This window comes from Jaculus jaculus, chromosome 14 (assembly GCF_020740685.1).
Source record: "Jaculus jaculus isolate mJacJac1 chromosome 14, mJacJac1.mat.Y.cur, whole genome shotgun sequence".
Taxonomy (NCBI): Eukaryota; Metazoa; Chordata; class Mammalia; order Rodentia; family Dipodidae; genus Jaculus; species Jaculus jaculus.
The window spans coordinates 85,053,038-85,197,216 of NC_059115.1; the positions used below are offsets into that span (position 1 = coordinate 85,053,038).

The following is a 144,179-nucleotide window of genomic DNA, read 5'->3' on the forward strand; positions in this document are numbered from 1 at the left end:
AAATATTGCATGTTTTCTCTCATATGTGGATCCTATATTTACTTTTTATTTATTTAGTTTTTGGTATTTCAAGGTAGCCTCTCACTGACCTGGAATTCACTCAGTCATCTTAGGCTGGCCTCAAACTCACAGCAATCCTCCTACCTACCTTCAGAGTGCTAGGATTAAATGTGCGCGCCATCACACCGAGCTTATTTTTTGTATTTTTGAGTAGGCATGTATGAATAAAGGATGTATGACAGCTTTCAAACAAGTAAATGGACCAAGAGTGGATAAAAACTCTCTTAAGGGAAGGGAGAGGAAAAAGAGGGTAGTAGAACACTTGTAACATGAAAGCAGAAGGGACCATTGTGGGGAAGAAGAGAACCAACAGGAGGTGAGCAGTGGGACATAGTAAGTGAGTAGGGGAAGAGAACCAACAAGAACAAATTATTATGTACTTCATTAGTGAAACCCATGCTTTTTATGCCAATTTAAAAAACCAGATCTTAGAGTGGGGAAATGGCTTAGCTCAGGGCACTTGCTTGGAAAGCCTGATGACCCAGTGTTTGATGCCCCAGTACTCACATAAAGCCAGAGTCCCATGCATCTGGAGTTCATTTGCAGTGGCAAGAAGTCCTGAGGCACCCATTCATTCCCTCTCTCCTCTCTCTCACTCTCTTTCTCCTTAGAAATCAATAAATATTTTTATAAATTGGAACTAGAGATGGTTCAGTGGATAAATCACTTGTTATGCAAGCGTGAGAACCAAAGTTCAAATCCCTAGCACACACACAGATGCCTGTCTGCAGTTCTAGCACTTTGTGAGACAAAGACAGAAAGTAAAAGCCTCTGGAGCTTGCTGGCTAGCTAGGCCATTATTGTGTAGTATTTTATATAACTTGTTACCCATCAAGTTTATTTTTGTGTGTGTATGTGACACATGTTCCTATGGATGATAGTGTGTGTGAGAGAGAGAGATTGAGGTTGAGAGAGAGAGGACAGAGGTTTATATTGGATGTATTCCTCATTGTCAACTTTATTGAATTAGGTAAGGTCTCTCACTTAAATGCTGAGTTTGCTGATTCAACTAGCCTTCTTAGAAGCTCATCATTTTGGGATCCCTTGTCTCTGCACCTCTCAGTTGGGGTTACAAGTGGATTGACACACCACCTGGCATTTATGTTGGTGCTGGGGATCCAAACGTTAATCCTCACTCTTGCATGGTAAGCACTTCAATTACTGAGTCATTTCCCAGGCCCCTCAAATTGATTTTTCAAATTTAAATACCTAGGTTTGCTAAAAGCAGAGTGGGAAATATAATTCAGATCTTTAGTGTGAGTGTAAGATAATACAATCTTCCTGGAAGAAAATTTTTCAATATATTTGCAAAGTGCTACTGCTATACAGAATGCCTATGTATCAGACCTATGGGCAGGCATGCCTGTCTCCCTTCTTCAAATCACCTCTGTTGCCAAGATGCTGTCTGTGTTTCTATCCCAGGAAGTAAAATTAACCTTCATTGAGATAAACTATTCCAGCATTGGGAAGGGGCCTAATCTCCAAAAGAGCTACCACCTGAGAATCTCTGCCTGGGTCACCATAAAAAGACCAGAGGTGGGACTGGGGACATAGCCTAGCATGTGTAAAGCCCAAGGTTCAATCCCCAGTTCTGGAGAAGTGGGCAAAGAAAAAAGAGAGAGACCAGATGAGGAATGACCCTTTCTATGACACTGCAAAACCTTCCAGTGGTGGCTCATAGGAACCCTACCACATGGTGCTGTCTTGCCTGTCCAGAATGGTCAGTAGTGTAATAGGGGCTGCCTGTTCACCAGGCTTGGCTTAGTCAGTGCTATGTCCAGAAGATGAAGCATAGAATAGTCTGATTGGCCAGATGAGTTATATCCTGTCCCATATGGTGAGAGATAGTATATTTAATCAAGCTCCCTTTAAGCCTTATAGAGACAGGAAGGGAGTGCCCAAGGGCAGAAAGATGAGCAAATTAAAACATACAAATATTACTACAGAGGACATTGTCAGGGGATAATAGGCATTGTCCTCCCTCCACTCTTAGGCCCTTTAACTCTCCTGGAGGAGTCCTTGGAACTATTTTCCTGTTGCCCAAGAAGCACACCATCAAGTTTATAAATAAATTTTCCCTTTTCAACATATCACCCCACTGACTACAGGACATGGTGACTTTTTCTGAGCTATAGTGAGATCTATATTCTTTGCTATGATTACAGGTAATACATGATATGGGGACAGGTCAGACCAAAAGGTAAACTGGCTTCCCCCCACCAAAACCCATGTGCACATTTGAAATGAATACAATGAATCTGCTACAAGTGGTCACAATATTCCACCTACAGGCTGCCCATTCAGGCTTCATCCATAGGCCAGAAGTAGAGAATCAAGTAGATATCCTTGTCCCATTCACACTAATGTCTTCCTTCTTTAATTTCCCACTGCAATTTGCATCAGCCCACTAGTGACCTCCTAGTTGTCCTTGCATTGTTCAAAGGCCATCAGCAAATCCTCTTAACTGTCAGAAAGGCCACAGGTTAAATCCTAGCTCATTCTTTAAGCCCCCTTGAGTACTCTAGCCTCGGCTCATCTGTCTCCCTCATTATCCTTGCCATTCCTACTGCCAGGAATTCACACTAGATTCTGGAGCTTTCCTTCTGGTGCCTTGATTTACTATATATTTTTAGCACCTACATTTACTCTGTGTATTCATACCTTTGTCGCCATCTGGTGTGCTTTACATCTCTTTATATCCCCAACTACATATAACCCATGGTGTCAGGCAGTGCAGCCTCATGGCTAAGAACCAGAGCCCTCCAAGTCAGACATTTGGTTATAAGTTGCAGCTCTTACTACCTACATCATCTGTAGCACAGACCTTGACTGACAGGTCTTCTTTATCTGCAAAATAAGGACAAGGCAGCACCCATTTATCTGGCTGTTGAAGAGAACCAAAGGGTTGGAACAAATTCAAGGCCTGTGTTTAGCCTGTGCTAGCCATATTGTAAGTGCTCAGGAAATATCAGCTGTGGGTATTGTTGTAATCAGGTTCACATCGCTGGTAAGAAATCACCCAACCAAAAGCAGCTTGTGGGGAAAAAAAAGAGGTTTATTTTGGCTTACAGGCTTGAGAGGAAACTCCACAATGGCAGGGGAAAATGATGGCATGAGCAGAGGGTGGACATCACCCCCTGGCCCACATAAATGGACAACAGGAGCAAGAGAATGTGCCAAACACTGGCAAAGGGAGACTGACTATAATACCCATAAGCCTGCCACCAACAATATACTCCCTCCAGGAGGCATTATTTCCAAAATCTCCATCAGCTGGGAATCTAGCATTCAGAACACCTAAGTTTATGGAGGACACCTGAATCAAACTACCACATTCTGCCCCTGGCACCCATAAACTATTAACCATCCATGATATAAAATGGAATGCATTTAGTCCAACTTTCAAAGTCCCCATAGATTTTATCAATTCCAATGATGTCCATACATACTCCAAGATCTTTTAACTGAGCATAATACCAAAAAAATCCCCTAAAAAACCATAATGGAACAAAATAAACATTCACACTGCAAAAGATGACATTGGGCATAGCAAAGAAACATTCTGCCAATACAAGATTTAAAACAACTGGGGCAAGCATCAAACTCTGTAGCTTCAAGCCCAACAACTCTAGGCAATGACAAATATCCAAGTCCCATAATTCTAACCAGCAACAAGTCTCTGGCATTCCAATTTCGCCTCTCTAGCTATGCTACTCACAGTCTTGGAAAACTTCATCTGGGCCAGCAGCTTTCCTTAGCAGCCATCTCATGGTTCCAGCATCTCCACTGGGTCTCCACTGCAAGCCGTGATTCATCCTCTTGACTCCATTGGGTCTCCATGCAGGTATCCAGCAAACCTGCTTCACACTGCCCATGGCCATTTCCAAAACACAAGACCATGTTGCAAACTCAATGACCCTCTCTTTCCTGAATTTTCATACTCCATAATACCAGGTATAGTGCCAATTTGTTAATCCAGGGGAGAATAAAGCAGACTTTGAAGAACAGGATGCTCCTTGAGTACTCAGCCCTTCCAAAGAGTCTACATTCCTTCTGCTGACCCAGTGCAGGTCATTTGGCCCAGTCTCAGTGTTTGTAATCTCTCAAACAAGTTGTGGGTGAATGGGCCCAAAGATTTCGTTTTTTCTGTGCTATATCCTTCTGCTCACACCAGTTCATTTCTACACAAAGCAACCCAACACAACTTCTCAGGACCTAGGCATAACAGCAAGCTTCCCACACAAACTGCTAGCCCAGTCCAAGCAAAGCTCTTTCTCACCCTCATAAGCCAAACCTCACAGTCCATAGTTCCTACTGTGTTCAGGCCTTCCAACTCTGACCAGAATAATCCATCAAGCTGTACTTACAGCACTGTAAGGTGTCTCTTAGGCCAAGATTTCAAATCCTTCCACATTCCTCTTGAAAATAAGCTCCAAAAGGCCAAAGCCACACAGTCAGGTGTCTAGCAGCAACCCCACTCTCAGTACCACTTCACTGTTGCAGTCAGGTTCACATTGCTGGTAAGAAATTACCCAATCAAGAGCAGCTTGTGGGGAAAAAAGAGGTTTATTTTGTCTTACAAGCTTGAGGGGAAGCTCCACAATGGCAGGGGGAAACAATGGCATGAGCAGAGAGTGGACATCATCCCCTCACCCACATAAGGTGGACAACAGGAACAGGAGAGTGTGCCAAACACTGGCAAGGGGAGACTGGCTATAACACCCATAAGCCCACCACCAACAATATACTCCCTCCAAGAGGCATTATTTCCCAAATCTTCATCAGCTGGGAACCTAGCAATCAGAACACCTAAGTTTATGGGGGGAAACCTGAATCGACCTACCACAGGTATATAAGCCCAGATTAAATAGCTGTAATAGAAGGAAGAGACATTAAGTAAATAGAGAGGTTCTCAGCCAAAATGCCAGTAAACTAAATCCCATGATTTCTTGAAAGGAGAGCCAGAAACCTGTAGATGGCATGCCATAGACTCCAGACAACAGGCATTGTCACAGTCCCCACAGTTCTGACTAAGGGGAAGAAATATGTGGAAGAACACAACTCAAATATTACTAATTACTCAGATATATTATAAATTACATTTATATACATATCATAATTAATTCTCTCAAACATTTACTGAACACCCATAATATGCTAGTAAAACAAGAAATTTCCTAGAGAATAAAAGCTAGGATGTGTTGTCTTATCGTCAATCAAGCTAATGTACATAGTTCAAGTTCCAGTGACTTCTAGTCTGAACTGTGGTAATGATCTCTTCCCCAGTCTAATCTGCACTGAACAGAGCTGGCCAAAGTGAGTGCTAAATGACCTGGAAACTTCATTCCCTGTCTGAAAAAAAATTTTAGTAGCTTTCCTCTTCTATGGTGCCTATCCCCTTGATCCCCACTCTTTCAAGTATGTTTAGAATAACATCTCTGTGGTATTTACCTAGAGAATTCTTTAAGAACCAGCTCAAGTATCAGCTCCTCCAGGAAGACCCCCCCCACACACACACACACACACTCCAAGCTATGAGAGTCCATCCAGAAAAAAATAGAAACCACCCATATTTAAGTAGAGAGCTTTGCAAGTAGGGATTCACTTTGCAAATGATGGCAAAACTGAGCCACCATCTAGGGGACAGTGAAACAAACCAGAGATTAGTACCAACAAAGAGCTGGTGGCTAAAGAGGCAGTTGAAGGAGATGACAAGAGCCCAGGGGCCATGGTCACCCTGGAGCCAGAGAGAGCCAGAGGCAGAGCCATGGGGGGTCCACTCAACAACTTTACAGATTCTGAAGATGCCTCAAAAGGCTTGGAACAAAAGAACCATTTTGACTCCCTTAGTGTTTCCTCATGGCTAAGACAGCTGGAATCTGGCAGATCCTGAGTCTGAAGGGGTTCCTAGTACCCCACTCTCCACCTCTCCACCCTAGACAGTGGGTGCTCCAAGATAATGAGGGGAGCAGCTGCCCCCACTTCTAGCCCCCTAAAGCTCCAGCCTCCCTTTCTTCTCTGCTTCCTCAGTTCTAGTCCTGTCTTTGTTAGAGTCCTTATTCTACTGCCTGTGACCTCTCTGTTCTCAAGTCTGCTTTCTTGATTGTAGAGTTCCACAGCAGCAGACAACAGCCTTACTCATCTTGGTATTTCAGCAACTGACATAATTCACAGTCTGCAACAGGCATTTAATTATCCTTGGAAAGTGACTAGAAGTCCTAGAGTCACCTTCAGCTTTCACTCATTCTCTCTGGTGCTGGAGAATAGCAAGTGTTCTACCACTGAAGCATATCCCAACACTCCAGTCTTCCTTTTGTTAAAGTTGGGGGAGATGCATGCATATACATGTTTGTATGTGTGTGTGTGCATGTGCGGGTGGAGGCCAGAAGTCCATTGTGGATGGTGTCTTTAATTGTTCTCCACTTTTTCTTTTTGTTTTCAAGATAGTGTCTCACTCTAGCCCAGGTTGACTTGGAATTCACTATGTAGTCTCAGGATGACTTCAAACTCACAGCAATCCTCCTACCTTTGCCACCCAAGTGCTGGGTTTAAAGGCATGAGCCATCATACCCGGCCACTTTACTTTTGGAGACAAGATCTATCACTGAATCTGAGCCTCGCTGATTTAGCTAGACTAGCTGGTCAACAAGCTCCAAAGATCCTCCTGTCTCTGCCTCCCTAGTCTAAGATCACAGGTGTACACTACCATACCCAGCTTTTATTTGGGTGCTGGGGATCCAATCTCATGTTTAATGTTTATATGGCAAGCACTCTACCCAGTGAGTCATCACCAGTTTTCTCTTTATGATGATATAACTCCCTTTACTGTCTGAACTCTTCTTAGCACTAAAGAATGAACAACAAACATGGGTCCATCACCTCCTCTGGGTCTAAGAGCTGTGACCTTATATTTAAATACTCTCAACATCAAATCACAACACTGGTTATGCTCAGAACACCACCAACATATTGGCCTTCTACCATCCCACAGCTATGTGAAAATTGTTCATGGAAATTGCTTCAGATATCAAAATATCATTCCTCTACCACCCAAGATGCTTTTAGACCACCTCTTCCTGCTGTTAACCAATATGTGCTCAGGATAAACAAACTCATTTTAAAATCAGCTTAAGCAAAACATAATTAGGAAGATAAATTAGCTGTCCCAAAAATTGCATAATGAATACCCAAGCAAAAACAAACATTTTTTATTATCTACCTTTTTAATGATCTGTTCAGCATTTTCCTCTCTATCATCTGTGATGATGCTCAGCTCACAGCAAAAGGAAATCTCACTGAACTTGACACCTGGAATTGATTGTCTTTACAATGCTCATTGTGGAATTGAAAACAGATTAAAAAAATCTTTTATCTTAGGTTGAATTTTTAACACCAGCCTAAAGCTAAAGCATGGAGACAAAGCCTTCCAAGATGAGAACCATAGAACCAGTATTGAACTCTTGGTTGTGGTTTATGGCTGTACACTCTTAGACAAATTAGAAACCTATAAGAAATCAGTTTCTTCATGGGTAAACAAAGATAACAATACCTACCTCAATGAGGCTGACAGCTGACACAGACAGGCTTACTCTTTAGTTCTAAGCACTTGATACAAATTAATCCCTTTAATCTTTACCATGACCTCATGAATTATCTACTAGTATTATGTGCCACAAGGAAGCAGACAGAGAGAGTAACTTGCTGACAAATATATTATTAAATATGATTGTATACACTGAAATCAGGAATCAATTGCCTAAAACATAGTAAGGGCTCAATTCATAGTTACAATCTTCCCCTCTCCTCACCAAAAACAAACAACAACAACAAACTTACCAGTGCTTGTAAAAATTACTTTTTAAATTGGCACTCTATGATAAAGAGGGCTGGGTCCTTACTTCTAGCTGTGTTACTCACTGGACTTTGTGTTTCAGCTTTTCCATATGCAAAATATCAGGCTATTAGTAGCTGTCAATCAGTGGCCACTAGACAGGATTTTCCCACAGTTATATTTTGTTGCACTGTATAATGTTTAAATTTATAAAAAGTTATTGTCAATGCTAAAAATCAGTTCTTGAGCTGGAGGAATGGCTCAGCAGTTAAGGAGCTTGCTTACAAAGCCTGTCAGACTGGGTTTAATTCCCCAGTACTCACATAAAGCCAGATACACAAAGTGGCACAAACATCTGGAGTTCATTTGTAATGGAAAGAAGCCCTGGCATGTTTCCACTCTCTCCCTCTCTTCCTCCCTCCCTCTCTCTCTGTCTCTGTGTGAAAATAAATAAAAAGATTGTTTAATCAGTTCTTTGATTTTTCTCTCTCTCTCTGTGTGTTTCTTTCACATGAAAACACACACATACATATATACATATAAACACATACTTCAAGGCTTGAAAGTGAAGTCTTCTGGTCACATAGACTCTTGCTCTCACAAGACATCATTCATTTTAAGATGTAGCTGCCTTTGTTTACAAGGGTCAACTATACACCAATTTCTTTGTCCCTATTCCTTTGCCGATGTATGAATCTGTCTCCTCTAGACTCAGTGATTATTAAGATATCTCCTCTATGCCACTGAGAACCAAGATTGCCTAACAACTGGACAGAATTCCCTTGGAGAATCCATAGCAGGGCACCATTCTTTCCACTGGCTCTTGCTGTGATCAATTCATCAGAATGGAAGTCCTATAACTTAGGAAATTCCACTGTCCCAAGCAAACCAGGTTGGTCTCTGTGGTGGTTTGGTTTAGGTGTCCCCCATAAACTTAGGTGTTCTGAATGCTAGGTTCCCAGCTGATGGAGATTTGGGAATTAATGCTTCCTGGAGGAAGTGTATTGTTGGGGCCTGGCTTATGGGTATTAAAGCCAGTTTCCCCTTGCCAGTATTTGGCACACCCTCCTGTTGCTGTGGTCCATCTTATGTTGGCCAGGGGGTGATGTCCACCCTCTGCTCATGCCATCGTTTTTCCCTGCCATCGTGGAGCTTCCCCTCGAGCCTGTAAGCCAAAAAAAATCTCTTTATCCCAGAAGCTGCTCTTGGTTGGGTGATTTCTACCAGCAATGCGAACCGGACTGCAACAATAAAGTGGTACCGAGGAGTGGGATTGCTGCTAGACACCTGACTATGTGGCTTCGGCCTTTTGGAGCTGATTTTCAAGAGGAATGTGGAAGGAGTTGAAACCTTGGCCTAAGAGATGCCTTGCAGTGCTGTAAGTACAGCTTGATGGTCTATACTGGTCAGAGCTGAAAGACCTGAAGGCATTAAGAACTATGGACTGGGAGGTTTGGCTTACGAGGGCAAGAAAGAGCTTTGCTTGGACTGGGCTAGCAGTTTGTGTGAGAAGCTTGCTCTTCTGCCCATGTCCTGAGAAGTTGTGCAGGGTTGCTTTGCGTAGAAATGAACTGGTGTGAGCCGAGGAATATGGCACAGAAAGGAAAATCTTTGGGTGAACTGCTGCCCGTTCAGCTGCAACTGAGAGATTACAACCTTTGAGACTGGGCTAGGTGACCTGTGCTGGGGCAACAGAAAGAATGTCGACTCTTTTGAAGGGGCCTGAGTGCTCAAGGAGTGTCCTGTTCTTCAATGTCTGCTTTATTCCACCCTGGATTAACAAATTGGCACCCTACCTGGTATCGTGGAGTATAAGAAATGCTGGAAAGAGGGTCATTGAGTTTGCAACACGGTCTTGTGTTTTGGAAATGGCCATGGGCAGTATGAAGCGGGTTTGCTGGTTGCCTGCATAGAGACCCCATGGGGCCATGAGGATGAACCGTGCATTGTAGTGGAGACCCAGTGGAGATGCCGGGACCATGAGATGGCTGCCGAGGAGCTGCCGGCCCCGATGAAGTTTTCCAGGACTGTGAGTAGCCTAGCTGGAGGGGCGGAATTGGAATGCCAGAGACTTGTTGCTGGCTAGAATTATCGGATTTGAAGATTTGTCACTGGCTAGAGTTGTTGGACTTGAAGCTACAGAGTTTGATGTTTGCCCTGGTTGTTTTAAATCTTGTATTGGTTGAATGTTTCTTTGCTATGCCCAGTGCCATCTTTTGCAGTGTGAATATTTATTCTGTGCCATTATGGGTTTTTTGAGGTTATATTTTGGTATTATGGCTCAGTTAAAAGAACTTGAACTATGGGGATGTATGAACATCATTGGGATTGATTACAAACTATGGGGACTTTTAAAATGAGATGAATGCATTGTATTTTACATCATGTATGGATATCAGTTTATGGGGGCCAGGGGCGGAATGTGGTGGTTTGGTTTAGGTGTCCCCCATAAACTTAGGTGTTCTGAATGCTAGGTTCCCAGCTGATGGAGATTTGGGAATTAATGCCTCCTGGAGGAAGTGTATTGTTGGGGCCTGGCTTATGGGTATTAAAGCCAGTTTCCCCTTGCCAGTGTTTGGCACACCCTCCTGTTGCTGTGGTCCATCTTATGTTGGCCAGGGGGTGATGTCCACCCTCTGCTCATGCCATCGTTTTTCCCTGCCATCGTGGAGCTTCCCCTCATGCCTGTAAGCCAAAATAAATCTCTTTTTCCCAGAAGCTGCTCTTGGTTGGGTGATTTCTACCAGCAATGCAAACCGGACTGCAACAGTCTCCCTGTGTGCCATGTCACAACATTACCCTTACAGGGACCCTTCCAACCTAGGAAATGACAATGCCCTGTTGCATCCTCACAGTTCTGCATCTCATTGATGACTTCTGGGGTGCAAGGACATGAAGCTGAGCCCTCTTGGTGGGCTATAAGACATACAGAAGGCCTACATCTGGTCAATGGTTATGTGACCTTTTTTTTTTTTTTTCTGATGGGGCTCTGCATGAGCTTGTGTAGGACCCTATGCCTAACCACTCATGAATTCAGCAAGTCTTTAGTAAAAGGCTTCCACACAACAGGCACCATCCTAGGCACTGAGAAGATAGCAGTAGAGGGGTTAGAGAAACTCTCTGCCCTTAGAGAACTCACATCTCAAAAAGGAAACAAACAGAAAACATGCTTACAATATCTGAGAGGTGGACTGGGATATAAGACAGTTGTAGAGTATCTGCTTAGTATGTGCAAAGACTCAGTTTCAATTCCAGGCACTGAAAAAAAAAATCTGGTAGAAATTGAGGTGTTGACAATGCTATTTGCCATCTGAGGAAAACAGCCTACAGCTACACAGGGCCATGAGTAACTTGGGATGGTGCCAGAGAGCCCCAGAATCACCTAGCCTCTTCTTCTAAAACCATGAAATGTATAGCTTTGGGGTTTGGTGAGTCAAGGGGTATTGTTTTATTGTTCAATTATGAAATAGTTTTGTATCAGTGAGAAACAGCTTTGTAACCGCCATTCATATAAAACAAATCTTGTTCTCACACAGATGGATTGGAAATTTATCAAATCCAATCCACCCAAACAAAAGCACAAGGTTTGAGAAAAGGGAGAGGCCAAATTTATTAGCAAATATGACATTTCATTAAACAAAGTGTGGTTAGAGTCTGGGCTTCACATGCTAAAGTAAAAAAAAAAACTAAGTAAATATATAGAGATATATGTGTGTGTACATATATATATTTGTATGTGTGCATATATATATATTTGTGTGTGTACATATATATAGAGAGAGACACTGCAATACCTACTCTTCACCCCCCAATAGATAAAGACTGCCTCAGAAAAGGAAATAACCACATTATTAAGTAAATGACATTATTAGAGTATGTCATTCATTCATTCATTCACTCATTGATTCATTCATTTACTCATCCATTGCACAAATAGCTATTGAGTATCCATTGTGTGCCAAGCTGCCTTCTGCACATGATGAAAAATGATGCTCTGGAATTCCAGCACATTTATCTATATTTTAAATAACCCTTATTTTACTCTCTGATTACAAAATGATGCACTGTATTTTTTGTTGTTGGCCTGTTTTCTGGCAGTTCTAGAAATGGAACTGGTGCCTGCTAGATAGGTGTTTTGCCACTGAGCCACATTCCCAGCCCTGATGATTTTTAAGTTTAAAAAGTAATTAAAACTAGTAGGTCTAGTGGCACATTTCTGTCATCCCAGCATTTGGGGGGCTGAGATGAGAGGTTCACCTCAAGTTCAAGGCCATTCTGGGCTATACAATGAGCTCCATACCAACTTGGGCTGAAGAGTGAGACTCAGTCTCCAAACAATCAAACACACAAATGACAACTAATAAGAATGACACAGGCCTATAATCCCAGCACTTGGGAGATAGAGGCAGGAAGATGAAAGACATGCAATACATAGTGAGTTCCATGAGACCTTCTCAAAGCCCTACCTCTCTTTAAGCCAGTATTTCTTAACTTCAAGCATTACTGGCATGTGGCAGTGGGTAATTGCCTATGGCTGTCCTGTACATTTGTCTATGCATTATGGTTTCATCAGCATCCCTAAAGTGTCTCAGTACCATGTGAGGTAGGTAGCTCCTCATTCCTTTTCACTTCTCAACTCCTGACCATCAAAATTCCCAGCATTGGGGAAGTGGAAGCATGAGAATAAAACTCTGGGGATTGCAAACTTCCCTGAAGGGAAATCACTGACCACTGACAGCCCATAGCTCTGAGTAATTCACTTTTCTTTCATAGTTGGGACTCCTGTAAGTGTAACCACATGGGGTGGCTCCCTCTTTTCCACGGACAGAAGTTATGAACCCCTCCAGAAGACCCCAACATCCCTTCCCCTTGTAGATGCTCAAGAAAAAGGTAGGTTGCCAGTTCCCAGGGAGGCCAGTTCCCAGGGAGGGGCAGGGCAGGCTTGGATTCTGTAGGGGATTATCGGCTCTAGGCTTAGGTTTGTGCGTCATACTGCCACCCAGGTGGTGTCCCAGACCTGCCCTCACCCCTCACCCCTCACCCCATGAGCTTTGCTAAGGTCACTGTAGAAAAGTCCCCTCTGTAGGATTTACACACCCAAGTGGGAGGCCAGACGAGGATGACTCCTCCTTAGCCAAGCCATCTGGATCATGGGCAGAGCCTTTCTCTGAAGCCTGCCTGGCCACCCAGACTTTAAAGACAAAGAGCCTATTGTGAGCACAACTGATCTAAGAGCAAAGAAGCACACCTATTGGGAATGATTATTTAGAAACAAACACTGGTTGTAAAAAAAAAAAAAAAAAGCAAATCTTTTCAGTTGATAAAAATGCCAAATTCAGGTCAACAGTTATTTATAAACAGCTGTCACCTGAATCCTGCTTGGGACAAAAAGGAAAGAATTCTGGTGTGTTACTTCTTAGTCACTCATATTCAGAAATTCCCAATCACACAGCATTAAAGAGGATAAGAGGACCCAGATTCTGTCTCCATTTATTTATTTGATAACTATTTATTGAGCTCCTAAGGTGGGCCCAGCCAAGCCCTGTGTTCTGCAAAGGAGCACATGACTTTAGTTGGAACTTTATAGGACCCACAAATTCAAAACCTTCCAAAGCTAGACAGTAACCTTGGAGGTGGGTGCCTGAAGCAGGACCTGTACCCATCTACAGAAAGCCACTTCTCAGCTCAAACTACCTGTTACCATCAAGATTTGCAAGACCAGTTTCTCCAGGTTTTCTTAATTTTCAAGAGAAACTGGAAAGCAGAATGTTTTCTCTTGTGAAATCTTTTCATTTTTAAGCCTAGCCTAACATCTTTAAAACAAAAGTTCAAACAAGGCCTTCACACTATAACTTCTGATTTAGAGGCTGTGAAGAGTTGGTAGTGGTTGAGAGTAAGATACCTGCAAAGGTAAACCTCTTGCTGGCTGTGTTTATGAGCAATCTAACCTGTGTGCTTTCCTTCTTCATGTGCAAAATGAGCATGTTAAAGCATGTTGTAGACTTAAATAAGAGAATGTGTATAGGTGCCTGACCCATGAGCTCCAAAAATGCTCACTATTATTGTTACAGGCCATTTGGTCCAAGCTCCAGGAATCTTCTTAACAGCATCTTTGACACCTGAACTCACGTTCATAACTCATGCACTTCCTGAGACAGGAAGTGTATGGCTTCTTAGAGATTCCAGTTATTCCAGATGCATAACAAACCTCAAATCTCAGTAGATCAATCCGTGCTATGTTGATTAATTGCTCATGTCCAAATCCAAGATAGTGAATAGGCACCTTCCCAGAATCCTCTGCTGGACTCTGTTTTCAGATGGGGGGGAATATGAAGTCATCACATATGTAATTCTCATTGAGCAGACCCCTTCCTTCCCAGATGGCTGTCCATGGGTGCATCTCACTACATAAGAAATCCCTGAGGCAGTTGAAGAGATAGCTCAGTTGGTAACCTACATAAAATCTGAGCATGGCAGTGCTTACCTGTAATCCTAGTCCGGGGGAGGTAGAGACAGGGGATCTCTGTAGTTTGCTGGCCAGCCAGTCTCAGTGCATCAGTGAACTCCATGTTCAACAAGTGACCCTATCTCAAAAAATAAGATGGAAACTGGGCATGGTGGTAGACACCTTTAATCCCAGCACTCAGGAAGCTGAGGTAGAGGATTGCAGTGAGTTCAAGGCTAACCTAGGCTACAGAGTTCCAGGTCAGCCTGGGCTATAATGGAACTCTAGCTTGAAAAAACAAAGATAAAGAGTGATTGAGACATACACTACACCCAGTGTTGACCTCTGGTCTTCACATGTACTTGGGCCCACATATGAACACACACACACACATACTCACATACACACACAAAAGAAATTATCTGAAAGGAGGACTTGTTGAATGTTAAGTGATTTGAAGAAACAGAAGTAAAGGAAGAGGAAAAGAGAAAAGTCAATGAATACACAGGTCACAGCTGGAGGCAGGTGTCACACACTATTAGCAGAGATGTAAAACTGTAATAAAACTAGTTTGCCAGTTTCTTTCAAATTCAGCATGTATTCACCATAGAGTCAAGTGATTCCATTCCTCCAAATCTGCTCAAGAAGAATAAGAGCATGTCTACCAAAGTTGTACATGTGAATATTTACAGCAACTTATTCAGAACAGTCAATTGGAAACAAGCCAAACCCATACTGACCAGCAGATGGAGGCACACAATGTGGCAAATATACAAGAGAACTGCTCTGAACAGCAGACATGTGAATTATGGAAAGTGGAGATTTGACTTGTGATATTAAGATTAGGGTGAATAAAATAATCATAACCAAATGCATTAATGGTTTTAAGACATTTGACTATGCATATTTATATCATACTGCTTTTAGTTGTATGGATTCACCATTCTGGAGTTACTATGCATTGTTCCTGGCATCTGGGCTGGCAAGCACTCTACTTCCCTGGATTCTTTCAGTTTGTTTCACTCCTGGGCCAGTTGTGTGTGTTTAGTGCCATCATGAAGAACCCAAGTTTCTGTGGTATATCCTCCCCAGTGAGGTTAAGGCAACAAGAATGAACTCAGGTTTCCATCTGTCCTCATGTAGGTCATATTAATGTGGTCAAACCCCCAGCACCCATGTAAAAGCCAGGCATGACAGTCCATGCCTGTAATCCCAACACTGAGAAAAAGGGAGAGACGGTGTCCTTAGGGCTTGCTGGCCAGATAATCTGTCCAAATCCGTGATCTGCAGGTTCAGTAAAAAGCCTTGTCTCAAAAAATATAGAAAGGGGCTGGAGAGATGGCTCAGCAGTATGGTACTTGCCTGCAAAGCCTAATGACAGGAGTTTGAGTCCCCAGTACCCACATAAAGCCAGATGCACAAAGTGGCACGTGCATCTGGAGTTCATTTGCTATGACTAGAGGCCCTGGTATGGTCATTCTCTCCCTTTCCCTCCCCACCCCCGACCCCAGCTGGTGTGATTGCAGCCCAGCTGGTGGCAATTTGAGAGATGGAGGTGTGTTGCTGGGGGTGGACCTTGAGATTCTTTAGGCCCTTGCTGCTGTTACTTCTTATTGCTGGAGAAAACACCTAACTCGAAGCATCTTAAGGGAAGAAAGGGTTAATTTCAGGTTTATAGATTCCAGGGAAGCTCCATCATTGTGGAAGAAGCTGGCTCACTTCCAAACATCTCTAGCAGAGAGATAAAAGCTAGCACCTATAAATACAAGAAGCCAGAACCAAACTGGCTCTCTACACACCTTGTAGGGCTGGACTCAAGACCCACTCCCATGATCTACAAGGCTGGAATAATTTCTCCATCACTGTCAGTTCCACCCTCTGAGTCTTCTTTTCTTTTTCCACGAAAGGAGCACATGTTTGGAGCTAGAAAATTTTATCATCCTGATTCCTGAAAGTAGAATTTTAAGATCATCAGATGCCCTTCATTTTGTGCCCTTTCTGTCCCTTTCAGTCTAAATTGATAGTGCGTGTGAGGAAACAATTTTCTTAAATACCTTGTGGGTCTCTCATGAATTTGCCTTCACTGAAAAGCCACATTCACAGCTCTTTTTGAGATGGGTCCTCATCCATCTGGGTTCCTGCTGAGAATGTTGAAGGACAGCTCAGTTAAGTTTACAAAAGGCCCTATTATTTTAAAGGTGCTATGAGCTTAACCCTTTGTATCTGGGGCTAGGTCCCATGATCTTCCTGAGGTTTTAACAAAACCTTGTACAATCACTGTTTGGGTTTATCTTCCCCTAGGCCAAGACTTATTTGAGCTGCATGCTCAAAAGTAATTTCTTTTTTTTTAATTTTTTTTTATTGACAACTTCTATACTTACAGACAATAAACCATGATAATTCCCTCCCCTCCCCTCCCTGACTTTCCCATTCACAACTCTACTCTCCATCACACCCCCTCCCTGTCTCCATTAGTCTCTCCTTTATTTTGATGTTATAATCTTTTTCTCCTATTATGAGGGTCTTGTGAAGGTATTGCTAGGCACTGCAAGGTCATGGATATTGAGGCCAACTTTTGTCTGGACAGCTGCATTCAAAGGAGCTGTACCCTTCCTTTGACTCTTACATTCTTTCCACCACCTCTTCCTCAATGGACCCTGAGCCTTGGAGTGTGTGATAGAGATGTTTCAGTGCTGGACACTCCTCCATCACTTCTTCTTAGCACTATGCCTTTTGGCTCATCCCAGTGGTCACCACCATCTGAAAAGAGAAGCTTCTCTAATCAAAAGTGAGAGTAGCATTAATATATGAATGTGAACATTTAGTTTATAAGTATAGTGCTTACAGGGCAGTTTGGTGAGCATAATATATGTATTTAGTCAGACAAGAGCAGGCTTTATATACCTAAGGCTCATGACCTCCCTTGCCATAGGCTTTTGATTAGTTTTTTTTTTTTTAATAGAGAAGCCCATTCAGAGCCTCCATCTTTTAATTAATTTATTAATTTGTTTGAGAGCAACAGACAGAGAGAAAGAGGCAGATAGAGAGAGAGAGAATGGGTGCACCAGGGCCTCCAGCCACTGCAAAGAAACTCAGACACATGCACCCCCTTGTGCATCTGGCTAACATGGGTCCTGGGGAATTGAGCCTCGAACCGGGGTCCTTAGTCTTCACAAGCAAGCACTTAACTGCTAAGTCATCTCTCCAGCCCTTGATTAGGTTTTTATTACCAGGTATGTATTCCCTCCCATAGAGCAGGCCTCCAGTCCAATTAGAGAGCAGTTGGCTTTCTCCAGAGCAGACATTCGACTATTGGATCTTTTCAGTCATCTGGCCTGTCTGGCCAAACTTGAGGCTTCTGGTGTCCACTTTTTCCACCACTGATGACTTCTGTCTCCCATAGGGCTACATGCAGTACAGCTTTTTCCAACTTTCAGTCAGCTGGTCTACAGGGAGGAGGTTTTCAGCTCATCCCCAGCTTGATTTCTCAGTGACCTTGCCACCCAGGTGTGTGAACTCTTCAACAATAGGGTTTTACTATCTGTTTCTCATGGGAAACCAAGGGCCTTGGCAATAGCCTGTAATGTTTTGGAGGCAACACGGAACTCCCTAGCCAACAACTCACTGGAAGGTATCCTATCCCTGGCACTGAAAATTTTCTAGTAACAATCTATGGCTTCTGGATGAGCCATTATCCAAAAAAAGTAGACTTTCATATGTCTTATTTAGGATATCTTGAATTTTGATTTACCCTCCCTCCACCTTTAACTCAATCTCTTCCCCCAGCCTCACTTAGGCCATTCTACTCCCTGTGATCTGTTCTTCTATTTCTATATATACAATGACATCACCTTAAATCCTTCCCTCTACTCTCTCCCTTATAGCCTTTTTCTAGCTTACTGGCCTCTGCTACCAGTTTTTGGTTCCAGTTTACACACAAGTCTAAACATGTGTAGCCAGGATCCACATACAAGAGAGAACATGTGACATTTGGGTTTCTGGGCCTGGGTTACCTCACTTAGTATAATCCTTTCCAGATCCATCCATTTCCCTGCAAATTTCATAATTTCATTTTTCTTTACCACTGAATAGAACTCCATTGTGTAAATGTACATCTTTATTATCCATTTATCCATTGAGGGACAGCTAGGCTGGTTCCAGTTCCTAGTTATTGTGAATAGAGCAGCAATAAACATGGTTGTACAAGTATCTCTAAGGTAGTGAGAAGAGTCATTAGGATATATACCTAGGAGTACTATAGATGGATCATATGGTAAATCTATTTTTAGCTGTCTCAAGAACCTCCACACTGACTTCAACAATGGCTGTACCAGACTACATTCCCACCAACACTGTAGAAGGGTTTCCCTTTTTCCACATACCTGCCAACATTTATTGTCATTTGTTTCTTGATGATAGCCATTCTGACAGGAGTGAGATGGAATCTCAAAGTAGTTTAAATTTGCATTTTCCTGATAGCTAAGGATGTAGACCACTTTTATAGATGTTTATATGTCATCTGTATTTCTTAAGAACTATCTATTTAGTTTCATAGCCCATTTTTTAATTGGGTTGTTTACTTTTTTTTTTTAGTTCTTTGTATATTCTGGATATCAATCCTCTGTTAGATGTGTAGCAGGCAAAGATTTTCTCCCATTCTGTATGTTGTCTCTTTGCTCTATTCACAGTGTCCTTTGTTGTACAAAAGCTTTGTAATTTCATGAGATGCCAGTGATTGATTAGTAGTTTTATTTCCTGAGCAATGGGGGTTATATTCAGAAAGTCATTGCCTATGCCAATATGTTGAAGGGTTTTCCCTGCTTTTTTTTCCAGCAGTTTCAGAGTTTCAGGTCTGATATTAAGATGCCTGATCCACTTGGACTTGATCCTTGTGCATGGAGAGAGACAAGGATCTATTTTCACCCTTCTATGTATAGATATACAGTTTTCCTACTACCACTTGTTGAAAAGGCTGTCTCTTCTCCAATGGATATTTTTGGTGATTTTGTCAAAAAGCTGATGGCTGTAGCTGCTTGGATTAACATCTGGGTCCTCTGTTCTGTTCCAATGATCTACGTGTCTGTCTTAACCACTAAGCCATTTCTCCAGCCCAATCATGTGATTTTTGTCCTTCAGTCCATTTATATAGTGTATCACATTTACCGATTTGCATATGTTGAGCCATTCCTGTATCTCTGGGATAAAGCCTACTTGGTCAGGGTGAATAATCTTTCTGATATGTCAGCCCGCCTCGCCAGCAAGGAGGACGCCACAATCAGGATTCTTCTGAACACACTTTATTGGGGACTGCCAAGCTGCTAGATGCGAAGACCTTGAACCAGGAAAGGCAACTGTTTATATAGGGTTCAAGACTGCTTACTTACTAATGATTGGCTAACAGTGGATATGTAACCATCAGTGATTGGTTACTTTCTGGATGCCTCATTAGCATCTGCCCAAGGGGAGGGGGGGTTGGAACATGCGCACTGTGCTTGTTTACTCCAGCTGTGACCAAGAAGAGGCCGGAAACCGGCGCCATCTTGTAATGGCGTCTGCACGGCTCCTAACACTGATATATACTTGTATTCTGTTTGCAAACATTTTCTTGAGAATTTTTGCATCTATGCTCATGAGGGAGATTGGTCTGCAATTTTGTCTTTTTGTTGTCTTTGTTTGGTTTTGGTATCAGGGTGATACTGGCTTTGTAGAAGGAGTTTGGTAGAATTCCTTCCTTTTCTATTTTGTGGAAAAGTCGAGAAGCAGTGGTATTAATTCTTCCATCAAGATATGGTAAAAATCACCAGCAAATCCTTCTGGGCCTGGACATTTTTTAGTTGGTAGAGTTTTTTTAACTGCTTGGACCTCCATACTTGTTATAGGTCTATTTGAGTGGTTTCGTTCACCTTTGTTTAATTTTTGTAGGTCATATGAACCAAGGAAATCATCCATTTCTTTCAGATTCTCAAACTTATAAGCATATATATTCTTAAAGTATGTCCTTATGATTTTCTGAATTTTTTGGTATCTGATGTAATGGTGCCTTTTTCATCTTTAATTTTATTAATTTTTGTCTCTTCTCACTTTCTTCTGGTCAGATTTGGTAAGGGTTTATCAATCTTGTTTATCCTTTCAAAAAAACTCATTGATTCTTTGAATTTTTTTATTTCTACTTCATTAATTTCTACCCTAATATGTATTATTTATTCCCATCTACTGATTTTTGTTTGCCTTATTCTTCTTTTCCCAAGGCCTTAAGGTGAAACATTAAATTGTTTACTTGTTAAGTCTCTAATTTCTTTTTTTCTTTTTATTGTTTTATTTTTTTTAATTTTTATTAACATTTTCCATGATTATAAAAAAAATCCAAGTCTCTTATTTCTTAATAAAGGCACTTAGAGCTATAAATTTCCCTCCTAGAACTGCTTTCATTATGTCCCAAAGGTTTTGGTATGTTGTATTCTCATCATCATTTGATTCTATGAACATATTGATTTCCTTTTTGATTTTTTTCAATGAAACATTCATCACTCAATAGTGTACTGCTTAGCCTCCATGAATTCCTGTATGCTCTGTACTTTTTCTTATTGCTGATTTGTAGTTTAATCCTATTGTCATTAGAGTACAAGGGATTATTTCAATTTTCCTATATCTGCTAAGATTTGCTTTGTGTCCTAATATATGGTCTATTTTGGAGAATGTTCCATGTACTGCTGAGAAAAAATTATATTTCTACAGCATTGGGATGAAATATTCTCTAGATATCTGTTAGGTCCATTTGTTCCATGACATCATTTAATCCAGATCTCTCTCTGTTTATTTTTTGCCAGGATGACCTGTTGTGGTGGTTTGAATAGATGGCTCCCAATATATTCAGTTCTTTATTGTTTGTAGTTTGCATCTGCTGACTACCTGGCTGGAAGCAATGTCACTGGGTGGTTCTTAAATTGTGGTGGTGGGTTTCAGATTTCAATCTAAAGATATGCAAAATGTGCCTACCTGGAGCTCCTGAAGTATGCTGTGTGGTTTTTGACCTTTAGGCTTGTGCTTCTCTCTCTCCGCCTGTGAAGGCAGGCCAGCTTCTTTTGCCACTTATGGAACTTCCCCTGGATCTGTAAGCTTCAATAAAAATCCTTTCTTCCATAACTGCCTGGTCTGGAAGTTCATCTCAGCGAACCTGAATCTGTCTGCTACACCTATCAATTGATGAGAATGGGGTACTGAAGTCACCCACTACAATTGTGTTTGGTAATATCTGTGACCTTAAGTCTAATAGTGTTTGTCTGATGAATTTGAGAGCCCCCATGTTAGGTGCATATACATTTAGGATTGTAATGACCTCCTGCTTTAATCAGTATAAAGTGGCTTTCTTTATCTTTACTCCCTAATGTTGGTTTGAATTCTATCCTGTCAGATATTAGGATAGCAACCCCTGCTGTTTCCTAGGCCCATTTGCTTGAAATATTTTCTATCCTTTCACCCTAAGACAGTATCAATCTTTTATTGAGAGAGAAGTTACCTGTAGGCAACAAATAGCAGGATCCTGCCTTTTAATCCAGTCTGCAAACCTGTGTCTTTTGGCTGTGGCATTGAGGCCATTTATATTAAGAATTATTATTGTGAGCTGGGCATGGTGGCACATGTCTTTAATCCCAGCACTCGGGAGGCAGAGGTAGGAGGATTGCCATGAGTTCAAGGCCACCCTGAGACTATATAGTGAATTCCAGGTCAGCCTGGGCCAGAGTGAGACCCTACCTCGAAAAACCAAAAGAAAAAAATTATCATTGAAAGGTATGTGTTTATTCTTGCCTATCTTCTTGTTTTTCAGTGCTTCCTGTTTTCCCTTTGCTCTATATTTTAACTGTTATTGGGGTATGGTTTATTTTTTCCTATTTCCTCATGTGTGTGCTTTGCTTTCTCTTCAGTGTGAAGGATTCCTTAAAGTATTTTCTGTAGAGCTGTCTTGTCATAAATTCCTTTAGCCTGTTTTTGTTGTATAATGACTTTATTTCTCCTTCAACTTGGGTAGATAGCTTTGCAGAGTAAAGTAATCTTCGTTGCCAGTTGTTATCTTTCAGAAGTTAGAATACATCATTCCAGGCCCTCTGGCTTTTAAAATTTATGTTGAGTAATCTGCTGTTATCTTGATGGGCTTGCCTTTATAGGTGACTTGCTTTTTCTCTCTTAACTGTTTGCAATATGTTTTCTTTGGTTTGTGTGTTTAGTACTTTAATTATAACATGGTGAGGAGAGGTTCTTTCCAGGTTTTGTCTATTTGGTATTCTTAAAGCTTCCTGTATCTGCATTGGCATTTCTTTCCCAATTTGGAAATTTTTTGCTTCTATGATTTTGTTGAAAATGGCTGTCATGCCTTTGGATTGAAATTCTTCTCCTTCTGCTATACTCTAAATTCTTATGTTTGATCTTTTCTTAGTGTCCCAAATATCTAGAAATCCCATTCATACTTTCCTATTAGCTTGTCTTTCTCTTTGTTGGGCTGTTTTAGATCTGCCACCTGGTCTTCTAGTTTAGATATTCTATTCTCTCCTTCATCCATTCTACTGGTGAGACTTTCCACAGAGTTTTTTATTTGACTTCCTGTGTTTTTCAGTGCTAGTAATTCTGTCTCATTTTTCTTCAGTATTTCTTTACTCATGTCTTATAATGACTTCCTTATTTCATTAAGCTAGTTTCCTGTGCTTCCTTAGAATTCCCTCAGGAGTTTGTTTTCTTCTTTGATTTCTTTGAGTATAGATATAATCCCCCCCCCCTTTTTTTTGGACTCTTTGTTAGCCATTTCATCTAAAACATTTGGGGTCATTTGGGGTCATTTCTGATGGATTTATAACTTTTGCTGAGATTGTATTGTCTTCATTCTTTGTGTTTCTTGTATTATAATGTAGTGACTTTTGCATCCTGAGCTGATTTGATGCTTGGGTTTTCTAATTATCTGTGGTGCTCTTAGACTTGGAAATCCAACTCAATGTACCTTCAGAGTAGGAGTTTAAGGTGCCAAGTATATCTCTTATACTCCAATCCAACTGCAGAAGTAATCCTAAATGTTGAGTTTGTGTGCTATTTGAGTATTCTAGTAAGATGGGTGGAGCAATTTACTGGCAAGATTCTAAAATTCAACTGAGCATTATATACATTCAATAAAAACTAGCACAGAGGACTGGGCATGGTGGCATACTTCTTTAATCCCAGCACTTGGGAGGCAGAGGTAGGAGGATCATCATGAGTTTGAGTTTGAGGCCACCCTGAGACTACATAGTGAATTCCAGGTCAACCTGGGTTACAGCAAGACCCTACCTTGAAAAATCAAAAATCAAAACAAAACAAACAAACAAAAAAAAGACTTAGCAGAGGCCAGTAAATTAAAAAAGAGATATAAAGGGAAGAGAAAGGACTCTGCAACTGTGGGAATTGAAACAGTTAACTTTATAAAGCAAAAATCCCTAAGGGTGTGTGTTGCTCTACACCCTTAATCCTGTCAACTGGGAGGTTGAGATTTCTGTTTTGAAATGGGTTCCAGGTTAGCCTGGGTCTGAATCATAGTGACAGAAGAAAAAGACAAAGGCCCTCTGAATCTGAAAGCATCAAAGGCATCAATAGTGAACCCCCAACATACAGCTTAATTGAGAATGGTAATGCCAACCAGGAATATGTAACCCATAGAGATTATCACTTCCAGTGTGGGTTTATGTACCTGCTTTTGTGTCAACCAGCCTCCATACCTTTTGGGAATGCTTCCAATCACCAATGCTGAATGCCTACTTTGGTCCCTCCATGTTGTGCTGTGGAGCTGGAGTTCTAATCAGCTGTGCTGGATGTACTGCCACTAGAGGCTGAGTGCATTCTCTGGAGGTTTACAGTGCTAACAGTTGGGGGAGGGGAGAGTGCAGAAAGCCTGGAGTTGTACTGGAACTGCTCAGCTGGTTCCACCTGTGTCCCCTTCAGCTGGTCTCTGAAGTCTCCCCTTCAAGTTTCTTGACTTCGCAAGGAGGCTGATGAGGCTGGAAAATCCCCTGTTTTAGTCTCTGCTCCTATAGCTTGGCACTGGGCTGTGCAGGTACATGAATCCACGTGGATCAGAGCCACAAGCACCTCAGCAGGATTCTGGCTGGTTTCCTCCTTTCTGGTAGATCTTGGTCTCTCCTGCTTCTCCACTTTGGCCGATAAAAACCTGTAAGCCTTCACTGGTTTGGCTTGTGTCCTGTATGTCCATCTTACCCAGAAGTCCCAAAAACAATTTCTTAATTTTAGCATATTTTGCCATCTGTAAAGATGGAAAATTTGCAAAATTGTCAAGTCCTGGTGCCTTTTTGATTAACAGTTCTCCCTTCTCTCAGTCTCTCTTATCTTCCATTTTATTATAAGCCTCAAGAAGAAACCAGGTGGCATCTTCAATATTTTGCTTAGAAATATTCTTAGCTACATAACCAAATTTATCACTACATCATATTTGCATTATGGTAATGATTTTTATGTGTGTTTGGGGGGGGGGCATTTGTAGCTTTTAAGACATTCAGGGAACTTAGCAGCTAAGGCACTTGTTGCAAAGCCTAAGGACTCAGGTGTGATTCCCCAAGACCCACTTATGCTAGATGCACAAGGTGGTACATGCATCTGGAATTTGTTTGCAGTGGCTAGAGGCCCTAGTATGCCAATTCTTTCTCTCATTATGACTCTTTCTCTGTCTCTCCCACAAATAAATAAATAAATAAATATTAAAAAAGATATTCAGACATAGTTGTGATTTTAGAAGAATGTGTATGCATATTCTTCTTGCATATAGAAGAATATATGCATATTCTTGCATATAGAAGAATATGCAACACACATATAATGAAGAATTCAGGGCTGGAGAGATTGCTTAGCAGTTAAAATGCTTGCCTGTGAATTTTAAGGACCCAGTACCCACTATTTGATTCCCCAGTACCCACATAAACCAGATGCACAAGGGGGAACATGCATCTGGTGTTTATTTGCAGTGGCTGGATGCCCTGGTGTGCCCATTCTCTCTCTCTTTCTCTCTCAACAAGGAAAAGGGAAAAAATTTTTTAAAAGAAATTGATGTCTCTGTACTTAAAAAAAAGAATTCAATTATTTAAGTGTTTAGAAATTTTTATATTTGTTATATTTTTATTAATCTTGTTTTAGTTATTTAGGGAGTGCTTGGATTTTTAGAACACTGTGTGTAAGTGGAAAATTATATAGACAACTGATGGCAATGACTATACCTCTCTATGTATGAAGGCTCCTGAGACATTTGATAAGTTCAATAAAATCTAAGCACTCCAGAAAGATTAATGGGGCAGGTACAGGAAACCACAGAACTAAAGAGACAAGATCAGAGTTGAGTATCCATTGCTATTTAGCTGAAGAGTGTAGCTAAAGAGAATGGCCCTGCAAAGCTGCTGTCCTGAGTCCCTCTAGTGGTTAAGACTGTGTCTTGCCTCTCCAGAGCACCAAGGAAAATTATTTTTGCTAGCTAATTATCTTTCTAAAGTTACATCTGGGCCAGGTGTGGTGGTCCATACCTGCAATTCCAGTACATGGGAGACTGAAGTAGGGGTTACGATTTTAAGGCTACCCTGGGTTGCATAATAAGATCTGGTTTCCCCTGACTCTCTATCTATCTATCTATCTATCTATCTATCTATCTATCTATCTATCTATATATATATATATAGTTTCATCTGATTAGCAAGACAAAAAAAAAGTTCAGAAATTCTTCTTCCAATGTTATTGTATTGAGCCTTTGCCCACATCACTAGGCATGCTAATCTCCTTTGTGAATCTTTAATAATGACCATGTGCTTCCTTTTCAGCTGACATTTCATCTTGTAACCTGTGGGCCTTGACCCAGTAGTTGCCCTATGCAGATGCTCAGCACAGTTCTAGTCTACCCTCCAGAGACCGGACAGCACTTGAAAATATTTACCAACAGCTTCTTGCTCCTCCCTGGAGGCATATCTTTTCCAGGCCAACATGCACAGTTCCTTCAACTCTTCCAGATTCTTCTGTCTCAGCTGTTCTAATCTGATTTGTCCATAGTCCCTGAAGACATACTTACTTCAAAGACCTTCCCCCAGTCGCTGAGTCCCAGTAGTCCCACAGTGTTATAGAGTTGGTACTACAATCTTGCCAACCACTCTATTCCCAGAACCTTTGCTTTTCCCGGCATTTGTGTTAAATGATAGAGTGAAGGCTGAGATTGCTCATTCAATGGATTGTTCCCACTTGTTTCTCATACTGCCAAGAGGTTCACATTTGCAACTACCAAGACAACTCACACTTGCCTTACTTTACCTTCCTTTTAGCCCTGAAACATTTTATGTTCTTGCATCCAGCACATCACTTTACAAATGTAATGTCTGTAAACAGCCACAAACAGATGATCGGGGGCACTATATAAATTCAACCAGTTACTGATCAGAGAGATCAAAAGAGCAAGATCCAGCTCCTTGGTAAGGTAGAGCATGGAAACTTAAGAATAAGTCTCTGCTGGTCATGGTAGCACATATGTTTAATCCCAGCACTCAGGAAGCCAAGGTAGGAGGATCACTCTGAGTTCGAGGCCAACCTGAGACTATATAGTGAATTCCAATTCCAGGTCAATGCAGGCTAGGGTGAGACTCTACCTCAGAAAAAAAAAAAAAAAAAAAAAAAAAAAAAAAAGATTAGATCTCTAATCTGGCAGATGATCAGACTAAATCCCTTCTGTTCTACTTGAAACTTATTTCCTTCAATACTGCCCTCTGTAGACACAGAGGTAAAAAGGACTCCATGTCAATAACGTAACATCTCAGTATAGTTTGAAGACTAATATTCAGTCTACTCACACCTCTCTCCTCTGAACTAATGGAGACTTTTCCCTGAAGGGCTGTTTTTCAAAACCTTTCATCACTTACTTTGCCTCCCCTGGCTCTATTCCAATCTCTCCATAACATCCTCCATTTATGGGCTTCAAGACTGAATAGCATGTTTTAATGACTGATATTGGCTATAGATTAAAAGTTATATCTGTGAAAATGTTTCCTTTATAACAGTTCATTCTTACAAAGATTTACATACATAGGAGTCCCTGATGTATGCGAGGTAATGTTTTAAAACTTTCTTTGTAGATCAGACAGTTTGGTTTTAGGGCACGTTTTTTCACAGAAACAAGTTTATATCTGATACTTAGGCTCCCAGCCCAGCCAGCAAGAACCAGTTTAATTCACAGGATTGACTGTGTTTAAGGAATAAGAGCTCTATATATGCAGGCATATAGACTGGGAATTTCTTCTTAGCAAGTGCCCTCAGAGAACTTTAGGAAATAGGTGAGTCAAGTTCAAGTGTCTTCTCACACCCTACTCTGGCTCTCTTCTACCCCTTTGGGTGCTTATCATATTGTCCCAGTTTCCTAATCCAGTGATGTCCAAGTCTCTCAGGATGTCAGCTCACTAGAACTTCCTTACATAGTCCAGCTCACATCTCAGTGCCCCTCTTCCAGGACTCAAATTCTATCACTTTATTGCAGACAACTTCAGATGGGTGTTGGGACAAAGGCATCTCACTGAACCAATTATCTTAATGAGTTCTCAGTGACACTTCTGGCTTTAGCTGGGTACCTTAGTTGTACAAAAGACTGTCATTGGTGCAACTTCAGGCAGTGTTACAAAATGAACAAACATAAATTGCATGAGGAAACTATAAAAATCTCTGTACTCCTTCCTCCCATCTTCCTCACCCCCTCCCAGCCAACCATGTTCTATGCTATTGAACTACCTCATATGATAGTAATTGAGATTCACTGCTCTGTGTTCTAGAACTACCTCCTGTTATAGTAATTAAGACTTCAAAAGTCTCACTTCCTTAAAAGAATGCAGGCTCTAATGGAATACTCACACCATGATTATAGAATCCACCCTCCTTTCTCCAAAAGGCTTCCTTTCTCCTTGGCTTCTCCTGCTCTAAGGTTAAGGTGCATGCATAGCTCTCTCTCTTGCATACACTCTCTCTCCTTCCCTCTCTCTCACTCTGTCTTTTTCCTTTTGGTTCAGAGTGCCTTCTCTCTCCACTCAAAGTTCAGTCCTCTTCTTTGCCTTGTTCCTCTGCCCTGGGTTTTGGGTTTTTGGTGTTTCCTTCTACCTGCTTCTTTTGTCTCAGCTCTGACTGAGAGTTCCCTTCTCTCCCTTCCCCTCTATTCTTAGGCCAATGTTCAGAGTTCCCTCCTTCTCCCAATCATGTCACTGGAATTAAATAAAACGTCTTTGCCCAAAAGAAAACCCTCTGAGTCCTCTGTTCCAAACATGACAGAAGCATCCTTAGGTAACATGGAAATGACCAAAGTAGACTTGCTTGTTTTTTATCATCTGCTAAGTGCACGGCAGCCAGGAAACAAAACCAGAAACTACAAGAGATTCCGTTTGGCAATCTATCCCAAATGGCACCTCCTTTCCACAGATTCCTTCCTTCCCCTTCATGACTGAATCCTAGATTGCATTCTCATTTATTTCTCAGGATGGCCAAGATGTTCAAAATTGTCTTTATTTTGAGAAATGTCTGACTGAAAGGAATCATACAACCCTTTACCCCAAGAGTATGCAGCATAGGATTCCACTTCTATAAAATTCTAGAGACAGGAAATCCATCCATAATGATGTGAAGCAGGTTAGTGGTTGTCCATGGTCAGAAAGGAAGAAGAAACAGATTGCCAAGAAGCCTTCAGTGCAAATAAGGTTTCATCGAGGTAGACTTGTGATGGTTGGGGTATTACCTATTCATGTGTTAGAGGGTCCTTTACAGTCTGTGATGCTGTTGGGGGTGGGTAAAATCTTTAAGAGGTGGGTCCCATTGGCTGGTCTTCTGGTAGTATGACAATGTGTCCCTAAAGAGGATATTGAGAGCATAACCCTTCCTGTTTATCTCTTTTTTACCATTAATTGAACACTTTTTCTGCTATGCAGTCAGGGGTGTGATGTACTGACTCACTACAGGCCCAAAAGCAGTGGAACTGACCAAAGATATGTGCGCCAAAATAAACCTGTCCTCTTTTTAAGTTAATAGTTTCATTTATTTTGTTACAGTAATGAAAAGTTAGTGAGGGCTGGAAAGATGGCTTAGCAGTTAAGTTCTTGCCTATGAAGCCTAAGGACCCAGGTTCGAGGCTTGATTCCCCAGAACCCACATTAGCCAGATGTACAAGGGGGCACAGGCATCTGGAGTTCGTTTGCAGTGGCTAGAGGCCCTGGGGCACCCATTCTCTCTCTCTCTCTCTATCTATCTATCTATCTATCTACCTACCTATCTATCTGCCTCTTGCTCTCAAATAAAAATAAATAAAAAATGAACAAAAAAAAATTTTTTTTATAATTTATTTATTTATTTGAGAGCGACAGACACAGAGAGAAAGACAGTTAGAGGGAAAGAGAGAGAATGGGCGTGCCAGGGCTTCCAGCCTCTGCAAACGAACTCCAGACGCATGCGCCCCCTTGTGCATCTGGCTAACGTGGGACCTGGGGAACCGAGCCTCGAACTGGGGTCCTTAGGCTTCACAGGCAAGTGCTTAACCGCTAAGCCATCTCTCCAGCCCAACAAAAAATTTTTTAAAAAGTTAATGAAATACATTAGTCAAAATTTTCACATTGTACATTTTAAATATATGTGGTTTATCGTACATCAATCATACTTCAGTGAAATGAGAAATGAAAAACATTAATAGCAAAGAGACATATATTAGTTTGTGATATTTGCCTCAAGTATTGTAAAATACTTAGCCATAAAAGAAACTAAATGCGAACAGAAAAAATGAAGCCACCGGCCACCATTCAATTTCCTTTCCTTTATTTCCAGAACCAACTATCATGAATTTAGTGTATAATGTACTCCTATTGCTAACGATTTTATGTACATAAATATGTACCTTTAAATAAGATATATAATTTTCCCTGTATTTTAAATTTTTATAAAGGGCAAGATATGCAACTTAGCTGTAGATCACTTGCTTAGCATGAGTTAAATTCCACCACAAAAAAGTTAAAAAAAAAAATGAAGGTCCATGAATTGATTTTTCCCTACATGATACTATATGTTCATATCATACAGATATTTTACATAGGGTTCTTTTTTATTTGTGGATTATTTTGTTTTGTTTGTTTGTTTTAAGACAGGGTCTCCAATAGCCCAGGCAGCTTTAAATTAGCTGTATATAGTTGAAGAAGATTTTGAACATTTTATCCTCCTGCTGCTATCTCCTGAGTGCTGAGATTACAGACATACACTACCACAACTGGTTCATGAATATATTAGTTTATGTGGGTTAAATGCACTCATTGTAAATTCTTTTATAACAATTCATTTAAAGGGATATTATGATAATTCATATGACATGACAATGTGAATATACTACATTTTAATCCATTCTCCTCTTGATAGCCATTTCACATGTTTCCAGGTCTTCATAATTATAGATAATCTTACTATAAACTGCAAGGGCTTTAAAACAAATCTCATGGTATGGGCAATAGGAGTTACTGGGGAGAAAGCACCAATATGTATATAGATGAGTCTTCTATGAGTCAGATGTTGGAATATCTTGTTTCAAAGATCTATGGACTCACTAAAACAGTGAAAGCTGAATATGAACCTCTCTCCAAGCTCTATTGTGTATCCCAGAGTTGGAGGTGATTCAAGGGATGGCTCTGGTGGCCTGCAGATTTGAAATATGACTTGGGTGCACTCAAGATACACAAAGCAGATGGGCCAGATGACTTTAGCAACAGACCCAAAAATCTCTGCTACAAATAAACTCATAATAAAAATTCCAAACCACAAGAGAACACCATCTTGAGAGTCAGATTATAAAATTAAACAAAAAATTAATGAATTCCCCAAGAAGCAAGCAAATGCATTAATCTATAGTTGACTACAAAATAAGAGTATTTTAGGTGGGTATGGTGATGCATGTCTTTAATTCCAACACTTGGGAGGCAGAGGTAAGAGAACCACCATGAATTTGAGGCCAGGGACTACAGAGTGAGTGCCAGGTCATTCTAGTCTAGAGTGAGACCCTTCCTTGAAAAAAACAAAAAAAAAATAAAAATAAGAGTATTTTAAATGATCTAAAAGAAAAAAAAAAAAGAAACACACACACACACATATGGTGGAGAAAGCATGTGGAAAGGAGGCAGCTGGGTCTGTTATCATGGGAAGACTGAGACAGAATGATTGCTTGAGCCTAGGAGTTCAAGACAGCCTCGCCAGCATAGTGAAAACTGTCTAAAACAGAGAAAAGAATAAAAGGCTGAGGAGATGGCTCAGCATTTAAATGTGCTTGCTTGCAAAGCCTGCAGACCTGGGTTCAACTCCTAAGCACCCATGTAAAGCCAGATGCACAAAATGAATGCAGCTGGAGTTTATTTGCAGCAGCAAGAGACCCTGGTGTGCCTATGCTCTCTCCTCTCTCTTTTGCCTTTCTGCCTGTCTTTTAAATAAAGAAATAAATATTTTTAAATTTTTTGTTTATTTTTATTTATTATTATTTATTTTGAGAACAACAAACAGACATAGAGAAAGAAGGAGAGAGAGAAAGAAAATGGGCACACCAGGGCCTCCAGCCACTGCAAATGAAATCCAGATGTATGTGCCACCTTGTGCATCTGGCTTATGTGGGTACTGGGGAATCAAGCCTTGAACTGGTGTCCTTATGCTTCACAGGCAAGTGCTTAACCACTAAGCCATCTCTCCAGCCCAATAAATAAATATTTTTTTAAAAAAGAAAAACAAACAAAATAGTTATTTTGTAAAAAAAAAAAAAAAAAAAACAACAAACTTTTAGTCATTAAAACTCTAAACTAGGAGACTTTCAGATAAGATGGTAGAATAGGAGACACACTAAATAAACCTAGTGGGAGAAAAGGGGCAAGACAACATACATATACTCTTCTACCAAAAAGTGAAGGTCAGGCCCAGAAAATCAAATGCTACATATTGTCTCTCATATATGGACCCTAACTTCAGATACTCAGATCAGTACTGGAGTTGGAATAAAAGTCGGTAGCAGAAGCCAAGAAACTAGAGAGGCCTATGAAGGAGAGAGGAGAGGAGAGGGCTTAAGGGGAAGGCAGAGTAGATATGTAAGTAGAGGGACAGAATACTGGGAGTGGAATAGTCTAAGTGGTTTCAGGGAAGGGAATGGAGGAAAGTAGGGGGTAGAAAAAGGGTTAATCAAAATTTAAGATTTATGAATAAGCCATATGGAAACATATGTCTGTGTATGTATGCATGTATATGAGAGAGTTTGGGCAGAAATATCTTGTGTAGGTAATGTTGTACCCAGAAGCCATAGTTTGTTATTAGAAAGACTTCAGTGCCAGGAATGGAATAACTTCTAGTGAATTGTTGGCCAGGAAAGCTCTTGATGCCCACCCCCCCCAAACATTCAGGCTATTGCAAAGGATGTTAGTTGCCCATAACAGCTAGATGGTATGACCCTATTGTTAAAGACACCACATGCTTGGGCTATAGGTCACTGAAAAATCAAGTTGGAACTGAGCTGGAAGACTCCTCCCTGTTGACTAGCTGTCAGGATGCTGGGAAAAGTTATGTAGCACACAGTCTTTGAGAGGAGAAAAGTCATCAGTGGTTTTAACCATTTGGTTTATTGGACCCTACAAGCTTTACAGTGAGATATCCAGGCCAAATGTACTGACTGGTACAATGGTGGCATATCTGTTTTTGGGGAAACCAGTTGCTCTCAAATTGGATTTAAGGCCCACTCCACAGGAGGGAATTAATGAAGGTACTGAAAGCCTAGTTAAAAGCCTATGGCTGAGGAGGTCATAGGCCCTAGGGAGAAAACTGCTGCTATTACCTGGCTAAATGCATATATTATACCCACCAAACTGCCCTTTAAACATTTATGTTTATGCTCATATATTGCACTCTCACTTTTGGTTAGAAAAGCTTCTCTTTTCACATGGCAGTGACCACTGGGTGACTCAAAACTTTCCAAAACTGCAGAGAAGTGACAATGGAGTATTCAGTACAAAATAAGACATCTCTATCACACCTTAGGTTTAGGGACCATTGTGGAAGAGGTGGAGGACAGAATATAAGAGCCAAAGGAAGGAGAGGATTGTTTACAATACTGTCACCTAGACACAAAGTGGCTTTGATATTCATGACCTCACAATGCCTGATACTACCTACAAAAGACCTAAATAATAGGGAGGGAAAAAATGATGACATCAAAATAGAAAAGAGACTAGTAAAAGACAAGGAATTCAATGGAGGAGGAATTTGGGAGGGGGGGAAGGGGAGAGTTGTGAGGATATTATGATCATGACATAAAAAATGTTTTTAAAAAGTGAAGGGTGGGGCTGGAGAGATGGCTTAGCGGTTAAGCGCTTGCCTGTGAAGCCTAAGGACCCCGGTTCGAGGCTTGATTCTCCAGGTCCCACGTTAGCCAGATGCACAAGGGGCGCATGCGTCTGGATTTCGTTTGCAATGCCTGGAGGCCCTAGCGCGCCCATTCTCTCTCTCTATCTCTATCTGCCTCTTTCTTTCTCTATCACTCTCAAATAAATAAAAAATGAACAAAAAAAATTAAAAAAAATAAATTTTTTTAAAAAAAGTGAAGGGTGGTGCTTTGATGCAAGTGTCCCCCATAAACTTAGGTGTTCTGAATGCTAGGTTCCCAATTGATGGAGATTTGGGAATTAATGTCTCCTGGAGGGAGTGTATTGTTGGGGGAGGGCTTATGGGTGTTAATAGCCAGTTTCCCCTTGCCAGTGTTTGGCATACTCTCCTGTTACTATTGTTCACCTGATATTGGCCAGGGGGTGATGTTCACCCTCTGCTCATGCCATCCTTTTCCCTGCCATTGTGGAACTTCCCTCTCAAGTCTGTAAGCCAATATAAATCTCTTTTTTCCCACAAGCTGCTCTTGGTCGGGTGATGTCTGCCAGCAATGCAAACCTGACTGTAACAGAAGGGGTGTAAGGAATTATAAACTCAGGTAAGTCAAACAATCAGAAAACATTGGGCTCCAGCCAAAGGCCTCTAGGCAGTGTTTTCACTCCTAGCCCTGACTGAGCCAGAAAGAGTAAAACTACAGGAAAAGGATTCTCCCACTCACACTAGCCTTACAAAAGCAAAAACAAAAAAACTGAAGGAAAAGACAACAGGTTTAATTTGAGCAGTTCCAGAAGTTCAGAGAGCTTTGGACCCCTCTTCTCCTCCACATTGACAGCACCAGGAACCACTGGAGATCTCAGGACAATTGGAGCCACTCCTCTACCACCACAACATCCAGCATTGCTGATGTGAGAGCAGATCTACTAACCTAGACAGCTGAGAGCCCACAGTGCACCAAAGAGGAAATTAGCTTCAAATTCATCATAGGACAAACAGAAAGTCACCCCAAAACATTACTGGGCTATACTACAGCAGAGCAATATATACCCCAAAGCCAGAAATATTGGCTTGCACAAGAAGTGCCAATTGCACCTTCCATACTAGAGTAGGTTGCTAAAGAAAAGAATCCAAGAGAAGGAAAGAATTTGAAAGCTAGCCCACTAATCATCATCATCATCATCATCTGGGCGTGGTGGTACACACCTTTATTCTCAGCACTCAGGAGGCAGAGGTAGGTGGATCACTGCGATTTCAAGGCCATCCTGAGACTACATAGTGAATTCCAGGTCAGCCTGGGCTTGAGAGTGACACCCTACCTTGAAACACCTTCCCCCAAAAATGTGATGTGTTGGATCTGATGTCTACTTTGCAATTCTTAAGTAAGTTGTAGTTTAGGTATAACATTTGTCACTTTTCAAATTTCTTCATTTATCCTGCCTTTTTTCTTTCCCTGTCTTTCTTGGGAGAAGAGTCTAACACTAGCCCAAGCTGACCTGGAACCAACGCAGCCTAGAAATCTCAGCCTCTGAATTTATAGGATTAAGGGTGTGAGCCACCCACTTCAGGCCAGTTTAGGGCCTTTGGTTTTGTTAGTTTACCTGTTTGAATCCACACTCCTGCATAAATATTCCATGCTAATTTTGTGTGTGTTTGTATATTGCTCAGTTAGATTTTAGGATTTTTCTACTACTGAATTTTTTTTCTACAACCCTTCCCACCCACTACTTGTTTACATTCCCTCTCTTTCCACCCCCTTTTCTAATTCTTTCCTCCTTGTCCCCTCCTCCTTATTCTCCAAAACTAAAGTTTCCAGAGTCCCAACAACCTCTAAAATCTGTAGAAACTAACAGTGACCCAACTTCCCTCTCCCAAACACTTGTGCCATCTACATCTTTTTCAGAGTTGATATTCGCCCTCACACTAATTCATTCTACACTCCCACTTCTAAGTAAGCAAAACCCTAATATACTTCTACCAGCTTTGTATGTGTGTGTGTGTGTGTGTGTGTGTATATATATATATATATATATATATATATATATATATATCAGCAATTAATGAAAGAAAAAGGAACATTGTGATTAGTTTCATACTAGAATATATGCATAACAGAAATATCTAACATCTTGGGTAACTGCTGCTGTTACTGTAGGAGTAATATAAGAGACACATCAGGTACCTTGAGCTCTTACCCTAAAAATATAAATTCTGGCCTGGCAAGGTGGGGTATGCCTTCAATCCCAGCACTCAGGAAGCAGATGTAGGAGGATCACCATGTGTTCGAGACCACCCTGAGATTACATAGTGAATAGTGCATTCCAGATCAGCCTGAGCTAGAGTGAGACCCTATCTCAAAAAAAACAAACAAACATATATATATATATATATATATATATATATATATATATATATATATATATATATATATATATATATAATAACTAGAAAACCAAAGCACTGAAATAACTCAAGATGTAAAAATCTCTATATAATAATACAAGAAACAAAAAAATTAAAGAAATACAAATTCTCCAGAAATTATAAATCCAGGGGCTGGAGAGATGGCTCAGCAGTTGAGGTACTTGCCTGCAAAGTAGGTTCAATTCCACAGTACCCATGTAAAACCAGATGCATTAAATAGTGTATGCATCTGGAGTTTGTTTTCAGTGGCTAGTGGCCTGGGTGTGCCCATTCTCTCTCTCCCCCCCCTCAAATAAATATATAAATAAAGTATTTTTTTAAATATTTGGAGTTGGAGAGATGAGTTAGTGGTCAAGGTGCTTGCTGGCAAAGCCAAAGGACCAAACTTTGATTCCCCAGTACCTACATAAAGCCAAATGCACAAGGTGATGCATGGGTCTGGCATTAGTTTGCAGTGGCAGGAGGCCCTGGTTTGCCCATTCACTTTCTCTCTTTCTACCAATCTCTATCTCTGCCTCTTTATCTCTCTCAAATAAATAAATAATATTTTTTAAAATATTTTTTAGTGGAGCGCGCGGAGGCCGGCGTGCGCAGGCTGCTCCCCCGAGCCCCGCTGGGGTTCCGCGCCCCCTCCCGGGCCTCCGTGCTTGCGGCGTCCTGGCGGTCCGCGCTGTGGCCTGGCTGCTCCTCGGGGCGGCTGGGCTTCTGCAAAGCGGGCTCACGGCCGACTCGAGCGACGCCCCCTTCGGCATAAGGCCCACTTGCTCTGAAATTATTTTGATGCAAGAATTTTTAAAAGATGGTTTCCATAGAGACCTTTTAATAAAAGTGAAATTTGGAGAAAGCATTGAGGAGTTACAGACCTGTCGACTCTTAATTAAACATTACATCCCGACAGGACTTTTTGTGGATCCTTATGAGTTGGCTTCATTACGAGAGAAAAATCTAACAGAGGCAGTGATGGTTTCAGAAAGTTTTAATATAGAAGCCCCTAACTATTTGTCCGAGGAATCTGAAGTCCTTATTTATGCCAGACAGGATGCACAGTGCATTGACTGCTTCCAAGCCTTTTTGCCTGTGCACTATCGCTATCACCGGCCACACAGGAAGGATGGTGACAACCTTAGTGTGGTTAGCAACCCAGATTTATTGATGTACTGTGACCAAGAGTTCCCAATTTTGAAATGCTGGGCTCAATCACAAGTGCCAGCTCCTTGTGCTTTGAAGAGTAAGGAGATCTGCCAGTGGAGCAACATGAAGTATAAATCAATACTTAAGAATTTGATCCTGCAAGTTCCGGTGGGGCTGACTGTACATACCTCTTTAGTGTGTTCTGTGACTCTGCTCATTACCATCCTGTGTGCGACCCTGATCCTGATAGCTGTTTTCAAATACGGCCGTTTTTGTCTACAAGTTTTATACAGTTGTGTTTTCTACACAGCTAATAAAAAAGACCTATATGTTTAAAAAATATATATTTTTTTAAAGTCAGGGTTTAAAAGAATTTCAATCTAAGCCGGGCATGGTGGCGCACACCTTTAATCCCAGCACTCAGGAGGCAGAGGTAGGAGGATTGCCATGAGTTCGAAGCCACCCTGAGACTCCGTAGTGTATTCCAGGTCAGCCTGGGCTAGAGTGAGACCCTACCTCGAAAAATAAAAAAAAAAAAAAAAAAGAATTTCAATCTAAAGGCATGGTAAGTATTTTCAACAAAATCACAGTAGAAAATGTCCCCAAAATAAAGAGATAACAAATCAGATACAGGCAGCATTTAGAATACCAAATAGATAAGATTAAAAAAGACCTCCCCCTCACCATATTCTAATTAAACTACTAAATACACAGACCAAAGAATATGTTGAGAGCAGTAAGAGAGAAATCCCTTGTTACCTATAAAGGCAAGCCCATCAGGACAACAGCAGATTACTCAACACAAGCTTTAAAAGCCAGAAGTATTCCAAGTTCTGAAAGATAATTCCCAACCCAGACTACGTCCAGCACAGATATATATCATAATTGAAGGAGAAATAAGAACTTTCTATTATAAAAACAGCCTAGAGGGATGGGTGTGGTGACACATGCCTTTAATCTCGGCACATGGGAGGCAGAGGTAGGAGGATTGCCATGAGTTTGAGGCCACCCTAAGACTACATAGTGCATTCCAGGTCAGCCTGGGCTAGAGTGAGACCCTACCTCGGAAAAAAAAAAAAAAAAAAAAAAAAGACAGCCTAGAGGAATACATGACTACTAAACCAACCACAGAAAATTCTTGAAGGAATCCTTTGACCTAAGAGAAAGAAAAGCAGATACATGAGACCATAGGAAAGAATAAATCATGTTCAAATGAGAGTAACAGAAGAAAGTAACAGAAAAACAAGCACTACAAAATCAATAAAAATGGCAAGAATAAATACACACTTTTCAATAATAATGCTTAATATCAATGGTTTCAATGACCCAACAAAAAGACACAGACTTGCTGACTAGAATAATTTTTGTCCTTTCAGCAAAAAAAAAAAAAAAAAAAATCAGAGAAACATCTGGATTTTAAATAACATTTTACAACAAACAAACTTAATGCATGTCAATAGAACATTCTATCCAAATGCTACAAAATATACATTATTTTCAGCAGCACATGGAACTCTCTCTAAAATAGGTCATATACTAGGATAGAAACCAAATTTTAACACATACAGGAAAACTGAAATAATTCCTTGTATTCTATCTGATCACAATGGGATTAAACTATAGAACAACAGCAAGAAAGACTATAGAACATGAACAAATTCATGAAAAATAAACAATATGCTACTGAAGGATAAATGGATCATAATAAAATGAAGAAGAAAAAAATTTAAAAGATAGAATCAAATGATAATGAAAATACAAAATATCAAAATCTATAGAATACAATGAGGCAGTTAGTCCTAAAGGGAAATTTTACAGCTTCAAGAGCCTATATTAAAAAATTAGAGGGCTGAAGAGATGGCTTGGCAATTAAGGTGCTTACCTGTGAAGCCTAAGAGCTCATGCTTGAACCTCCAGGTCCCACATAGACAGATGGACAGTGATGCAAGCACACAGTGTCACACATGCAAACAAGGGGGCATGTGTGTCTGGAGTTCTTTGGCAGTGGCTAAAGCCCTGGTGCACCCATTCTCTCTCTCTTTCTCTCTCCCTCTTTTTTTTTTTTTTTTTTTTTTGGTTTATTTATTTGAGAGGGACAGAAAGAGTCTGATAGAGAGAGGGAGATAGAATGGGCATGCCAGGGCCTCCAGCCACTGCAAACAAACTCCAGACGTGTGTGCCCCCTTGTGCATCTTGCTAACGTGGGTGCTGGGGAGTCAAGCCTCGAACTGGGGTCCTTAGGCTTCACAGGCAAGCACTTAACCACTAAGCCATCTCTCCAGACCCTCTCTCCCTCTTTTTATGACTCTCTCTCTCAACATAAATTAAAAAAATAATCAAAGACAGGCACGGTGGCACATGCCTTTAATTCCAGCACTGGGGAGGCAAAGGTAGAGGGACTGCAATGAGTTTGAGGCCATCCTGAGACTACATAGGGAATTCCAGGTCAGCCTGGGTTAGAACAAGATCCTATTTAAACCCAAACCATTTAAAAAATTAACTGAAAGGGACTGCCATTAAAAAAAAAGAAAAGAAAAGAAAGCCTCTAGGGTGTACTACTGGAAAACAGAAATGTACATAGAAATGTGCTTTCCCTTTCTATGAAGGCACACAATGACCACTTCAGCTATGGTGCAGGATATATGTAGAGCTGGTAAAAGAACTTGGCATCATTCAAGTGTGTCTGCTTTGCAAATATGCAAGAGTGAGGCATTACTAGAAGCTTGCACCAAGGTTCTAGAAAGCCACAGAGGCCAGGCAAAGTGGCAAGGTCAGATTCCCTATATTGAACTTCTGAGTGGGCTGCCTACGAAGCTATAAGGATAAAACTTAAGTTGTGACAGAGACCCCAGAAAATTTGAGGTGCAAAGACATTGTTGCCATGAAAATCTGAATCATCTAATGGGGCTGGAACTTAGGAGGTCAAATGCACTACAAGAAAAAGAGTTGAAGCAATGACATTTATAGTTAAGCCTGTTAAAGCCAAGATGATGCCAAAATGATCTCCAGATGCTAGATATGGAGCTATGGGGGATTTTTTTTCTGCTGATTTTTGCCTTCCTTTGCCCCCATTCCTGTCTTGAAATAGGAATGTTCTCTATGCTACTATATATTGGAAGTGAAGGAAAAAAGAGGAAGCTAGCTTTTTCAGGAACTTACTCAGGGACAGAAATCCAAAGAGAGAACAAGGAGCTGCCACTGCATCCATGTTGGCAAAAGTGAACCATGGGACTGATCCTGTCTCTCCAAAATGGCTCTCATTGTCATGCCCTGTTGAGGGACTTCCAGTTAAGATGACAGTGTAGGTACCACACCAAAGCAGCCTAAGGGGGGAAAAGACCAAAAAAACTCAGCAAAATACACACTTTTACTAAAAAGTGAGGTGTATAGGAAATTGAAACAGCAGTAGAGCAGTAGAAGAGATCCAGAGCATCCAGAGCCCACACAGGCCTGCAAAAGCGGCCCTGGCAGGTCTGCAGACCACAGCGGCAGCACACCAGAAAGCTGCCAGGCTTGGCTAGAGCCACGGGAAAAGCCAGGTGAGGGGAGCTTCCACACACACCAGAGCTCTCTACAACTCAAGAAACATGAAGGGACAGTGGCAGTGAACAACGGAGGAGCAGATCACAAGGTAGAAGAACACGTGGAACAGCAAGAGAACTAGAGAAGCATTGGCTCCCTCCCCTCCCCCACCGCCTGTGCCCAGCTCGAGTGAACAGAGCAGCAGTCCCAGGACCCGGCCACCCCAAGTTGAGCCAACAGCAGGACCCAAGCAGGAGCAGAGTCCAGCAGCAACATCAGTGGCTCCGGCACTGGCAAAAGCGGCCCCAGCAGCGGCGGATCCAGTAGTGGCAGCAGCAGCAGCAGCTTCAGAGGCAGCAGTGGAAGATCCAGCAGTGGCAGCTTCAGAGGCAGCAGCGGCGGATCCAGCAGTGGCAGCTACAGCAGCAGCAGCAGCGGTGACAGATCCAGCAGCAACAGCTTCAGCAGTACCAGTAGCAGTCCCAGCAGCGGAGGTGCCACAGTTTCCAGGCTCAGTTTGCCCCACAGGAAAAGCCAGTGCCCATCTCCAGAAATCAGAACAGCAGCACAACGACCCAGCCAGCAACTTGACTGAGACCAAAATCATCCAAAAAGGTAACTGGGATTGTACCAGGGAAGGGTCTCACTTGGTCACAAGCTGACTTGGATCCTTCAACAGACCAGAAATCTTAACCTCTATGGTGATAGAGGATCTGGTTGTTACAATAACTACTCTTGCATAAATACTCAGTGCTATTTTTGATTGAATGTGTACAGTGTTTAGTTAAATTTTAGAATCCACCTGTATTTTATTCCACTCAGCCTACTTGAACACTCCCATAGCAGGGAAACTCAACTCCTAGGAACACCTTTGTAGATACTCTGACAGCCTTAAGACCCACACCTAACAACTTAAGCTCCTACCCTGAAGATATATAACACCAAATCAATTGATACAGCTAAGAATACCCAGCTAGCTAAAAAATCCAAGCATTAACGTAATCCAAGATGCAAAAATATATACATTATAACACAAGAAACACTAAAAAGCAAGACAATATAAATCCACCTAAAAGTATTAATGCATCAGAAATGACCTCGAGTGAGAATGAGTTAGAGGAAATGCCTGAGAAAGATTTCAAAAGAATGATTGTAAATATGTTCAAAGAAGTCAAAGAACAAATCAAAGGAATCAAAGAAGAAATCAAAGAGGAAATCAAAGAAGACACAGGATACCAATTTAATGAAATAAAGAAGGTAATATAAGACATAAATAAGGATATAGAAATAATAAAGAAAAACCAGTCAGAATTACTAGCAATGAAGAACACAGTTAATGAAATAAAAATCTCTTTAGAAAATCTCACCAGTAGGATGGATGAAGGAGAGGACAGAATAACAAAGCTAGACCAGGTGGAAGATCTAATACAGTCCAACAAAGAGAAAGACAAACTTATAGAAAAGTATGAGTGGGAATTTCAAGATATTCGGGATACTATGAAAAGGTCAAATGTAAGAATTCAGGGCATAGGAGAAGGACAAGAATTCCACTCCAAAGGCATAGTAGGCATCTTCAACAAAATCACAGAAGAAAACTTTCCCCAAATTGGGAAAGGGGTGCCAATGCAGATACAGGAAGCCTTTAGAACCCCAGCCAGACAAAACCTGGAAAGAACCTCTCCTCGCCATATTATAATCAAACTACCAAACACACAAACCAAAGAAAAAATATTGAAAGCAGTTAGACAGAAAAACCAAGTTACCTACAAAGGCAAGCCCATCAGGATTACAGCAGATTATTCAACACAAACTTTAAAAGCCAGAAGGGCTGGGAGTGATATGTTCCAAGTTCTGAAATATAACAACTGTCAACCAAGGTTACTTTATCCTGCAAAGATATCCATTCAAATGGATGGACATTCCATGACAAAAGCAGGTTAAAGGAGTATTTGAAGACAAAACCAGCTCTACAGAAAATACTTGATACAATCATCCACACTGAAGAAAAGGAAAAGCACACATATAAGGAACCTGGCAAAAACAAGCAATACTCAAATACTAGTTAACACAAGAGAGCAAAGGTAGAACCGGAACCAAAAAGAAAAAAAAAAAAAAAAAGGGCAAACATAAATACACAACTTTTTTTTTTTTCTTGGTTTTCGAGATGGGGTCTCACTCAAGAACAGGCTGACCTAGAATTCACTATGTAGTCTCAGAGTGGCCTCGAACTCACAGTGATCCTCCTACCTCCAATTCCTGAGTGCTGTGCTGGGATTAAAGTCATGTGCCACCACGCCCGGCCACACCTTTCAATAATATCTCTTAATATCAATGGCCTCAATGCACCAACCAAAAGACATAGGTTTTCAGACTGGGTTAAAAAGCAGGATCCTACAGTTTGTTGTCCCCTCATCTTTCTACAAAGGATATACATTATCTTAGAGTGAAAGGTTGGAAAATGGTGTTTCAAGCAAATGGGCCTAGAAAACAAGCAGGGGTTGCTATACTAATATCTGACAAAGTAGACTTCAGTCCAACGTTAGTCAAGAAAGATAAGGAAGGTCACTTTATATTGATTAAGGGCACACTCCAACAGGAGGACATTACAATCCTAAACATATATGCACCTAACATGGGGGTTCCCAAATTCATCAAACAAACACTATTAGAACTAAAGTCACAGATAACACCAAACACAGTGGTGGTGAGTGACTTTAACACCCCACTCTCATCAATTGACAGGTCATCCTGGGAAAAAATAAATAGAGAGGCATCTGGACTAAATGAGGTCATAGAAGGAATGGACCTAACAAATATATACAGGACATTTCATCCAAATGCTGCAGAATATACATTCTTGTCAGCAGCACATGGAACATTCTCTAAAATAGACCATATATTAGGACACAAAGCAAATCTTAACAAATTCAGGGAAATTGAAATAATTCCTTGCATTCTATCTGACCACAATGGAATTAAACTATGAATCAGTAGCAAGAAAGGCTATAGAGCATACACAAAATCATGGAAACTAAAGAATACACTACTAAATGATGAATGGGTCAATGAAGAAATCAAGAAGGAAATCAAAAAATTTATAGAGTCAAACGATAATGAGAACACAACATACCAAAATCTCTGGGACACAATGAAGGCAGTTCTAAAAGGTAAATTTATAGCTTTAAGTGCCTATATTAAGAAATTAGTAAGGTTGCAAGTAAATGACCTAATGCTTCATCTTCTAGCGTTGGAAAAATAAGAACAAGGCAAACCAAAAATCAGTAGACGGGAAGAAATAATAAAGATTAGGGCAGAAATTAATGAAATACAAACAAACAAACAAAAAAAAACAATCCAAAGAATTAATGAAACAAAGAGTTGGTTCTTTGAAAGGCTAAACAAGATTGATAAACCCTTAGCAAATATGACCAAAAGAAAGAGAGAAGAGATACAAATTAAGAAAATCAGAGATGGAAAAAGTAACATCACAACAGATTCCAGAGAAATTCAAAAAATCATAGGGACATACTATAAAAGCATATACTCCACAAAGTATGAAAATCTGAAAGAAATGGATGATTTCCTTCATTTATATGACATACCTAAATTAAATCAAGATGAGATTAATCACTTAAATAGACCTATAACAAGCATGGAGATCCAAACAATTATGAATAATCTCCCGACTAGAAAAAGCCCAGGCCCAGATGGATTCCCTGCTGAATTTTACCAGACCTTCAAGGAAGAGGTAACACCATTGCTTCTTAAGCTTTTCCAGGAAATATAAAAGGAAGGAATTCTACCAAACTCCTGCTATGAAGCCAGCATCACCCTGATACCAAGACAAGGCAAAGATAGAACAAAAAAAGAAAATTATAGACCAATCACCCTCACGAACATTTATGCAAAAATTCTCAACAAAATATTGGCAAACAGAATACAAGCATATATCAAAAAGATCATTCACCCTGACCAAGTAGGCTTTATCCCAGAGACGCAGGGATGGTTCAATATATGCAAATCTATAAATGTAATACATTAATGGGTTGAAGGACAAAAATCACATGATCATCTCATTAGACACAGAGAAAGCATTCGACAAAATCCAACATCCCTTCATGATAAAAGTGTTACAGAGACTGGGAATAGAAGGAACATATCTCAATATAATAAAAGCTATTTATGACAAGCCTACAGCCAACATATTACTAAATGGGAAAAAACTGGAAGCTTTTCCACTTAAATCAGGAACAAGACAAGAATGTCCACTGTCCCCACTTTTATTTAATACAGTTTTGGAAGCTTTAGCCATAGCAATAAGGCAAGAGACACACATAAAAGGGATACAAATTGGAAAGGAAGAGATCAAGTTATCATTATTTGCAGATGACATGATTCTCTACATCAAGGACCCTAAAGACTCTACTAGCACACTGTTAGAGCTGATCAAAACCTACAGCAATGTAGCAGGATACAAAATAAATACACAGAAATCAGTAGCCTTTATATATGCTAACAACAAACACACAGAGGATGAAATCAGAGAATCACTCCCATTCACAATTGCATCCAAAAAATAAAGTACCTTGGAATAAACCTAACCAAGGAAGTAAAGAATCTCTACAATGAGAACTTTAAAACACTCATGCAAGAAACTGCAGAAGACACTAGAAAGTGGAGAAACATCCCTTTTTCCTGGATTGGAAGAATCAATATTGTGAAAATGGCAATCTTACCAAAAGCAATCTACACATTTAATGCAATCCCTATCAAAATTCCAAAAGCATTCTTCATGCAAATAGAAAAAAACAATCCAAAAATTCATTTGGAATCACGAAAAACCTCAAATATCTAAAATAATACTGAGCAACAAAAATAAGGCCGGTGGAATCACCATACCTGATTTTAAACTATACTACAGAGCCATAGTAACAAAAACAGCATGGTACTGGCACAAAAACAGACATGTAGATCAGTGGAACAGAATAGAGGACCCAGATGTAAGTCCAGGTAGCTATAGCCCCCTGATGTCCAATAAAAATACGAAAAATACTCATTGGAGAAAAGACAGCCTCTTCAGCAAATGGTGTTGGGAAAACTGGATTTATATTTGTAGAAGGATGAAAATAGATTCTTCTCTCTCTCCATGCACAAGAATTAAGTCCAAATGGATTAAAGACCTTAACATCAGACCTGAAACTCTGAAACTGCTAGAGGAAAAAGTAGGGGAAACCCTTCAACATATTGGTCTTGGCAAAGACTTTCTGAATACAACCCCAATTGCTCAGGCAATAAAACCACAGATTAATCACTGGGACCTCAGGAAATTACAAAGATTTTGCACTGCAAAGGACACAGTGAAAAAAGCAAAGAGGCAACCTACAGAATGGGAAAAAATCTTCGCCAGCTAGATATCTGATAGAGGATTAATATCTAGGATATACAAAGAACTCAAAAAGTTAAATAATAAGGAATCTAACAAGCCAATCAAAAAATGGGCTATGGAGCTAAATAGAGAGTTCTCAAAGGAAGAAATACGAATGGCATATAAGCATCTAAAAAAATGTTCTACGTCACTAGTCATCAGGAAATGCAGATTAAAACTACATTGAGATTCCATCTCACTCCTGTCAGATTGGCCACCATCATGAAAACAAATGATCATAAATGTTGGCGGGGATGTGGAAAAAAAGGAACCCTTCTACACTGCTGGTGGGAATGCAATCTGGTCCAGCCATTGTGGAAAACAGTGTGGAGGTTCCTAAAACAGCTAAAGATTGATCTACCATATGAACTAGCTATAGCACTCCTAGGCATATATCCAAAGGACTCATCTCATTTCCTTAGAAGTACATGCTCAACCATGTTTATTGCTGCTCAATTTATAATAGCTGGGAAATGGAATCAGCCTAGATGTCCCTCAACTGATGAGTGGATAATGAAGATGTGGCACATTTATACAATGCAGTTCTACTCAGCGGTAAAGAAAAATGAAGTTATGAAATTTGCAGAAAAATGGATGGACCTGGAAAATATTATACTAAGTGAGGTAACCCAGGCCCAGAAAGCCAAGCGCCACATGTTCTCTCTCATATGTGGATCCTAGCTACAGATGATTGGGCTTCTGCGTGAGAATGAAAATACTTAGTAGCAGAGGCCAGTAAGGTAAAAAGGAGACATAAAGGGTAGAGAAAGGAAGGGAGGAGGATACTTAATAGGTTGATATTGTATATATATAATTACAATGATTGTAATGGGGAGGTAATATGATGGAGAATGGAATTTCAAATGGGAAAGTGTGGGGGTGGGGAGGGAGGGAATTACCATGGCATATATTTTATAATCATGGAAAATGTTAATAAAAAATTAAAAAAAAAAAACACAAGTAAGAAAGAAAAAGAAAACCGGTTTAGAGCCCAAGCCAAGTTACCTACAGCTGACGTCATCTCTCTGAGAAATGGGCCTCGGTTATTGAATACCAAGTTGCAGAGGTGGCTTGTTACAGCAGCCTCACCAAAACGGGTACACCCACGTCCACTGGTGAACATTATTGCGCGCTACCTTTACCTGTGCTGACCTATGTTGCGGAATGTCTTCTAACTTGTGGCAGACATGTCAGGCCGACATCTCAGGCCTTGTACCAAAGAGGATGGCAACTGAGGTGGGGACCAGAAATCCAGGACTTGGAACGTGGACGCTGGTAAAGCATAGCAGCTGCATCCTAAACAGCGCGACGCTGCTGCACCTTACAAGGACCTTGGCACACAAGCGCGTGCCCACAGGCCCATGGTGAGAGGGAGGCCCCGCCCCGCCCCCCGCCCCGCCCCGCCCCCCGCCCCGCCCCCTCCTCGCCCCGCCCCAGAGGCGTCTTCAGGCGGGCACGGGGGCTTCCGCCAGGACGACACGTCTGCTCGGACCCCAGAGGCGACGCTGCTTCGCGGACCGGCGACCCTCTGGCTTCGGAGGCGCCGCTCGCGGTGAGTGAGGGCGGGCGCGGCGCGCCGCGGTGGGACCTGAGGCCCCGGAGGCTGTAGACCAGGCCTCCCGCCACGGGGAAGCTTCGGCCCTGCTCCGGAGGCCAGGCCCGGTGCGCGCCTTTCATGGATTCGCTGGAAGAAGGAAGCCGCCGCCACCTCCGGTTCTTCCTTGACAGCCAGACTTCCTAGCGCCCTACAGGGCTCGTCCTCAGACTGAGTCTTGGTACTGTTTCCATGGTAGAGGAACAAATCCCGCCGACCCGAGTCCCCATAGCCACTCCTCCGTCGAACTGTATACAAAAGGAAGACTGGACCTCAGAGATCAGCACTCTATTTTGCGTAAAGGTCAATTTAGGAAGTGAAAATGAACTTGGGGAGTGAGGGTCTTGGATCTGTTATTATCTTTTTTGATTTTTGTATTAAGAAGTCCCCGAGGGGATTCTTCAAGGTAGACTTTCTGCTGTATTGAATCAATTATTTATTTGCAAAAGGCGGGTGGGGGGGGGGGGCGATAGAGAGAATGAGAATGGGCAGGGCACTGTAGGGCCTGTAGCCACTGCAAACGAGTTCCAGATGCTCAGATGCTTGCACCACCTTGTGCATCTGCCTTTTAAATTATTATTATTTTTTTATTTTTAGTGACAACTTCCATAATTGCAAAGCATCTGGCTTTTTATGGGTACTGGGGAATCAAACCATAGTCATTAAGTATTTCAGGCAAGTACCTTAACCACTGATCCATATCTCTAGCCCCTTGAATTTTCTTTTATTTGTATTTTACCACCAAAATCTCCATGTGGGTTTGTCCGAGCAGTAAGTATGGTTAGTTCCTTTGCAGTTCATGCCTTAAGTTTCCATAGCCCTTGGGAGTCCAACAGTCAGATCATTTGCATCATCTCATTTCAGCCACTTTTAGAGACACATAATCTTACCATTTCTCTTGACAGATGGGGAGTTTGGGAATCAAGGAGTTGTAACTACAAAACATGCACCAAGCTCATTTCGTTGGATGCAATATCTCCACATGTCTGTCCTATGCCAAGGAGATGAATGCATTGAGCTCTAATCCCTCACATCTTCTATTTCCTATGGGTATAGAATCTTTTGCTTGGGCAGGGCCCATGTGACATTGAACGACCTCACACTTGCAATTCCTCCTAACCAGAGGTAGGATACTAAGCATGCAAATCTCCCAGGTGGTTCAGTGATGGGCTTCCCCTTGAGACTCTCCCCTCCACCTCCCATAGATATGACTGGTCTGACCCTGCCTGAGCTCATATGCCTGAGAGTCAAGAACTGTTTTATAAAGTTATTTTTATCTGTATACATCTTGCCACATATATACCCTCTATAAATACATTAATATATATACATGCTCTCCTAGTCGCTTTTTCCTTGGCTTTTATTGTTACTTCTTCCTCTCTCCCTCTTTTCAGATCTCCTGTCACTGCTTTGACCTATAGTTTCTCCTTCCTTATATCACTTCCCATAAATCTGTATAGATCGGGTTGGAGAGATGGCTTAGCAGTTAAGACATTAGCCTTCAAAGCCTAAGGACCCAGTACCCACCTAAGCCAGATGCATATGGTGGTGCATATATCTGTTCATTTGCAGTGGCTGGAGGCCCTGGCATGCCCATGCTCTCTCCTCTCCTTCTCAAATAAATGAAAATAAAATACTCATATTTTTAAAAATCTGTATGGATGGCCAGGCATGATGGTACACACCTTAATCCCAGCACTTGGGAGGTAGAGGTAAGAGGGTCACTGTGAGTTTGAGGCCTGCCTGGGACTACAGAGAATTTGCGGTCAGCCTAGGGTAGAGTGAAATCCTACCTTGAAAAATCAGCAACAAAAATCTGTACAGATAGTCCCTGACCTATAGATGATTCAGCATTGGATTTTGGGGCTTTTTGATGGTGAGAAAATGATGCATTCAGTAGAAATTATACTTTGAATTTTTGCTTTTGATCTTTTTCTGGCTAGCAGTATGTGGGGTAATGCCCTTGCAGGACAGGAGCATCCTGTCAGTCATGTGGCACAGTGTTCCTCAGCTAGGATGTTAGGTAGGTTAACTGTATTAAATGCATTTTCTGCTCATAGTATTTTAAGTTTATGATGTAGCCCCATCATAAGTAGATAAATATCTGTATCTTTGCTGCTGAGTCATTTGGCTTTGCCAACAAATGCCTTAATCACTAAGCCATCTCTCCAGCCCTGTATTTTTAACCCTAACCCTAACCCTAACTCTTATAAAGTTCTGGTACCATTTAATAATAATGATATGATGTACACAGTTTATCTCATCTTGCCTTTTTCCTTGAACAATTTCTCTCAGAACTCTTTAGTATCTCTAGAAGATATTTCCATTCTTTAAAAAATATTTTATTCATTTATTTATTTATTTACTTACAGAGAGAGAAAGAGAATGGGCATGCCAGGGACTCTAGCCACTGCAAATAAACTCCAGATGCATGTGCCACCTTATGCACCTGATATATATGGGTACTGGGCATTTGAACCTGGGTCGTTAAGCTTCATAGGTTAGTGCCTTAACTGCTGTGCCATCTCTCGATCTCTTTTTCTAGCTTCGGTAATTAGACCTGTTGGCTTTGTTACTGTGATGGATATAAAATGACACCTTGCTGTTGCTCTTATAACATTTCCCTGAACAAAATAGTTGTATGTATGTTCAAAATTTCCTGGCCATGTGAATTTGTTCTTAGGTCACTTGCCTACTCACATTCTTTGTCCATTTTCCTTTTATGTCTTTTTCATATCAACTTGCAAGAGCTCTTGGTATGCTTTGTTGTGACTGAAGAGTCTCCAAACCAGATGGTTGAGCCCAGGATTTCTTGTCTACACTCCAGAGGCAGCTGAAATATGTTCAGGAGTTGTCTTCTAGAGCTACAAAGGCAGTTAGGACTATGGCTCTTGGCTGCAGGGTGTCACTCTGGATGTAGAGTCTGAGCAGAAGATTGTATTGAGCCAGAACACAATCTAGGGTGGAGGATTGAGAAGGTGGGGCAGCTTTGTACCATGCTGTCTTCCACTGGTTAAGGCCTCCAATAGCAAAGGACTGCCCAGGCAGAGGATGTCCCTCCCTCTACCCCCTTTGGGGGCGGGGGGGTTGCAGCACTGTGCTGGCCAACATTTGTAGGTCTCTGATCAACAGCTCATTGTGGATGTAGACCACATCCTGGGATAGGGAATTACAGGCCAGCGCCAAGGGGGGAGAAAAAAAGATGAAAGAGAAACCAGAGAAATTTGAGGGGGTTTTTGTCTCACTCTCTCCAGGGCCCTTTGATTCAGGTGCTTCCCCTTAAGGATTTCCACCTTTTAGTCTGACTTCCAGGATATAGGATTCTATGGTACCAGTTTGATTTGGGTTCAATTTTGTGTCCTCCCCCTTTTCCCTTACCCCAAGCCCTACTTTCCCTATTGTTCAAGCCTTGAGATACTATTCAGATATGTCAGCAACTCAGGTTGATCCAGGTTAGGAACTGCATATGAGTGAGACCATGAAACAGTTATCTTTCTGTTATTGTGTGAGTTCACTTAGAATGGATCTGTTCCAAGTTCATCAATTTTTCTACAAATTTCAATGTGTCATTTTTTTTTCTCACTACTAAATAGAATTCCATCGTGTAGATATCCCACATCCTGCTTAACCATTCATCCAATGATGGGCACCTGGGTTGATTCCAATTTTTAGGTATTATGAACTAAGCAGCTATAAACACAATTGAGAAAATATCTCTGAACTGAGATATGGAGCTTTTAGGGTAAATGCCCAGTAAGGGAAAACAGGGTCTGTTGGTAACTCTGTATTCATCCTTTTCAGGAGTGTCCATATTGATTTCCATAGTGATTATACCAGTTTACATTCCCACCAACAGTGAATGAGTGTTCCTATTTCTCCACATCCTTACCATTTGTTTTTTCATTTGCTTTTTTAATGTTTGCTATCTTTATTGGGTTAAGGTAGAATCTCATAGTTGTTTTAATGTACATTTCCCTCATGGTTAGGGATGTTGAACATTTTCTTAAGTGTGTGTTAGCCATTTGTAATTCTTCCTCTGAGAACTCCCTGTTCAGTTCTCTGCTTCACCCTTGGAGTGGGTTGTTTGATTTTTTTTTTAATTGTTTAATTTTTTGAGTCCTTTGTAGATTCTAGATATTAGGCTTCTGTCAGTGACATAGCTGGCAAAGATTTTCTCCCATTCAGAGGGTAACCAACTGGCTCTGCTTATGGTATATTTATCTGTGCAGAAGCTTTTTAGCTTCATGTGATCCCATTGGTTGAGTGTTTGTTTAATTTTCTGGGCTACTGGGGTTTGTTCAGAAAGCCTTTTCCCGTCCTATTTCATGGAGAGTGTCTCCTGTTTTTTCTTCCAGTACTTGAAGCGTTTCAGGTCTTATATTGAAGTCTTTGATCCATTTCAACTTGATTTTTGTGTATGATGAAATGAGTGGGTCTAATTTCATTTTTATACATATGGTCATCCAATTTGCCCAACACCATCTGTTGAAGATGCTATCTTTTCTCCAGTCTACATTATTGGCACCTTTGTCAAAGATAAGCAGCTGTAGTTACTTGACCTAAGGTCTGGGTCTTCATTTCTGTTCCATTGGTCTATGTTTCTGTTTTTATTCCAGTACCATGCTGTTTTTGTCACTATGGCTTTGTAATATAGCTTTAGACCAGGTATAGTGATACTGCCAGAGGTATGTTTTTAAAAAATTTTATTTTTTTCATCTGTTAGAAATTTAATTCAAAACTTCATATGTGGGGCTGGAAAGATGGCTTAGTGGGTAAGGTGCTCATTTGAAAAGACAAAGGACCCAGATTCATTTTCCAGGTCCCACATAAACCAGAGTTGAAGGCTACCTTGAGACCACATAGTGAATCCCAGGTCAGCCTGAACTAGAGGGAAACCTTACCTCGAAAAACCAGAAAGAAAAGAAAGAAAAAAACAAAATTCAAATTCATATGTGGGCTTGGACAGATGGCCTAGAGGTTAAGGTATTTGCCTGCAAAGCCTAAGGACCCAGGTTTGATTCCCCAGTACCCACATAAGCCAGATGCACAAGGTGGCGCATGTGTCTCGAATTTGTATGCAGTGGTTAGAGGCCCTGGAAAGCACATTCTCTCTCTCTGCCTTTTCCTCCTAATAAATAAATTTTTTTTTTTTTTTTTTGAGGTAGGGTCTCACTCTAGCTCGGGCTGACCTGGATTTCACTATGTAATCTCAGGGTGGCCTTGAACTTACAGTGTTCCTCCTATCTCTGCCTCCCAAGTGCTTGGATTAAAGGTGTGTACCACCACGCTCAGCTAAAATAATTTTTAAAAGAAAAAGTGGACTTTGAAATGGCTAGGCTACCTCTTTGTCCTTTAAAACATTTTTTTAAATTCTTTTTGTTTGTTTTGATTTTTCAAGGTAGGGTCTTACTCTAGCTCAGTCTGACTTGTAATCCACTATGTAGTCTCAGGGAGGCCTCAAACTCATGGTGATCCTCTTACCTCTCTTCCTGAGTGCTGGAACTAAAGGCCATGACATCATACCAAATCCTACATTGAAAAATCCTGCTGGAGCTGAGCTGAAAACCTCCTCCATGTAGACTAGCTGACAGAAAGCTGGAAAAAGCTACGCTGCATGCAGTTCAATGGGAGAAAGAGAAGTCTCCAGTGAAGATACTCAACAGTGGACACTGCAAGCCTTATATTTGACCAGCCAGGCCAAATGAGCCAACGGTGCAATCGTGGCACGTCTGTTATGGGGGAAACCAACCACCCTCTAATTTGATTGGAGGCTCACTCCATGGGAGGGAATACATCCCCGATACTGAAAACCTACAACAGGGGTAGTCATGATCCCTAGAGTCTGTTTCTGTCTGGCTAAACATATATACTACGCTCACTAAACTGCCCAGTAAGTACTCCTCTTAATGTTCATGCCCATATATTAATCTTACTCTCTCTTTCCTGAAAATTTCATAATTATTTTTCTTTTCAGCTGAATAAAACTCTTATTGTGTAAATAAAAAACAAAAATAAATAAAAATAAAAATATTTTATTTTTATTTATTTATTTGACAGAGAAAGAGGGGAGAGAGAGAGAGAATGGGTGTGTCAGGGCCTCCAGCCACTGCAAACAAACTCCAGATGCATGTGCCCCCTTGTGCATCTGGCTAACCTGGATCCTTTGGCTTTGCAGGCAAACACCTTAGCCCAATGCCATCCCTCCAGCACCCCCCTTTTTTTTTTGCTGAGCATATGTTTGGATATCTGAGGCCTTCTGCCATTCCATATAAGTTTTGAGATCATATTTTCAGTCTCTGTGAAGAATGATGCTGGTACTTTTATTGGCATTGAAATAAATCTGTATATTGCTTTTAGTAGACTTGCCTATCCAGGAGCATGGGAGTGTGGGTTCCTGGGTCTTTGCTCTGGGGCCGGCTGTGGTACACCCAAAGGCGCCCAGGCAACTGGGGTGGGTCAATGCACAAAAGTAAAGGACTTTTGAGAGGAGTTTCAGTGAATAGCTCTCTCAGTTTATTGTCAGTGAAAATGGGTTTATAAGCATCTGAGGGTTTGGGGGGGACCCTAAGGGGATTGGACATATCAAGTTCATTTCTGATGCCTAATTAGCATATGGGGACATTCATTCTAGCATGTAGGCAATGGTGTGTGTGGGGGGGATCAGGTGATCTAGGGTCTCAGAAGGATGGGCTGTGTGAAGTCTGAAGGAGTTTCCTAGGCAACTGGCCAAAGGTTACAGGGCTATTGGCAAATCCTAAATTCAGGTGTGCTGGGCCTGGAGAGGGATTGGCCTCCTGTAGGCTGAGGCTCCTTAGCCATGCTTGGAAGGAAGCTCAGGCCCCTCTCATGAAAGCTCCAGCCTGTGCCTGGCAGTGCAACCAACATGGGAGGACTTTCCATCTTCTCATGTCCTCCTCTATTTCTTCCTTGAGTGTTTTGATGTTTTCGTTATATAGGTTTTTCACATCCTTGGTTAGTGTTATTCCAAGCTATTTAAATTTTTTGTTGCTATTGAAAATAGGACAGCCTCACTAATTTTTTTCTCTGTATATTTGCCCTTTGCATAGAGAAAAGCTATTGATTTTTTGTGCATTGATTTTATGTCCTGACACTTTGCTGAAGGAATTTATCACCTTTAGAAGTTTTGAGATGGACAGTTTTGGGTCAGTTATATAAAGGATCATGTCATCTGCAAATAGGGCTAACTGGACTTCTTCCTGTCCAGTTTGAATCAATTTTCTTTCTTTCTCCTGTCTTATTGCTTGGGCTAGTACTTTTAGTACTGTGTTGAAGAGCAGTGATAAGAGCTGGCACCCCTGTCTCATTCCCCATCTCAGTGAGAACTTCTTGAGTTTTTCCCAATTAAATACTATTTGGGCTTTAGGAACTTTATATATAGCCTTTATTGTGTTGAGATATAAACCCTCCATGCCTATTCTTTCCAGTGTTTTGATCATGGAGAAGTGTTGCTTTTTTGTCAGTGGCCTTCTCTGCATCAATTGACACGATCATGTGTTTCTTATGGTTCAGTCTATTTATATGGTATATTATGTTGACTGATTTCCATATGTTAAACCATCCCTGCATCCCTGGAATGAAGCTTGCTTGATCAAGGTGGATAGTACTTTTGATGTGTTGTTGAATTCGGTTTGTAAGGATTTTGTCCAGGATCTTTGCCTCTAAGTTCATTAGGGATACAGGCCTATAGATTTCTTTCCTTGTTGTATCTCTGTTTGGATTTGGTATTAGGGTGATACTAGCTTCATAAAAGGAGTTGAGGAGGATTCCCTGGTCTCTGATTATGCAGAACAGTTTGAGAATAATTGGTTTCAGTTCTTCAATGAAGGTTTGATAGAATTCAGCTGAGAAGCTATCCAGTCCTGGACTTTTCTTTTTGGGGAGGTTTTTGATTACTTTTTTAATCTCTATGGATGTGATAGGTTTGTTTAGGAGATTAATCTGTTCTGAGTTTAGTTTTGGTAGGTGGTATTCATCCATTTCTTCCAGATTATTTAATTTTGTAGAGTAGAGGTTTTGGAAGTATGCCCTAATGATTCTTCCAATTTCATTGATGCCTGCTGTGATCTTTCCTTTTTCATGCCTGATTTTGTTAATTTGAGACTTTTTTTTTTTTTTTGATCAATTTGGCCACAGGTTTGTCAATCTTGTTTATTTTTTCAAAGAACCAGATCTTTGTTTCATCAATTTCTTAAATTGTTTTTTAGTTTCCAATTAATTAATTACTGCTCTAATCTTGATTATTTCCATCTGGAACTCTTTGGGTTGGATTCTTCTTGTTTTACCAGCATCTTTAGGTAGACAGTCAGGTTATTGATTTGGGCTCGCTCTGATTGTAATGAAGGCATTTAGAGCTATGAATTTTCTGTTTATGACTGTCTTCATTGTGTCTCATAAGTTTTGGTAGGTTGTGTTTTCATTATCATTCAATTCTAGGAATTTTACAATTTCTTTTTTGATTTTTTTTCCATGACCCATTCATTGTTTAAAAGTGTGTTGTTTAGTCTCTAGGAACTTGTGGAATTCTTGGTGTCTCTTGTTAATTTCTAGCTTTAAAGCATTGTGATCTGACATGACACAGGGAGTTACTTCAGTTTTCCTGCCTTTATGAAAGCATGCTTTATGGCCTAATATAGCTCAATTTTGGAGAAGGTTCTGTAGGATGCTGAGAAGAATGTGTAGTCTGTAGAGTTGGGGTGGAAAGTTCTGTAGATATCTGTTAGGTCTAGTTGACCTATGATGATATTGAGCTCTATTATTTCCATGTTGATTTTCTGCTTGGATGATCTGACTATTGATGATAGTGGAGTATTGAAGTCTCTGACTATGATGGTGTTGGTATTTATTTCTGTTTTGTTGTTGAGTAGACTTTGTTTTATAAACTGTGGTGCAGCTGTGTTTGGGGTATACATATTTATGATTGTGATACACTCATGTTGGATCATTCCCTTGATGAGTAAGAAGTGGCCTTCTTTGTCTGTTTAAATTATTTTTGGTTTGAAGTCTATTTTATCAGATATTGATATAGCAGCACCCACTTGTTTTTTTATTTCCATTTACTTGGAATGTCTTTTTCTAACCTTTCACCCTGAGGAGGTGGGTTTCTTGAAGACAGCAGATAGAAGGGTCCAGTTTTTTGATTCATCCTGATAACCTGTGTCTTTTGATGGGTAAGTTAAGACCATTAATATTTAAGGTTATTACTGTTAGGTTTGAATTAAGGTGCTTTCTTGTGTTTTTTACTATTTTGAACCTGGTCTTTTTTTTTTTTTTTTTCTTTTCTTTTCTTTTAAGGTAGGGTTTCACTCTAGCTCAGGCTGACCTGGAATTCACTATGTAATCTCAGGGTGAGCCTGGTCTATTTTGGTTATTATGATCTTCTTGTTGGCTCTTAAGATTGGTTGTTTGAAGCCGGGCATGGTGGCGCACGCCTTTAATCCCAGCACTTGGGAGGCAGAGGCAGGAGGATCGCCGGGAGTTCGAGGCCACCCTGAGACTACATAGTGAATTCCAGGTCAGCCTGAGCCAGAGTGAGACCCTACCTTGAAAAACCAAAAAAAAAAAAAAAAAGATTGGTTGTTTGGATGTTCTATATGGAGTATTCCCTGAAGTATTCTCTGTAGGTTTGGCTTTGTGTTCATATAATCACAGAGTTGACTTTCTTTTCATGGGAAGTTTTTCTTTTACCATCTATTATGAGGGGTACTTTTGTTGGGAAGAGTAGCTTGGGTTGGAAGTCATAGTTTTTCAGACTTTGAAGTGTTTCATTCCAGTTTCCATTGAGAAATCTGATGTAATTCTAATGGGAATGCCTTTGTATATTGTGAATTGTTTCTCTCTTGCTACTTTTAACACTCTCTTTGTTTTCATTGTTAAGAGTTTTAACTATGATATGTCTTGGAGAGTTTCTTCTTTCGTCCTGTCTGTTTGGTGTTCTGTGGGCTTCTTGTATCTGGATGGGCCTCTCTTTTGAGAGATTTGGAAAATTTTCTTGAATAATTTTGTTAAATATATTCTCTATGCCTCTGGCCTGGATTTCCTCTCCTTCTGGTATACTCATGATCCAGATATTTGGTCGTTTTAGGGTGTCCCACAGTTTCCTCGTATTCTGTTCACTTGATTTTGCGAACTTGGCAAAGTTTTTGACCTCTTGCTAAATTTCTTCTGTCTTGTCTTCCAGGTTAGAGGTTCTGTCTTCCATGTGAGTAACTCTCTTGTTGAAGGGTTCTAGAGAGGTTTTTATTATTTCTATTTGACTCTTGGTTTCTGTTGTCTTATTTTGCATCATGTCCATCTCTTTTTTGAGGTACGATTTCAGTTCGAGTTCTGATTTTCTTGATGCTTTCTGGAGTTCATTTTTGCATTTGGTCAAGTCTTCATTAAGCTTAATAAATCAGTTGTTGATCTCTTCCATTTCTTGACTTACCTTCAATTTATTCATATCTCTTGGGAAGGTTCTAACATTTTCTTCAATCAAGTTAAGCCTACTATCAAAAGCTGAACACTCTAGGAGACAAATCTGTTCAATTTCATTGATACGATTGTTGGTTCTTTGATGGTTTGCTTCCAGTTCAGCGATTTTTTTTTTTAATCAGAGTCTCATTGGTTGTTATGTTTTCATTTTGGGAATGAATTTCTATTGATCTCTCTTTGATTTCATTGGAGGCATCCATTGTAGAACTAGGCATCCTTGGTGGAAATCTCTTAGTTTTCTGACTTTTGTTGGCTTTTTTGCATTATTGTCTACCCATTTTAGGAAGACATTTTGTTTTATTGAGGGAGAAGCAAGTGTTTGTCCTTTGGCCCATCTTAACTAGAAGGCCCCTTTGTATTTACTAACCATATGTATAAACCATAAAAATCTTCCTTAAAAGTATTCTATAACCTTCTTCCATATAATCCCATTTTTGAGATTTCAACCATTTAATAAAATAAATCTCTTGAAGAAATGTAGAATGTAATTTTTATAAACCTCTTGAATAACCCTACTTAGAATGTATGTAGCCATTTTTTAATGTTAGAGAAGGCCTGATACTTCTTTTTGATGATTATAATATATATGTGTGTGTGTGTGTGTATTATTTAGAGAGAGTGAGAGAGAGAGAGAGAGAGAGAGAGAGAGAGAGAATGAGAATTGGTGTGACAGGGCCTCAGCCACAGTACTCAAACTACAGACGCTTGCGCCACCTAGTGGGCATGTGCGTCCTTTCCATACCAGCTTTATAAATACACACAAAAATCAGTTAGGTAGCTGGAGAGACTGCTCAGTGGTTAAAGGCTGTTGTTTGCAATGCCTGACAGCCTGGGTTCAATTACTCAGTACCCACATAAAGCCAGGTGGCTATTTGTTTGCAGTTGCAGGAGATGCTGCACACCCATACAGACTCATACACATGGATGTGCAAATACATAAAATTTAAAAAATCAATTAAAGCTTACTAGTATATCACCAACTACCACAAAACAGAGAATGACAAAGCTAATATAATATGTACTATGGCGTGAAAATGATATACAGTTGGGCTGGAGATGGCTCAGCAATTAAAGGCACTTGCTTGCAAAGTGTGTCCACACGGGTTCAATTCCCCAGTACCCACATGAAGCCAGATGCACAAAGTGGCACAAGCATCTGCCCATAGTGTCTGTCTGCTCACAGATTAAAAATATATATATTTTAAGATTTACATAGGGTAAATGTGAGATAATAAGTGGATGAGTAAAGGAGGGGGCAGGGATAGGGAATATGGAGGAAGAAGTCAGTGTAGATAAATGAAAGGAAAAGAAGAGTAGATAAAGCTTTGGAAGGGGCAGAGGAAAGATCAAAATTTTAGAAAATGGAACAAGGTTTTCCAATAATGAGAAAATATTTAGTTAACACTGAATAAATATAAGAATAGGAATTAAAGAAATCTTGAGGTTTTTGTGAGGGTTGGGGAAATTTCAAGGTAGAGTCTCTCTCTAATCCAGGTTTACCTGGTGTGATGGTTTGATTCAGGTGTCCCCTATAAACTTAGGTGTCATGAATGCTAGGTTACCAGCTGACAGAGATTTGGGAAATATCGCCTCCTGGAGGGAGTGTATTGTTGGTGGTGGGCTTATGGGTGTTATACAGTTTCCCCATGCTAGTATTTGGCACACTCTCCTGTTCCTGTTGTCCACCTTATGTGGGTCAGGGTGTGATGTCCACCCTCTGCTCATGCCATCGTCTTCCCTGCCATCATGGAGCATCCCCTCAAGCCTGTAGGCTAAAATAAACCTCTTTTTCCCACAAGCTGCTCTTGGTTGGGTGATTTCTACCAGCAATGCAAACCTGACTGCAATAGTAAAGTGGTACCAAGGAGTGGGATTGCTGCTAGTCACCTGACTGTGGCTTTGGCCTTTAGGAGCTGATTTTCAAGAAGAATGTGGAAGGATTTGAAAGCTTGGCCTAAGAGATGCCTTGTAGTGCTGTAAGTACAGCTTGATGGACTATTCTGGTCAGAGTTGAAAGACCTGAATATAGTAAGAAGTAATGACTGTGAGGTTTGGATTATGAGGGTGAGAAGGAGATTTGCTTGGACTGGGCTAGCAGTTCGAGTGAGAACCTTGCTGTTATGCCCGTGACCTGAGAAGTTGTGCAGGGTTGCTTTGCGTAGAAATGAACTAGTGTGAGTAGAGGGATATGGCACAGGAGAAAAAAATTCTTTGGGTGAACTGCTGCTCGTTAGCTGCAATTGAGAGATTACAACTTTTGATATTGGGCCAGCTGACCTGCACTGGGCAACAGGAAGAGTGTAGACTCTTTTAAAGGGGCTTGAGTGCTCAAGGAGTGTCCTGTTCTTCAAAGTCTGCTTTATTCCCACCACCTGGATTAACACATTGACACCCTACCTGTTTATTATGGAGTTTAAGAAATGCAGGAGAGAGCCAGGCGTGGTGGCGCACGCATTTAATCCCAGCACTTGGGAGGCAGAGGTAGGATCACCATGAGTTCGAGGCCACCCTGAGACTACATAGTGAATTCCAGGTGAGCCTGGGCTAGAGTGAGACCCTACCTCGAAAAACCAAAAAAAAAAAAAAAAAATGCAGGAGAGAGGGTCATTGAGTTTGCAACATGGTCTTGTGTTTTGGAAATGACCATGGGCAGTGTGAAGCAGGTTTGCTGGATACCTGCATGGAGACCCCATGGGGCCATGAGGTTGAACTGTGGGTTGTAGTGGAGACCCTGTGGAGAAGATGCTGGGACGACGAGATGGTTGCCAATGAGAGCTGCCAAGATGAAGTTTCCAGGACTGTGAGTAACTTAGCTGGAGGGGCAGAATTGGAATTCCACAGACTTGTTGCTGGTCAGAATTATTGGACTTGGATATTTGTTACTGGCTAGTTATTGGACTTGGAGCTACAGAATTTGATATTTTCCCTGTTTATATCTTGTGGTGTTTGAATGTTTCTTTGCTATGGCTGATGACATCTTTTGCAGTGTGAATGTTTAATTCTGTGCGATTATGGGTTTTTTTGAGGATATTTTTGTTATTAGGGCTCAGTTAAAAGATCTTGGACTATGTGGATATTTGAACGTCATTGGGATTGATAAAAACTATGGGGACTTTTAAAGTTGGACTGAATGCATTGTATTTTACATCAATTATGGATATCAGTTTATGGAGGCCAGGGGTGGAATGTGGTGGTTTGATTCAGGTGTCCCCCATAAACTTAGGTGTTCTGAATGCTAGGTTACCAGCTGATATAGATTTGGGAACTGACACCTCCAGGAGGCAGTGTATTGTTGGCGGTGGGCTTATGGGTGTTATAGCCAGTTTCCCCATGCTAGTGTTTGGCACACTGTCCTTTTCCTGTTCACCTTATGTGGGTCAGGGGGTGATGTCCACCCTCTACTCATGGTATTGTTTTCCCTGCCTGCCAATCAAGCTTCCTCTCAAGCCTGTAAGCCAAAATAAACCTCTTTTTCCCACAAGCTGCTCTTGGTTGGGTGATTTCTACCAGCAACGCAAACCTGACTGCAACACTTTGAACTCATTATATAGTCTGGTGGCCTCGAAATCACATAGATCCTCCTACCTCAGCCTCCCAAATGCTGGGACTAAGGGCATGTGCCTCCATGCCCAGCTTACTCATATTTTTGTTTAAACAATAAGTACTAGTAAAAGAAAAGGGAGCCAGAAAAGAATGAAGGTTTGCTCAATAATGAAAAGCCAACAAAATCAGATAAATGTATATATAAATCTGGTTGTGGTGATACATGCCTTCTTTAATCCTAGCACTCAAGAAGCTGAGGTGGAGGATCACATTGAGTTTGGGGCTACAGAGAGTTCCAGGTCAGCCTGGGCTCTAGTGAGACCCTACCTTGAAAAAACAAAAAAGAATTTTAAAGTAAAAATAGGTTCAGAAAACTATAATGCATCTATAACAAGACCTTTAGCAACAGAATTGAAAGCATACACCAAGTGTTCTTATAGCAGCTTTTTCTGGGCTCATCTTTGTCGCTAGCCATCCCCACTTTTACTTGAGAGTCTGGAACTTGATGCTGGCAGTTAGCAGTCACTGGCTAGCTTGGTGGCACTGGTTTGTTCACCAGGGTCTTGATGCTCCCTGAGTGATTCCTCAGAAGAGCTCTGGGAGTTGCCAAATGTACTCATTCTTTTTAAAAATTCAAAGAAAGTTTGTTTAGATTCATGCATTTAGTCCTTTGTAAACTTATTTGCTGAAGGGCAAATGTCACCTTCTTCAAAAGTATTATATTTATTTATTTGAGAAAGAAAGAAGCAGAGAGAGAGTGGGCACGCCAGGGCATCCAGCCACTGCAAACAAACTTCAAGCGGATGCACCACCTTGTGCATCTGGCTTACATGGGTCGTGGGAAATTGAATCTAAGCCATCCCTGCAGCCCAAATGCTACCTTTATACTCCTTTTTGGGCAGGTTATTGTAGTAGTTAACTGTCTTCCTAGTAAAGACTATGCAGTGATAGTTGTCATATTACATTTGAATTTTTTTTTTCTTTTATTCAGGAAAAACACAGGAGCGCCAAAGATTACAGATAGTAGGCTATATAGAGCTTTTCAGTTGGGGGAAGGTGAGGAAGGGAAGGAACTCCTTTGTTTTTTAGTCATTTCACTTAGCTAGATGTGAGACCAGAACAGTGACTAGATGACCTGAGAGATAAGGGGGCACGAAACCTAGACCTGGTGCATTGCGATAGGCAAGGAAAGGCTAATGCCTGGGTGTTCCTTGACTAATGTGGATGACCTACTTCCTTATGTCTCTGTCACCATCCTGCTGTGACTCCATTTTGTCCTGACCTAACCATGAGGAATTAATTGAACGTGGGTTTGCAAGCAAGTATCTTTAACCACTGAGCCATCTCTGCAGCCCAAGAAAGCTTAGTGTACTTGGTAAACATGTTATATAATTGGATTCATTTGCTTCAAAAGAGAATTCCTAATCTTAATGTTGAATATTGAGAAAGAAACCCATATCTCCATAGGATTTGTATTCCGTGGGAGGCCATTTTGTATTCAACAACATGTGTAGGAGTTGTATGTGTATAATAGTAATTATTATTACTGCTCTCCCCTCTGGATTCAGACACTGCAGAAGAAATGAGGAGTGAAGAGACCGTGACCATGGAAAGAAGCATGAGGCCTGAGGACGCTGCAGGGTTGTCCGTGGCAGCGCAGTACTCGGAGGCCTGGGGGTACTTTCATCTGGCTCCAGCACACGCAGGGCACCCGTCCGGCACCTGGGCCACCTGCCGGCTATGCGGGGAGCGGGTGGCCCGTTCCCGGGACTTTCAGGCTTGGACCTTGGCTCTGTGGAGGCACCTGAGCAGCATGCATGGGCCGGAGCTGGAGAAGGGTGGTGCTAAGCGCTCACCACCCGCCGCGCCCTGCCCGCCAGCGCCCAGCCCCGTGGCGGCCCCAGAGGGTGTCTGGGCACACTTGCTGGAGCAGATGAGTGCCTTGATGGTACGTGGCAGCCAAAGGGAGCGGGAGCTGGAGCGGCGTGAGGCGGCCCTGGAGCAGGGTGAGCGCGCCCTGGAACACCGACGCCAGGCTCTGCAGCAGGAGGAGTGCGCCCTGGCCCAGGAGCGTCGCAAGCTGAGGGCAGAGCGGGAGGCACTGCAGGTGCGGCTGCAGGAGCTGAACCTACTGAAGGGCTCCCGAGTCGGGCCCGTTGCGCCATCCTCTCCCCAACCACCGCCTCTTAAAGAAGACCCCGAAGACAGCTATGACTGCATCGTCACAAAGATCTTGCTATAAGTGGAAGGATGCTCCCTCAGCCAAGGTGGAAGGTCCTCCAAGTATGGGGCAGCGACCAGAGCAGAATCATGGCCCACTGTTCACCAACTGCAAGGCCTTCCATGCCCTGCCTGGGCGGAACAGAAGGAACCACCCCCTCCCCAGTGCCTCAGAAGTTCCTCTGGTTCTACGCTGTAGGCCTATGATGGTCCGTTCAATTTATTGGCGACACTAGGAGAAACCAAAGAGCTTCATCAACTCATGCCATGCCATTTAAAGCGATGGCTTTGAAAGCACTGGTTCTCTACACGCCAAAGACTCATGACACCAAGTGTCTATATACGTGCCAGCTCAAGGGAGAAGGGCATAGAACTGGATTGTGTTGTTTTGTTTTACCCACGAAAAGTTTTACATGTTTCCTAATGATTAATCTTTGCTCAACACCAAGTTTGGAAAAAGAGGATTTTTAGTTTCTATGACGATTCTATCCCCTCATCTTTTAGATGGACCTCACCCCCTTTTTGCTCCCCTCGTCCTACATTGCTTACCCAAGGCCTTGTGAAATTTTACTTAGGTCATCCTTTTTTCCCTGCTTCAGTGCAGGACTGTCTTCCCTAACTGCCTTACATTAACTGCCACCTGACTAGCAAAGCATGACCCATCTACTGTCACTATAGGAAGAGCAGTTCATTCCTTCCCCACATCTTCACAAATTTCGGGGAACCAGAGAAGAAGTCTAAGGCCTCCAACCATGTTTTTCATGCTCATGCTATTCCTCTACCATAGTACCTGGTGTTCCCTCACTCCATCACTCTTCTATTTGGTCTCATTCCCTCTCTCTCCCCAGCAATGCTGATTCCAGGGCTTTCAGCCCTGAAGGAAGATCAAGTAGTTGCCTGTACTTCCTTCCCAGGGTTCACTTATTCAGTACAGGCCATTTCCATACAGCTCAGAGCTCTGGCCTCTCCCAAAGACCAAACAGGAGTTTTTGAGCCTTTAGTTTACTTCCTCTTCAGTCCCTCCCAAGTAGTTTTTTCTTAGGCCTTTGTTCTCAAATTCTTTTTTTAAATGCCAAGCATCCAGAAGTGAAAAATTAATACAATGAAAAAGGCTGCAACATTTTGAATATATTTTTGTTTATTTACATTTTTCTCCCCCTCATTTTATTTCTACAAAATAGTGCACTTACCTTCCTATGTTAATCTTCAAGACCCATTTATCATTCATCTGGTTTTTTTATTTTCCCATTACTGTCTTTGTCCACTTCACCCAACAAGTCAGTCCCAGCTCTGTCTTGGCTGTGTACCCTAGCTCTGCCTTCTACTAAGCTGGAGTACAGCTATGTGTTACAGCAACTGCTTAACATAAATGAGGTCTTGTCTTAGATTGGATTCCCACCACTAGTGAGAGATATAGAGGAATCCCCCACCCATTTTATTAGGCCATGCATTTAGCTATTCTTGGGTTTTCCCTGCTTACAGGCTCCCCTGCCCCCCACCCCCGACTTCTAGCATTTTATATCTCATGATCCTGAAGCCTAAGAACAGACCATCTAGGAGCATATGGTTATTTGGGCACTTGCATTACCCCACCCCACCAGACCTAAGCCCTTGAGTAGTCTACTTACCCTTCAACTTCCACAATGCCTTGTAAATAATGGCTGTTCAATTAATATCTAAGACATCAAATCTAGTGGATTTTTTTGTTAATTTGTAATTAGTAATATAATTCTCCATTTACCTTTGATTCTTGGAGTAAAATTCCTAACAGGAAAAAAAAAAAAAGCCTAAATAAAAGTAGCAATGAGGGCTGGAGAGATGGCTTAGCGGTTAAGCGCTTGCTTGTGAAGCCTAAGGACCCCGGTTCGAGGCTTGGTTCCCCAGGTCCCACGTTAGCCAGATGCACAAGGGGCCCACGCATCTGGAGTTCGTTTGCAGAGGCTGGAAGCCCTGGCGCGCCCATTCTCTCTCTCTCCTTCTATCTGTCTTTCTCTCTGTGTCTGTTGCTCTCAAATACATACATAAAATTAATTAATTAATTAGTTAATTAAAGAAAAGTAGCAATGAGGGCTGGAGAAATGGCTTAGCGGTTAAGTGCTTACCTGTGAAGCCTAAGGACCCCAGTTCGAAGCTGGATTCCCCAGGACCCAAATTAGCCAGATGTACAAGGGGGCACACACATCTGGAGTTCGTTTGCAGTGGCTAGAAGCCCTGGCGTGCCCATTCTCCCTCTCTATCTGCCTCTTTCTCTCTCTGTCACTCTCAAATAAATAAATAAAAATGAACAAAAAATATTTTTTAAAAAAGTAGCAATGAGTTCTGGAAGTTCTTTAGTTAACAAAGCTTTTTTTAGAGCTGGTTATTAGTCTGTTTGGCTTAACTCCAACTGTTCTGACATATTCTCATATATATAATATAATGTTTTTTTTTCAAGGTAGGGTTTAACTCTAGCCCAGGCTGACCTGGAATTCACTCTAGTCTTAGGGTGGCCTGGAACTCATGGCAATCCTCCTATCTCTGCCTCCTAAATGTTGGGATTAAAACCACGCCCGGCTTCAAGAATGATCAAGATGAGAAAGCTGCAAGTAACCCAATCATGCAGGGCCCTAGGGGTCAGGAGTTTGTTTTCTGCCCTCAGAGTTAATGGGACACCAAACACAAGCAGTTAAAGGTGCTTTCTTGCAAAGCCTTCCAGCCAGGGTTTGACTCTCCAGTACCCACGTAAAGCCAGATGCACAAAGTGGCACATATGTGTGGAGCTCGTTTGGAGTGATAGGATGCTCTGTAGTACCTATTCTCTCTCCCTCTCTCTTGCTCTCAAATAATTTTTAAAAAACTATAAATTAGCAAATTTATACAACACAAACTACTATTTTAGCTGTTACATGTAAAACATTAAGCATAATGCAAATAGTACATCACTCATATTATGCTTCAGAATAAGGAGAAGCTCACAGACATACTGCTTACTTTTATAGCTTACAAATTGGTTAAATGCATGTTTTCTCTTGTTATTTGACAGGACAGATAAAATCCTTATTTTACAGGTGGAAACAGATCCAAACATTATTCAGTACATTAACCACTACATAGTATAGCCCTGAGACTTTAGATCTACAAAGGGGATGAATAATGCAAATATTACTTATATTTCAATTTTTTAGCCAAAAAAAAGGTCTGTGAAAAATCTTATCTCAAATGTAGACTGAAAGTGGGAAATATTTCAGACAGTCATTATACTAACATAGTGAGGGAGACCACTAAAAACAAAACCTACTCTGAAGGTACTGTACTGCTAGCTGATCAGGACACTAGCACCAGAACACTTACTTAAATGTGTGTGGTTTCTTTTTTCCACTTAGAAAAAAATAACGCAGAGCATTATTGCTGCCTCCAAGTAAAATGGGTAGGTATGTGTAGACAGGATGCAAGGAAACACTTCGTCCAATTTAGGGGTTACAGAGCTAATTCACTCTAATCCTGTAGGACTTGGTTACAGCTGTCACTTTTCATCTTAACTGATTTCTCAGGCCCACCTTTTCTCCTAGGTCACAAGCCAATAGGTAATATTTTCTGAATTATCTTCCAGTCCAGAATTTTCTTGTCCTTCTTTCTAAATCTTAAAGACATTTCTTTATAGGAAATGGGGAGTCATTTTTACTGTTAGCAAAGTAAATTCTGGTGTGAATTTTCAGTGAACACTGTCAGAAGGGAAAGGGACAGTGGGAATGACCACTAGTAGCTCCTGCTCTTTCAGTTCAAAGGTTTTGGATGGTTGCGAATTCACACAAAATAAACAGGTTTAAATCACTGGTTAAACAAATTACATCTTTTAAACGTTAAAAAGTTATTTTTTTATTGCATATGAGGACACTGTCAATAAATATCTTTAGTTCGAGGCCCTGGTTAGATAATCTACTTGCCCTAGCTGTCAGAGTTCTCTGGCACAACTCCATTGCCTGCAATGGTATTTATAAAAATTACAAATGCCAGCACACTGAGTATGTTAATACTGTACCCAGTTGTCCATATCTAAATAGTTTATCAGCTAGAAAATCAAACAAATGCAAGTGCTGAATATATTGTACAAATCAACAGATTCTTCACAGAAGAAAACATACAACACTAATTTTCTACATGTCACCTGTTCATCCATCAGGATTATGATTCCAGTTATTTCAAAAATAAAATCTGTACCACTGATCAACACTACTCATGTTTTCTCAACTTAAAAAATCCAAGTTCTAAAGGGTGTAAACAAGTACATACATAGAATTACTTTTATAAACATGTTTCTTTCTGTTTTTGCACATGTAATAAGAATATATGGAGACAAGGATAAATGTACTTCTAAATCATTAGCGGTTATCTGAACCTTGTTGACATGGCTAGTTGCCTTCTACAGGGGCTGTGACAAATATAACAAGTTTCTTAAGCTACATCTGTGTCCTCTTGATTTCAGTCTGTCACTGCATAATGATTCAGTTGCTGCTTATTAGCTTAAAAATGTTTTTTGACAGCTACAAATCACACTTTATTATACATTTCTGAATCACAAGGGTAATTTACGATATAATTCCCTCCTGTGAATGACACTTTTTAGGGACAAAAGTTTTTGTAATACAATAAGTTTTCACACTTTTTTTTAAAGGTTCAATTTCTTTCTATGACTAGCCTTTACTCTACAGTCCCTTTTACCCAAGGCATGGTCCCTGGTGTATCTTTTGGAGGCTTAGTTTCTGTGAAGTTTTCAGCAAACCTCTCTCGTGCTTTGTCCCAGTTTTTTTTGCTTTTATTCTGGAGAAGGTGGACATCTTCAATTGAGAATGGGGTGCCTGTCCCCAAGCCTGCATGTGTTCGTCGAAGCTGAGGCTGGATCTGTTACCAAAAACAATGGAGAGGACTTATTTCAGAATCTACACACCTCAAAATCTGTTGTGTCCAATATTCTATTCTGACTATAATTTCTTGACTTATTAAAGATTGACCCAAGGGGAAGTGTCAAATATACCAATACATACAGGGATATAGACACTATTTTCCATAGAATTTAAACTCACTTTGTTACAGGGTCCTGCAACTCTACAGAAAACAGCACCTTAAATTGCAATTGCCAAGCTTCATTTACAGGGGGCAGAATAAATCAGCACATTATAACACAAGTAATGTCCATGGACATGTTCAAACCTCTTGTTCCAGCCTCACTTAGCTAAGTAAGTGGACAAGAAGGTTAAGCATTAAGAATGACCAAGAAAGGCAAGTCACTCAGCAGTAGAACTGCCTAGTATGTACAATGCCCTGGGTTTCAGTCCCAGTGTCACATACACATGATCATAAAGAGAACTTTTTTTTTCCCCCCTCTAACAAGAAGTGAAGACTTCTTATTCTTTTCAGAAGCCTTCAGTAAGTACGTGCAAGGTACTTATGCTCAGGGGCTTTATCTTCAGCACACCCTTGAAAAACAGTCCTTATCTCTACTTTTATATAAGAATTTACCTTCAAACATGATCAAAGATATATTCACATTCATATTCTAACTTAGGGTTAACTATAAAACCATGGTTCTTTCCATTATGCTTCAATTAAAAAATCAGAAAATTTGAATTTTGTCAAAATGGTCCGTAAAATTTCCTAACAAATAATAAGAAAGTTGTATTTGTGTGGGATTACTTTATAAGGTTTTTCTGGGAAGGATAACTTACCTATTATGAACCTTGGCAGGCTATATAACATGACCACTGCATTGTTTTGTGGATGTTATTCTGAATTGTATAAAAACTACTGATTCTTGAACATCATAGGTTATTCAGCTAACAGAATCTGCCCATTTGCAAACTAACACTAACTGTTCCTGCAATGCTTAGCCTTAGAGTGCTTGCCTAGTATGTACAAGATGCTAGGTTTAACTCCCAACAAAGCAAAACCAATTAAAAAAAAAAAAAAACCACCAACTAAAACACATGGTATCATTGGTTCATGAAATGGCACTTACTAATCATAGTCTTGATAGAAGAAAAAAATTCTAAACGAAGTTTACCCAAATCTTAAAATTTCCAACAAACAAAACCTACATTTACTGATTATGAGTGCCACAAAGGCAAAGATTATATCTGTTCTGGCTTGCTAAAATATCCATAGTACTTAAGGCAATGCCTGGAACATTACTATATACAGTCAGTGGCTGCTCTGAGAATAAAGAATGAAAGAAACAAGTCTTACCGGTGTTTTCATTCCTCCACCATCCTTCCCCAGGCCCTCTCCTTTTCTCCAACCCATCTTCTCCAACATCTTCCGACCTTTGTTACCAACCATAATTTCACTTTAAGGAAAATTAGGATGACAACTGATAAAAGATCTTTTTAGGCCACATTTATGATAAATTCATGAGTTAAAAATAATTGCTCACCAATAGGACTACCCTACCACCATACCATAAAATTAAAAAAAAAAAAGTTGCTATAGAAACTTTACAAAACTGTTTAATATTACCTCATACAGTTGAAGACACAAATTATATTCATATATGCTGCTTAAAAATGATGAAGGACTAGAGAGATGGCTCAGTGGTTCAGTGCTTGCATGCAAAGCCTAACAAACTGGGTTCTAGTCCCTAGTGCCTATGTAAAGCCAGAAGCACATGCAATATGGAGTTTCTTTGCAATGGCTAGGGTCCCTGGCATGCCCATTCTCTCTCTCTGCTTATTTACTTGTTTGAAAGAGAGAGAAAATGGGTGTGCCAGGGCCTGCAGCCACTGCACATGAACTCCAGACACATGCACCACCTTGTGCATCTGGCTTATGTGGGTCCTGGGGAATCAAACCTGGGTCCTTTGGCTTTGCAGGCAAGTGCCTTAATGACTAAGCCATCTCTCCAGCCTGAAATATTTTAAAATTGATGTATAAGTACACCAAATGACATGTGTGCAAAAATGTCTTTTGTACTTCTAACATAAATCCAATGTGATCTTTATAGTCTCTACAAACTTTTCTTGAGCAATTCTCCATGTGCTTTGTAGATTATGTGTGTGTGCAGATACGTATGCATGTAGAAGGTCAGAAGTTGACATCAGGCATTTTTCTTAATCACTCTCCATTTTATTCTTTGAAATAGGGACTCTCTCTGAATCTATAGCTTACTAATCCAACACACTAGCTATCCACTGAGCCACAGAGAAGTCTTATCTGTATATACCACCCCACCTGACATTTTATATAGGTACAAGGGATCCAAATTCAGATCCTCAGTTACACAAGCACTTTAACAACGAGTAACCTCCCCAGCCCTATGTGACAACTTTTAGAAAATGCTCAATTTTTTAAATATTTTGGGCTGAAGAGATTGGTTAGTGGTTAAAACCATTTGCTTGCAAAGCCTGTTGGCCTGGGTTCAATTCCCAGTATCCACATAAGACCAGATGCGCAAAGCAGTGCATGCATCTGGAGTTTGCAGTGGCAAGAGGCCCTGGTGTGCCTATTCATTAAAAAAAAAATTTTATAATTCTTTCTCTATCTAACTTGTAATACTTTATTTCAACAAATCTAACTCCATGCATTCTAAGATGCCTGGCAGCATTAAAAAAGTGCTGCCACTTGTAATTATCAAAGTAAAACTAGTACAGGTAGAATATAGCAGGGAACAAAATATAATATTTACTTAAAATTGTATACTTTAAATTGTATCATTATTTATCATTTCTGCATAAAAAATTTAAATTTTGACCCAACCTAAAATGAAAAAAAGTATGGCTAATTTAATATGTTAGTCACAGGCCTTAAACTACACTTTTCATGTTCATCAAAGCTACTTTGCCAAGAGAAAAGAACTAAATCAAAGAAAAGTAAGTAAAATAATATTTCAGATGGAAAAAAAAGAAGTATTATAGTATTAAAATATTTCACCAGCCCAGACCTAGGAATTTAACTCAGTTGGTCAAGCGCTTGACTAGCATGTATAAGGCCTTATGTTTGATTCCTAACACCTAATAATGGTGAGATTTCCTTTCAATCCCAATATGAAGGAGGTGAAAACAAAATCAGAAATTCAAAGTCATCTTTGGGAATTTGAGGACAAACACCCAAAACCAAATCATCAAATCAAAACAAAAACACCAGTCTATAACAAATTCTTACTAGACCAAATTTCTAGCTATCTAGTACATAAAAGTGGCACATGGAAGTAGATGTCTGGAATGTGCTGATCTGTGCACCTGAACCATTTTCTGAAAAATAATGCTAGTATTCAAAGTGCAAAAAGGTTACTAGGCTGATGCCAATAATCCCAGCATTCAGGATGCTGAGGTAAATCAACGTAAGGTGGAAGTCAGCCTAGGCTAAAATCAGACTGCTTGAAAAAAAAAATTAAGAGGTATAACTAGGGTTGGAGAGATGGTTCAGAGCTTAAGGCACTTGCCTGCAAAGCCTAATGACCTGGGTTCAATTTCCCGGTACCAACATAAAGCTAGATGCACAAAAGGAACATGCATCTGGAGTTTGTCTGCAATGACAAGAGGCCCTGGTGCACCCATATTTTCTCTCTCTTTTCTCTCTGCTTGCATTTTTTTTTTTAAAGGTATAAGTAGGACTGGAGAGATAGCTTAGCGGTTAAACGCTTGCCTGTGAAGCCTAAGGACCCTGGTTCAAGGCTTGATTCCCCAGGACCCAGATGCACAAGGGGGGGCATGTATCTGGAGTTCGTTTGCAGTGGCTGGAGACCCTGGTGCACCCATTCTCTCTCTCTCTATCTGCCTTTCTCTGTCTGTCAGTCTCAACTAAATAAACAAAAATGAACAACAAAAAAAAAATTTTTTTAAGGTGTTAGTAGACTTAATGCTTCCATTTATTTCTGACTGTTTCCTCAAAGGTTCCCTAAAAGAATACACTGCAAGCCTGTAAGCTGGACTACCCTATGAGTGCAGTTATGAATCAAGCACTACCAGTCAATACTCACGAATGAACAGACGCAGGGGCATCATCTCTTTGGAAAGTCCCTTCACTTCCAATCTGCTCCCTGCGCTTTCCAGCTCTGTCTTTATATTTTGGATTTTTCAAGGCTTTTTCATCTTCATAATCTGTATTCTTAATAACCATAAAACATTTTAAAGAAAAGAAAGCATATCAAAATGTAGTATCTGTACCTTTGTTTTTATTTAGCAATACAATTCAATGTAGCCTCTTCAATCATGCAATAAAATAAGCTGTGGTTTAGGGCTTATATTACTAGATATGCTATTTTTAATCTATTCTCCTCTAAAAATATTTATTTATGAGAGAAAGGAGAGGAGGGAAGAAGAGAAGAGAGGACAGGAGAAGAGAGAAGAGAGAAAAGGGAAAGAGAAAGGCACAGCAAGGCACCAGATGCATGTGCTGGCACCTTGTGCATCTGGCTTACGGGGCTACTAGAGAATCAAACCTGGGTCCTTGGGCTTTGCAGGCAAACATCTAACTGCTAAGCCATTTCTTCAGCCCCTCTATTCTCCTTTAAATGTTTGTATTCTTTCAAGTTGTTCCACAAAGTAAATACAAAATGTTAAAATACAATACAGTTTATTTTCATTTAATATTGTGGCTTGGTTTTTTTTCTCTATACATTTTTATTTATTTACGTATGTGTGTGTGTGGACACACCATGGTCTCTTGCTGTTACAAACTACTGCCAGATGTTTGCATCACTTTTTGCATTCAGTTTATATGGGTGGCTAGGGAATTGAATCAGGGACAACAGGCTTTATAGGCAAGCACCTTAAACTGTTGAGGCATCTCCCTAGCATCCAATATTGTGGTTTAATGTTGTCATATAAACTGCAGTGTTTAAAAATTATAAAGAACCCCTATTATTGGGATGGAGGGAGCCCTATGTGGTGGTTTGAATATAAAATGTATTATAGACTCATGTGTTTCAATACTTATCTCCCAGCTGGTGGCACTATTTGTGAAAGTTGTGCAACCTTTATGAGGCAGAGTCTTGCTGGAAGAAGTATCATTGTGGACAGGCCTTGAGGTTTTATAATCCAGCCCACCTGGTGTTCTCTTTCCTTCCCTACTGATATAATGATGTAATGACACTGATTTCCAGCTCCTGTCCTACTTTCCCAGCCATGATGGGATTCTCTTCAAAACTATAGGATGAAAATAAACCCTTTCCTTCCTTAAGCTGCTTCCAGTTGGGTATTCTCTCCCAGAAATTAAAAAGTAACTAATACACCCTATTTCCTTTTTTCTCTAAGTATCTAAATGTTACAAAGAATCTAACATAGCTTCATATTGTTTCTTGGAACAGACAAAAAATATAGTCTTTTGAAAGTAAGAAAACAGTTCACCCTGTGGATAACAGTCTTTTACTTTAATATAGCTCAAATTACATGACTAACTCACCATTTAACAATTATTCACTGAGTAAAGAGTGAGTTAAGTTCTGTATGAGGTGTTAAAATGCATAAATTTATAATTCCACAGGGAAACACAGCATTCTTTTTTATCCTGATGCAGTAATGACTAGGTCAAGAACAAAGGTATATATGCAAGTGTAGTGGTGGCACAAAGGGGCAATCAGTTTGGCAGGAATCCAAAAGGCTTCCCTTCCTCATTGTCATGATTTCTTGCCACTGCAAACAAACTGAGTGCTGGGATTAAAGGCATGCACCACACCCGACTTCCAAAAGGTATTTTTATTCAAAATCACATATAGAGCTGAATATATGAAGTAATATTTAACACCCTTACCTGCAAACCATACTTTATTCGTATTTTCTTTAATTCTTTTCTTCTTTCCAATTCCTTTTCCTCCTTACTTAATGCTGGGCCAACTGAAAAAAAAAAATCTGTTTTAAAAAGAAATCCACTGAGTCAGGCATGGTGGCACATGCCTTTAATCTCAGCACTCAGGAAGCAGAGGTAGGAGGATTGTAGTCAGTTTGAGGACATCCTGAGAATACAGAGTGAATTTCAGGTCAGCCTGGACTAGAGTGAAACCCTACCTCAAAAAAACAAAACAAAACAAACAAACAAACAAAAATCCACTGAATGTGATATTTTGCAGACAATTAATACTAATTTAATTTTAAAAACAATATTAATTCAAATTAACCAGAAGCTAAAATAAGCATAATATAAAAAAAATCTTAGGTTATGATTCTATTCTTTTAGCAGTTTTAGTAGCTAAGCCTAAATAAAAAGCAAACTAAAAACCAAACCAAAATTATGGTAAGGTAGGTATGGTGGCTCATGCCTATAATTTCAGAACTTTGGAGGCTGAGGTAGAAGGACTGCCATGAGTTTGAGGCCAGCCTGAGCTACAGAGTGAGTTCCAGGTCAGCTTGGGCTAGAATGAGACACTGGGCCAAAAATAAAAACAAGGTGCTGGAGAGATGACTCAGTGGTTGAAGGTGCTTGCTTATAAAACCTGAAGGTATGAATCCCTAGTATCCATATAAAGCCAAATGCAAAAAGTGGTACATGTGTCTGGAGTTCATTTTCAGTGGTGTGTTCATACTCACTCTTTGCCTTTTTCTTTCTCTTCTTCTCAAATAAAAATATTTAAAAATAAAAAATTATGGGAAAAATATAATGCAAAGATTAGAGTATAGAAAAACAAACATGTTTACTTTTCAATCTGATTACTGTAACAGAATACTGAAAACAGAAATAAAAAATTTTCCAAAGCAACATAAGTGGGTATAAAATAAAAATAAGTCATAAACCAGGTGTGGTGGCATACACCTTAATCCCAGCCCTTGGGAGGCAGAGGTAGGAGGATCACTGTGCATTTGAGGCCACCCAAAGACTACATAGTGAATTACAGGTCAGCCTGAGCTACCGTGAGATCCTTCCTTGAAAAAAACCAAAAAAAAAAAAAAAAAAGTCATAAAACTCAGAATTCATTTTATCATGTAATGGGACAGATTCATTTTCAAATTGGTATTAGAAAATAAAAAGTAAGCACTAAATATGCTTACCTGGTATTTATAGGAAAACCTGGGATCAAAAATCATTGCTAGCTGGGTGTAGTGGAATATGCCTTTAGTCTCAGCACTTGGGAGGCAAAGGTAGGAAGATGGCCATGAGTTCAAGGCCACCCTGAGACAACATAGTGAATTCTAGGTCAGCCTCAGTTAGTGTGAGACCCTACCTCAAAAAAAAAAAAAAAAAAAAGACTGCCTCATCCTAGTTCAGTATCTGCCTAAATTTTAGTATTTATTTTTATTTTCATTTGTTTATGTCAGGGCCTCTAGCCATTGCAAATGAACTCCAGATGCATGCACCATGTGCATCTAGCTTACATGAGTTCTAGGGAATCAAACCTGGGTCCTTAGGCTTCACAAACAAGTACCTTAACTGCTAAACTATCTCTCCAGCCCAATCTGCCCAACGTTTAGATGACAATGTCATACGGTGCTATCCATTATGAAAAATATTAGAATATGTAGTCAATATACCTACATCTACCACTAACAGGACAGAAAATGTTATCACTCAATAACCTTTGAAGCCTTGACCTTCAACATTCTATGTTAACATGATACAACAAGGGCAAGCTAAGGATGTGTACCTCAGTGACAGAGTGCATGATTAGATTGTGTGAGGCCCTTGTATTGGTCCCTACCACAATAAAAGTTATTAAAATTGTTTTGCAAACATCTGAAATGATTTATTTTAGTTGACACACACACACACACACACACACATACACACACCATAAAACATGACATTTGATATTAGATATATGTATACACACAATGTGAAATGGTTGAATCAACTAGTTAATATTCATATTACCTCACATACTTGTCAGTATTTTTTTTTTTTGTGGTAAGAACGCTTAAAATCTGCTCTCTTAGTGCTTTAGGAGAACAGCTCAATAGTAGAACATTTGCCTAGTTCTGGGTTCAATCTTTTATTACTATAAATAAAAACAAAAACTTCACTCTTAGCTATTTTCAAGCACAGTACTCTTGGACATTTAAACACCACTGTAGTCTACTTCAAAGGTCCACTAAACCAGATTAGCACAAATAGCTAATCAGTAACATTTCTTTAGTCAGAAAACAATCTTTTGCTACATTATCAATGACTAAAATTTTGCATAGAAAAATCAATTATGGGGATGGAGATGGCTTAGCGATTAAGGCATGCACTTGCCTGCAAAGCCCAAGGATCCGGGTTCGATTTTCCAGGACGTACATAAGCCAGATACACAAGGGCGCGCATGCATCTAGAGTTCGTTTGCAGTGGCTGGAGGACCTGGCACGCCCATTCTCTGTCTCTCTCACTCTTTACCTTTCTCTCTCAAATAAATAAATAAAATATATTTAAAAAAAATAAAAATCAATTATGCCAAGCATAGTGGTGCACACCTTTAATCCCAGCACTCAGGAGGCAGAGGCAGGAGGATCACTGAGTTTGAGGCCAGCCTGGGACTACAGAGTGAGTTCCAGGTCATCCTGGGCTAGAGTGAGACCTTACCTTGAAAACAAGAAAGAAAAAGAAAAAGCAATTACAGTTGTAATCTATTATGCTAGATCTCAAATTCCAAATGCAAGTCATTTCTTAGTCTTGTGATAAGTCACAAAGTAAATGGATCTTATTCTATTACTACATCAAGTAGATGCAAGGCTGATAGCTTTATGTACTTCAATCCACATTATGAACAAGGTATGAAGAGTAGAGGGCAGGGATCAATGATATAAGAACAAGCCACTGAAACCATTTTAAAGAATGTGTGAATTAAAGTACTCTAAACAGATTCAATTACACCCACACTAACAATTTGTTTCACATACCAAAAGATTCATCTTTCTTATCAAGGCGAAGGTGGGCTCTAACCTGTCCTGGTTCACAGCCATCACAGGTCTCACTGCCAGGGTGAATGTGAAAAGACAGCACAGTCTCCCCAATTTTCACTTCATCACCATGTTCAAGGACATAAGGATCACATTTAGTTTTTGGCTAGAGGGGAAATTTTTAATAAAAAAATAAATAAATAAAAGTCACATATGGTTGTATTATGTCTACTATAAGTAATGTCTGATTATAATAAAAAAAATCTAAAATGGTTCTCTAACAAGAAAAACACATCACATGCATACATTTCCACAACATGATGGATGACCCATGTAAAGTACTCTACTAGGGCAGGGGGAGTAGCTTAGTGGTAGAACATGTGCTTACCAAACACATAGCACTGGGCACAATCCCAGCAGGGTGGTACAGGAATTCTACTAGTGGAGAAGATAGCTGAATTGAGCAACTTGTAATAGGCAATTTACTTATCTCCACGCTCATCTCTGGACTTGAAAACAATCTACCAGCAAAACATATAATCATTCAAGGAAATATAAAGTACACACCATCACACATCTCTATTTTTCTCTTTCCTCTGTCTTCTTTGCTCATTTTTAAATTACTGTGTATGTATAGATGTACACATGTTATATGTGCATATGGAAGTCAGAAAGACACCCTCAGGCTCTTGGTCCTCTTCGTCTACCTTTTTTAGACAAAGTCTTGTTTTGAGGCTGGTAAGGTCTGACTGGCAGTCTTGTGAGCTTCCAGATCCTCCAGACTTCTCCATTGCCCTGGGAGCCCTTTCTCTTTGACTGGCTTTGCATAGGTGCTGGGGATCTGAACTGGAACACCATTGTGTTATCTGCACAATCTGCTATTTCATTCTAAAAGGTTAAGAATAAGGTCCCCTTCATCCCTCAGTCCACTCCTTCCCCATATTTTTATATCCCAAGGGCTTTTCTATGTATAGCTGGATATAGACAGTGTTTGTTTTCCAGGAATTTCCAGTGCAGCAACATTTGGATGAGATAACTTAAAGGGGTGTGTATGTGCTATGGGTGTGGGTGGCTCAGTGAGAGATCAAAAAGAAAGCCCTGAGTTAAATTCTCAGCACCCCAAGAAAAGCAGGAAGGGCTCCTAAAGTTTCTTTTTTTTTAATTTTTTAATTTTTTTTTTGTTTATTTATTTGAGAGCAACAGGCAGAGAGAGAGACAGGGGGGAGAGAGAGAGAGAATGGGCGTGCCAGGGCCTCCAGCCTATGCAAAATGAACTCCAGACACGTGCGCCCCCTTGTGTATCTGGCTCACTTTAGGCTTCACAGGCAAGCGCTTAACCGCTAAGCCATCTCTCCAGCCCCTCCTAAAGTTTCTTATAAGAAGATTTACTCTAAATTGCTTTAGTATACATTATGCATAAAAGTAACACAGAAATAACCAGAAGACCAAATTCCAAATACCTACTATGTATATGTTTCTCTAGTCCTTTTTAGAAACTTCCATCCTGGTAACACATTTGGGCTTGAAATTTGATCTGAACCAAATAACAGCTATGATTGTGATATCAAGTAATAAAAAGTCAGAGCTGGGCGTGGTGGCACACGCCTTTAATCCCAGTACTTGGGAGGCAGAGGTAGGTGGATCGCCATGAGTTTGAGGCCACCCTGAGATTTCATAGTGAATTCCAGGTCAACCTGGGCTAGAGTGAGACCCCACCTCAAAAAACAAACAAACAAAAAAAGTCAGTAGTTTTAAGAATAATGTCATTTACTCTAATAAAAAAAAAAAAGTTACTCAAGATGAAAACATCTAACCCTTTAAGTTTAGTTAACGATTGGCTCCAGGGATTTTGATCAATCCAAAAACCAACAGTCTTTTCTATCTGACATACTCTGAATTTTGTTTGTGCATATGCATGTGCATGCATACAGTGTCCATCAGTATTAATGCCTGTCAGAGTTGGGAGATGGATGTGTAAAGAAATATGAAACAGCTACATTTTGGTTTAAATTAGATTAATGCTTATTGTTCTCAGAATTGGTTTTGTTGCTGTTTGTTTGTTTGTTTCAAAGTAGGGCCTCACTCTAGCCCAGGCTGACCTGACCCTCATTCTGTAGTCCCAGGCTGGCTTCGACTCACTGGGATTAAAGGTGTGTGCCACCATGCACATCAGAGCTGGGTTTTGGGTTTTGGTTTTTTCCAAAATTAAAACATTTTTTCTTTTGTGTTTAATGAATATAGCTAGCTGAACCCACCTGACATAATAAGAGATGTCAGACTGATGAAAGGCATGCAACTTGATTTAAAACTAAGCCCTGAACACTTTTAAAGAACAAGAAAAGGGCTGAAGAGATGGCTTAGTGGTTAAGGCATTTACCTGCAAAGCTAACAGATCCAGGTTTAATTCCCCAGGATCTATGTAAGGCAAATGAACAAGGGAGCCATGCATCTGGGGTTCATTTGCAGTGGCTAGAGGCCCTGGTGTGCCCATTCTCATTCTTTCTCTCTCTGTCTTTCATTAATAAATAAAGAAAAATACAACAAGAAAACATTTTACAATAGATAACTAATATTTACTTACCTTAAGAATCTGTTTTCCATTGACAATAGTGCCATTTTGACTGCCCTGATCCACAAGGACATAACTTTGCAAGTCATGGTCAAAATAAATTTCAGCATGAAACTTGGAAAAAAGAAAATAGGCAATTATGCAGTATCATACCTTTTTAAAATCATAGATAACAATTTCTCTATAACATGATATAATTTAATAATTTTATTTTAAATATTTTTCAGGATACAAATTATTATAAGCTCCGGACAGAAATATAGAGGCTGCAAAAGGAAAAGTCATCTATAATTCCACCTGTAAATGCCACTAATGATTCTGTATATATCCTGCCTTTTCCACTTTTAAAATATAAGATTATATTCTACATATAATTTTAACTTTTTTTAACTGTCCATATTATTTAAAATCCTCAATACAAAGCCTAATGTCCTGGATTCAATTCCCCCGTACCCACGTAAAGCCAGATGCACAAAGTGGGTCCATACATAAGGAGTTGGTTTGCACTGGCTAGAGAGGCCCTGTCATACCCATTCCCTTTCTTGCTTTCCTGGCAAATAAATAAATAATTTAAAAAATTACAGAAAAAACACTAGACATCCCCATAGAATTATATATATTTTAGACTGGAGATGAGAAAGGCCTTTCTTAAAATTTTTTTTTTTTTAATTTATCTGAGATCATAGAAAGAGAGAAAGGATGGAGGGGCCAAATGGGAATATTAGAGCCTCTTGCTGCTGCAAATGAACTCCAGATGCATGTGTCACTTTGTGCATATGACTTTATGTGGGTACGGGGGAACTGAACTTGGGTCATTAGGCTTTGCAGACAAGAGTCTTAACCACTGAGCCATCTCTACAGCCTATAATTTTTTGCTTTTAAACTGACACCCAGTAGAGAATTTGTTGATAAAGTCAGTTTGACAGCATATATAACGTGTATCCAGACAGATGAATATATTATTTTAAAACAAAGAAACTTATTGGGGAATATAACTGAAAGGCCTTCTTTTTGCTACTAAAGAAAAAGACTGAATTTTTGTTGAAGAGAATCAAGGGTCATAGTTATTAACAGGCAGATAATTTGGTTATATTTAAAAATATGAAGATTTCCCCTATTCCAAATAAATACACCCAAATTAAAATTTTATTCCAAATAGATAAAAATCATATAAATATATTTTAGGTTCATATGATATTCTACTAAGTAAAGCAATATGGGTGCTCGAGATATGGCTCAGTGATTAAAGGTCCTTGAATGACAAACCTGCAATGGTAAATGCATCTCACTTGCACTGAGTCACTAAAGGCCCTGGTATACCCATACTCTTTCTTTCTCCCCCCATCCTCAGCTATCTCTCCTCACAAAAATGTTTTACAAGGATTTTATTTATTTATTTATTTATTTACATATTTATTTATTTGAGAAAGAGGCAGATAGAGAGAGGGAGAATGGGAATGCCAGGGCCTCCAGCTGGTGCAAATGAACTCCAGAAGCATGTGCCACCTTGTGCATCTGGCTTATGTGGGGACTGGGGAATTGGGTCCTTAGGCTTCGCAGGCAAGCACCTTAACTGCTAAGCCAACTCTCCAGCCCACAAAAATGTTTTAAAAGAAAAGTTAAATGGGGTTTTGGTTAAAGTGCCTGCCTGCTATGTACAAGGCCCAAAATTCAATCCTCAGCAATGAAAAAAAACAAACAACAACAACAACAAAAAACAGCCTACAACCATAAAAGTGAAAAGGAAAACAATAAAAAAAGTGCAAAAAGAAAAGTAGAGTATAAAGAGCCTCAATAACTGTTTTTTCTTCTTTTTTAAGTTACAATTTTACTGTTTTGAAAACTCAACTGTTTTGCCTGAAGCCACTGAAAGTTCAATTGAGAAAAAATGGGAAAAGATCTTAAGGCGATAGAGGAGATATTATTCATTTTAAAATGCTTATGAATGCCTACCCAAATTCGATTTAGGGGTTTTTCTTTGTTTTTTGTTTTTGTTTTTTTTTTTCCAGGTAGCATCTCATTCTAGCCCAGGCTGTCCTGGAACTCTCTCTGTACTCCCAGGCTCTCCTCAAACTCATAAGGGATCCTCGTACCTTCCTGTCTCCCAAGTGCAGAGATTAAAGAAGTGTGCCACCATTCCTGGCCAAAAAAAAAAGAAAAGAAAAAAATGTACTATATTTATTACATTTCAATAAAGGTATGCTTCAAAAATCTTTTTAAAAAGACTTAATTAGGGATCAGGTGTGGTAGTGCATACCTTTAATCCCAGCACTCGGGAGGCTGAGGTAGGATTGCCATGAGTTCGAAGTCACCCTGAGACTACAGAGTGAATTTCAAGTTAGCCTTGGCTACAGCAAGTCCTTACCTTGAAAAAAACAAACAAAAAAAAAAAAGAAAGAAAAGAAAAATAGATATAATTAGCTAAGCATTAGTGGTGTGTACCTATGGTTCTATTAATTCAGGATGCTGAGGTCACTTGGAGGATCACTTGGATATCATGAAACCATAGGAAGTCATCATCTTAAAAACACAAAACAGGGCTGGAGAGATGGCTTAGCAGTTAAGCGCTTGCCTGTGAAGCCTAAGGACCCCGGTTCGAGGCTCGGTTACCCAGGTCCCATGTTAGCCAGATGCACAAGGGGGCGCACGCGTCTGGAGTTCGTTTGCAGAGGCTGGAAGCCCTGGCGCGCCCATTCTATCTCTCTCCCTCTGTCTTTCTCCCTGTGTCTATCGCTCTCAAATAAATAAATAAAAAATGAACAACAAAAAAAAAACCCCACAAAACAAAGCCCTGAGCACAAGGGTGAAGGAGATAGACACAGAGAACACTCAACTCCTACCAAACCAGATATTCAGAGATACAGAAGTTCCCAAGACCTCATCACTGAAGCAGTCCTAAAACAAACCCAACATGGCTCAGGGAAATTTGCAAAAAAGGAGGGCGGAAAGATTGTCAGAGCACAGATTATGCATAAAACAATGCCTCTTCCCCATAACTGATGCCCACCCCCACAATGCATGACCCTCAATCCCCAGCGAGGAGGGTCCCTTCAGAGGGGGGAGGAGGCTAGTGATGGTACCAACGTGGCTCTTCACAAACTGAATATGTACTTAACTAATAAAGAAAAATATACATATTTATAAAAATGAAAAAGAAAAGAAAAAAAACCCTAAGCCAGGTATACTGACACACACCAGTAATCCCAGCACTTGGTTAAGTGGAGGAAAGAGGATTAGTAGTTTAAGGCTACCATCAGCTACACAATGAGCCTGAGGATAGCCTGGGATACATGAGATCCTGTCTTCAAAACAAAATAAGTCATTTATTTATTTATTTATTCAAATAGTGATAATTTGTTTTATCAAACACTGAAAGAAACAAATCTGCACTGCCTTTATCACCATTACTATGCTGAATATTAACCTTTTCATTAGATGGACAAACCTTAAGTTTTCCAGCATATTTCTACTATAAATTATAGGTTATTTTTGCTTTCCTTTACATTTGTTTTTGTTGTTGTTTTGTGGGGGGTGGAGGATGTTTGTTTGTTTCTTTGTTTTGAGATTAGGGTCTCATTGGACTAGGGTGACACAAGCTGGGCAGAGCTCACTGTGTAGCCAAGAATGTCCTCAAACTCTTGATCCTCCTGCCTCTGCATGTGGAGTGCTGGGATTACATGCTTAGAATACCATGCAGGGGAGTTTTATTTATTTACTTTTTAATTTAATGACTGTCTGCCCACCCCCAGTACAGGGGAACAACAAGAGGAAAACAAAACTCTTACCTTACTAACACCAACTTCAGGAATTCGAAGAGTATGCTCCATATCTTTTTCCCTGCAGGAAAGTGAAATTTCTTTAATATTTTTTAAAGCAAGTGAAATGCACTTAGTGACAGAACAATAAATATTTGGGGGGGCTGGAGGGATGGCTTAGCGGTTAAGGTGTTTGACTGCGAAGCCAAGGGACCCAGGTTCGATTCCTCAGGACCCACATTAGCTAGATTCACAAGGGGGCATATGCATCTGGAGTTCATTTGTAGTGACTGGAGGCCCTGGCATGCCCATTCATTCTCTCTCTCTCTTGTCAAATAAATAAAAAATAAATAAATAAAATATTTTTAAAAATTTTTAATGGAGGTTAAAATGCAAGTCTAGGGGCTAAGGAAAATGACTCAGTGGGTAAGAGAGCCTGCTGTGCAATTATAAGAACACTTGTTCAATTCCTGGCACCCACATAAAAAGCCAAGTGTTATACATGCCTGCAACCTCATTGCTAAGGAGCCAGAGCTAGCAGGACTGCTAGTGGTCCCTGGTTAGCCAAGCTACCCAAAAAGTGAGTTACAGTTCTGTGAGAAACTGCCTTAAGGAAATATGGTGGACGAATGAAATGAGGACACCAGGTTCTCTCTGGTCTCCACATGTACGTGTATCCATGCACCAGCACCTGTACACACAGATGCATATGCCACACACACCACACATAGTACACAACATAACCATACAACACATAAACCACCAAAAAATAAAAAATGATAAAAACAAAATGCAAGTCTGTCACAGTAGGCTTCCTGAGGATAGATTAGCTGTACTGTTCTGCCCCCACAGAATAGTAATTAATGTATTTACATGTCTTTTTTCCTCTTCAAACTTCCCTTTGAGATGTGGCTTTGGTCTTCTTGTAGTCAAAACACAGAGAATAATGCTTGAAAGACAATATATGCTCAATAGCCTTTTAAAATAAAACAGTAATAATATAACAGTACTAGCCATTCTTACCTTCCAATTGTAGCAGGGTTTACAGCTGTAATAATAAAAAGTGATCCTGTTTGCAACACTGGTGATCTAATAACAATTACTCGAATGCACGGGGGCCAAATTTTTTCATCTGCCAAGGAAAGAAAAGGATAAAATTAATTCAAATGCTATAGGAAACAATTTTCAAATGGCTAATTAGGATGTATCTATAAAATAAAGATGTATTGGTTGCCAGGCATGGTGGCAGAGGTAGGAGGATTGCCTTGAGTTCAAGGCCACCCAGAGACTACATAGGGAATTCCAGGTCAGCCTGGGCTAGAGTGAAACACTACCTCAAAAAAAAAAAAAGTATTGCTCCAAGAAAAGGTATAGCTCTGTGACAGTGACTGCATAGCATGTGTGAGGCCCTGGGTTCAGTCCCTGGCCTAGCAAAAACATAAACTTCTTAAATTCTACCCTATGCTAAGCATCCAACATAAAGTACACAACAGACTTAGCTTCCATCACAGGAATTTTGTTTTGTTTTTTTTTCTGAAGTAAGGTCTCACTCCAGCCTAGGCTGACCTTGAACTCACTCTGTAATCCCAGACTGGCCTTGAACTCACACTCAACAATGACCCTCCTACCTCTGCTTCCCTTGTGCTGAGATTAAAGGCATGTGCCACCACACCTAGCAGGAACTGTTGTTTAAATCAACTTTTTAAAAAATTTAAAAGATCCTGAACAAATAGTTTATGAATTATTTTAAGTCAGAAAAATTGAGTCTCATTAGAAATAAGAGAAATTCTATTGAGAACAAAATTAATTCATTATTAATATGAAATACTCTGTTTATGTCCTTATATCAACCAAGAAATGTTAATCATAATACCTATGCAACTGAATTTTTAAAAAAATATTTCATTTATTTATTAGACACAGAGAGACAGAATTGGTGCACCAAGGCCTCTAGCCACTACAAATGAACTCCAGATGCATGTGCCACCTTGTGCTATCTGGCTGACATGGGTACTGGGGAATAGAAGTACCTTAGCTGCTAAGCCATCTCTCCAGCCCTGCAACTGAATTTTTAATGAGATCAGGTCTGATCAGGTCTTCACATAGCTCAGGCTGGCTTCAAGCTCATTTCATATTAGATATGTAGCTGAAAATGACCTTTAACTTTATTGTTGCTGTGATTTTTTTCAATGCCAAGAAAAACACCTGACCTGAAGCATCTTATGGAAAGGAAGGGTTTATTTTGGATTACAGACTTGAGGGGAAGCTCCATGATGGCAGGGGAAAGGACGGCATGAGAGGCTGGACATCACTACTGACAGAGTAGTAGGTGGAAACAGCAACAGGAAAGTGAGCTGACAAGCTAGGACTAGTAACCATCAAGGTCCACCCACAGCAACACACCTCCTCCAGCAAGGTCCTACTTACCAAACTGCCATCAACTGGGGACCAAGCATTCAAAACACATGAGTTCATGGAGGACACCTAATTCACACTCACCCTCCACACTGCTGAGATTGTGGGTGTGTGCCACCACACCAAGTCTATACAGTGTGTCTGGGACTGAACTCAGGAGCTTCAGCATGCTAGGTAAACACTAAAGTGAGCCCCTCTCAAGATCCATGAGTTACACTTTGTACAGGTAACTTGCCTCATCAACTAAAAAAGTAGACCACAAATACCTAACCCACTCTGTAGCTTTAATACACACTCTAGAATGTAAGAAGCTTAGTTTATGTTCAATAGAGACTATTCAATACAATGAAACCTCTGGTCAAAGTATTGGTCACTTATTAAAGATTTGTCATCTAAAAATTACCAACTGATCCTCACAAAATGTTCTGAGTCATCAAAATAATCCATGTACTTTTAGCTCTAGGCCAACCTATGGATTTTAGGTCAGCCTGAGCTAGATTGAGACCCTGCCTCAAAACAACAAAAAATAAAAGGAAGAATAGGTAATGAAAACAACAAAATCTTGTGTCATTCAGTATGCGAATTTGATATGTATTACTCTTCACTTTGCTTTGACTGTTGTATCCTTACTGGAAGAATAAATTCTGATATAAGGTAGGTATTTAACAACAGTTCTTCAACAAGCAATGATTATTTTTTAAATCATTTTATTATTTGTACATGTGTCAGTGCAGGTACACACATGTAGAAGTCAGATGACAACTTTCAGGTTAGTCCTTGCCTGCTCACCTCATTCGAGGCAGGATTTCTCACTCTGGATTCTAGCTCTGCTGTCCTTTTCTGTGCTTGCCAAGAGCTTAGGGAAATTTTCCTGTTACCACCACCCATCCTCCACCTCCCATCTCAGCATCATCACACTGGGATTACAGAAGCCCTCTGTGGTGGTTTGAATGTGGTGGTTTGAGTCAGGTGTCCCCCAGAAACTTAGGTATTCTGAATGCTAGGTTCCCAGCTGATGGATATTTGGGAATTAATGCCTCCTGGAGAGAGTGTCTTGTTGGGGGAGGGCTTATGGGCTTTATAGCCAGTTTCCCCATGCCAGTGTTTATCACACCCTCCTGTTGCTGTGTTCCACCTTACGTTGGCCAGGGGGTGATGTCCACCCTCTGCTCATGCTATCGTTTTTCCCTGCCATTGTGGAGCCTGTAAGCCAAAATAAATCTCTTTTTCCCAGAAGCTGCTCTTGGTTGGGTGATTTCTACCAGCAATGCAAACCGGACTGCAACACCTTCCATGTCTCCCCCCACCCCCACTTTTTTTCTTTTCATTTTTCAAGGTAGAGTCTAGCTTTAGCCCAGGCTGACCTTGAATTTACTATGTAGTCTCAGGGTGGCTTCAAACTCACAGTGATTCTCCTACCTCAGCCTCCCAAGTACTGAGATTAAAGGAATGCACCATCTCACCTGATTTCCTTCCCATTTTTTATGTGGGGCCTAGGGATCAAACTTAGATACTCTGGCTTGCACTATGAAAGTTTATCCACTGATCCATCTCCAAAGCCCTGTGTGCCTTTTGACAGATAACCTATAGTAATCATTAAACTTTCATCAGTCTTCCTCCTTTACACTGACCAGGCCAGTTATTTATTTAAAATAAAACAATGCTTATATACTCACTTTCATCCTCCGTATCTTCTGCGGTCATACTGTCTTCACCAGCAGTATCTTCAGTGGAACTCCCATCACTTTGAGAGTCTGTGATTTCACCTTCTTCTGGCTCACTATCACTCTCTAGGATTTTCTCATCTTTGACTGAATTAGAGGTGTTCTCACTAAGGGACTCTGTAGTGTTTTCACTAACTGGAATGATGAACTGGGGAGGACTATTTTTGTGATGAATGTCTATTTTGGCCTTCTTTTTCACATTTGCAAAATGTTCTCCCTCACTACAATTTATGTAATCAACACTGTAGACTTTTTGATCCACTGTACTTAAATCCTGGAAAGAGAACAGGAAAGAATACTTTTAAACATCACTACTTTTTATACCATTATGTAAAATGTCAATGATTTAGTGAACAGCCATACAAACTGAAAAATGGAATTTCCACTCACAATCCCCTTTTAATGACATTATCATCCTCTTAGAATCCAAATTAAAAATGTTATTATGGGGGCTGGAAAGATGGCTCAGCAGTTAAGATGCCTACAAAACCTAAGGACCCGAGTTCAATTCCCTAGTACCCATTTCAAAGCAGCTGCACAAGGTAGTACATGCGTCTGGAGTTCATCTGCAGTGACCAGAGGATCTGACATGTCCATATTCTCTCTCTCTCTTTCTCTCTCCTTTAATTTAAAAACAAAAAAAAGAAAGAAAAAAAAGAGGGCTGGAGGGATAACAGCCGTTAGGGCATTTGCCTGTAAATCCAAAGGACCCAGGAGACCCTGATGTGCCTATTCTCTGTCTCTTTCTCTGTCAAATAAATAAATAAAAATAAAATATTTTTTAAAAAGAATGGCATTATGGGTCAGGGGAGAAGGCTTTGTGGTAAAGTTTCTTGCTTGCAAAACCTGCATGCTCTGGTTCAAATCCCTAGTTCTCACATAAAAGCAGATGCACAAAGTGGTGTATGCATCTGGAGTTCACTTTTAAGAAGCCCTGGTATGCCAATTCATTAAAAAGAATGTTACAGTGACTGTTGACATCCCATAAGCTATACTCAAGTGCAAGAGACTCCACTAAGAATTATAGCACGTCTCCCTCCATTTATTCTCAAGGTCTTAATATTTGCAGTCTAGACCTTCATTATGTATTAATTACCTGAACCATGTGAGCCCATAACAAAACTATCCAACAAATATATAATTGCAGGATGTGGTGGTGCATAGTTTTAATCCCAGTATTTGAGAGGCTGACGTAGGAGGATTGCCATGAGTCCGAGGCCAGTCTGGGGTACAAAGTGAGTTCCAGGTCAGCCTGGGCTAGAGGGAAATGTTGCTTCAAAACAAACACCACCAACAACAACAACAAAAAACCCAAACATCCAAATATGATGTAAGCCCTATGTTTACTTTGAAATAATCTGGTAGCCATAGTTAAAAACAAATTCAATAGTTTATATTCATTTGTTTCTGTATTGACTTCAAAATTCAAAGTATATTTTACACATATGGCATATCTTAATATATACCTCAGTCCACAGTCACATGTAGCTGTGGCCACCTTATTAGACAATGCAGAACTAGCAATAGTGCTTCTAAAGTTTACATTGAATTTTTAATAAGTTCATGTAAATAAAATACAGAGCATTTTTTTGTTTCTTCACTTTAAAAAATTAGCTTTGTGTGTATGTGTGTGTGTGTGTGTGTGCATGTGCACATATGTGTACTAGGGTCTCTTGCTGCTGCAAATAAATGCCACTTTTTCCATTTTCCATGTCTGGCTTATGTGGAAGACTTTGGACTTGAACTTATACCAACAGGCTTTGCAAGAAAGGGCCTTTTAATTGCTGAGCCATTTTCTCAGCCCCAAAAAACTGTTTTCACATAATATATAAATTTAAAGATCCAGGGCTGGAGAGATGGCTTAGTGGTTAAAGCCCTGCCTAAAAAGCCAAAGGACCCAGGCTCGATTACCCAGTACCCATGTAAAGCCAGATACACAAGATAGCACATGCATCTGGAGTTCATTTGCAGTGGCTAGTGGCCCTAGTACACCCACCCACTCTCACACACATACATTCTCTCTCTCTCAAGTAAATAAATATTTAAGGAGCAAAATAAAAAATATCAAAGATCCAAACATAACCAAAGTAAAAAAATTTTCCCAAAAAGTGGTAACTTGACAATATAAAAAAGATTAAACAGGCTGGGTAGGGTGGTGCACACCTTTAATCCCAGCACTCGGGAGGCAGAGGCAGAGGCAGGAGGATCACCATGAGTTCAAGGCCACCCTGAGAATATAGAGTGAAAGTGAATCCCAGTTCAGCCTGTGCTAGAGTGAGACCCTACCTTGCAAAAACCAAAAAAAAAAAAAAAAAAAAGAAAGAAAAGAAAAATATTAAACATACTACTACAGGTGGCTTAGCGGCTCTAAGGACCCAGGTTTGATTCCCCAGGACCCACGCAAGCCAAATGTACAAGGTGGTGCATGCATCTGGAGTTCATTTGCATTACCTAGAGGCCCTGGCATGCCCATTCTCTCTCTAATAAATAAATAAGTTTAAATATAAATTATTGTGCTTGGGAGACAACTCAACAAGGTCACATGCTTGCCACACAAGTGTGAGGACCTGAATTCAGATCTACAAGCCTCATATAAATCTTTGTAAGAAAGTACCTCTTTAACTACTAAGCCTCTCTCCAGCCCCATCACTGTCTCAATACAGGTCAGTTAGACTCAATGTTTTCTTTTACAAATGACATGGTTTTTTATACTGCTAAAGATAAAGCCCTGGGGCTTTTGCACATGCTATGTAAGCTTTTCTCTGAACCACATCCTAAGCCCCTGAAATACTCTTTTTCTAAATATGACTATATAGCTACCCAAGGAAATTTTCTTTCATTTTTTTTTTTAAATATGAGATCTCTACTTCACCCAACTCAGAATGTCCACCATCAAGAAAATAAAAGACAAACAAATGCTGTTGAAGATTCAGTAAAAAATCACATTTTATACACTGTTGGTCAGAATGCAGATTATTGTAGTCATTCAGGAAGTTCCTTTAAATAGCCAAAAATACAACTACCATATGATCCACTTGTACCATTCCGGGGTATATACCTGAAGGAATCTGTGGTAATGGGTAGCTCCCAATATATTTAGGATTTTATTAAAGTTTGTAAGTTAGATCTATAGCCACCTGGCTGGAAGAGGTGTCATTGTGGGTAGATCTTTAGGGTCCAGCCCTAAGGTGTGTGGGGTAGATTGGAATTCTTGTCTAAAGATATGTATGCAAAATGTGGGAGCTTTGCTTGGAGTTCCAGAAGTATTCTTGCTGGCTTGTAGTGGCTTATGGATATTCTCTCTCTCTGCTTGAACCTGAAATCAGGCCAGGTTCTTCTGCCATTATGGAACTTCCCCTCTACCTTCAATAAATCTCTTCCTCCATAACTGTGGCTAGTTTGGAAGTTCATCGCAGCAACATGAGGCTATCTGCTACAGAATCAAAGTCAGCACACAACAGAGATACTATGAGACTGTGCCACTAATGAATATAAAATGTCATTATGATTACGGATACATATAGTCAGTCTACTTTAAAAAGATAAAATAAAACAACTCATAGAACTGGAGAGGTGGCACTTGCTTACAAAACCTAACAGTCCAGGTTCAATTCCCCAGTACCCATAATAAAGCCAGACACATAACGTGAAGCAGCTGTCTGGAGGTAATTTGTGGATGCAAAAGATCCTAGAGCACCCATGCTCCTCTGTCTCTATCAAATAAATAAACAGTAGACTGAAAACACACACACGCACACACAAAAAAACACCTTACAATCCTAATAAATACGTACCTCATTCCATATTTGCTAGGGATAGATTAAGTTTGTAATTTAATAGGTAGGAAAGAAATTACTCAACATAATGAGGAAAGTTGAATCTGTATACACGTCAACTACAACTGTGCTTCTATTTTGTGAACTGTACATCAACTCACCAACTCAGGGTCTCAATGCTATCCTTCTGAATTAAACAATGCAAGATATGTTATATACTCTAGCCACACTTGGTGGTGCATGCCTTTAATCCCAACACTATGGAGGCAAAGGTAGGAAAATCGCTATGAATTCAAGGCCAGCCTGGGACTAGAGTGAGCTCCAGGTCAGCCAGAGCTACAGTAAGACTCTACCTTGGAAAAAAACAACAAAAAGATTATTTTATGTACTCTAAATTTACTTCCTTCAATGCTATGAAATACCTTCTATTTCTAGTAACTAAGAATTTGTTTAAAAAAAAAAAGCCCATGTTTACTCCACTTGAACTTTTCACGATTGTTAGATTCCATTATCTTAATAGTTACATTTGAAATACAAACACAGAATGATTTTCAGTTTCATAAGAAAGTTTTAGGTTAAATATGTCATTAAAGTCAATATAAATTTAAAAAATTAAGATGGAATTACCTTTTCCTCATTTGTTGTAGAACAATCTGGATCTTTTCTTTTCTTCTTCAATTTTTTATCTTTACTTTGTTTGGTACTAGAAGTCTGACAGGGCTGTAACTCTACTCGAGAATGAAATTGGTATCGACCACTTTCCACATCACAGTAATAATAAATTCCAGTAGAAGGATCATAATATAGTTGATTTTCCTTTCAAAGTCAAGAAAACAGTAAGCTGTATTGACATATAATGAAATACAATAGAAAAATAACAGAAATTCAATATACTCGAATATAGTAAATATCTGCTTGTTTTATAATTATAGTACTTTCAGAAGATAATGAATTAACATAATAGAATGAAAATACTTTACTTGTACAATATATTTTGTTACTTAGTATATACTTTAATTTTCCTAGTGTGAAAACAAATATAAATATTAAATTGCTGCCAAGGGTAGTGGCACATGCCTTTAATCCCAGCACTTGAGAAGCAGAGGTAGAAGGATCACCATGAGTTCAAGGCCACCCTGAAACTACATAGTGAATTCCAGATCAGACTGGGCTACTGTGAAACCCTACCTCAAACAACCAAAAAAAAAAAAAAAAGTGGCAATAGTGAAGTCCCTTATCTATTTATAAATATAACTTGCAGAATTACAGAACAATTTATAGACTAAACATCAGAAAAAGACACAGAAAGGGCTGCCAAAGAATAATGTCTACACAAAAACTGTTTTCTCCAAGAAATCAAGTAAGTAATAGCTTTGGGTAAAAGTTTAAACATTAAATTTCTGGCTATTAGTTAGCATTGTTGATTAGCATACTCCCAATGACAAAATACCTCTTTTCAAAAAAGGCTTAAAAAGACTACCACATGCAGATGGGAAATTGATTGAAGTCTCTTAACCAACTTATCAGTCTTATGTGGCCTACAATAGTTAACAATAGTTCCAATAAGTCGAATGATGGACACCTAGTCCATTTTGGGGGCACACACATTCTGTAATTTCCACAAGTACCAAATCACATTCCTAGATTCTTTAAGCTGAGTTATGTGGATAAATTTCATCACCACTGTCATCAAACCTTAAATGAAATCCAGTTAAGTAGCAGACTTCAACAGCCATGTATCACTGTACTAGAAATCTTATTTTCCAGTTCTGTTCTAACCAGTGATACATTATGTTTTTGATTCCACATTATTATCTTCAATTTCACTTTTAATTGTTTTCATGTGCATTTTTTAAATATTTATTTATATTTATTTATTTGACAGAGAAAGAAGGAGGGAGGAAAGAAGGAGAGAGAGAGAGAAAGAGAGAGAGAGAGATGGAGTAAGAGAGAGAGAGAGAATGAGTGCCCTAGGGCTTCCAGCCACTGCAGACAAACTCCAGGTGCTTGTGACCCCTTGTGCATCGGGCTAATGTGGGTTATGGGGAATCAAACCTGGGACCTTTGGCTTTGTAGGCAAACACCTTAACCACTAAGCCATCCCTCCATACCCTGTTTTGTTTTGTTTTGTTTTTTGAAGGAGTGTCTCAGCGAATCCCAGGTCAGTCTAGACTAGAACATGTAGTCTCAGGGTGGCCTCAAACTCACAGCAATCCTCCTATCTCTGCCTCCCAAGTGCTGAGATTAAAAACATGTGCCACCATTCCTGGCTTTTTTAATCTTTAAAAAAAAAATTTTTTTTGAACCAGGTGAGGTGGCTCATGTCTTTAATCCCAGCACTCCTGGATAAAAGGAGTGCCGTAAATCCAAGGTCAGCCTGGACTAGAGTGAGACCTTACCTTGGTAAAAACAAAAAAATTTATTTATTTGTGTTCAAGGCTTCTTGCTGCTTCAAATGAATAGTAGACAATTGTACCATTTTTTTGTATCCAGCCTTATATGGGTGGCTTGGGAATTGAACCTGGGCCATCAGGCATTGCAAGCAAGTGCCTTGAACCAGTAAGCCATTTTCCCAGCCCCTAAATTAGTTTTTAATTTTAATTTTTATTGATTGATTCTTTTGCACTGCTGTGGATCAAACTCAGTAATTGGTCCATATCATGTTCTACCACTAGCTATATCTTTATCTCCAGTCTAAAACTGATTCTGTAATATGGAATGGGTAAAAGCCACAAAATATAAAATGCTGACTAACAATAAGCATGTGGGCTAGAGAGAGGTGCTTGCTTATAAAGCCTGCTGGCCTGAGTTGGTCACGGTTCAATTCCTCAGTGCCCACATAAAGCCAGATGCACAAAGTGCATGCATCTGGAGTTCAGTCACAGCAAAAGAGGCTCTGTCTCACCACCCCTTTCCTACTGAATACATAAAATTGTATTTTAAAGGAGACATAAAGGGAAGAGAAAGGAAGGGAGGAGGATACTTAATAGGTACTTAATAGGTTGATATTGTATATATGTAATTACAATGATTGTAATGGGGAGGTAATATGATGGAGAATGGAATTTCAAATGGGAAAGTGTGGGGGTGGGGAGGGAGGGAATTACCATGGGATATATTACCATGGCCACCCTGAGACTATATAGTAAATTCCAGGTCAGCCTGGGCTACAGTGCAACCCTACCTTGAAAAACAAAAAAGAAAAAAAGAAAAAGGCAGGCATGGTGGTTCATGCCTGTAATCCTAGCACTTGGGAAATTGAGATAGGAGGATTGTTGTGATATAGACATTGGTATATAGAGAGAGTTCCAGATCAGCTCGGATAAAGTGAGATGCTGCCTCACAAAAAGGAGGAAGGAGGGAGGAGGAGGAGAAGAAGGGAAAGGGGAAGAGGAAGGGGAAGAAAAAAAAGATCTCCCTCTGTGGACTAAATTGAGCTCATAAAGTACTTTAAATAGTTGTTAAAATTCCCTCCCTGAGCCTAGAATTATCAGTCTAACTTAATTTAACTTAAGGTACTTGCCTGTGAATCCTAAGGACCCAAGCTCCATTCCACAGTACCCACGTAAGCCAGATACACAAGGTGGCATATGCATCTGGAGTTCATGTGCAGTGGCTAGAGGCCTTGTGTGCCCATTCTCTATCTGCCTCTTTCTAATAAAATAAAATATTTAAATAAATAAATACTTCTGTGTGAGTAAGAAACTCAGTAGCAAAGGCCAGTAAACTGGAAAAGAGATATAAAGGGAAGAGAAAGGAAGGGAGAGGGGTACTTAATAAGAGGGTATTGTATATATGTAAGTAGAAGAATAGATTAATGGGAGTGAAAAGGCCCAAAGTGAGGTCAGGGGAAGAGACTGAGTAAAGGAAAGGTGAAAGGAGGGCTAATCAAAATCTAAGAGGATATAAATAAATCATATGGAATCCTACTTTTTTGGACAATGGAACACTCAGGTGCCACAGATTGTTGCTAGAAAATTTTCAGTGCCAGGGATGGGATACCTTCCAGTGAGTTGTTGGCCAAGGAGGTCCCTGATGGCCCCAAAACATTACAGGCCATTGCCGAGACCCTTGGTTTCTCACCAGGAATAGATGGTAAGACCCTATTGCTGAAGACTCCACATACTTGGGCCGCAAGGCCACTGAGAAATCCTGCTGGAGCTGAACTGATAACCTCCTCCATGTAGACCAGCTGACAGAAAGCTGAAAGAAGCCATTCTGCATGCAGTTCAATGGGAGAGAGAGAAATCACCAATGAAGATACTCAACAGTGGATACTGCAAGCCTTATATTTTGCCAGCCATGCCAAATGAGCCAACTGGTACAATAGTGGCATGTCTGTCATGGTGGAAACCAATTGCCTTCTAATTGGACTGGAGGCCTGCTCCATGGGAGGGAATACATCCCTGATAGTGAAAACCTAAAACAGGAGTCGTCATGAGCCCTAGGGATGTAATGTCTGCTGCTGTCTGGCTAAATGTATGTACTATGCTTACCAAACTACCCAGTAAGCATTTCTCTTAAAAAAGTTCATACACTTTTATTAATGCTACTCTCACTTTTGGTAGAGAATCTTCTCTCTTCAGATGGCAGTGACCTTGGGATGACTCATAAGGCATCATGGTGCTGTAAAGAAGTGACCGGAGTGCTCAGTACTGTAATATCTCTATCACACCTTCCAAGGCTCAGGGTCTAATGTGGAAAAGGTGGTGCAAAGAACATAAGAGCCAAAGGAAGGGTAGGACTCCTTACAACATGCTCCCCTCAAGACACAAAATGGCCTTGATATCCATGACCTCACAGTGCCTGACACTACCTACATAAGACCATCATAAGAGGAGGAAAAGATCATGACATCAAAATAAAAGAGAGACTGATTGAGATGGGGATGGGATATGATGGAGAATGGAGTTTCAAAGGGGAAAGTGGGGAGAGTGTATTCTCATGGGATATTTTTTATTTATTTATTTTCTCAATTTTTATTAACATTTTCCATGATTATAAAAAAATGGGATATAATTATGGAAGTTGTTAATAAAAACTTGAAAAACAAGAAAAAACTAAGTAAATATATTTTTAAAAAAATGGAAGAGATTTATACCCATTCTATCACTCTTTTGTTCTGCTTCTTTTTTTCTTTCTCTTAAAATAAATAAATAAAATATAAAAAAGATACAAGATACTTACAGAATCATAATAGAAACCAGTGCTGTGGTCAAAATATAGTCCAGTATTCTCATCATAACTAAAACCAGTCTGTGACACGGCGGCTTCTGCTGCAGCCCTCAAACTCTCGGCTAGTGATGAGCCTTCCAAGGAGGTTCCTTCTGCTGCTAAAGAAGACTCTGCCTCCTACAGGAGATACAATCAATCATATCAGATAAGAGAAAATGACAAATTGCTCTTCAACTTAAAAGTTGGCAGAATTTGAAAGACTGAAGCTATGTTTAAATAATGACTTCAGGGCTGGGAAGATGGCTCAGAGGTTAAGGGCCCTGTTTGCAAAGCCTGCTGGCCCAGATTCAACTCCCAGGTACTCAGTAAAGCCAGATGCACAAAGTGGCACATGTATCTGCAGTTCATTTGCAGTGATAGGAGTGCCTAGCGTGCCCAGATTCACTGTGTCTTCCTCATTCACTTTCTCTTAAATATATATACATATATACATATACATATATATGAGAAAAAGAAAGAATATATACATTCTTTTTTTGTTGTTTGTTTGTTTGTTTATTTTTTCGAGGTAGGGTCTCACTCTGGTCCAGGCTGACCTGGAATTAACTCTGTCATCTCAGGGTGGCCTTGAACTCATGGCAATCCTCCTACCTCTGCCTCCCAAGTGCTGGGATTAAAGGCGTGCGCCACCACGCCCGGCTACATTCTTTATATATATAATTATAAATATGTTTATATATAACATTAGTATTTTATATATATAAAACAACTTTGTTATTTAATTTAACTTTAACCTAGGTGATTTTTTAAAACTTTTTTGCAGTGCTACGTGATAAAAAAAAGGGGGGGTTCTGATGTGTGTTGTGTGTGTATACTATATTTATGTGTGTGCACATACCCATGTAAGTATATGCAGGTGCCAGAGTAGAACTCCAACAGCCTTCCTCTATTGCTCTTGCACCTTTTTTCTTGAAGACAGTATTTCTCACTGACCCTGGAGAGCTGTGGGCTTTTTTCACACAGACTGGCATTACCAACAAGCTTCAGCATTTGTCCTGTCTCCACTCTCAAGACTGGCATTGTAAGTGTATATGGCCATATAAGGCACTGATTTGGGTCCTGGGGATCAAAGTCAGGTCCTCATGCTTGTATGGCAAGCACTCTTACTAGTAAGCCATCTCCTCACTACCTTGACTAAGTTTTTTGTTTGCTTTTGTTTTTTTTTTCAAAGTAGCATCTCACTGTAGCCCAGGCTGTCCTCTTTGTAGCACCAGGCTTGCCTTGAACTTACAGTGATCCTTCTACCTCTGCCTCCCAAGTGCTGGGATTAAAGGTGTGTACCACAACACCCAGCTTGACTAAGTTTTAAAGATATAAAAGTAAGGTGGTAACAATTACTCAAAAATAAAAATATTCATAACAAATAAAAATATTAGTAGCTGCAGAGATGGCTTAGCAATGCTTACCTGACAAGCCTGATAGACTGGGGACAATTCCCCCAGTACCTACATAAAGCCAAGCTCAGAAAGTGGCATGAGTTGCTTGTAGTAGCCAGAGGGCCCGTTGCGCCTAATTCTGTTATTCTCTCTCTCCCTCTCTCACATAAATGAATAAAAATATTTTTAAAATAAAAATAAATGTATAGCCAGGTGTGGTGGCACACACCTTTAATCCCAGCACTTGGGAGGCAGAGGTAGGAAGACTGCATTGAGTTCAAGGCCACCCTGGGCTAGAATGAAACCCTACCTTAAAAAAACAAAATATGGGCTGGAGAAATGGCTAAGCAGTTAAGTACTTGCCTGTGAAGCCTAAGGAGCCCAGTTTGAGGCTCCATTCCCCAGGACCCATGTTAGACAGATGTACAAGGGGACACATGTGTCTGGAGTTCGTTTGCAGCAGCTGGAGGCCCTGGAACGCCTATTCTCTCTCTCTCTCTATCTGCCTCTTTCTCTCTCTGTCACTCTCAAATAAATAAAATAAACAAAAAAAAAATTTTTTTTTAAAGAAAACAAAATAAGGAAGCCAGGCATGGTAGAGCACACCTTGAATCCCAGCACTCAGGAGGCAGAGGTAGGAGGATCACCTTGAGTTCAAGGCCACCCTGGGACTTTGTAGTGAATTCCAGGTCAGCCTGGGCTAGACGGAAACCATACCTTGAAAAATAAAAATGGAAAAAAAGGGCGGGGACTGGAGAGTTAGCTTAACATTAAGGCACTTGCCTGCAAAACCAAAGGACCCAGGTTCAATTCCCCAGGACCCATATCAAGGTGGCACATGCATCTGGAATTTGTTTGCAGTGGCTGGAGGTCCTGATGTGCTCAATCTCTTCTTCCCTCCCTCTCCCTCGCTCTCTCTGTCTGTCTGTCTGTATATATATATCTCAAATAAATTTAAAAAATTAACAAAACAAAAAAACAAAAAAAATTAACAAAACAAAATAAAAATGTACAATACTATAAGGAAGCAATCTATAATATACAGACTTATGAAACAGTCTATAAGTCAAACTATCAGGCCAGTTGTGTTGGCACACACCTTAAATCCCAGCATTTGGGAGGTACAGGTAAGAGGATTGCCTTGAGTTCAAGGCCAACCTGAGACTTCGTTGTGAATTCCAGGTCAGCCTGGGCTAGAGCAAGACCCTACCTTGAAAAATAAAAACGAAAAATAAAATAAGGGCTGGAGGGTTGGTTTAGCATTAAGGTGCTTGCCTGAAAAACCAAAGGACTCAGGTTCAATTCCTCAGGACCCCCATCAAGGTGGCACAGGCATCTGGAATTTGTTTACAGTGGCTGGAGGCCCTGACGTGCTCAATCTCTCTCTCTCTCCTTCTCTCTCTCTCTCTTTCTCTGTGTGTATGTGTATATATATCTGCCTCTCTCAAATAAATTTAAAAAATTAACCAAACAAAATAAAGAATGTATGATACCATAAGGAAGCAATCTATAATATACAGACTTATGAAACATTCTATAAGACAAACTATCAGGCCAGGCATGTTGGCACATACCTTTAATCCCAGCACTCAGGAGGCAGAGAGAGAGTTGGAGGCCACCCTAAGAATGCAGAGTGAATTCCAGAATTCCAGGTCAGCCTGGGCTACAGTGAGACCCTGCCTAGAAAAACCAAAAGAGAGAGAGAGAGAGAGAGAGAGAGAGAGAGAGAAAGAGAGAGAGATCCTTGTCAAAAAGAAAACAAAGCCAGTCATGGTGGCATACACCTTCACAAGGCAGAGGTAGGAGTACTGCTGTGAGTTCAAGGCCAGCTTGGGACTACAAAGTAAGTTCCAGATCAGTCTAGGCTAGAATGAGGCCCTACCTCAAAAAAACAAACAAACAAACAAAAAACTTAAGTAAAAAACTAATGATTTTAAGTATAAATATGGTAAAATATCATATTGTATCTATATTTTAGTTGACTGAAAATACACTGACAAATTTTCCTTTATTTCAAGTATATCATAAATACGAAAATAAACATATAAATAAGTTTTTTTTTTTTTTTTAAGGCAGAGTCTCACTCTAGCTCAGGCTGGTCTCAAACTCATAGCAATCCTCCTATCTCAGCCTCCCAAGCACTGGGATTAAAGGTATAAGTCACCACATCAGTCTTAATTTTTCATTTTTTAACAAATATAGCTAGTTATGGTGATACAAATCTATAGTCTCAGCTACTCAGGAGGCTTAGGTAGGAGGACAATTGGAGCGCAGAAATACAAGACCAGCCCAAGCAACAAAGCAAGATTCCATCTCAAAAAGATAAACAATATGCTTTGTACAATCATAAGCAAGACTGTCTATAACCCTCATATACATTTTGATGATCTAGAGAAATCTATCTCTATCTCTATCTCTGTGCATGATAACTAAGGACAAGTTCTTGGGCATCAACTTTCACGACTGACATTTGATTACCTGTGAAGGTGAAGTGAAATGATCCTCTTGTCCAAATTTAACATTTTCCATTACATCAGTACCAGTATGAGCATCATTTTCTACATGTGTCTCATCCTTAGAATTAAAAGGAGTTTGAACATACTGACTTTGGTGGCCAGAAAGTTCAGTCTCTTTATTGGGAAGACTTTCATCATTATAATATGTCTGACAATAATAATCTGTAGCAAAAACAAATTAAGTTAGTGTACATAAAGCTTAATTCTGAAACATTTGCACTAAGCACCAAACATCACACATTTAATACAATTTGCCAAGTGTGGTGGCATACGCCTTTATAATCCCAGCATTCAGGTGGCAGAGGTAGGTGGATCACCCTGAGTTGGAGGACACCCTGAGACTACTCAGTGAATTCCAGGTCAGCCTGGGCTAGTGAGATCCTACCTCGAAAAACAACAACAACAAAAAATGATTTTTATAATTACATATATTTGAAAAGACCAATAGTACATATATGGCTGCCAAAAGTAGGTATTTCTCTCTCACACTCAAATAAATAAAAATATTTTTTGTAAACTTTTATTTATTATTGACAGACTAGCCACTGCAAAGGAACTCCAGATGCATGCGCCACTATGTGCATGTAGCTTATATGGGTACTGGGGAATCAAACCTAGGTCCTTAGGCTTCACAGGCAAGTGCCTTAACTGCTAAACCATCTCTCTAGCCCAAAAAAGATTTTTTTTTAAAAGAAAGACCCCATGTGGTGGCACACACCTTTAATCTCAGCACTGGGGGGAGGGGAGGCTGAGGTAGGAGGATTACCCTGAGTTTAAGGCCAACAGAGTGATTTGCAGGTCAGCCTAGGCTAGACTGACACCCTACCTCAAAAAAAAAAAAAATTAAATTTAAAAAAAACAGAAAGAAAGAGGATGGCATGCTAACATTAGGTCTGATGGTATGTACCTGTAGTCTCAGGCACTCAGGACACTGAGGTTGAGATCACTGGAGTACAGGAGATTGAAGCCTGGGCATGGTGGTGGTAATCCCACTGTTTGGGAGACTAAGGCAGGATGATTGCAAGATGAAGGCTAATCTGGGTCATGTAGCTATCAAGCTCCAGGCCACCCTTGGCCACACACTAAGAAAAATATGTCTCAAAACAATAACAACAAAAACAGTGGATCATAGTGGCAGTTCAGTTCCAGTGCTGGAAAGGCTGAGGTAGGAGGATTACTGTGAATTTGAGGCCAGCCTGGGTCTACAGAGTTCCAGGTCAACCCAGGCTAGAGTGAGACCCTGCCTCAAACAAAACAAAAGCAAAAGAAAATTACTCAATATGCTGCTAGAAAAATAAATACTAGAACACTAAAGAAATTACAATATAAAGACACCAAATTACATGGAGGCTAGTCAATATTATAACACCCCTCATTTTTTTTTTAAATTTTTTTTGTTCATTTTTATTTATTTATTTGAGCATGACAGAGAAAGAGGCAGAGAGAGAGAATGGGCACGCCAGGGCTTCCAGCCACTGCAAATGAACTCCAGACGCGTGCGCCCCCTTGTGCATCTGGCTAACGTGGGACCTGGGGAACCGAGCCTCGAACCGGGGTCCTTAGGCTTCACAGGCAAGCACTTAACCGCTAAGCCATCTCTCCAGCCCAACACCCCTCATTTTTATGTAGATCTTTGTCTATTAATTTTAAAGGAAACATTACATTGGTACAACATGGATGTAATCCTACTAGGCATCTCACTATATGGTAAATACCTGAAATTGACCAAGGAGCATGGTTCTCAGTTTGTACTTCTACATCAGACTTACTATCTTCATTTTTTCCACAATGGAGTATTTTACTGAGTTCTTCCACCTGAAAAGAAACAAACCATAAAACAATCTAATAATACATCCAAATGCTCGTACTACAAGACATTATCATTATTACTGGTTTTTCAAAGTAGGGTCTTGCTCTAGCCCAGGCTGACCTGGAATTCACTAGGTAGTCTTCATGCTGGCCTTGAACTCAGAGATCCTCCTACCTCTGCCTCCCGGAGTACTAGGATTAAAGGTGTACACCACCATACCTGGCTAAGACATTTTCTTTGTAAAACTTTTAGATATGTGCCAAGAGCAACTAGCTTTCTTTTCATAAAAACTAAAACAACTCACAACTATTACAGCTGATTTCAGATTCTGGTTTTTTTCTTTTTTAAAAAAAATTTTAATTTATTTTATTTTAGAGAGAGAGAGACACAGAATTGGTACACCAGGGTCTCAGCTACTGAAATTGAACTCCAGATGCTTATTCTTGGCTTACATGGGATCTGGAGAGTCAAACATGGGTTCTTAGGCTTCACAGGTAAGCGCCTTAACCACTAAGCCATCTCTCTAGCCCCACAGATTTTTTTTTGTCTCATGTATCTCATGAATTCAATGTAGCTGAGGGAAACCTGGCATTTCAAATCTCCCCACCTCCACTCTCAAGTACGGGACTACATGCATTCAGCATCCTTCACTTCTAACAAACAGGAATGTCTACAGCTCAAAATATAGCTCAATGGAAGGCAAAAGGCCCTGCATTCTACTCCAAGCACTACTAAAAACAGTACAAAAGCAAAAGTTTTTATTCTAATAAAAGGTCAGCAATTCTCTCTCTAAAGAGAGAGCATAAACTGTATGTTTCCAGGTTGGAGACATAGCTTAGTTGGCAGAGTGTTTGCCTAGTGTGCATGGTACACACCTGTACTACCAACACACAAGAGGATCAGGAGTATAAGGTCATCCTCAGCTACAGAGTGAGTTTGAGGCTAGCCTGGGCTACATGAGACGCTGTCTCAAAAAAAAAAAAAAAAGATTCTATAAGTTTCCATCCTTACAGAATTATCTATCATTCAGTGATTTCCACCTGGAATTAATTATTCACTTAAATATTTAATGCCTTAGCCGGGCATAGTGCATACCTTTAATCCCAGCACTTGGGAAGCAGAGATAGGAAGATCACTGTAAGCTCGAGGCCGCCCTGAGACTACATAGTTAATTCCAGGTCAGCCTGGACCAGAGTGAGACCCTACCTCAAAAAAACAAAAAAAAAATTTAATGCCTTTTATCTTCTTTAATGCATTTTTGGTTTGGTCTTATGTCTAAATGTAGAAGAGAGAGTATGACTGTCTGAGAAGAGTTTCTGTCTTCCATGTATCTCACCCATTGAAACACCCCTAAAGGATGTTGCATAGACCTGGACCTATGCAATGCAGGCATATCCATAAGCAGTTGATAAGCTTCCTCAGTCTAATAGGATTTCAATGTCAGACAATGTCTAGTATATACATGAAACCAACTAAGTTTCTTAGTATTTCTTTAAGGACAAGATTAAACAGAAAAGGCAACAAGGCTAATTGAAAATTTATTATCTGAGCTCTATATGAATTATGAGGTTTGCTACCACTACCAGGACTAGAACTAGAGTAAAGTAAGCAAATTACCTACAGAGAGTGAAAAAGTTAAGAAGACCCTCACTCTCAAATTCCTATGTGAGAGTAAGTGCCCTCTAAACCTCTCTGCCCTAGGAGACAGGTTGCCTTACCTTAGCGCTGATTCAGGCTGCTACCACTATCACTATGAACTGAATTACATGCTAGGCATTGCACTGGTATTTTAAATAACATCTTTTAGTCACACAGCCACCTTACAAAGTAGTTGTTTCAATGCTACTTTTACACATAAAATATCTGAAGAGACAAACTGCACAAGTCTTGTTGACCGAACTCTGCACATATTACAGTTTTTCTATGAGGCCATCCTTATATGCTTAACTCCATGTTTTACTGCTGTAAATGAAACACTGAGAAATGGGAGATGAAAGCTAACAAAATTGCACCCTCCCAGCACACAAGACTAGAAGATAGTTATTACCAACAGCAAGACAGTAAATAAAGACGTCCTTTTGTTTAAGATGAGGTCTCTGGGGCTGGAGATGTCTTAGCAGTTAAGACACTTGCCTGCAAAGGCAGAGGACCCAGGTTCAATTCCCCAGGACCCACATAAGCCAAATGCACAAGGTTGCACAAGGTGGTGCATGTGTCTGGAGTTCATTTGCAGTGACTAAAGGCCCTGGCATGCCCATTCTCTCACTTTTACTCTCACTCTCTACCTCTTTCACTCTCTCATCTAAGTAAGTAAAATTAATTTGTTAAAAAGCTACTATAAACATTATAAACATTTTTTTTTTTTTAAAGACAAGGTCTATCTACAATGCCCAGGCTGGCCTCATATTTCTAGACTTAAGGGATCCTCCTGCCTCAATCTCCCTAGTAGCTAGGACTACTGGCCCAAATTGCATTTCCATAATTGATGTTGGGTCACTAATAAGTTAATAGCAATAATGAATAAGGAAAACACTAATAGCAAAGAAATACTAGCTCAAGGAAGATTCAGAAAACACTTGTTTTAGAATCAACAAGGCAGGCAGTACTTTAATAATTTAGAATTGTAAAAGCATTGTATTTATGACTACCATGCTCTGCTCCCTTCTTTCCATATTCGTTTTCTCTTAGCACAATTCCTACACATTGTAGATGTACTAGTGGTTAAGAAAGTCATGGTGCTGAGACTCTATAGTGAATTCCAGGTCAGCCTGGGCTAGTGTGAGACCCTACCTCTTGGAAAGCTGAGGTAGAAGGATTGGCTGAGTTTGAGGACAGCCTGCTTAAAGAGGGAATTTCATATCAGCCTGGGATACAGTGAGAATCTGTCTCAAAACAGAAACAACAAAAATTAGTGGTTGAATAAACAACAACAAAAAAAAAACAACAACAACAATATGGGGCTGGAAATATGGCTCAGCAGTTAAAGGCACCTGGTTGCAAAGTCTAACCACCCGAGTTTGAGTCCTCAAGGCCCATAAAAATACAGACACACAAAGTGGTGCATGTATGTGTAATTTGTTTCCAGTGGTAGGAGGCCCTGACATGCCCATTCATTCCCCCTCTCTCTTTCTAGTAAATAAAAAATAACCATAACTCTACAATGGGCACAGAGTTCATTTCAACACAACAACTAATTTTTTTTTTTACAACAACGAATTTTCATGGCTCATTTAGGAATGGTATGACAAAGTCTGGTGACATTTTAGTATCCAGCCTAGATGTAGTTTTAGAGAATGTATTAATAATTGATAAAATAAACGAAATAGTTAAATTGAAATTATCTTGAAATAACATCAAGAGAATGTACAAATGATCACACACAAAAATTCCATCCCCCCCCACCCAGGTAATCTCACTCTAGCCAAGACTGACTTCGATCTCACTGTGTAGTCCCAGGCTGGTCTCAAACTCTCCGCAATTCTCCTACTTCTACCTCCTGAGTGCTAGGATTATCCCAGTAGGAAAAAAAACCCACAATTTTTAGGTCACTGTAACTAATCTTACTGCCTATTATGAAAATGAAATTACTGCTACATCTGTAAGAAAGATGAGAACCCCATTTTCACAAGCAAAATCAAGATGATACTCGCCCAAAATAAAAACCTTACACAAGAAGTGTGCTCAATGTTTCGTAAAATTGTGTTCTTGCTTAACGATATATGATTTTTTAAATATTTTCATACTTACATTGTTCTTGCTTAATTTTATATAACCTTCACTGCTGTGTGCGATCATCCTGATTTTATAAGCAACGGGGCCTCAGTATAAATTCAAAATTAGTTAATGGCAGAAATGAGTCTCAAACAGAAAGAAGGTATGGTGGCTCGTGCTTGTAATCCCAGTACTGAGAAAACTGAGCTAGGAGGATCGCCCTTGGTTTGAGCCAACCTGGGCTACACACTTAGATGTAAACCAGCCTGAGCTACAGAATGAGAAGGCCTGCTGCTCCCCTGGACTGCCAGCACTTGGGAGGCAGAGGCAGAAGCTGGAGAATCATAAATTCAAGTTTGAAGCCAGTCTGGGTTACTCTTGACAAACTCCTCAAACATGACCTAATGGGAAAAAAAATCACAAATACTCTTATTGCCAACAGGACGTTGTGACAAGCGAGAATGAAGACAATGTAGCCCAATTCAAGCCAGGCACGAGACACCTGTCCCAAGTAAGCAGAACTCTTAAGCTTGTCCCAAATTCATTTGGGACTTGTAACTGCTCCGGGCTTTATTTCCAGCACTGTATAGGGTAGCTCTGGCTACCCCCGGACAGGCGGGGCGGAGGCGGCCGCGCACCTGCGTGCGGAGTTCCTGGTTGTTGCTCTCGGCGCTCTGGTACAGACGCTCCGTGTGATGCAGCAGCTTCTCGATCTCCCGCACCCTTCGCTTGCAGCTCCGCAGCTCGTGCTCCAACTTCTCCACCTTCCGCCTCAGCTGAGCCAGTTCAGGTTCGGGGGAAGCGGGCGGCGACAAGCCAGGCGACGGCGGCGAGGACGGCGCCTCGGAGGCCATGAGGTCCGGCGCGTGGGTACCCGCGGACGCGGAAGGGCTGAGCTCACTGCCACAAGGGCACCGGTGGTCCCAGAGGCCTCGGGAGCGCGCGGGCGACAAAGGATCGCCTCATCCCCGACCCGCCGCGGCGGGCCCTTGCCATGACGCCCGGAAGCTCGTCGCAGAACGGAACGGGGCAGCGGGCTAGGGAACGAAGGACAAACCCCGCCCGCTCTGCGCGGCCACGAAACCGGAGCGCTGTGTGGACAGCTATCTTTCTACAGACAGCATTGGAGTACTAGGCCGACTAGAGAAAATACCCCACAAGCACTCGGCTGATTCGAGCTTCACCGGAAACGATGTGCCAGTGGTGGGCGGGGCCAAGGCGGGAAAAGGAAGAGACGGGAAACCAGAAGGGCCTGAGTGTACGCGCCCTCCTGCCGCCGACGAGGGGAGGGGCAGGGCGGGGCTTGGCGGGGCGGGGCGGGGCGGGGGTGGGGGCGGGGCGAAGGGGGTCACTGAGGAAGTTTCAGGATCCGTGGAGTGGAGAGCCTCGTCTTTTGGTAGTTCTTTTTGAGAAGACTATTGCACGAAGCACAATTCCCATCTCCCTGTTTTCCAGCCAAGAACATGATTTTCCACTGTTTATAGAAATAATGATAAACCAAGATTCGAATTAGCGCAGTGAACCGGGTGTGGTGACGCACGCCTTTAATCCCAGCACTCTCCCTGTGAGTTTGAGACCACCCTGAGACTACATAGTGAATTCCAGGTCATCCTGGGCTAGAGCGAAGCCCTACCTCAAAAAAAAAAAAAAAAAAAAAAAAAAAAAAAAAAAGAAGAAAATTTAGATCCTTGCATCCTTATCCCCCTAAGGCCGTTAGATCTTAGTTACAAAGTAGAAAATCTCCAGGGGGAAAGTAAGAGACAGTATTTTGTAGAACAACAGGAAAGGAAAATAAGTAAAACAAGGTTTAATGGGTTTATTTAATCCTAAGACTTCATGAACCCTTTAAACCTGTGAGGTGTATGACTGTGGGCCCCAGCGCGCTTGGAATAAAATTCTCTTGCAGTTTGCATCAAGACCGCTTCTCGTGAGTGATTTGGGGTGTCGCCTTATCCAGGCAGAGCGTGGGGGCCCCCTGCGGGGTTTTTTTTTCCTACATTGGGGGCTCGTCCAGGATGTGAAGGCCCCCACACACACCCGAGAACCGACTTGGAGGTAAGGGGGCCCCTTCTGGAGTGAGTGTGTGCCGGCCGGTGTTTGTGTTCTGAGTATCTGGTTTCTGGGACGCGCGCTTTTGGCTTGGTTTGATTTGCAGCCGTCCTCTAGGGCCGTGAAGGACCAGAGGACCGTGATCAGCAGACGTGCTAGGAGGATCACAGGCTGCCACCCTGGGGGACACCCTGGGAGGTGAGGAGAGCCAGGGACGCCTGGCAGTCTCCTACTGTCGGTCAGAGGACCGGGTACTGTTGTTAGAGTGGAAGCTTCCTCCTTCGCGGCCATCCAATTCTTTTGCCTGCTTGTGGAAGACGCGGACAGGTCGCTGGTGTCTGGATTTGTTAGTCTCAGTTGTGTGTGTTGTTGTTGTTGTTCTTTGTGTCTTTGTCTATAGTCCTAAAATGGGACAGACGGTGACAACGCCCCTTAGCTTGACTCTTGACCATTGGACTGAAGTTAAATCTAGGGCCCATAATTTGTCAGTTGAGGTTAGAAGGAGACCCTGACAAACGCTTTGTGCCTCTGAGTGGCCAACTTATGAGGTCGGATGGCCATCAGAAGGAACCTTTAATTCTGAGACTATTCTGGCTGTTAAAGATATTATTTTTCAGAATGGACCAGGCTCCTGTCCCAACCAAGAGGATTTTATTCCAAGCGCGCTGGGGCCCACAGTCATACACCTCACAGGGGTAGAGGACTGCAGAGCCCCGAATGCAGGAACAGGACAGTTTTTATAGGGTTTCTAACAAAGCCTGTGCATTAGACCAATCATTTTCTAATATTAGGAGCCCTGCAGGGTGTTAGCCAGTCAGTTTGTGCCACCCCATAGTTTCTAAGCCAATTAGTTTATGACCTTGGTGGTCAGCATATGCGCAGGTCCTTGGGTGGGAGTAGCAGAGTGTGGTACCAGTCTCCTGTGACCTTGGTGGTCTGAGGCAGGCTGTTACAGCTTATGGTGAGAGCTACTAAGGCTAACAGTGTGGGCTATTAAGGCTTATAGTGTAAGGCTTATAGTGCATGTAGACCAGCTGACAGAAAGCTGAAAGAAGCCATTCTGCATGCAGTTCAATGGGAGAGAGAGAAATCACCAATGAAGATACTCAACAGTGGATACTGCAAGCCTTATATTTTGCCAGCCATGCCACATAGAGATTTTTGATTGTCTTCTTGATCTCTTCAAGGGGAGCTTAAGCGGGCCCCCTGCATACCTCAAACTCCAGGCTTTACTCTCTGTTGGAAGCAAGTAAAGAATCCCTCTTCTCATTATATCAGAGCCTGCTCCTAATATAAAACTAGGTAAAAAGGGCATGAGATAGCCCTCAAGGATGGGAAATGAGTAATGAAGTGAACCACTTATTTGGTTTCTGTAAATAGCCTGCACTATAAGCCTTACACTATAAGCCTTAATAGCCCACACTGTAAGCCTTAGTAGCTCGCACCATAAACTGTAGCAGCCTGCCTCAGACTACCAAGGTCATAGGAGGCTGATACCATACTCTGCTACCCCCACCTAAGGAATTGCACAAAGGCTGACCTCCAAGGACATAGGAGACTGGTACCACACTCTGCTACTCCCACCCAAGGACCTGCGCAAATGCTGACCACCAAGGTCATAAACTAATTGGCTTAGAAACTATGGGGTGGCACAAACTGACTGGCTAACACCTTGCAGGCTCCTGATATTAAAAAATGATTGGTCTAATGCACAGGCTTTGTTAGAAACCCTATAAAAACTGTCCTGTTCCTGCATTCGGGGCTCTGCAGTCCTCTACCCCTGTGCGGTGTACGACTGTGGGCCCCAGCGCGCTTGGAATAAAATCCTCTTGCAGTTTGCATCAAGACCGCTTCTCGTGAGTGATTTGGGGTGTCGCCATATCCGGGCAGAGCGTGGGGTCCCCCTCCCGGGATTCCTTCACTGTGACATAGGAAGCAGGTCTGTCCCCAGTGAGTTGTGCCAGCTAAGCTAAGCTATAGTAGAGGCTCTAGGGAACTCTCAGCATTACTAATACCAGTGATGATCAACCAGCTACCACTACATTACCCCTGGACTTGTGGGGATGATAAGTGCAATGACTTAAAACAACCACTGGAGCTGGGCGTGGTGGCACACACCTTTAATCCCAGCACTCTAGAAGTAGAGGTAAGAGTATTGCCATAAGTTAAAGGCCAGCCTGAGACTATGTAGTGAATTCCAGGCCAGCTTAGGCTAGAGCAAGACCCCACCTCAAAAAAACAAAAACAAAAACCTGGATTTGGGAGATCTGTATGTAGCAGTGACTAATCTCAGCCTGATTGAAGGCCATAACAGGTGCCTGTGAGTTTCAGCAGATGGAGTCCAAATGTCTGAAATATACTATATTCCCCAACAGAAGAATGTTGTCCACTTGATATAGCCTGATTTAGATCCAGTTTCATTGAGGGACTCATCAATTTTATTTTTAATGAATATTCACCTATCACGATTTATATTGGATCCTATGGGTAGCCAATTCTCCCCTTTCTGAGCTTTTGGCTTGATGTCATGTAACAATGTCTGGAGAGCCATCATGTCCTCATTGTTGTGGTTTATTACTTCATATTACTATTGGTCAATTGACCATAACCTCTTCCCCTTAGAGGTCTGCTGAGGTCCAGCCTCACCAGGGTTGTAGAACTTGAAGGGGATGTGTGGAGTCAGCGTTTGGAGGAAATGATGTGGACCAGTAGTTCAGGTGAAGCATACTGGACGCAGAGCAAAACTCTGCTTCTTTATTTATACGTTTATAATACATTATTTGTTTTTGCAAGCAAGACATAGCAACTTATTCATGTTGCTCCTATGCTCCAAGAAATCTTGCACAATAGTCTCCTTGGTTTCCCCTGCTTCTGCTTAACTCATGAAACTCTTACCCCACAGACATTCTGAAAACATCTTAAACAAGAAAAGTCAAGGATTGCAAGCTGGTTAATATCTTACCCAGGCTCATGGAAACTAGCCAAGAGCCCCGGCAGGTAGCTCATGTGGTTATAAGGTGATAGACATTTTTTTGACCTCAGAAAAGGCTGTGTTAGCCACTCTACATAATATTATCTTGAGGCCTGAATAACAGCATGTTTCTCGAATTCTAATCCAGTACTGATTTAATTGTCTCTCTATGACCTTATTTTGTTGCTCCATTTTACAGTTTGGTCCTTACCTTGCAAATCTCTCCATAAAAGGAAGATTTGGGGGCTGGAGAGATGGCTTAGTGGTTAAATGCTTGCCTGTGAAGCCTAAGGACCCCGGTTCGAGGCTCGGTTCCCCAGGTCCCACATTAGCCAGATGCACAAGGGGGCACACACATCTGGAGTTCATTTGCAGAGGCTGGAAGTCCTGGCATGCCCATTCTCTCTCTCTCCCTCCATCTGTCCTTCTTTCTGTGTCTGTCACTCTCAAATAAATAAATAAATAAAATAATTTTTAAAAAAATTAAAAAAAGGAAGATTTTGATATTTAACTCTTTTTCATCTTTCCAGACCATCCTGACTCCATTAATGTACGCTCCTTTATATGGTAAAGGTTGATCTGTCCAACCAGTGTTTTTCATTGATGCCTTTCCTTTAGGAGCCCACTAAACTCTATTGTTAATTCTGAAAGTTACATATTCTGTTTTACTTCCTTGTGTGGCGTTATATACATTTTTGGTGTTAAGAAACTTTGTACATTCAAACTAGTCATAGTGTCAGGATCCATTATCTGTTTACCTGTTTAAACATTAAAGCTTCAGAAATTTCTGTAAAAACATTATTTTCCTATTTAATCATTGGTGACTGTATAAACACATCTGAATTGGATTCCCCAATTACTACTGAGAAGGGAGAAATGAAAGTGTGGGAAGCCGCGCTGGCTTCGTCAGGCTTTGCTATGTCAGCTTGTTTACTGCTTTTGTATCCTAATCATCTGCACATGAGCATATGACGTTATCCTAACATGGCTGCTCACCTATCCCGATTGGGTGATGCAAAGTCGTCTGATGAGACTTAAGCCAATCAGACGACGCTTCACATCCACATGACCACAAGTATATAAGCTTGGCGCTCCGTAGGGTCGGGGTCCTTCTCTCTTTCAGCTTGGAGCTCCCAATAAAGTGTGCTTGAGAAGAATCCTGTTGTTGTTGTTCTTCCTGCTGGCGGGAGGGGCACAACAAGTGGTGCCGAAACCCGGGACTTGTCAACAAACAGCCAGTTGAGAGGACCCCTGAGGATACTTCCGAGGGAGGATTCAGAACTCAACACACGGAGCGGCGGTACCGGTAAGTTCCCCTGGATGTGCTATATGCTAAGTTTGGTCAACGCATATTAGCACATCATCAAGATAGCATGTCAGAGTCTGAAGAAAATAAAAGGGGAAAACAAAAAAAGGTTAAAATAAAAAGAGAACCTAGGTTTCAGACAGAACAGAATAAAAGTGCACAGAATAAAAGTGAAACGCAAAAGCGAGAGCCAAATTCAGGTCCGAAGCTATATCCAGATTGGACGGAACTTGCAAATTTATATATAGAAAGTTCTAGTGAATTTGAGGGAGAAGAATTGACTCCAGAGGAAGAACAGGATTTTGAGGAAGTGGAGGCCGAGTGTGGTCGGGAATGTTCTAGACCCAGAAAAGATGGTGTCTTTGCTCCTCCACCAGCTTATGCCTCTACGAGCAAGAGGTGTAAACAACAAGATGGTCTACTTCTGCCTGGGGCGTGTGCTTCATCTGGATGTAGTTTGATAAAACCAGATACTTGGAGAAAGCTGGCTAGTGCTTATCCAGTTTTTGAGACTCCTGATACACATGTTAGATACCATGAACCTATAGGGTATAAGGAGCTCAAGGATCTTGCAGAAGCCGCTAGAACTTATGGGATAAATGCTTCTTTTACTATGGCACTGTTAGAACGACTTACCAATAGAGCTTTGACCCCAGCAGATTGGTTTGGAGTCTCTACAACTTGGCTGTGTTTCCCAGTATCAACATTTGTGTAGTACTCCTTTGCAATTTAATTTTACTGCTTCTTTTAATCAGAGTCGCAAGCTAGCTGAATTTTTGGCAGGAAACTGGACACTTGAAGGAGAGCAGTCATCTCGGAAATTACTATTCCAGATTGTACAGCTGAATGGAACTTATCTGGAGCCAGTCTCCTTGGGAGATTTTACTTCTTGGCTATCTTCTGCATTTTCCTTCTTTAAGGAATGGGTGGGGGTGGCTATGTCTGGAGCAGCCCTTCTGTGTGGTATGGTGTTCTGTCTCTGGCTTATCTGTCGAATCAGACGACAACGTCAGCAGGATAACGTAAAGATTGTTCAGGCACTTATGGCTTTGGATCAAGGAGCATCTCCACAAGTGTGGCTGGCGAGCCTGCGAGATGGTTAGTTCCACCCTGCCTACTGTAAGGCCTTTGCACACCAAGTGACCTTGTTGTCATTGCACCTTGGAAGGCTTACATCCCTGCATGAGCAGCCTTTGCACCCCGAAGGGATTTTTCCCATTGCACTCGGGTAGGTGCTTAAGCAGGCTTTTGGTCTTGGGCTCTACCCTCGATCGGACTGGCCATCATGAGGGCTGGTCCTGGATCGGGTATCCTGAGGTTCAAAACAATTTTTATAAGGGGGAACTGTGGGAAGCCGCGCTGGCTTCGTCAGGCTTTGCTACGTCAGCTTGTTTACTGCTTTTGTATCCTAAGCATCTGCACATGAGCATATGACGTCATCCTAACATGGCTGCTCACCTATCCCGTTTGGGTGATGCAAAGTCGTCTGATGAGACTTAAGCCAATCAGACGGCGCTTCACATCCACATGACCACAAGTATATAAGCTTGGCGCTCCATAGGGTCGGGGTCCTTCTCTCGTTCAGCTTGGAGCTCCCAATAAAGTGTGCTTGAGAAGAATCCTGTTGTTGTTGTTCTTCCTGCTGGCGGGAGGGGTGCAACAGAAAGCAAAAATAAGCAGTAATGAACTTATAATAACTCCAAAAAATTTCAAGGAAAAGATAGCAATAGCACAAAATGTCAAACAACATGTACTCCAGGAGGTTGCTGAAAGACTTCTTGGCTCTGTCAAAGAAAGTCTCAGATGCCGCAGCTCTGCTGAATGGTGTCCCATCAGTATCACACTCCAGAGCTGACTATTGCTGCCATTTGGCCACCAACAGAGGTCCAAAGAAAGGATGGATGAGTATAACATTAAAACACTGGCATGAAGGTAAAGGAAGCCAGAGAAAGTGAGGTGAGCCCCTCTTATCCACTTCTATCAGAAATACTTATGCCAGAACAGAAGATCCACTATAATTGTATAACAATTTTAAAAATTATCAACCTGCCAGGCATGGTGGTGCATGCCTTTAATCCCAGCATTTGGAAGGCAGAAGTAGGAGGAACACCATGAGTTCGAGGCCAGCCTGAGACTAAATAGTGAATTTCAGGTCAGCCTGGACTAGAGTGAGATCTTATCTCAAAAAGCCAAACAAATAAAATCAAAATAAAATAATCAAGCTGGGCTGGAGAGATTGCTCAGTGGTTATAGGTGCTTGCTTACAAAGTTTGAGGCCTGGGTTTGATTCCCCAGTACCCACATAGAGCCAGATGCACAAAGTGGCACATGTGTCTGGAGTTGGTTTGCAGTGGCAGAGGGTCCTGGTGTGTCCATCTCATTCTCTCTCTTTCCTTCTCTCTCAAATATTTTAAAAATTAACCAAGCTTAGAGTGGCAGCACATATTTTTACTGGTTACATTCATCATTGATTGCTTTTCTAAGATCACTGTGGTCCAGAATTCTGCTACAGAAAAGCAAGCAGACAATTCAGTAAAAATAAAATAAAACTGGAGCCGGATGTGGTGGAGCATGCCTTTAATCCTAGCACTCGGGAGGCAGAGGTAGGAGGATCGCTGAGTTTGAGGCCACCCTGAAACTCTGGGATAGAGTGAAACCCTACCTCGGAAAAAAAAAAAAGAATGATAGATAGAAAAGAAAAGAAAAAGAAAGGAACCAATTTTAAAGTTTCTATTTACTATTACATTATTGTTATTTGTTGGAGAGAAGAGGGTGAACAAACAGTGCTGCAAATGAAATCCAGATGCATGGCCACCTCGTGCACCTGGCCTCACATGGGTGGCTTGGGAATTGATTGCACCTGGAGGTGAGCAGGCTTTTTATGTTAACGTCTTTACCAATGAGCCATCAGCCCAGTCATTGGAATTTTTTTATTTTCTGAATTTTATATTTATTTACAGGTTTTTGTTTTTCTTTGCTTATTTGATGGAAAGATATATATGGACAGAGGCTGAGAGAGAACATGCCCAAATTAAAGGCATGTGTCACCATGCTCGGCTTTTATTCTTACTGTTGTTATTTACAAGGAGAGAAAGAGAGAAAGGGAGAGGGAGAGAGAGAGAGAGAGAGAATGGGTGTGAACCTTTGCAAGCAGGCAAGATGAACATTTCCCCAACCCTTAGAAGTGTCTTCGCCCCCCCACCCTTTGTCTCACTCTAGCCCAGGCTGGAACTCACTCTGTAGGCCCACACTGGCCTTAAACTCACAGCGATCTTCCTACCTACTTCAGGCTCTCGAGTGAGTGCTGGTATTAAAGTTTGAGAAATATTTTTTTGACACTACAAACAAACAAAAACGTGAAAGAAGGCTCCGTAGATGATAAAGGTGCTTGCTTTAAAAAGCTAGGTTCAAAACCGCCTCCCTCCCTATCTGAGCTTTTGGATTTTGAGTTGGTCTGTCTTGTTCTAAAAAGAACGTATTTTAAAGTTTTGTGAGTTTCATTTTTCTTTTCTTTGAACTGTCTGCCCGCTTCATAGGTTTTTGTTTGTTTGTTTTGGTGGTTGTTGTTAACTTCAAACTCACTCTGTAGCCCGAAGCTGGTCTGGAACTCCAAGAGCTCAGAGCTGGGTGTGGTGGCACGTGCCTTTAATGGCAGCACTCAAGAGGGGCGCAGGGACATACGTAGGAGGATCCCCGCGAGTTCCAGGCCAGCCTAGGCTAGAGCGATAGAAAAAGGAAAAGATAGATTTTATGCCTTAGAAACGAGGACAGCAGCCACAAGAAATTTTGAGCTATCTACCCTGAGCTAGAGGAAGGTGTACCCATTCTTCCACACCCACCCACCCACCCACCACCTCATTTGCAAATTAAAAAAACAAACAAACATGGTGCATGTACAAAAACAAAGACACACACACACACATGCGCACACACACAAAACCCTAGAAGTCTGTGCCTCATGGATGGGTGGTGACTGCCACCTGCTGGAAAAAAGATGGTGGTACTGTTTACATGCTTTAAAAGAAAAATAAACCAGGCCAGTCAAAAGTAAAGAAACCTACACATATACACAGACAGACAGACACGCACACGTCTCTGCCTTATGGATGGGTGGTAGTTTACATGTGGAATGGAGTCAGATGGATTGGGACCGAGGTTGGAGGGATATGGAACATAATGGATGGAGGAGCACTAGGGCGACCATACTTGAAGACTCTGTCGCAGAAATCTGTCCAGTATTGACCATCATTGAAAAACCCCTACTTAAGGCAAGTTACACTCCCCCCCCCCCCCAGGAAAGGAGGGAGGGAGGGTGTTGCTTCAGGTCAGGCTCACTTGGAATCCACTATCAGGGTGGGTGCCATCTAACTCCTCACAGGCATTCTTTGACCTCTGTGCCCACCCCTCCCCACCTCCCTCCTTTCTAGAAAAAACAAAACAACAACACAAAAAACAGGGTCAAAGCTTTCTTGTATCCAAAAGAAGAGACAGCTGATTCCGAGCCAGCTGTGGGTAACTGTGGCCCAGTAACACATGTTCAAGTTCTCTTGAACGAAGAATCTTTCATTGTGAAAACAGTAATATTGATCTTTATAAGAAACCCGAGGGCTAGAGAGATGATGGCTCCTTGGTGAAAGGTGCAGCCACGTGTACAAAATGGTGCATTTGCAGACAAGAGATACTAGAGTGTCTAGACATTCACATGCAAATAAAAAAGAAAAAGAAAACAAAACAACAACAACAACAACAAAACAAAATCTGATGGAAGGCTTGAGAAAGGACTGCTTGGATAAAGGGAGGCCCTATTATGCCCGTTCTCCCTTCCTCTCACAAATAAATATAAATAAAAATAAAATTTAAAAGGAAAAGTAGTGTATGTCTCTGGGGACAGGAGGCCCTAGGATGCCCATATGTGCACATGTAAGTAATTTAAAAAAAAAAAAAAAAGGAAGAAAAATCTTAATCCCACCACTTCAGTGGTAGAGGTAGGAGGATCGCCCATCTTGAGTTCAAGGCCACCCTGAGACTATACAGTGAATTCCAGGTCAGCCTGAGCCTAGAGAGAGAGCACGTAACTGGAAAATCAAATCAAAACGAAACAAAACAAAACAAAACAAAAATCTGAAGGGAGGACTCCGTGAATAAAGGTACTTGCTTGCACCATACAGCCACGTGTATAAAATTGTGCACTTGCAGTGCCTGTAGGCCCTGCTATACCCATTCTCAGCAGTCCTCTCTCCCTCTCTCCTTCTCTCTCTCTCTCTCTCTCTCTCTCTCTCTCTCTCTCTCATAAAAGTAAAATGTAAATGAAACACTATAAAAAAGAAAAAGGGAAAGAAACAGGAGGGAGGCTGGCTAGGGAACCTTCTCTGTGATGAAAGGTGCTTGCCTGCAAAAGTAGGTTCGATTCCCCAGGACTTACATACATTCTCTCTCTCATAAATGAATAAAAATAAACCTTAAAAGAAAAAGTAGTGTATGTGTCTGGTGACAAGAGACCCTAGAGTGCCCATACATGCACTTGTAAATCAAAAAGGAAAGGGGAGGGAGGACGAAAGCTGAGAGATGGCTCCGTGGTGAAAAGTAGCCCCTCAGTAGCTTCAATGACTACATGAGATAATAAATGAAGCCCTATCCACTATCCAGGGCGGGTGCCATCTAACTTTGACCTCTTCCCCCACCACCTCCCTCCTCCAAAAAAAAAAAAAAAAAAGTCTCAAAAAACTTTCTGGTATGCAAAAGAAGAGACAGCTGATTCTGAGCCAGCTGTGGGTAACTTTGACCCAGTAACACTTATTCAAGTTCTCTTGAACGAAGAATCTTTCATTGTGGAAACAGTAATATTGACCTTTATAAGAAACCGGAGGGCTGGAGAGATGGTTCCTTGGTGAAAGGTGCAGCCACGTGTACAAAATGGTGCATTTGCAGTACCTACACCCTCCCTCTCTCCCTCTGTGTCTCTCTCTCTCTCATAAATAAATAATAAAATTAAAAAGATAAAGTAGTGTATGTGTCTGGCAACAAGAGATCCTAGGGTGCCTATACATGCACATGTAAATAAAACAAAAAAACTGAAACGACTCCGTGGATAAAGTATCAGAAGTGAAAAGCTAGGTTAGATTTCCAGTACCCACTTACGGCCATGTGCACAAAATGGCACATGCTTCTGGAGTGCATTTGCAGCGCCTGGAGCCCCCCCCCCCCCATTGGGCCCTTTCTCCCTTCCTTTTGCAAATAAGTAAAAACAAAAGTAGTGTATGTGACTGGGGACAGGAGATCCTAGGGTGCCCATGCGCACATGTAAATAATTTTTAAGAAAGGAAGAAAAATATTAATCCCAACACCTTGGAGGTAGGGGTAGGAGGATCACCCATCGTGAGTTCAAGGCCACCCTGAAACCACATAGTGAATTCCAGGTCAGCCTGAGCCTAGAGTGAGAGCGTAACTGGAAAAACGAAATGAAACGAAACAAAATAAAAACCTGAAGGAAGGACTCCATGAATAAAGGTACTTGCTTGCAAAGCTAGGTGTGATTCCCCAGGACCCACAGTACAGCCACGTGTATAAAATGGTGCACTTGCAGTGCCTGGAGGCCTGGCTATAAAATTTAAAAGAGACAGTATAAAAAAGAAAAAGGGAAAGAAACAGGAGGAAGGCTGGCGGGGGAACTTTGTGGTGATAGGTGCTTGCCTGCAAAAGTAGGTTTGATTCCGCAGGACCTACAATATATTCTCTCTCTCTCATAAATGAATAAAAATAAAATTTAAAAGAAAAAGTACTGTATGTGTCTGGTGACAAGAGAGCCTAGGGTGCCCATACATGCACGTGTAAATAAAACAGAAAAGGAGGGGGGAGGCTGAGAGATGGTTCCATGGAGAAATGTAGCCCCTCAGTAGCCTGGTGTAGTGGCACAGGCCTTTAATCCCAGCACTCAGGAGTGAGTGGTGGAGGGACATAAGAGGATCCCTGTGAGTTCAAGGCCAGCCTGGTCTAGAGGGAGGGAGGGAGGGAGGGATAGATAGATAGATAGATAGATAGATAGATAGATAGATAGATAGATAGATAGATACATACATACATACATACATACATACATACATACATACATAGATACATAGATAGATACATAGATAGATATTCTGCCTTGAAAACACCAAAGAAGTAAGCAAATGAAATAAGTAAAATGAGATGCTTTAAAAGAAAAACAAACCCAAAAGGTCAATCAAAAGCAAACAAACCTACACACATACACAGACAGACAGACAGACAGACAGACAGACACACACACACACACACACACACACACACACACACACACACACACACACGTCTCTGCCTCGGGAGGCACAGGTAGGAGTTCGAGGCCACCCTGAGACTCCATAGTGAATTCCAGGTCAGCCTGGGCTAGAGTGAGACTGTACCTCGAAAATTATTTAAAAAAAAAGAGAGAGACAAGAAAGCAAGCAAGCAAAACAAAAAAAAACCTGAAGGAAGAACTCTGTGGATAAAGGTGCTTGCCTGCAAATCTAGGTTCAATTTTCCAGTTCAGTACCTACCTACCCACACACAGCCATCTGGAGTGCATTTGCAGTGCCTGGAGGCCCTGTTGTGCCTATTCCCCCCACCCCATACATAAAGAACAATAAAATTTAATAGAAAATTAGTGTATGTGTCATGAACATGTAAATAAAAAAGAAAAAGGCAAAGAAACAGAAGGAGGGCTAGCTGGAGAGATGTCGTGGTGAAAGGTGCTTGCTTGCAAAGCCTATAGGCAAAGGTCCGATTGCCCAGCAGGACACACACATATGTAAAGGCAGAAATGGGCATACCAGGAGAAAGAAGGATGGACGGATGGATGTGGCAGGATTTCCAACGTGTTTTGTGCCCTTCTGGCCACTGCAGGCCAGCAAAACCACCTCCGGTGAGCTTTTGGATTTTGAGTGAGTTAGCCGTCTTTTCGTTCTTGTGTTCTTTCTTTTTTTGTGAGCCTGCTTGCTACCCAAGATTTTTTTTTTCCTTTTGTAGTTGAATTCTCATTCTGTAGCCTGGCCCCTCTCTCATAAAAAAAAAAAAAGCAAGTATATTTTAAAATGCCTAAGCCATTCTGACCCCACAATTGATGCAGGTGGAATGAAGGGCCAGAGGGGTGAGTACCAGATCATCAGTTACATGCGCCCCCCCCCCCATTCATTGAGTTACGTTCACAGATATCCAGGGAAATATGGTAAGTACGGAAGTCATGGTCCACTGTGAACACAGTGCAAATGCCTTGTGACCTTACATGCCCCTCACAATCATGAGATCCTCCCTCTTTATATAATTGAAATGGGCGAGGTACCCTGTCTTAGGCTATATGGTATGCTTCCAGTTCCAGCACCAGTTACTGAAGATGGCCCGCCTGTCTTAAGCTATGAGGGCTGCCTCCACTCCTGGATCCACAATAATCCCGTCATTGGCCGCGATCACAGCTCATGGAAGGTGATCTGCCTGTCTTAGGCTATGTGGATGGCCTCCAGGGAATGGGCCCTGCAATATTCTTGTCTCTGGCTGTGGCCATAGCTTAGCGGTGTGCCCCTGGGCTTGGTACCATAATAATCCTGTCATTGGGAGCCTCGCAGCCATTTAGGGAATTGAAACCATGACCTATTGTTAGCCAAGGGAGAAAAATCAAGTCGGGTCGAAGGAGAGCCAAGGGGTGCCTCATGTGTTTGGCCCTCTTCTTCTTGTAGCTGCAATCTGTGGTAATGGGCAGACACTGAATTTCTGGTGGCAGAATCAACCTGTTCTTTGACAAAAGAAGTTAGTCGTTTAAATGCCCAAGGTCCAAAAGAAAGAGGGAGGAGTCCTACGAAGGGACCAAGAATAGAGGGGAGTAATGTGGAAAACAGAGGAGAAGTGGAGAACCAGTTTTGGTACCATGACTCCTGCTTTTCCCGGTTACGCTTTCGTTCCTCCAAACTGGAATGGACCTTGTCAATATTATTTTGAACTAGGCCAGTTTTGTCCACATAAAAACAACATTCTTCCTTAAGTGCAGGACAGAGTCCCCCCTCTTGTAGAAAGACTAGGTCTAGCCCACGTCTGTTTTGGAGGACCACCTCAGACAAGGATACTATAGAGTCCTTTAAGTCTTGAAGACCCTTTTGTAATTCCTGCAAGTCCTTATTTACTGCCAAAGAGAGTTGATTATATTGTTGTTGGGAGGTGACTAATGAAGCGATGCCTGTGCCTGCTCTGGCGGCACCCAACCCCAGGATAACAGCAAGAATGATGGCAGTGATAGGCTGCCATTTGGCACGTGACGGAGATGTTCCTCCCTCCCAAAAATGGAGGAACTCATCTTTGGAATGTATTGTTAGCTTGGGGAAGAGTTGTACAAGGACACAATAATCTTTGTGAGCTAAAAAGGTGGAAGTTACAACGTAAGGAGTGAGACCAGTAGAGCATGCGAAGTAAGTGCCAGCAGGGGCAACAATATAGAGAAAGCTAGAGTCAACAACATGAGTGAGATTGCAGGTTGTTTGAAGCTCTATAGGGGGAAGCATGGACGGACCCAGGAGGCACACCCCACACCCAGATACCTGGGCGACCATGAGGCCAACCCCATCTTGCCGTTGCCACCGTAAAGCCATGGTGTCATTGGTCACAGTTAGTTCTGCATATAAGGCTATCCCTTCATAAAAAGGGAGTTTAGCTGAATAACATACCAAGCATTCCTGAAATTCAGATACATTGGTCTGATGTATGGCCTCTATAGAGGCATTAACCATGGTCAGAATAAGGTCTGCCGATGAAGGCAATCCTAACGGTAGGGTAGGTGGAAATAGAGTGACGTCAGTAACAGCTTGTGGTGTTGAGAGGGGGGGGGGGTGTATGTTTTTAGCCTGGCTGGGAGGGGGCTGATGAAGAACGGGATTTGGTCCTATAGCAACTTTAGAGAATTGAGGGTTTTTTTTAAGAAGTTTAATTTTAAAAGTGAGGCCGGGGTCTGTCCCAGAGACTCATAACCTAAGGCCCCACTCAAAGCCTCTGTTGGTCCAATCCTGTCTTTTGCCTTCTGGCGTGAAGCTGATATTGAGTGGATTACACCACCCTTTTCTAGAAGAATCATGTCCGCATTCCTAATTTAGCGGTCTTGGATCAGAGACAGTATAAGACTTTTGGGGGGGGGGTTTAAGCATGGTCTTGTTAATTGAAGCCTGTAAAGAGCTTAAATCTGTAGATAATTGAGCAAACTCTTTTTGAAGTTTAAGCACATTCCGTAATTCAGTTATCTGTTTAGTGAGATGTTCTTTGGCACCAGTAAGTGTAGAGGGGTGAACCCCTGGAGGCAGCAGAGTGGGTAATAGAGTGGGTGCACAAAGCTGGGAGGGGTAAGGGGGCGGTCTGAAAGGGGGGGCTGATGCAGCAGGAGGCCAGTGGGGATTATGGTATTTAGCAGCCTCCTCCTCAAGAGAGGTAGCGTCACCCGGATCAAGAGGCTCAGGATCTCAATTTTTTGAAAAAAATGGGTTAATGAGGGGTGTACATTGAGAAGCAGTCTCGGGGGGAATAGGCTCAGGTAAGGGCGGATATAACTTTTCTATTGTTCAGGGGGCACCAGAGTTATTGGAGCTACAACCCATATTGATAATGACTGACGGGCAAGGGGATTTCTCAGGAGGAGAAGAAAGCGAAACTAAAGGAACACCGCATGAGAGAGGGCGGAGGCAGTATTCAGTGACAGAAAGGAGTTGTTGTTTATCTGGATGATGTGAATGTGCTTCCTCCACTATGTCTCTTATGAGTCCCCAGTAGGAGAAAATCGTGGAGGGAACGGAATCAGGTCCCTCCTCTAGAATATGGCGATTTAGGTCTTTACCGACCTTTTGCCATTTTTCAGGATGAATATCAGGACCAGAAATAATGAACCAGGGACACACTTTGTCAATGAAAACAAAAAAATTAATGAGGTCCTTTTTCTTAACTCTAATTCCTCTTTCCCTGAGTGAGCTCTTTAAATCCTTAAGAAAAAGAGCCTCTTTACTAAGCTTTTGGCCCATTCTGAAAATCGGACGAGAATGAAAAATAAGGGCCCTGACTTACCGTGTCCCGTAGCCGAAATCGCGAGTGACAAAATGGCGGGGCACTCTTCAAAATGTCTCTCGGCATCCCGAGGAGATCTCCAGCGTGGTTAGTTGTCCGGTCGAGACCCATGCCTCGAGCCCCACATTGGGCGCCACTTGCCCCCGACCTGTGGGGCCAATGTTACGTGGGGTGGTCAGGAGGGCTGCAACCTGAAAGAACGGGCGGGAAAGAAGAAGGAGACCAAGCGGAGGATTTGTCAAGGTCTCGTTTAATGTTGGATTTTTTAGCTCTTTTATAATCAACCAGCAGGTAGGGCAATAAGGAGGGGAAAAAGGGGGAGGGGGTACAAGGAAGGAGGAAGTATGGCCACCTGGCCGTAATCTTCTGGAGCATCTTGTGGTATTTCTGGAATCTCTCTTGTGACATCTCCCAGAGCAGCTGTTTGTTCTCGGGGGAGGGGCCATATGAAGGCTGTTAGTTCTTCTTTTGTCCTAGGGCGGTCAGGTCATGGTCTCTGACAATGAGAAATTCCCATGTAACCTGCAAGCAGAAGGGCAGGCATGACAATGCTTTATGGTGACATTGTTGGCGACACTGCACACTAGCGTCTCCAGTTTTCCAAACAGCTTCTTGGGCATTGTATTGGAATGATATCTTTGCTTGCCAGGAAATGATAGCAATGTCTTTGCATCAAATGGAAGTCACGTCCATATTTCTGGCTAGGGTATCCCTGTTGAAGGACAAACCTATAGGCCAGTTTGTGACCTTTGACCCATCTTGCATAGTTTTCAATGAATCTCCGATTTTCAATGATCAGAACAGTTGAGGATCATAAACACAGGGAGCTTGAAGTCCCGGCAGGCACCTTGACTGCCAGCAGAGGTCAGAGGATGCACATAACAAGACCACCACCCTGTGGCTACATCCTGAATTGCAGGTCACTGGCTACTAGAATTCAAGCCTAGCTGGAGAAAGAAAGGGCAAAGGAACGCACCCACAGGAGGCGTGGGAACCGGGAAATGGCTTGGCGGTTACAGCCTTTTACTCTGAAGCCAAAGGATCCCGGTTCTAGCAACCACGATGGGATGCACCCAAGCCTGAGATGCAAGGGTGTGCTAATGTGTGCTAGGGCACCTGGTGTGCCCACTCCCTGTAGCTGTCCCTTTCTATTCTTGATCTCTCACTTTCTCTATCATAGTTCAATAAGTCAAAATACGACCTTGCGTGGAGGTGTGGGCAGGTGAAAATGTGCTCAACACAGGTTTCGAAGAGAGAGGGCCTCCTTGGCCGGCTCCCATCATGTGTACTTCGCAATTTCATTCTGGTAGGAGGTAAGCAAGTCAACTCCTATTCAAGACAAGTAAAGAAGGAATTAAAGAACCTGTGGGAGTGGCAAACAACCACCAAGCAAGAGCCCTGGGAGCTCGGTCATTGGGTGGAAAGGAAACACCACTACTGACAAGTCCTGCAGTTGTCAGGCTCTCTTTCAAGACACTTGGAACAGCACCCCCGCACGTTTCAAAACAGGTGTCACCTAATCATTACAAGTGACAAGGGTAAGTGAGCAGTCCACGAACGTGGACTCAGACGTTCTCGAACTCGAAGATTTTGGAATCTCTGAACGTTTGATATGTGAGGCAGGCTCTCCTGCTCAGGCAGCCGGCCTCGCGCTCGTGGAGGCCCTCCTCCTGCCGCCAATTAAAGGACACTTTGCGGAGCTGTCTCTTCCCCAAAGAAACACACCCTCCATGCCCTGCTCCCTCACATTTCACACAGTCCCGTTCTAGTAGGCTCCCCACTTGTAAGTGTGGGGGGGAACCCACAGAAATTGCTCAACTTCAACAAGAACGACTCGGGCTGGCCCATGGCCGTGTGTCGGCCATCTTTGTGAATTCTATCAATCTGACCCTTTTTCTGAAGAGAGCCGATTCTCTAACCTAGGGTGATAGTGTTCGCTCTCACCCTAGGTTAGAGAATCGGGAGCTTTTCGGCCAGAGAGAAGGCCACGAAGAGGCAGGGGCTCTCCGTGTGCTAGTGAAAGGAGGCCCCTAGCAGACATGTGCCTCAAACGGTCACATGCGCATGGGACATGCAGAGCTTCCAGGTGAAGGGAGAACCTACCAGGGGGTCCTGTGCCCCTTTCTAGCAGGAGGACCGACGTCTTTTTGAGGCAGTAGACACACAGGAGTCTCTCGAAAATAGGACTGACATCAAACCCTTAGGCAGGTATCAACATTCTTTATGCCTTTGAGGCCCAGGGCAAAATTGCTGAGCCCATTCCAGAAAGAATGAGGTGTGTCGGGGCACAAACGTGTATTCGGAGGCTTTGGGTGTCCACTCGCAGGCTCTGGAGGAGCATCCTGACCCGACAATGGAAGCAGGTGGAATGAAGGAGCAGAAGGGTAAGAACTGGTTGATCACGGACATGCCCCGCGTTCATTGAGTCACACTCACACATATCAAGGGAAAGACGGTAAGTACATAACACACGGTCCACTGTGAACACAGTGACAATCTGTTGTGGCCTTCCATGCTCCTCACAATCATGAGAAGTTCCCAGGTGACGTGGAAGAAAAACAGCAGGCATGGCTATGCTTGATGGTGACATTGCAGAGGACACTGCACACCAGCGTCTCCAGTTTCCAGCTGGAGAAGGTAACCAAATCAATTCCTATTCCAAACAGGTCAAGAAGGAATTGCAGAGCCTGTGGGAGTGGCCTTCAACACACAAGCAAGAGCTCTTTTGGCCTCTGTCATTTGTTGGTAGGAAATAGCACTCCTTACCAGTCCTGCAGTTGTCAGGCTCTCTCTCAATACACCTGGACCTGTAAGAGGATGAACATGACAAGACCGTCACGGTTTGGCTACATCCTGAATCTCAGGTCACTGGCTAATAGAATTCAAGCCGACCTGGAGAATGTAAGGGCAAAGGAATGCAGCCATGGGAGGCATGGGAACCGGGAAATGGCTTGGCGGGTAGAGACTTTGACTCTAAAACCAAAGGACCCCTGTTCAAGCCACCAGGATGGGACACACCCAAGCCCGAGAAGCTAGGGGGTGCTCATGCATGCTGGGACCCCTGATGTGCCCATTCCCTGTATCTGTTCCTTTATCTTCTCGATCTCTCACTTCCTCTCTCATAGTTAAATAAGTAAAAATCCCCCCTTGCGTGGAGGAGGGGGTGGTGGGCGAAAATGTGCTCAACACAGGTTTCTGAAGAAAGTGGGCCTCCTTGGCCAGCTCCCATCACGTGTACTTCGCTATTTTATTCTGGAAGGAGTTAAGCAAGTCAACTCCTATTCAAGACAAGTCAAGAAGGAATTATAGAACCTGTGGGAGTGGCGTTCAACCCCCAAGCAAGAGCCCTGTGGCCTCTGTCATTTGGTGGAAAGGAAACAGCGCTCCTTACAAGTCTTGCAGTTGTCAGGCTCTCTCTCAAGACACCTGGACCAGCACCCCCACATGTTTCAGGAGAGGTGGTACCTAATCATCACCAGTGACAAGGATAAGTGAGTAGTCCACGGAAGTGGACTCAGACGTTCCCGACGATTTTCAAATCTCTGAATGTTTGATATGTGAGGCAGGCTCCCCTGCTCCATCAGCAGGCTTGGTGCTCAGGGATGCCCTTCTCCTCCAGCTAATTCAAGGATACTCTCTGGAGTTCTCTTATTCCCAGAGAAACACAACCTCTGCGCCCTGCTCCCTCACATTTCATACATCCACTGTTGTCTCCCATAGGACTGCATGCATCATAAGTTTTTCTAGCTTTCTGTCAGTGGTCTGCAGGGGGGAGGTTTTAAGCTAGGCTCCAGCATGATTTCTCAGCACAAGTGTGACCTTGTAATATAAGCATGTGGAGTGTTCAGCAGTAGGGTCTTACCATCTATTTCTGGTGGGAAACCAAGAGCCTTGGCTCTTGTTTTAGGGGTATTAGAGACCTCTCTGGCCAACAACTCACTGGAATGTATCCAATTCCTGGCACTGAAATTTTTCTAGTAACATTCTATAGCTCTGGGCACACCATTATCCAGAAAAAAAGTAGGTTTCCATATGGCTTATTTGTTACATCTTAAATTTTGTTTAACCTTCTCCTTACCCTTCTTATACTCGGTCTCTTCCCCTGATCTCACTTAGGCCATTCTACCTCCAGTAATCTATTAGTTGATTTACTCTTCCTTCTCTTCCCCTCCCAACCTCTTCTTCTTCCTCTTTATTTATTTATTTATTTTTTAAAAATTTTTTTGAGGTAGGGTCTTGCTCTAGCCCTGGCTGACCTGGAATTCACTATGCAGTCTCAGCGTGGCCTCACATTCACGGTGATCCTCCTATCTGTGCCTCCTGAGTGCTGAGATTAAAGGCATGCACCACCACACTGGCCACACAGAATCATTTCTATAGTGATATCGACCCTCTATGAGCTAATCACATCAGAAGAGCCTTAGGTGTGCAGTAGGTAAAATGCTAAGATTTTGCCTATATGGGATAAAAAACACTGTATGAACATGAGTCCAGTTTAAAAGGTTCTCAGAGTGAACAGGCACAGCATGGGAAAGGGAAGTTAGTATATATATTCCCCACACAATGTCATTCTTTATGCCATCCATAATATTGGTGAACTGGATGTGGTGGTGCATACCTGTAATCCCAGTACTTGATAAGCAGAGGCAGAGTAAGGTGTGGAGTTTAGTTAGGCTATTATGGGATATAGACATTACTTTTTGCTCCAAGAACCTAAAGATAACTTAGTATGTTTTAACTGCAGAAATGTAATAGTTGTTATATTCTTATAATGTTTCTTTCTTTCCTTGCCTTAGGTCCTGATGTATTTAGTTCAAAAAGTCTTGCTCTTCAAGCCCAGAAAACGATTTTGAACAAAATAGCCGGCAAAACTGTGGCTAATATGTTGATTGATGACATCAGCAGTGAGATCCTTGATGAGCTCTACCAAGTCACAAAGGAGCACACCCATAGCAAGAAGGAGGCCCATAAGATCATGAACGACTTAATCAAAGTAGCAATCAAAATCGGAATCCTCTATCGGAACAACCAGTTCAGCCAAGAGGAGGTTGTTATTGTGGAAAAGCTCCGGAAGAAGCTGAATCAGACTGCCATGACCATGGTCAGCTTCCATGAAGTGGAATATTCCTTTGACAGGAATGTGCTCTCTAAGCTTCTGCTTGAGTGCAAGGACCTGGTACATGAACTGGTGCAGCGACACTTGACACCCAGGACCCATGGGCGCATCAACCATGCCTTCAACCACTTTGCTGATGTGGAGTTCCTCACTACCCTCTATAGTCTAGATGGAGACTGTAGGCCTAACATCAAGAGGATTTGTGAAGGAATTAACAAATTGTTAGATGAGAAGGTCCTTTGAATGCTTTTGCTCCTCCTGAACTTTGCTGCTTTATAGTTATAACACCAAACCTGATCTAGTGCAAATCAAGAAAACAAGTAGAAACCCTTGTTAAATATCCCCTTGTTCTGTCCTCTTTGTGCTCTCATGCTAATGCCAACCTAGGCTCAGGTATACTTACCTCTGAGTTCAGGATGAGGTCTGTATTCTAAATTGCCTGTGTTTGCAGGACCAGAGGACAGCCATCTGTTCTAAGTATAAAGGCTGTTTTGCTTACCACCATGAGCTCTGATTCTCAGAGTAGAAGGAGCCCTGGCCTGGGAACTGCAGTACACGGGTTCTGTTACCAGCTCCACCAGTTATGATCCTGTCCTCAGTCTTGGAACCATAATGCCTGATTGCCTACCTCATGGCTGCTGTGAAGATTGAAAGACATAATATGTTCATACTTTTGAAAACTCTGTGAAGCAAACAAGCACAGAAGTCAGCAATTTTATGTAATAGCTGATGCTTAAGTATTAGTAAATAATGTGTTGCCAGCTGTAGTGTCACACACCTGGAATCCCAGCACTTAGGAGTCTAAGGAATGAGCATCATATTTTTCTGGCTACCTTGAGCTACACAGTGCGAATGAGATAAGCCTGACCTATACTGCAATCCCTGAGGTAGGGAAGGAAGGAAGGAAAGGGAAGGGAAGAAAGAGAAGAAAAGGAAAACACACCCAAAAGAAGAAATTGGTTGCTTCTGTAGAGGCGAAAAAGTCCAAGGTGAAGATGTTATCTTTACTATTCATGTGGAGTGAAGTCACCTGAACTAAGGCCACACAGATGACACTGGTCCTTTTCTAGTTGTTTCTAGTTCCTCATTGACTCTTCAATCTTCAGCTCCCTTTGTTCAACAGCCATTCTACTTTCGGGCCTGTGCTTTGACCCTTGGTTTCTCATGTGTCTTCTTACCTCATTTCATCTCACATAAGGCATTTTCAGTTTTGATGAGTATTTTCAACTTCTTCAATGAGAGGATAAATTGTTTTGGCTATGTGGGTTCTGCCTTAAAATTTTATTTATAAATAATCTGTAATAAGGTTAAGTACCTGTGTTGTAGTTTTAATGGATGTATATGTATGTATGTATATATGTGTGTACATATATATAAACAAGTATATATGTAGTCAGCATATCTGTCATAAACATTTGTTATTTCTCATGCTTAGAGTATTAAGAACCCCCTCTTCTAACTGTTCATCATATCCTTATTTGTTGTAGCCACTCTTTTATGTAATAGAACAGTAAAATTTTTCCTATCAATCTCACCTCTTTCCTCATTCACTCTCTACTCTCTGATAACCAATATTCTATTCTTTGTTTCATGAACACCAACTTTTAAAGTGTTTTATGTTTGAGAACACAGCCTTTTTTATATCTGCTTTATTTAACTTAATATGCAGTTCTATAATTTCATTAATATTGTTTCAAATGTTAGAAATTCTTTTTACAATGAAAAATATTTCATTGTGCTATCATATCACTTTTCCTTTTCTCATTCATCTGTTGATGGGTATATTGAGTCTGTATCATAGCTACTGTAAATATTACTACAACAAAAATGTGAGTGCACACCAGTTTTCATAAATATTATGCCATTTCTTTTGCATATATGTCCAATAATGTGGTTGCTGGATAAGATGGTGGTTCTAATTTTCATTTGTTGGAAAACTTCCATACTGGGTTCTGTAAGGGTGATTCTACTCTGTGTCCATAACAATGTGGATTACATGAAGTATTTTCTTTTCCACACTCTTTATCAACACTTGTCATGTTTTTCCTTTTTGATATTAGCCATTATATCTTCAGAGAGGAACTATCTCATCATGATTTTGATGTTAATTTTTTAATTATTATTAACTTTTGTCACTATTGTTGCAGTCCAGTTCGTATTGCTGGTAGAAATCACTCAACCAAGAGCAGCTTGTGGGAAAAAGAGATTTATTTTGGCTTACAGGCTCATGGGGAAGCTCCACAATGGCAGGGGAAAACGATGGCATGAACAGAGGGTGGACATCACCCCCTGGCCAACAGAAGGTGGACCACAGCAACAGGAGGGCGTGTGAAACACTGGCATGGGGAAACTGGCTATAAAGCCCATAAGCCCGCCCCCAACAATACACTCCCTCCAGGAAGCATTAATTTCCAAATATCCATCAGCTGGGGAGCTAGCATTCACAACACTTAAGTTTATGGGGGACACCTGAATCAAACCACCACAACTATTATTTATTTTTTGGCCATTAGTCTCATGCCTTCTTTTGAGATATTTCTATTACTCTTTCTAAAATAATATCATTTATGTTTCTCTCTGCTATGCGCTCTTCAATAATATTAATAGTAATATATTATTAGAGTGAATGAATTAATGATTGATTTAGTATCAAGGTTCAATATTTAGGCCTATAAATTAAATTAACATCTTTGTATTATGCTTTGAAAAACTATTAGTTGCTTTAAATCAATAATTTCTAAAAGAAAAATAATCATTTATCAGGGAAGCTTTCCAAGAGTAGCCTAAATTTACAGTCCTTTATAATAATCCCCATCCTTTGCCTTAGTTCACCTGGTGGAAACCATAATCGGAAGGCACAGTTGTTCTCTGTTGGTCTGAGTAAATGTATGTTAAGAAAACTGACTCCATGATATTGCCAATTCTGGGGCTGAGATTTTGCTCAAAATATAAAAACTCTGTTTTCTTTACATGTTTGAAATATTCCATTTATTTGCTAAATAGTGAGCACTGACTTGACTGAACATGCTTTAAAGTTTTATTTATGTTTTGGGGTCTGCAGGACTTATGTGCACAGTACACTCAGGCTTGCAGATATACTGTGCACCTAATTTTAACTCATCTATTACATGAAAACATTTGGAACACAGCCAAGAAGGAAAAGATGATATAAGTGTTGAACTATATTTTTATGATTATTATGAAGTTCTTTAGGTAATATTTTAAAATGTTCAGTATAAAGCTGGAGAGATGGCTCAGTGGTTAAGATGCTTGCTTGCAAAGCCTAATGAGCCAGGTTTGATTCCCCAGTGCCCATGTAAAGCCAGATGCACAAAGGGACACATGTATCTGGAGTTGGTTTTCAGTGGCTAGAGTCCCTGACATGCCCGTTCTCTTTCTGTCAATCCTCTCTGTCCTTCTGCTTGCAAATAAAATATTTAAAATGTTCAGTATATTTAAAGATTAGCTAAAATGTTAAAATCTTTTAAAGTAAAAATGAAAAGTAAGGTAAGTATGTATAGAACTGGTATGTCATGTAGTAGTAACCATAGAAAACACACACATTTAGAAAGTACAAAGCCTCATCTTGGGACTTAATGTGAATGGGATAGTTTTCCTGCACTTTCCCAGCAAAGTAGTTGATGATGTGTAGTAAAACTAATGTCTTTGTTCATTATGTGTCCTGCTACTTTATTACAATTGTTTGTAAAATCTGAGTCTTCTGGTGGACTCTTTTGGGTCTTTTTAAATTTTTTATTTTATCTTTATATTTATTTATTTGTAAACAGAGTCAGAGAGAGAGAGAGAGACAGACAGACAGACAGAGAGAATGGGCATGCCAGGGCCTCTAGCCCCTACAAATGAGCTCCAGATGCATGCACCACTGTGTGCATCTGGCTTATGTGGGTACTGGGGAATTGAATCTGTATCCTTAAGCTCAGCAGACAAGCACCTTAACCACTAAGCAATCCTTCCAGCCCCTTCTTGGGTCTTTAATATGAGATCATGCCATATGAGAATAAGAAAAATCTCACTTCTTCCTTTCCCATTTTTATATGCTTGCTTTCTATCTCTGTCTTCTTACTCTTGCTAAAATTTCAAGTACTATCTTGATTAAGGGTGATCAGAATGGACACATTTGTCTCATTCCTGTCTTCAGAAAAATGCTTTCCATTTTCCTCACTCATTACAATGTAGGCTTGGTTTGTTGTTCATAAGCCTTTATTATGTTAATATATGGTCCTATTTTTACTTTTTCTGAGATTTTGTCATGAATGAATGTTGAATTTTGTCAGTTGTTATTTTCATCTATTGAGATTATATTGTAAAATTTTTGATTTAATGTTTGTGATGGATCAATTATGTTTATCAACTTATGTATGTTGAAACAAACTTGCATATCTGGAATGTAAGCAACTTAATCATTGCATATAATTTTTAAATAATATACATTGATAATTTTATAAGATTTATGTGATAAATTATACAAAAATATAAAGGAAATAAGACTCAGGTATACACATTCACTCAACTAGAAAATTCTCAAATAAATAATAGAGAAAAAGGGAACAGACATGTCTGTTTTTTAAAGAATTCTTTTTTTATTTATTAGAGAGAAAGAGGCAGATAGGTACAGAGAGAAAGAACATGCACTCCAGGGCCTCCACCACTACAAATGAATGCCATATGCATGCACCACCTTGTATATCTGGCTTGTCTGGTTCCTAGGGAATCAAACCTGAGTCCTTTGGCTTTGCAAGCAAGTGCCTTAGCCACTAAGCCATTCCTTCAGCCCTAAATTACGAATATAATATGAGCTTCCTACATATATCCAAAATAAAATGTCAACAAAGAATTATTCAAAATAGGCTAGTAGATTATATGATTTTTTTAAATCTTCATGTTTGGTGACCCTATTTTTCTGCAAAAAAAAAATGTGTTTATTGTCTGGGATCCAGCTAAAATACTGTTTATTTCTTTCAAATGGTGAACCTTCAGTTTATTTCTACTAAGTCTGAAGACATTATATAAAATGGACCATTGGTCTTGACCAACCCTTAAATTAAGGGACCAATGCTCCAGAGGGGGGAAAATTGAAGCAGAATAGAAAGACAGGGAAAATTATAGGCATATGGGAAGGCAAAGGAGACTATTACTTGGATTCTAGTTGAAACCTCTTGCCAGGTGAGAAGCTTGAATTTCAGCACAGTTAACATTTGCTGTGAAAGTTGCTGCCATAGGGTTAGGGTTATAGATAGGCAGCAGCATTTGTTCACTTGGGAAAAGTATGAAATATGTGAAGTGGTATTACAGTGAATAAAATAGTACATTACCCATACAAGTATCACATAAATATGCAATTTCAGTAACTTCAAAATGAAATTAAATAAAATAAAAGCATTGTAGGATGGATGGATAGATATATGATCGATAGAGAAATACAAGAAAAATAATGCTCAAAAGAAAATCCTAGAAACTTCATTGGATGCAATATTATATGGATTTCAATATTCTCTAAACTTTGCTGGTAAATTTAGAGCCAATCATATTGAAAGTAATGAGTTGAAACATAGTGATGGGAAAAATTGGATGGAAAAATTATGATAACATGAGAAGTTTATAAAATTGGCAGGTGTGGGGCTTATGCTCATAATGTAAGCATTTAGAAGGCTGAGGAAGGATTACTAAAATATGAGGCCAGCGTTGGCTACATAGTAAGTTCCACATCAGTCTGGGATACAGCATGTGGATGTATCTCAAAACAAACAAACAAACAAACAAACAAACAAACAAACAAACCAAACAAACCAAACAATGCCAGGCAAGGTGGCCCACACCTTTAATCTCAGCACTTGGGAGACAGAGGTAATAGGATCACTGTGAGTTCAAGGCCAGCCTGAGACTACATAGTGAATTCCAGTTCAGCATGGGCTAGAGCGAGACCCTACCTATAAAAACCAAGAGGAAAAAAAAAAATGTCATGAATGATGATTTCCCAACATCTCCCAGGCACTTCACTAAACTGAATCCCAAATCTTGAAGATATAACACTAAGGAAAATAACCATCAGTACTTATGAGAATCAAAGAGTGTTCAACAATAAGGCAGATAACCAGAGAAATTGATATAGAGTAAGAGAGAGAGAGAGAGAGAGAGAGAGAGAGTTAGTGTGATGGTCTTTGATCTCAGCACTTGAGAGGCAGAGGTAGGAGAATAGCCCTGAGTTCGAGGCCACCATGAGACTACATAGTAAATTCCAGGTAAGCCTGGGCTAGAGTGAAACCCTACCTCAAAAACAAAAACAAACAAACAAAAATGATAAACAAAGATCTTGTTATGGGATAGCTACAGACTCCTACAGAGGGATGATGGCTCTGTTCCAATCCTGACATCTTTGCTCTTCTCGTGTGCAGTTGTCACAGGCAACAGCAGTTACTTAACATCCAGCATTGAGTAAACTCTGCTTTTAATGATAGCACTTCTCACAGCAACACAGACTGCTTGAATACCTGAGAGTTGGCATCTTTCAGTTATTAACTAGATTATTTGGCTATATACATTATTAATATATAAAACCTGAAGCTGTGGTCATGTCAGACAAACAATCAAATAGGAATGGATAGATATTTCACAAATAATGATGCCTGATTCTTGAAATTTCTTATGACTACTACAAGAGGCATGGTGTACTTTTGATTTGAAAAACAAAATGCTTAAAACTGTTAATATCTCCTTTAAGAAATTTGCAGGAGGCAGAGGTAGGAGGATGCCTGTGAATTCAAGGCCACCCTGAGACTAAATAGTGAATTCCAGGTCAGCTTGAGCTAGAGTGAGACCCAACCCCCCCCCACACACACACATGTAATTTGCAAAGCTTGATGTGGTGGCACACACTAATCTCTGGAGGCAGAAGTAGGAGGATCCCTGTGAGTTCAAGGCAACCCTGAGACTACATAGTGAATTCCAGGTCAGCCTGGGCTAGAGTGAGACCCTACCTCAAAAAAAAAAAAAAAAAAAAGGAAGAAATATGCTCATATAGTATTCACTCTTGTAAGGATATTAGGATTTGTGTTTTGTTGGCAGAAACAATGGTAAGCACTTGACCTTGTGAAAGTGACCCTTTGTTCCTTCCTCATAGTCCTAAATTCACCAGTTGCTTGGATTTTGTCTTAACAGACAACAGTTTGCCTAGACAATAGTACTGGCAGCATCCAGGAAAAAGGACAAAGAACACACTACTGCATGATGGATGGGCCATTGAAGAGATCAAGAAGACAATCAAAAATCTCTATGTGAAAAATGATAAATGAAAACTCAATGTAACAAAGCATATGGGATATAATGAAGCCAGTCCTAAGAGGGAAATTTATAGCTTTAAGTACCTATGTTAAGAAATCAGAGGGCTAGAGAGATGGCTTAGCAGTTAAGACACTTGCCTGTGAAGCCTAAGGATTCATGTTTTATTCTCCAAGTCCCACATAAGCCAGAAACACAGTGATGAAAGCATGCAAGATCGCACATGTGCATAAGGGGGTGTACACATCTGGAGTTGGATTGCAGTGGTTGGAGGCCCTCATGTGCCAATTCATTCTCTCTCTTTCTGTCTCTCTCTCTCTTGCTCTCTTGCACTAAAAATAAGAAAGAAGAAAGTAGAGAAGTCACAAATAACTGAATATTACACTTTAATGCTTTTGAAAAAAACAAGCCAAATCTAAACCACTGCCCTATTTGCTCAACAATCATTGTCTTTGCTTTTGACATATGTATTATGTTTTGTAATTATTAAAAATGTACTCTGAAAACATGCAAAAAAAAAATTAGTAGAGCTGGGCATGGTGGCACATGCCTTTAATCGCAGCACTCAGGAGGCAGAGGTAAGAGGATCGCCATGAGTTTGAGACCACCCTGAGACTACATAGTGAATTCCAGGTCAGCCTGGGCTATAGTGAGACCCTACCTTGGGAAAACAAACAAACAAACCAGTAGACATAGGGCTGGAGAAATGCCTTAGCAGCTAATACATCTGCCTGCACAGCCTAACTGGGTGCAGTAAAAGCTAGATGCACAAAGTGGTACATGCATTGGCTGGAGGCCCTGAAACACCCAGGTCAGCCTGAGCTAGAGCTAGACTCTACCTTGAGAAACCAAAATAAAATAAAATATAATGAAATAAGTTTTACAACTATAATGTAACGTAATAGGAATGCCCAAGTAGGAATGATTCTTTTTAAAACTTTTTTTAACTGTTAAGGCAATGGCTTTCCAACAAGTGAAGGTTTTACCTCATGAGAAAACATAAAATTTAACCTTTTGATAAAATCTAACTTCTGTATTTTAAAGGGCTCCTTAAGTAAAGGGTTAAAGCATAAAATTAATTTTAGAGCCAGTTTTTCTATAAATATTACTAAGAGCAAATCATTATATAAGAAAATATTACTGCTGTAAACAGAGAATCAGGCACCAGTTCTATATCAGAGCATTGAATCTGACCTTGGAAATTTTGTGTGAGGGGGTTGCTGATGCATGGGGCCCATGCTCATTGGTACAGAGAACAGAGGATAATGTCAGCTGTCTTTCTCTATCACTCCTCCACCTATTGCCTGGAGACAGACTCTCTCAATAAACCTCAAGCTCCCTGATTTTTTTCCCCCAAGGTAGAGTCATGCTCTAGGCTAGGCTAACCTAGAATTTTCTATGTAGTCTCAAGTAGGCCTTGAACTCATGGTGATCTTCCTACCTCTGCCTCCTGATTGAGGAGAATAAAAACATGTGCCACCATGTCTGGCTTACCCTGATTATTTTATTTGTTGTTAGATTGGTTGACTAGGGAACTCTGTCCTCAGCCTCCTCAGCATTATGGTTATAGACATGTGTGAGTTTCTTTTAATGTGGATGCTTGGGATCAAACTTAGGTCCGCATGCCTACATAGCAAGCACTCATCTACTGAGCATCACCCCAGACCCAGTAATTTTAAGTAACCTTTAATGATAGTTAAATAGTCATAACCCTGTACTCTTTCTTCAAGTTTTAATTTTTCACAACCTTTTTTTATGACACACTTTATCTAACTGGGTCCTCATATTCTGTTTTCCAGCTTAGAATATATTTTTTTTTAATTTTTAAATTTATTTTATTTGTTACAGAGAGAGAGAGAGAGAGAGAGAGAGAGCAGAGAGGGCACATACCCGGGCCTTTTGCCACTGCAAACAAACTCCAGAAACTGTACCACCTTGTGTATCTGGCTTATGTGGGTCCTGGGGAATTGAACCAGGGTCCTTTGGCTTTTCAGGCAAGTGCCTTAACTGCTAAGATATCTCTCCAGTCCTAGATTTTTTTTTTTTTTATTAACCTTAGGACAGAAGTAACTTACCATCAAAAATCCTTTCTTGGGGCTGGAGAGATGGCTTAGCTGTTAAGTGCTTGCGTGTGAAGCCTAAGGACCCCAGTTCAAGGCTCGATTCCCCAGGACCCAGGTTAGCCAGATGCACAAGGGGGCTCACACGTCCCGAGTCCGTTTGCAGTGGCTGCAAGCCCTGACGCACCCATTCTCTTTCTTTCTCGGACTCTTTCTCTCTCTGTCTGTCGCTCTCAAATAAATAAATAAAAACAAACAAAATTTTTTTAAAAAAATCCTTTCTTAACTCAAAAGTGTTTGTTTTACCAAAAATATGCTTATTTCAGGCTGGAGAGAGAGATGGCTTAGCAGTTAAGGCACTTGCCAGCAAAACTAGGTTCAATTCCCCAGTATCCATGTAAGCCAGTGCACAAGGCGGTACATGTGTCTGGAGTTCGTTTGCAGTGACTAGAGGCCCTTTCATGTCCATTCTTTTTTTTCTTCTCTCTCTATCTCTTTTTCTCTCTATCTATTTGCCTCTTTTCCCCTCCTCTCGCAAGTAAAGAAATATTTTAAAAATACATTTATTTCTTTTTGTTGGTGGTGGTTTTTCAAGGTAGGGTCTCACAGTAGTCCAGGCTGACCTGGAATGCACTCTGTCATCTCAGGGTGGCCTTGAACTCACACCAATCCTCCTACCTCTGCCTCCCGAGTGCTGGGATTAAAGGCGTGTGCCACCACGCCCGTCTAAAAAATATATTTATTTCTAAATCTGGGTGTGGTGGCACATGTCTGTAATCTTATTGCTGTGAGTTTGAGGCCATCCTGAAACTACATAGTAAATTACAGGTCAGCCTGGGATATAGTGACACCCTACTTCAAAAAACCAAAACAAAAAAAAATATTTCTATAATTTTCATCTGTAAAATCTATAATTTTAATCAATAATTTTTGTTTTTATATCTATTTTCTTTTTTAAAATTGTTTTGTTTATTTATTTGTTTGAGAGAGACAGACAGAGAGAAAGAGGCAGAGAGAGAGAGAATGGGCACATCAGGGCCTCCAGCCACTGCCAACGAACTCCAGATGCCTGCGTCCCCTTGTGCATCTGGCTAACATGGGTCCTGGTGTATCAAGCCTTGAACTGGGGTCCTTAGGCTTCACAGGCAAGCTGTTAACCTCTAAGCTATCTCCAGCCCTCTATTTTATTTACCTGATGGCTTCTTTTGGTCTTTCTTTCTTAATTTTTTTTTAAATTTTCTTGAAAGAGGGAGAGAGAGAGAGAGAGAGAGAGAGAGAGAATGGGCATGCCAAGGTCTCCAGCTGCTGGAAACAAACCAGATGAATGTGCCACCTTGTGTATTTGGCTGACCTGGTGTGGTGGTTTGAATAGAATAGTTGACCCCCAATATAGTTTGCATCTACTGCCACCTGGCTGGAGGCAGTGTCACTGGGTGGATCTTAAGGTGTGGTGGTGGGTTTCAGATTTCTATCTAAAGATATGCAAAGTGTGCCTAGCAGGAGTTCCTGAAGTGTGCTGTGGCTTTTGGCTTTAGGCTTGCACTTCTTAAAGGCAGGCCAGCTTCTTCTGCCATTTATGGAACTTCCCCTGGATCTGTAGGCTTCAATAAATATCCCTTCCTCCATAACTGTGCCTGGTCTGGAAGTTCATCTCAGTGAACCTGAAGCTGTCTGCTACACATGGGTCCTAGGGAATTGAACCTAGGTCCTTTGGCTTTGCAGGCAAGTGCCTTAACTGCTAAGCCATCTCTCTAGCCCTTATTTCTTTAATAAAGCCTAGAAAACTTTTTTTTTAAATACCAAATAACTAAATGAAAACCTGTAGTCTATATCTACAACACAGAAAGCAAACACATTTTCTAGTAGGCATGTAGAAACTGTTGTCATGAAAAATCATTTCCTTTTCATTTGTGAGTCACATGATGCCCCCTATCATCAGGTGGTTATTGACTTTGTATCAATATGGAATTTGGGTTAATGTGGAAACATGTACCTCCCTTACTATTTGCTGACTCCAAGGCCATACTTTTACATCTGTTCTACTCGCTGGGAGGCCATAGAGACAGGGACTGATGTCAGAGAACTCTTGGATGTGTGGATTCCTGTGGGAACCTATTCACAGTGGCCTAATATGAGGCATAACTTCCTCCATTAATTGCCATACTGAAATAAAAATTGCAAGCCTGGGCTGGAGAGATGGCTTAGCGGTTAAGCGCTTGCCTGTGAAGACTAAGAACCCCGGTTCGAGGCTTGGTTCCCCAGGTCCCACATTAGCCAGATGCACAAGGGGGCGCACGCGTCTGGATTTCATTTGCAGAGGCTGGAAGCCCTGGCGCGCCCATCCTCTCTCTCTCTCTCTCTATCTGTCTTTCTCTCTGTGTCTGCCCCTCTCAAATAAATAAATAAATAATTTAAAAAAAATCTATCTATCTATCTATCTATCTATCTATCTATCTATCTATCTATCATCTTTCTTTCTTCCTTCCTTTCTTAAAAAATAAAATTAAATTAAAATTAAAAAAATTGCAAGCCTATGATCACCAGGGGTTCCAGGCCTACCACTTCCTTTTATTTGTGCATCACTTATGTTCATATCCAAGAAAATGGCAGGGCCAGAATTCAGAAGTCTGAGCTTGGTTCTTTTGTACAGAAAAATCCTTGTCACTGGGGCCATCAGCAGGGCATTGAGGAATTTTCTTGGAGTTTGATGGGGTGGGAGAGAAAATGGTATGCTAGGATCAAATGTTCTCTCCCTCCACCCTGAATATACACCTCCTTCAAGCCTCTTTACTCTGAACATGGCCCCAAATCACAACCTACATTCTCCATAGTCCAAAAGACTCATCTTCCTCTGATCTTGTGGCAGACAATATTTAAAGCTGGTCACAAGACTGTGGTATCAGTCCCCTCCTTTTTTGCCACCAATTAAATATAATACACATAACATAAGAAACCTCAAGAAGATGAAGAATGTTAGGTTGTGAAGGCATTTCAACATGCTGATGTTCAAAAGGAAGATGTTTTTGGGATCAAAGTGTGTATGCATTTAAACTTATCATTATTGTCTTTTCTGAGTGATGGCTCACTGTTCCTTTGTAGTATCCCTGGAATATGGCTGAACATAGCTGTCAAAACCTGTCAGGCCCTGCACACATCTTCCAAGCTTAGAAACATATGTAGGCATACAGGTTCTTCTAGGCTTTATTGCCCTATTTGCCTTGGGATTCCTGCCCCTTGTATTCTAAGCTCAGACCCATATCTATATGTATAGGTTCTGTATTGCTCTATTTGCTACCTTCTCTGAGGAGAGTGGACTGAAAATCAGTGATGCAAAAGGAAAAATGGGCCCAGATTGAGGGGCTTGATCAGTTACAGAACAAGAAGATAAGTACTACTCTGATCACTGAAGATTCTCAGGCTTTACAATACCTGGCCTTGAAAGGATAGTGAGTCAAGCTTATAAAAATCTTTAGGGTCACAGTTTATACTGAATAAGGAACCTGGCTAGGGAAGGTATAGTCCTTTAGTTTTCTGGGAGCATTATGGCAATAGGCATTGCCTGTTGATATGCTGGCTGCTGAGGTAGAATTATAGACAGTATGACTGAATAATTGAACTCCAGTGCTCCTTAAAGGAGGGCTGGATGGCATGTCCTATCCCAAACTCTCACGAAAAATGGTGACATAACCATTTGTCATTGTCTAACTGCATGACAGCATAAGGGCTGAGTGAAATACTATGAGCAGCAAGTTGGGTAATAACCCAACATTTAGGGTATAAAGAGTATAACTGAGGAGAGCTGCAAATAGTCATGTCTGTAAGGATACACTGAAAAGGAACCAACTGACTGAAAATTGGGTTTGACCTGTAGAAAATGGAAAACCCTTTCTAGAGTCTCTATCTATCTATCTATCTATCTATCTATCTATCTATCTATCTATCATCTATCTATCTATCTATCTATCTATCTATCTATCTATCTATCAATCATCTATCCCACTCTCCCTTTCTCTTTCTCTCTTTTCTTCAAGATAGGATCTCATTTGAGCCCAGGCTGACCCAGAACTCACTCTATAGTCCTAGGCTGACCTCAAAGTCACAGTGGTCCTCCTATATCAGTCTCCAGAGTGCTTGGATTAAAGGTGTGCACCACCACACCTGGCTATAGGTCTCTTTTTAAAAAATTAAAAATTTTATGGCCTGAATATCCATGACCTCATAGTGCCTGACACTACCTACAAGAGACCATCATAAGAGGAAGAAAAGATCATGATATCAAAATAAAAGAGAGACTGATTGAGATGGGGAGGGGATATGATGGAGAATGGAATTTCAAAGGGGAAAGTGTGGGGGAGGGAGGGTATTACCATGGGATATTTTTTATAATCATGGAAAATGTTAATAAAAATTGAGAAAAAAAAGAAAAAAAATTAAACATTTTATATTTATAGAAAAATACTCTACCCATTTTGCTGCTCTACTTCAGGCATACATTGAACTTTAGAAAACTGCATTGAATTTCCATTGTCATTTTCCAGTTTCCTTCCCTGCTGAGTGAGACTGAATGATGTGTGGACTGAAGAGGATAGTGTAGAAAAGATGAGTATGGCTTTCAAGATTTGGTCATAAGACCTTGAGGTTTTCAGCTTGCTTTCTTTTGCATTGGCTCAATCTGAAGGAAGCCTGCAAGCATGTTCTGGGGAGATTCAAGCAGCCCTTTGGAGAGGTTGATAGGGCGAAATAATGCCACCTACAAACAACAGCACTGATTTTCAGACATGTGAGTGAGTCATCTTGAAAGTTAAGAAGTCCTCAGCCTCAGCCTCAGCCAGCCGAGCATTCATTTGACTTGATTTTGAAACAGGATTTTACCCTGAAACCCAGGCTAGCTTTGAAATTGTGGCAGTTCTCCTGCATCAGCCTCCCTGAGACCTGGGATGACACACATGATCTACCCTCTGTAGCTCAGAGGATTTTTTCGAAGCAACATTTGACAAAAAAATCTTTTGAGAAACTCTCAAAGCCATCCAGATAAGCTGCTTTTGATTGTATCCAGAGAAACTATATAAGTAAAACACATTTATATGTTACTCAGAAAGAGATAACTAACAGGGAAGATGAGCCTGGTGGTGCTGGTCTGTAATCCCAGATACTCAGGAAAGTTGCAAGTTGAAGACCTGCCAGGAGTATAGAGTCCAAGTTTAGCCAAGCTTATTTATTAGGATCCTGTCACAAAATCTAAAAAGTCACTTACTCACAGCACCTCCCTCTCATACTCATGCAGGTTAAGTTAATTAAACACAGTCAGCCACATACAAAACAAAAGTAGGAAAGGGAGTAGTTTGGAAGAAGAAAGGTTTTAGTGGAATAAAAGAGGGTAATTGGGGGTTAATAAGATCAAAACACATATATATGAATGAAATTGTCAAAAATAAAAACAAAAGTCAAAATAGAGCTGGGAATATAGCACAGTGGTACAGCACTTGACTAGCAAGCAGGATGTCCTAAATTCAATCCCCATTACCCTGAACATCCCCCATGGAAATC

At 41.0% G+C, this 144,179-nt stretch overlaps 4 protein-coding genes and 1 non-coding gene across 8 annotated transcripts; 4 read left to right on the forward strand and 1 right to left on the reverse strand.

The window, feature by feature from the left end:
- The first annotated feature begins 329 nt into the window (after positions 1 to 329).
- LOC123454667 (phosphatidylinositol-glycan biosynthesis class X protein-like) lies at positions 330 to 37,628 on the forward strand. Its single transcript, XM_045133399.1, has 2 exons — positions 330 to 376; positions 36,728 to 37,628. Exons 1-2 carry the CDS (start codon positions 330 to 332, stop codon positions 37,626 to 37,628), a joined length of 948 nt encoding a protein of 315 aa, XP_044989334.1.
- Positions 37,629 to 47,675: 10,047 nt separating this feature from the next.
- Zbed3 (zinc finger BED-type containing 3) lies at positions 47,676 to 65,872 on the forward strand. Of its 2 annotated transcripts, none has more exons than XM_045134487.1 (2): positions 47,676 to 47,791; positions 63,436 to 65,872. In XM_045134487.1, the coding sequence occupies exon 2, from the start codon at positions 63,450 to 63,452 to the stop codon at positions 64,107 to 64,109; it is 660 nt and encodes a 219-aa protein (XP_044990422.1). In that variant the 5' UTR covers positions 47,676 to 47,791; positions 63,436 to 63,449; the 3' UTR covers positions 64,110 to 65,872. The 2 variants fall into 2 exon arrangements, with proteins under 2 accessions (XP_044990422.1, XP_044990423.1); XM_045134488.1 differs by lacking the exon at positions 47,676 to 47,791 and adding an exon at positions 53,605 to 53,723.
- On the forward strand, positions 50,797 to 50,947 carry LOC123454981. Its single transcript, XR_006633617.1, has one exon. It is a non-coding gene; the product is annotated as a small nucleolar RNA SNORA47 (small nucleolar RNA).
- Positions 65,873 to 67,917: 2,045 nt separating the features above from the next.
- On the reverse strand, positions 67,918 to 107,959 carry Aggf1 (angiogenic factor with G-patch and FHA domains 1). Of its 3 annotated transcripts, none has more exons than XM_045133541.1 (14): positions 107,388 to 107,958; positions 102,944 to 103,043; positions 101,191 to 101,390; positions 97,289 to 97,453; positions 92,729 to 92,917; positions 88,278 to 88,599; positions 85,210 to 85,318; positions 84,217 to 84,268; positions 80,444 to 80,545; positions 77,863 to 78,028; positions 74,807 to 74,889; positions 73,035 to 73,162; positions 70,307 to 70,406; positions 67,918 to 68,965 (listed from the first exon to the last, which is right to left on the reverse strand). In XM_045133541.1, the coding sequence occupies exons 1-14, from the start codon at positions 107,601 to 107,603 to the stop codon at positions 68,765 to 68,767; spliced, it is 2,133 nt and encodes a 710-aa protein (XP_044989476.1). In that variant the 5' UTR covers positions 107,604 to 107,958; the 3' UTR covers positions 67,918 to 68,764. The 3 variants fall into 3 exon arrangements, with proteins under 3 accessions (XP_044989476.1, XP_044989478.1, XP_044989477.1); XM_045133543.1 differs by having other exon boundaries at positions 106,786 to 107,500; XM_045133542.1 differs by lacking the exon at positions 70,307 to 70,406 and having other exon boundaries at positions 107,388 to 107,959.
- An 18,768-nt stretch (positions 107,960 to 126,727) lies between these two features.
- Positions 126,728 to 129,690, forward strand: LOC123454668 (tumor necrosis factor alpha-induced protein 8-like protein 3). The gene is made up of 2 exons (XM_045133400.1): positions 126,728 to 126,797; positions 128,957 to 129,690. Exons 1-2 carry the CDS (start codon positions 126,728 to 126,730, stop codon positions 129,517 to 129,519), a joined length of 633 nt encoding a protein of 210 aa, XP_044989335.1. The 3' UTR covers positions 129,520 to 129,690.
- The last annotated feature ends 14,489 nt before the right edge of the window (positions 129,691 to 144,179 follow it).

Coding starts and splice junctions, on each gene's coding strand:
- LOC123454667 (XM_045133399.1), top strand. CDS start 330: ATGAAAGCAGAAGGGACCATTGTGGGGAAGAAGAGAACCAACAGGAG. Junction 377..36,727: donor AAGAAGAGAACCAACAGGAG/GTGAGCAGTGGG, acceptor AATATTTTTTAG/TGGAGCGCGCGGAGGCCGGC.
- Zbed3 (XM_045134487.1), top strand. CDS start 63,450: ATGAGGAGTGAAGAGACCGTGACCATGGAAAGAAGCATGAGGCCTGAG.
- Aggf1 (XM_045133541.1), bottom strand. CDS start 107,603: ATGGCCTCCGAGGCGCCGTCCTCGCCGCCGTCGCCTGGCTTGTCGCCG. Junction 103,044..107,387: donor ACCAGGAACTCCGCACGCAG/GTGCGCGGCCGC, acceptor GTTTCTTTTCAG/GTGGAAGAACTCAGTAAAAT. Junction 84,269..85,209: donor AACCCTGCTACAATTGGAAG/GTAAGAATGGCT, acceptor ACTTTCCTGCAG/GGAAAAAGATATGGAGCATA.
- LOC123454668 (XM_045133400.1), top strand. CDS start 126,728: ATGGCTATGCTTGATGGTGACATTGCAGAGGACACTGCACACCAGCGT. Junction 126,798..128,956: donor CCAGTTTCCAGCTGGAGAAG/GTAACCAAATCA, acceptor TCCTTGCCTTAG/GTCCTGATGTATTTAGTTCA.